Here is a 106894-nt window from a genome sequence, read left to right on the forward strand (position 1 = left end):
CACCTGTTTGGCAAGGAAGCAGCACAACAATCACTTGTAGAGTCAAAAGCCCCTGAACAAGAACTTAAGGTAAAAAAGATGGAAACATCAATCCAAGATCGGGCTACTCTTGTGCAAATGGCTGAAGTTGGTGAAGACATTCAGATAAAGTCAGGTTTGGTTGTTCAAAGGTTTAATGAACATGAGAAGGAAGGAAAATCGTTTGATTCTGATGAAATTGATTTTAAAGCATCATTACATACTCTTTTAAGAAACTTTTAGACCAACCAAAGGAGAACTTTGCTTTGTTAAAGGAAACTACACAATAAAGCTAGGAATGTCAAATTAATGTCAAAGATGAGGACCAAACTCAAGAGGACCTATGCCTGGAAAATGCAGACCAGGAATCAAAGTCAAGAGATCATAAAGAAGCTATTGTCATCCTAAAAGATACACCAAACTTTTCGAAAGGTCTAGTACATAGAGTAAAAGATTAAAACTAATGGTAGTGTTTTAGACTTGTTAAAAGCTTTGCTTTTATTGGAGACAAATGATTAAGGGAATAAGAGTTTGTGGTTGTAACAATGTCACAATTTATTATCAAATGTTTGTATTATGGCTCCTTTATGTATTTTGTGTAATTGTTATGTCTGTCTGCCATAAGCAATTAAGGCGCCAGTGTGTAGGAGCCATTTTAATGCAATTCATGTTTTGTCCATTGGGTGTCACTCTAATGTGGCTGTATATTTAGAGCACAGGGTTAATGAGATTACAGGTGTATTTGGTGGCTGAGAGGCAAACAGTTTTTGACCATGCTAAGCCATACATTGTTTTACTGCACAGATGATTGCTTACGTGTTGATATGGATTATGGAGAAAGTGTTCTGTCTGCAAGGTATGAACTTTATGCTTATGAACGGTATAAGAACGAGAGTTCAAAGGAAGCTGATTGAAAGCAGTGTTTATTGACTGGAACAAAATAAAGAGACAGTTTGCATTTTAACATCTGCGTGTATGGACTTCATGGGCACGCATACTTAACTTGCTTACTTCTGCCACCGACACCAGCGGCTTAATGGAAGGCCGTAATACAATGGCAGTCACATATTTTAAGATACGTCAGTACAAGTTGCTTTCAGTCAAAACAGCCCAAACAAGCATTTTAGTCTAGGACTAGCTTAAGCCTGGTCTGTGGTATAGGAAACTTGTGTTTTTCCTTGTAGCACAAAAAAAACTGTTTTCATTTTAAAATATTGCGACATGCACCTCTCGTCGCCATCGGATGTCACAAATTGGATACAACACCTATTTTTCATAAAATTCAATATGTGTCAATATGTCAGAAATATTTTGTAGCAGCAACACTGTTTTGCATGCTCTGGCGCTAAAGTTAGCATGAAATTCCTGCTAATTTTCAGAAAATATAAACATTTATTAATGCACATCAGAAACTCACCAGAAACACCAACAATTTCAGACATCTTGGTCCATGCATTATTTTTTAAATTTATATCCCTGTAGGCAAACAGGGACACGTCGGACTCCTTTTTGCTTGGGAACTAATGTAGTCAGAACCAAAGTTCACAGGACTACGTTATCTGGAATCCTCTCAAGTGGAGGACTTCTGCAATCTAATTGGTTGCCGCTGAATCACTTCATATAAAGTTGACCAGACTTCAACTCTCCTCGACACCCACACCATCCAAGACGTGCCTCACCGCTGGCTCACATTAAAAAAAAAGAATGATTTCCTGTCATTTTGACGCTCTCTCTGGCAGCAGTGTGAACAACGCTGCTAACACAAGCTCTTGAAACTCTGCCCTCTTCTTGAGAGCAGTAGCTCATTTGCATTTAAATGGACACACAGAAAAACTGAGCGTTTTTGCTCACCCTCAAAAAAAGACTAATTTAACATGCTAAACAACAAATGATCTGTGGGGTATTTTGAGCTAAAACTTAACATACACACTCTGGGGACATCAGAGATTTATTTTACATCTTGTAAAAGTGGCATTATATGACCCTTTTAAGATGAGACATTAAGAAGATAAATTACTAGTATCTGATTTTTCAGTAACTTTTTTTTTTTTAAATCAGCAATTACGGAATATGAAAATGCAATAAGTAGTATTAATTTCTCCATTGTTGGTCAGTCACTGTAGTTGTTGAAATAATAAATGTAGGTCAAAAGGTAAAAGGTAAGTGGCCACTAGAGACCGCTAGAGGTAATTCATTCACAGTCAGGTCATTTATGTGACTGGGTTAGAAGCTGTGAGCCCAGGAACCTGTATAGTCAACCAGCAGTTTCACTCTTCAAATTTCTCTCATCTCAGAAGCCCAGTGACATGTGTATGTTTAACACAGGTTGTGTGATCCTGGTGGTGTTCTCTCTGTAACTTTTAGTTATGATTCCCCTTTTTTAAATTGTTTTGTTAAGTTGCTTTGTCTTATGCCCTCACATCTGTGTGCTGTTTAATCTAGAGACCATCAAGCTAGCAACTAACTCAGGAAGCAGCAAGCCTAAAATTTTGCACCCTTGGTGAGCGGACCGAGGTGTATATTTTTTTGTTACAAGTGTAAGAGATGGAAATCTTTAAGGATGTAAATGTCTACATTGACTGTTTTGTTGTGTATCCTGTACCAGGAAAGTTTCACATGTTAACTGAGCCAATTATTATTTTATGTGTTATTTTAAATACCTTTTTAAAGGTCATTTAATGTGCAATGTACAGTACAGTCTGTAGCGGACCCCGTCCGAATGATGGTCAAACTTTACTGCTGAGTTTCTTGAAGCTTTATTAAACATTAAACAACGATGAAATGGCCTTTTAAACTTCAGAAATCACCGTAAGAGCTGAACAAAGTACAAAAAATACGTATTAATGTCTTATCCATATTTCTCCTTTCACATCATGTTCTGCACACACAATGAATCACACAAAATACTCAATATAACTAACAGCATACAAATATACACACCTTGTGCCTTTTCGGGGGGTGCTTTATAAATTGGAAAACTTTAAAAGCTAAGATGAACCATAACAATGAGCGCGCTCTCCCGTTCAATGCTGTTGGAATCCTTTTTCACTCCGAAGACAGCAAAAGCCGTCAAAATAAGAGTCCCCATTTTTTAAGACAGATAGTGCAGACTTAATACATAATTAAACCCACTAAAATATCAAAAATAAAGTACAAAAACAAATTAGAAGTTAAATTACAATAAGGTCTGTTACACTCCCACCAAATTATAAACGTTTTTCAAACATTAATAATTTCACTGATAATAATCCTTGTGCATGTAATCAAAGCATAGCAAAGTCCCTTTAAAGGTTGGTTCACTCTGCTTCTAATAAGAAGACCAACTTCTGAGCTGGTCTCTCTACTATTGAGACCTTGTTGATCCGTTCTCCTTTTTTGTTCAATTTCTTGTCACCAAGTGCAATTGTGACTTTCCTTACCAGTCCATCTGGGCTAGTTACAGTGCCAATTATCCGTCCTAATCTCCATTCGTTTCGCGGTACAGTCTCATCTGAATCTATGATTATGTCACCAATTTGAAAATTCCTTTTTGGAGCATGCCAACATTGGCGAGCAGTAATGTTGTGTAGGTACTCTTTTTTTCCATCTACACCAAAATTGTTCAGTAAGGTATTGTACACGTCTCCATCTCTTTTTCGCATACACATCCTCTCTTATGAACTTTCCTGGTGGAGGTAGGGCTGTGGTGGCTTTCATTGTAATCAGATGGTTGGGTGTGAGAGGTTCTAAACTCCTGGGGTCATTCAGGTTATCCACTGTAAGGGGGCGACTATTAACTATTGCCATGGCTTCATAAAACAAAGTGCGCAATGAAGCATCATTGAGCCTGCCTGATGACAGGGCGATGGTAGCATTAAGAACACTCCGTACAGTTTTGATTTGCCGCTCCCATACACCACCTGCATGACTGGAATGGGGAGCATTCAGAACAAAATCACACTGTTTATCTGCAAGGAAAGCAGTGAGCCTTTCGGAGTCAAGTTCTTTCAATGCTGAGTTCAGTTCATTTTTTGCACCTACAAAATTGGTACCCTGGTCACATATGATCTGTCGTACTGAGCCTCTAATTGCAATGAAGCACCGTAGACTGTTAATAAATGCATCTGTGGACATATCTTCTAACATTTCAATATGAATGGCTCTTGAACAAAAGCATGTTAGAAGCAGACCATACCTTTTGTGCTGTTTTCTCCCTTCTTTAGTCATGAAAGGACCAAAGCAATCCATGCCACAATACACAAATGGTGGGGAAGGCTCTACACGTTCTGTAGGAAGATCACTCATCCTCTGTCCTTCTACCGATTTTCTCAGTCTTCTACAGGTTACACAGTTGTGAATGTAAGATGTGACGGCTCTGTTTATTCCAGGTATCCAATAGCCACAAGACCTGATTTCATTAATTGTGAAACCCTTTCTTTGATGCTTTACACCTTCATGGTAGTGTGCAATTATCAACTTGGTTACATGATGATCTTTGGGAAGGATTAGTGGGTGTTTGAATGAGTGAGTGCATGAAGAGTGACTTAATCTTCCTCCCACCTTGATCATACCATCCGTATCCAAGAAAGCATCCAGGTGATGGAGTTTATTATGCCCTGGAAGATGTTTCCCTTGTTTCAGAACATCTATTTCTTTCTGATACACTTGTTTTTGCACTCCTTTCAGAATCAGGCACTTTGCATCCTCTTGTTCACTTACAGAAGCAGGTGAATTAGTTTTATCCTTTCTAATCCATCTCAGGAGGCGTGCAATGGCTTTGACGGCTTTAGACCAAGATGAGAACTTAGACAAATGGTCTACAAGATCTTTACTCTCTTTGGTCTCTGTCTGAAACATCTGAACTCTTTTTACTTCTGGATCTCCTACTGGGAGTTCCGGTACAACACTTGAGGTCACTACTTCCTTCCTCCACAAGAATGGGGGACCAGAGAACCAGTTGGATGATAACAGCTCACTTATTGTTCTCCCTCTTGAAGCATTGTCTGCTGGGTTTTCATCCGTTGGGACGTACGACCATTGTCTTGGTTCGGTGCTTTGGCGTATTTTCTGGACTCTATTGGCTACAAATGTATGAAAACGGCGGACATCATTATTTACGTATCCTAAGACCACTTTTGAGTCCGTCCAGAAAAACTCATTGACATTGGTGAGGTCAAGTTCTTCTCTGAGCATATTGCTCATTCTCACTGATACCACAGCTGCCGTCAACTCTAGTCTCGGTATTGTTGTAATCTTTGCAGGAGTGACCCGGGCTTTGCCAATGAGGAAAGTACAATGAATCTCATCCTTCTCATTGATCATTCTGAGGTAAGAACATTGACCATAACCACAGGTACTTGCATCAGAGAAATGATGTATTTCTGTTTTCACAATCTTACCGAATTCAGCAGGTACATAACATCGTGGTATGTTCACCTTTTCCAGATTGATGAAGTCGTTCTGCCACTTCTCCCACCGTGGGCTAAGCGTAGGGGAAAGTGGATCATCCCAGCCTGTACCTCGACGACACATTTCTTGCAGGATCCTCTTCCCATTAAGAACATATGGAGCTACAAAGCCCAAAGGATCATATATGGAGGCAACGGTTGACAGTATGCCACGGTGTGTTGTAGGTTGACCTTTTAATGGGATATGGAATTTGAAGCTATCACTCTGTATGTTCCAATGAATTCCCAAAGCTCTCTCAAGTGGCATATCATTGAAGGTAAGATCTTTTGTTTCAAAGTTTACAGCACATTCTGATGCTGGTATACTCTGCAGAACAGAGCGGTCATTTGATATGAATTTGTGAAGTCGAAGACCACCTTTTGCACACAACTCTCGTGCTTCTTTTGCCAACTGAATGGCCTTTTCTACTGTCTCTACACTTGTGACACCATCGTCAACATAAAAATCTCTTGTGATGAACTGAACAGCTAATGAATATGTTTCACTATACTCACTGGCTATATTTCTTAGGCCATAGTTTGCACAACCGGGCGAAGACACTGCACCGAAAAGATGCACCTTCATTCGGTAATCCTGAAGTGCTGAATTTGTGTCTCCGTTTTCCCACCATAAGAAGCGCAGATAATTCTGGTCATTTTCTTGGACATGGAATTGGTGGAACATTTTCTCAATGTCACATGTTACTGCTACAGGATGCCTTCTGAACCTCACAAGGACACCTGTGAGATTGTTTATCATGTCTGGTCCTGTTAACAAATGTTCATTGAGACTTGTACCTTTAAATTTCGCAGAGCAGTCAAAGACGACCCGTAGCTTGTCTGGCTTCTTTGGATGGTAGATGCCATGGTGTGGTATGTACCACTTTTCGCCATCAGTTCCGTCATCACTCACCATTTCTACATCACCTCTCTCAATGATGTCATTCATGTAAGTAATGTAGTCTGCCTTGTATTTCTCATTTCTACAGAACTTCTTGTTCAAATGGTTGAGTCTGATTTTGGCAAGCTCTCTGTTGTCAGGTAAGTATGGCCGTAGTTTGAATGGAAGAGGCATTTCATAATGTCCTTGAACATTTTTCTTTATGCCTTCTTTGAGTTTGTCTAAGAACATGATATCATCTTGAGAGATTGTCTTGTCCTCTGCAGTGACATCCTTAAAGTCTGACTCAAGCACACGGATAGCATCCACAGGTGTCAAAGCTGGCATCTCCTTAGTGGCCATTCTGTGACAAAGACTGACTGCTGTTTTTTCGTTAATGCCTGATGTGGAGCAGCCCACAATGCTCCATCCCAAGTCTGTCAGAATAGCATAAGGTTCATCATCTTTACCTAGTATGACTTGCCTGGGAGCTAGCACTCTGGGGCAATTGTAGCCAATCAGTAAACCTACTTCACACCTGAGAAGTGGTGGCATTTTGTCTGTGATTACCTTTAGATGACTCCAGCTCTTTGCTGTTTCTTGCGTTGGTATGTGATCACGATTGAAAGGAATACACTCCAGAGATCAGAAGATCAGATACTCTTTTACTTTCAATGATCATATTATCTCCCATCATGGTGGTAAGTTTGAGTTTTACTGGATGAGTATCCACTTGCAGTGCATTACTCATTTCTTCATCAATGAACGTTGTGTCACTCTGGGTGTCTAACAAAGCGTAGACCAGCTGTTCATTGGATGGATTCTTAACAGACGACACCCATACAGGTACGATCATAGATGTAATGACTGAATGACCTTGGCTTGTGATATTGAGCGACATGGCATCAGTAGTCTCATGTACATGTTCATTGCTTACCACTGGTAGCTTTCTGTTTCCGTTATTCTCATAGTTGTAATCATGAAGACATGTGGGATGTCGTAATTTGCATACATCACATGTGTGGCGACGGCGACATTCATTTGCACAGTGACCTGGTTTTATACACCCATAACAGAGTTTGTTGTCTTTGACGTAGGTTCTTCTGTCTTTAAGAGACTTCTCCATGAATTTTGGGCACTTACAAAGTTGATGATTGTCACTTTGACACAACATGCATGGCGATTTCAACTGTCCTTTAGATGTTGTTTGTTTATCACCGTTTACACTTGTTTGAGTCTTAAAGACAATTGCCTTGCTTCTTTTGGTTTCCTTTGGCATTCTTCTATCTTGAGGTGACTCACGTGCATGAAGAGCATGTAAAGAAGTGATGGGATTACATACTATTTCTGCCTCTGTTGACATGAAATGTACAAAGTCTTGAAAGCTTGGAAATTCCTTGTCTTCCATAAGGGATGTTGTGACCTGGCGATTCCATCTGTAGGCTGCCCAGTCAGGAAGTTTCTGAACCAGCTTTTGGTTCTCCTCACAGTCGTTTAATATTTCCAGGCCTTTAATATGAGGTATGGCTTGCAGGCAGGCATTTAAGAAGTCAGAAAATGCTCTCAGACCTTCTGCATCTTTTGACTGTATTCTAGGCCATTTAGATAGCTTTTCCCGGAATGCTCTTTGAATGACAAAAGGCTGGCCGTATCTTTGGTTAAGCTTGTTCCAAGCCTCTTTGTAGGCTTCTTCGTCATTTCGATAAAAGGTGCCTTCAAGATATTTGTGTGCTGAGCCACTGACATACTTTTTCAAATAATAAAGTTTATCAGCTGCTGAGATGCCCTTTCTATCAATAAGTGACATAAATGAGGCTTTCCAGTCCACAAATTGAATTGGGTCTCCACTGAACACAGTAGGCTCAGGTATGGGTAATCTGTTGATGGCTATGCTGTCCTGCACTGCTTGAGCAAGGTAAGACACTTCACTGAGAGTTGTTGGCTGGACAACATTGTTTGGCTGAAGTGCTGTAGAGAAGATTTCATTTCTCTGACTTTCATATTCATTCTTACTTGATGGACACTTTGTCTCTTGCTTTATTTCTTCATCATATGACTTTACTCTGGCACGAGCAACCTCTAAATCCTTTTCTATCTGGAGCTTTTCGAATTCAAATTTCTGAGTTTCTAGCTCTTTTCTGAGTTGCTCTTCTAGAGTTCTAATTTTTTCCTTTTTTTGTCTTTCCATTTGCATCACCTTGTATTCAGCCTCCTTTGCAGCCAGCTCTGCCGCAGCATCTGCTCGTTTGCTTGCTGTACAAGAAGATCCAGAATGGCTGCTGACACTCGTTCGTGAAGCACTAGAACCATATATGGAGCGAGCATAACTATGAGCTAAAAGTCCATGCAGACGGCCCTTTTCCTGCTCTGCATCAAAGTCGCCATCTACTGTTGCCAGTCTTTCAAACACAATTTTGACAATATCATTGGTCACGGCTTCACATGCATCTATTTTACGTCTTAGATCAGCAGCAGGTGCAATATATTCCCGTATCTCACTGAAGATTTTCATAATACAGTTCCTTTTATCCTCAAGAGAGTCAGCAATTTCAGCAAGCTGCTTATCAGATATGTCTGATTTTAAGTCATGTCTTGCTTTACGAGCATCTAATTTCCATTGTTCATACAATGTGGTTAATCATTTTTCTTTCTTACAACATTCATCTTTCTGGTAAGCAAGCATTTTCTCAGTTGGAATATGTGGACGCACTGAACGTCGAGGGAGTTCTGTACTGTCTTGCACACGACACGGCAGTTCAGATGTATCTTTATCTTTACATTTAGCTGCTCCATTTTTATCCTTTTCACCTTCTGTTTCCGTCTGAAGCAGGCCTACATATTCTCCATCTTCAGTATCCCTTTCCATAGCGAACTCACTTTTATAGCGTTCCAGTTCCGTAGACCATCACGCTGATTCCGACGTGCTGCTATCCGTTAATGATCATCACGTTGAGCCATCTTGAGCAAGCACGTGCAGCGGGGATGTGAACCAGCTAGGGTAAAGCTCTTACTGTAGCGGACCCCGTCCGAATGATGGTCAAACTTTACTGCTGAGTTTCTTGAAGCTTTATTAAACATTAAACAACGATGAAATGGCCTTTTAAACTTCAGAAATCACCGTAAGAGCTGAACAAAGTACAAAAAATACGTATTAATGTCTTATCCATATTTCTCCTTTCACATCATGTTCTGCACACACAATGAATCACACAAAATACTCAATATAACTAACAGCATACAAATATACACACCTTGTGCCTTTTCGGGGGGTGCTTAATAAATTGGAAAACTTTAAAAGCTAAGATGAACCATAACAATGAGCGCGCTCTCCCGTTCAATGCTGTTGGAATCCTTTTTCCTTCCGAAGAAGACAGCAAAAGCCGTCAAAATAAGAGTCCCCATTTTTTAAGACAGATAGTGCAGACTTAATACATAATTAAACCCACTAAAATATCAAAAATAAAGTACAAAAACAAATTAGAAGTTAAATTACAATAAGGTCTGTTACACAGTCCAAAAATTTGGAACCACTAAGATTTTTAATGTTTTTAAAAGAAGTTTCGTCTGCTCACCAAGGCTACATTTATTTAATTAAAAATACATGCTAACAGCAAATAAATGCTGTTCTTTTGAACTTTCTATTCATCAAGGAATCCTGAAAAAAAAAAAAAGTACACAGCTGTTTTCAACATTGAAAATAATCATAAATTTTTCTTGAGCAGCAAATCAGCATATTAGAATGATTTCTGAAGGATCATGTGACACTGAAGACTGGAGTAACGATGCTGAAAATTCAGCTTTGCATCACAGGAATAAATGACTTTGTCAAATATATTTAAATAGTACACAGTTATTTTAAATTGTAATAATATTTCACAATATTACTGTTTTTTTACTGTATTTTTAATTAAATAAATGTAGCCTTGGTGAGCAGACAAAACTTCTTTTAAAAACATTAAAAATCTTAGTGGTTCCAAACTTTTGGACTGTACTGTATATATACACAAATGTACGATGATGCACTGTAAAAGGTGTGAGGATTTATTTGTAAATTTGTGTTAAGCCAAAGGCTTATTAAAGGATTAGTCCACTTTCAAATAAAAATAATTTCCTGATAATTTACTCACCCCCATGTCATCCAAGATGTCCATGTCCTCCTTTCTTCAGTCGAAAAAAAATTAAGGTTTTTGATGAAAACATTCCAGGATTATTCTCCTTATAGTGGACTTCAATGGCCTCCAAACGGTTGAAGGTCAAAATTACAGTTTCAGTGCAGCTTCAAAGGGCTTTAAACGATACCAGACGAGGAATAAGGGTCTTATCTAGCGAAACAATGAGTCATTTTTGAAAAAAATACAAATGTGTATGTTTTATAAACACAAATGATCGGCTTGCACGTGCTTCCGCTTTCAGTATTCTTCAGAAAGCTTACACTGTATGTCCTACGCCTCCCTATTCTACTTACAGAATGAATTGAATACACAAATGAGTTGAATAGGGAATAGATCATGATTTCGGCACACTTGTAAAAACATACATTTTATTCAATTTATTCTAAAGTGTTTTGTTTCTGTTTTTTTTTTTTTTTTTGCCCTCATAGTTCACTGATAAGGTTTGTACTGTAAATTTGATTGATTAAAGGTGGGATATTTTTTCCTATTGAAAGAGCGATCTGACATCATAGCTCACTATCAGCAGTTATTTTATCTATGGTTCGTAACATTTCATAGTTTCTGCTCCTCTCTGTGCGCGCGATCTTCACGTTTTGTGCAGCTACTGTTTGTATGAGTGTTCGTGGCACAATGCAGCTGCGTAAGTGCGGTAGTTTGATATAATAATACACATCCGATCGTCTAATCGCTTGAATGTCCAAACCATAAAATAAATACAACTGACAAAGTTTAGTGAAGACGCAAGGCTCACCGCTCGCGCGCCATCACTATGTGTTGACTCGGCATTCACCTCCGTGTTTTGCTTTTATGCCACTGACTGGACGGGGCAGAGTCACGTGGATACACACGGTAGTATAGTATTTACCTGGGGGAAGTATTAACAGGATTAAAAAATCGAAATAACCGACGAGGGAAAATTACGTCGGTTAGAGGTTCAGAATTTCGGTTTCGATTACTTTTCGATTAGTCGTCCAGCCCTATGCTCAACACACCTGCAAATGACATCTCACCTGAAGTTTTCGAGCTGGCTTATATTATTGCGGAATTTCTAAAGAACACTCCGTGCATATAGCCCATTGACCTTAGACACTAGGGCTGTGTTCCACTCCAGTTTTAGACACACACACTCGCGAACTTCCCTAAGCACTTCCCCTCGGCGGAATCCCTGCCACCATTTTGAAGTGTGTTCCACTTCGTGAAGTGGACGAGGGAAGTTTATATGGACAGACCCTCGCTCCCTTGATTTTGACCAAGGGATCGAGTCTACTTCATATGCACTTCAGGCAGCTCCATAACCCAAAATGCAACACGATTGTGATGTCACTGCATATCATGTTTAATTTACCCCACCACAAACTCTGATATATTAATAATTTTTTTTAAATATTTAAAACACACATATCTACATATAGAATGCTGCATTAAACAATTTAAGGGGAAAAAATGTAAATCAGCTCCATAGCAGATCAAGGACTTAGGACGTTCCAATTCAGCCCATGGCAAAGGTTCTGCCAGTAGTGTTCACTCGTGCAACGTAAGCAATGACGTACATCCAAGTCAACGAGAGTGAGGGAAGTTAGCGAGGGAAGGTCATAAAAAAATGAACTGGAATGCAGCCTAGATCAAACCACATTTCTGTATAGATGTAAGCAACTGAGACCACAGCTGGTTTCACTTCGACTCACAAACTTACCTGCTTGTGTATCACGTGAAATCAGTGACTGCACACAACTGCCATTTGAATTATATTGCTTTGTGACATTAAAACATTGACAATTTGGTTGTAAAACCAAATATTTATTAAAAGATACCAAAAATGCAGATAAATCGCCTATGTGAGATTCAAGGTTGCAACAGAAATGTACAGAGACATGCAAGAAAAAACATTTAATTGTGCGCTAGATTTACTATTTTGTTCCCTCGATTTATAAATCATACGCATGGTATCATGGTTTTCACAAAAATATGAAGCAGCACAACTACTTTTAACATTGATAATAATCAAATGTTTCTTGAGCAGCAAACCATATTAGAATGATTTCTCAAGAATCATGTGACATTGAAGACTGGAGTTATGATGCTTAAAATTCAGCTTTGATCACAGGAATAAACCTCATTTTACACAATATTCACATAGAAAACAGCTGTTTTAAATTGTAATACTATTTCGCAATATGACTGTTTTTGCTGCATTTTTTGAATAAATAATTCAAGCCTTGGCAAGCAGAAGAGACATATTTCAATTGTACAATTACAATTGTAATGTTTCCAAACTTTTGAAAGGTGCTGTATTTTCTGTTTTATTCTGTGATCTTTTTTAACATTGTATAAAATCCATGAGGACGTAATGCTCAAGTGTTTTTAGTACATAAACCAATCTTAAAATTGTTGAGAAAAAAACAACAAAAAACATTAGATATCGGTTATTGTTCAGCAGTGTATTTGATTTCTTATTAAAAGCAAACTGATTTCAAATTAAAAGATGAGATTAAAAATAAATAAATCTATCAATTAGACAAAGGTCAGATAAAAACTAGTATTACACCCAACATTTCTGACCCCCTCACTTCTGAAATGATGGTTACGCCCTTGGGTCTGATATAATAGTCTCTTCTGTTCTAATTAACTCAATTCTTGTAGATCTGGGGCCGTATTCACAAAACATTTTATCTTACCACTAAGAGTTCTCCTAAATAGCAGTAAAAGTTCTTAGCTAAGAGTTTTCTCTTAAAACCTATTCACAAAGCTGCTGAGACCAACTTTTACTAAGGAATCGACTGAAATCTTAGCCTAAGAGTAAGGGCGGGGTTGACTTTGTTGCCATGGAGTATACACACAGTGATTGGCTGATGGGGGAGGAGTCAGAGATTTAATCATAGAAATATTGTAGAATGAGGTGTCATGTTTCCACATTAAAATGAAGGTTTTAAAATACAAATGTTGCCCTATTCAAATAAATATTTTTCAATAAAAATGTTGCCATTGTTGCCATTGTTGCCATAAAGTTTTTAAAATGTAGGCTGTCACTAATTAAACTAGTATATACAGTTAATGGTCCACCTCTTGGATGTCTGCATCTCAAGAGAATGCAGAATTCAAGCGACAAATTATGTTTTATAAAGAAAGTTTGGCAGAAACACATTCAAACGGTCTATATAATCAGCTTGAGAGGAGGAATATATACACAGACGAGAGCTGACTCGCCTATAGTTACTTTGACGGTTTTCTGCATCCCTCCGCCCACCTGCTCCTCACTCAGCTGGGGATATGGGGAGAACTTTGGGTTTAGGCTAAATTCCAAGCTCAGAGCCCTCAATCCCCTTTAACAGCACACCAAATACGCTTATATATATATATATATATATATATATATATATATATTTTTTTTTTTTTTTTTTTTTTACTCTATTCAGTCATTTGTAAGTGTGAACTCATGAAAACCACTGCTACAGGTGATCGGACAATATTTATTTATTTGTCAAAGTTTTTTTTTTTTTTTTGCCGTCTCATCGTAGATTCTAATCTATAAATAAAAATCTATTGCATTTATGAAGAAAAAGTTCAGCAACTAAGGCTCTATCGCTATTGCCTCAATGGTGTACAGTGTCTTTGGGTGGATTAGGACTGATTGTGATTTGGTCTTAGTAACTTAGGAGTCCTCTTGACTACTCCTAATGTTTCAGATTTAGGAGCTAGTTTTAGCACTAAAACGCTTTGTGAAATACTATTAGAGCAAAAATTTAGGACTCCTAAAATTAGGACTGACACGCCCATTATTTTTAAGAGTTTCTCCTAAATCGACAAGTTAGGAGCTACTTTTAGCCTTAAGATGTTTTGTGAATACGGCCCCTGATGTCATAAACCTGCACAGCAACAGTAGCCACAACCACCAGAGCAGAGAGAGCCAATCGAATCACAGCTTCAGTGAAACCACAACAGTGGATATTGTCTGAAAAAAAGGAAAACATTGAAGAACTGTGCTTTTTGCTCATTTTCATTTAGGCTTAATAGATGCTGGTTTTATGGGTTATTAGGACCTCAAACATCCACTAGAAAGGCAATGATACCACAAGCTGTGCATGTTTTGAGTGTCTCAGATCTGCTCTGATGGATAGATCCATTTAGATCCACTCTGACAGACAACAACAACAACAACAACAACAACAACAACAAAAAACTCCCTAAGACTTCCTAGCTCATCCATCCAGATAGCAAAATTCTCTGTTTTTACTGTTATTTCTATTCCTTATGTTCTATTTTTATTCTTCTTCTTTATGTAAAGCACTTTGAATTACCATTGTGTATGAAATGTGCTATACAAAGAAAATTGCCTTGCCTAAATTGTTCAGTCACGAGGGTTGTATTTTTCATCGCAAAGCTGGACATCACACAGCTTGATAATCTTTCTGATGATGAAGAATTTTGTGAGGTCGCTGATAATGACAGATGTTACTGTGACATTAGTCTCATCACACACACACATACACACACACACACACACACACACTTTTGATCTTTAGCAGATCCATATTAAATGTAATAAATATGAATTATTATCATATACACTATATTGCCAAAAGTATTAGGACATTGTCACGGCTTAAACTGAGACAAGATGGTAAGATCCAATAGCAGTTTTAAAAAGGGTAATCCAAAATCATAGTCATCCAGGCAAAGGGTCAAAACCATAAACTCAGTCCATACAAGAAACAAGAAACACAAAAACCAAAAACCAAAAACCAAAAACCAAAACAGAGAAACAGGAAATCCAAGTGCAAGTAACACAGGTTAAGACTCGACCACCAATGACTAAAACCACAGGGTATATATAGACAGACACTAATAACATGAGTGAAGACAGCTGGGTGCAATGAAGAGATAATGAGTCTGGGAAGTGGGTTATGGGAAATGAAGTCTGCAGTGGTGAGGCTATTGTCCGGGTTGGAGTGCTCTCTGATGGCTAACTAGGGCACTCCAACTGGTGATCATGACAGACATGCCTCCAAATAATTGAATTCAGGTGTTCCAATCACTTCCATGGCCACAGATGTATCAAATCAAGCACCTTGTCATGCAGACTGCTGCTACAAACATTTGTGAAAGAATGGGTCGCTCTCAGGCGCTCAGTGAGTTCAAGCGTGATACCATGATAGGTAGCCACCTGTGCAATAAGTCCATTTGTAAAATTTCCTCACTAGTAAATATTCCAGACCTCCAAACTCTGTGAGACATGGTTGAGCGAGTTTGGTGCAGAGGAACTTGACTGGCCTGCACAGAGTTCTGACCTCAAGCCGATAGATCACCTTTGGGATCAACTAGAGCGGAGACTGCGAGCCAGGCCTTCTCGCCAACATCACTGTCTGACCTCACAAATGCACTTCTAGAAGAATGATTCCCATAAACACACTCCTAAACCTTATGGAAAGCCTTCCCAGAAGAGTTAAAGCTGTTATAGTTGCAAAAGGTGGGCCAACTCCATATTAAACCCTACGGATTAAGAATGGGATGTCATTAAAGTTCATGTGCAGATAAAGGAAGGCGTCCCAAAACAAAGATATAATTCAGCAGTAAAATGGTCTGTGCAAATTACACCATAGTGTTTACTCACCATAGTCTGTAATATTGAAACTGTATTTGGTTACTCTGCTGACAATAGTTAGTTAATAAAGTCCAGAGTCTATGGTTCTGGTGTTTGTGATGGTCAGAGATCCAGTCTGCTCCAGTTTCAGTCTTTCTCTGAATCTCCCATCAGCAGTATCATACGAGATGGTTTGCATGAGCCTGTTGAGTTCAGCTATTCATGTGCTTCCAAACATCCACCCTATCAACAAATATTTCTGTATTTCAGTGTTTAGAGTGACAGAATGTCCCTCCATCACTGATACTGACTTCAGTATTTTCATACAGACTTCATACTGAATCTTTCATATAGAGAACATCTCGGGTTACTTGTGTAACCCTGGTTCCCTGAATAAGGGAACAAGACGCTATGTCATATAACGTTATGGGAACCCTCTGCGTGATTGCGTCATGAAGCACTTCTGTATCTAACCAATGATGAGACGAGACGTCAGAAGTGGGTGACATCACGGGCCAGGAAACTATAAAGCATACCCAGAACATAGAACGCTAGCTTCTGGATTATGGCTGAAGCAAGACGCTCACAGGTATGCCGGGGGTACGGCAACGCGACGTAGCGTCTCGTTCCCTTATTCAGGGAACCAGGGTTACACAAGTAACCTGAACCGTTCCCTTTCATGGGAACTGTCGACGCTACGTCATATGACGTTATGGGAATGCTGTTACAACTACGCCGTAGAACCAAGTACCTGTCTGTTATCTTGTGGACAGAACTGAGGGCAGCTCTGTGGACGTATGTATCTAGAGCCCTAACAGGGCAAAGCAGATTGAGTTTCTCCTGAACCGAACTTGTAAAAGGAGGAGGACAGAAAGCCTGGAGTACGATAGGACCTGGGACGTTGGTGGGGACCTTAGGCACATAGCCAGGTCTAGTGTGTAGGAAAGCCCTAACCATACCAGGCGCAAATTCCAGACACGAAGGAGCAACCGATAGTGCTTGTAAATCTCCTATTTTTTTAAGAGATGAAATTGCTAGAAGAAATATCGTCTTTAGAGTGAGGAACTTCTCTGGAACTTCATCTAGTGGTTCAAAGGGAGCCTCAGCTAACCCCTCTAACACTATAGCCAAGTCCCAAGCTGGAGTTCTTGTATGCACTGCAGGCCTCAGCCTCAGTGTGCCACGAAGGAAGCGCATGACAAGGGGGTCTCAACCCACAGAGGAACCCCCCAAAAGAGCATGATAAGCCAAAATGGCTGCTACATAAACCTTCAATGTTGAAGGAGATAGCCCTTCCGAGAACTTTTCTTGGAGGAACTGGGCTGATATCAAGGCTGATAGATGAATGGACAGGGTCCGTACTGCGTTGACTACACCAAGTAACGAACAACTTCCATTTATATGAGTATAGCTTCCTTGTGGAGGGAGCTCTGGATTGAAGGATGGTCTCCACAAGAATCTATGAGCCTGGCCCCCTCAGAGGCCAAGCCCACAGTTTCCATAGCTCTGGGTGGGGATGGAATATCGTGCCGCCCGCTTGAGACAGGAGATCCTGCCTGAGAGGAAGCTCCATCGGAGAGCCGTCTAATAGAGACACTAGGTCCGCAGACCATATCCTGGTCGGCCAGTACGGGGCCACCAGTATCAGGCTGACCCCTTCCTGGCGTACTTTTTCCAGAACTCCTGGGAGCAGAGCGAATGGGGGAAATGCGTACAGACGTACCCTCAGCCACGTCTGTACCATAGCATCCAGACCCAGAGGTGCTGGGTGCGTGAAGGAGTACCACAGTGGAGACTGGGTTGACTCTCCCGAAGCAAACAGGTCGACTTCCGCTTGACTTAAACTTTTCCAAATGAGCTCCACCACCTCGGGGTGGAATCTCCACTCCCCGGGCCTCGGCCCCTCCCTTGACAGGGCGTCTGCTCCCACATTCTGATGCCCTGGGATATAAGCTGCTCTCAGTGAGAGGAGCTTTCCCTGGGCCCACAGGAGGATCCGACGGGCCAAGTTGCAAAGTTGGCGAGACTGTAGACCCCCCTGATGGTTGATGTATGAGACCACCACCGTGTTGTCCGTGTGGACCAACACGTGATGGCCCCTCAGGTCTGGGAGGAAATATTTCAGTGCAAGAAATACCGCCATCATCTCCAGCTGATTTATATGCCAGGAGAGCTGATGGTCCTCCCATAAACCCTGAGCTGAGAGTGGGAAGAACCCCGTTGAACCTGGGCGGACGAGAGCCGAACTGTATTCTGTAACTCTGTTCTATAATGAGCAGCACCCATTTCCATTTCAGTTCAGGAGTTCAGTGTGAGGTGATGTTTTTTCATCTGCAAACAGAAGTGAAACATAAAACATTCATCTGTGGATCAGACTTCTTTAACTTTATTTAGTAGACAAGTTATAGTTCTACAGCTAATTTTTTATTATTATTTTTTTAATTTCGGACGCCTAACAGAAAAAAAAAGATGCAACAAGAGTAGATTTTAATGGGATATTTATATCTGTGCCTGGTTTTGTAACGTAGGCTAGTCTATTTGTTCTGTTCTGTTTTGGTCTCGTCTTCTCCCTGTTTGCTCTTCTCTCGTCTCTCTTGTCAAGCGACTGTTGTGCTCGTCTCAATGACACGTTTGCTGCGTCCTCTGTAAGCGTCATTTACATATTTTAGAAAAGCTCCGATTCTCAGTAGGTGTAACGTCTCTCTGTTAGAGTTTAGTGGGTTTTTTTTTTTTTTGGAGTTATATTCATGGCTATCAGTTGGTTTGGGTACGGCGCGGCTCTGGAGCATCAAACACAACGGAGATTCAGCGGAAGAGAATACAAAATTATTTACAAAACAAATACAAAATTATTACAACAATAACAACGACGACGTCATGCAGATATGTTTTTGCTCTCATTTTTCTTATTGTTCATAAAAACAGTTTCACTTTAGGCATGGGATTTTTTTTATGTGGTTTCAGGGGTGCATGTGTATGCGAAGACTACAAAATCATATCAATTGACAAACTAAAATATAACAAGTTGCAATGAACACTAAAATGCTGATGAAAATCATTCTATAGATGCTGGTAGCGTGCAAATCTGATGATAATAAAATCTTTTTGTAAGCCTGTGCTTTGTGTCAGTATCAAATATAAGAGTGATGTTACCATTAAAGGGTTAGTTCACCCAAAAATGAAAATTCTGTCATTTATTACTTACCCTCATGCCGTTTCACACCCTTAAGACCTTCGTTAATCTTCGGAACACAAATTAAGATATTTTATCCGATGGCTCAGTGAGGCCTTCATATGACATTATGACATTACCTCTCTCAGGATCCATAAATGTACTAAAAACATATTTAAATCAGTTCATGTGAGTACAGTGCTTCAATATTAATATTATAAAGGGACGAGAATATTTTTGGTGCGTCAAAAAAATAAAATAAATAAATAACGACTTATATAGTGATGGCCGATTTCAAAACACTGCTTCATGAAGCTTTGGAGCATAAATGAAGCAGTGTATTGAATATAATATAAATACAATATAAATATAAAATACAGTGCTCAACATTAAGCCTTGTTTTGTGCTTGTCCTTTGGGCAACTAAAATGGTAATTTACTTGTCATAGTAAAAAGGTAGCTTGCATGGAAAAAAATAGGATTTTTTTGTGTGTGTGTGTGTGTTGTAAATATAATTTATTCTGAAACAAGCAACATTCTCATCAGTGTTTTATCAGCAGTGACATATTTTAATCTGCATATTTATGTTATTTACCCTGGGGGTATTTTATTAAGGGCACCCCCCCCCCCCCCCCCACAATCAATTTAAATTTATGTTTAATCTTTTATTTCAAATTCTTACATTTGATTAATTAAAATAGTAAGACACTATAGTTACCAAATTAAATAATTTACATTGAAAAAGTACAACTGCATTCAATAATGTTATAAGATTCTTTAAATATTTTTGAATATACAAATAAGAAATGTTGGTGGGAAATGTATACTTTAAAACATGAAATTAAACAGTAGATGGCGGCAAGTGACCATCCTAATGAGTGAACCACTGAGTCATTTATTCAAACGATTCATTCAAATGGATGAATCAGGAATGAAGCAGTTGTTTATGATTGGCCACTGAATCTTCACTCAACCGATTCGTTCAAAGCGCTGAATTATTCTAAACGGCTGAGCGTAGCTGCGAGATGCGCTGGTTCTGCTTTGTTTGGAACTATTTTCGTTGCTACAATAGAACAAAAAACAGGCAATACTGCTCCCAAAACGTAAGCAATTAATATTAACTACTTGTTTATTGATCTGTTGTATGAAATTAGTGGCAATTTCAACCGAGTTGATATTCAGGAATTCAGCTCTCGGTCATGTGATGCTTAACTTTATCAACATGATAACTGACTTTATTTGTGTGAGCAGAGCTCATTTGTTTTGAATTCTCCTCAAGAGCTTACATGTGCCTCAACAGCGCAGTATCACCGCCAATGTACATTACATTTATTATATTCACTATCAAAATTAAGATTTAAATGAATCATTCGTGCATTTTGGTTGTTATTGACATTTTAATCAAGCTACTTATCTGGTCAGGCAAGTAAAATTCTCTTTCACATCAAAAAATCCACTTGTCCCGCAGTCCCGGACAAGTGTATGTCGAGCCCTGGTAAGCCCATGTGCCAGGGCTCAGCCCCGGACGGCCCCAGCCCAATTTAACCCCTGGGCATAATCGATCTCTGCGACAAACATGCATGGGAACTGACTAATTGTTTCAAATTTTGGATAAATACATCAAATGCAAGTCGGTACACTTCAATCAAATTGCGCTATTGACTAGTGTATGTTAATTAAATGCCAAAAATACTATTTAAAAATGAATCCTGCATGTTTTGCATCTCTGAATAAATTGTTGAGACGTCAGCCACGAGAGTCACGCTTGCTTCAGTAAACTGCACCTTTGATTCCGTGACATTCCGTGTTACACAGTAAATTCCATTTTTATGCATGTTCAACTATACATATATATATATATATATATTATACAACAGTTCTGTCTGGTTCTCGAATCTGATTGGCTGATAGCCATGCGATATTTCAGTGATAACAGCACTCCTATTGCCTTTTCACCGTTTGTGTCACTCCGCTTGAAGTGACCGTCATGGCGGCCGATCAAATCAACCGTAATTTTTACAAATACTACTTCTTGTACCACGAACTGTAGTTTTAATAGTTTTTTAGGCGAGAATGTAGTTGTTTAGACCTGAAATATGTGACTCATATTTAATAACAGCGCCTATTTTACAATTTGTTTTGACGTTTTCGGAGATGCGAGATCGAGTGGGTCAGCGGCCGTTCAGTGCTTCTGTAACCGCCGAGAACAGCTTCATCTCGGCCAATGCCTCGGTGATTTGCCGCTGGCTCTTATAGTGGTTAAACATGAGACATAATTCAATTTGAGTACATAGAACGGGCAATCTTTGGTCTTATTAATCTATTATTTGTTCCAGAGCAAGTCGAATTATGCTATATTAAATTTGATAATAATAAACGTTACGTTACATCCTTATATAGCATATTGGCTACAACTAGACGGGACATATCAGACTCTTCTCCGCTACGTAATACGTAAAACATTAAACTTTATAAACATATGTTTTTTTTGAGTAAAGAAAACGCTTTACAATTTTTTTTCAAACATCAGATCTTTATTTACCTTTGCATTGCACAGAGGAGATGTCCAAACTGCGTGCGCACTTTATTCAGGAGGTGAGGCAGATTAATGAGGCTTGATTGACAGTTTGAGGATCCAATGGAGTTAGGAGGTTTTGTCACAAGCTCTTTAAAATCCTTTTCATTCCTTAAATATTTGTAAAACCCACATACCAGCGTAAATGGTGACCTAATTTTTTACTAGTGCTTTATGTTTGACTGAACTGTACAGTTGTGCTTATTTGTTGTTCTAAATATTATTGTTAATAAATATGATTTTATATAAATATGTCCATTAAGTAACATGGATTGAGTGAACATTACATTAATACGCCATTAGATGGCGGCAACACTTTACAGGAGAATGAGTCAGTGAAGCACAAGAGACTTTTAAATTGAAAGGAACTTTTGCAAAAGGAAGTTGTTTTAGCGCTGTGGTGTTATGGATGTTACGGAAAAGGACAAATACAAAGATCGCTTTCCTCAGCGGACATTCAAACGGACTTGTATAAAGGATATAATATTATAGACATCGACTTGAAGAATGAATGTAATGCAATATACCAGACACAGGTAATAGCCTACTCTCTCTCTCTCTCTCTCTCTCTCTCTCTCTCGCTCTCGCTCTCTCTAATACTGTACAAAATGCAATGTGTTTGAAGCGACTCAACTTTCCTTCGTTACTAGTTCTGAAGTGACGTTTTAGAATTAGTAACGGAGGCTTGGTCCAACTGTCAAATTGAGATTTGAATCCGTGGCGGAAGGAAGTAGTGCTGCACAAAAGAGGGTTTTAAAGACACTCCGTTGTTGTTCTTATTTATTTACACACTCGTGCCGTCGAACTGTTGTATAAACGCAATATCACACTCGTAGCCGTGCGATATGGCTGTATATCAGCACGCTGTGATTGCCTGCGGCCTCGTGCCTACGGACGAATCACAGCGTGCTGATATACAGCCATATCGCACGGCTACTCGTGTGATATTGCTCATATAGTGAACTGAGGTTAAATTATATATATATATATATATATATATATATATATATATACATATCAGTGCCGTTTCCTCCGGGGAGGCAAGGGAGGCAGTGCCTCCTCAAAAAAAAAAAAGGATGAGAAAATAATCCATATTACATATAAAATTGGATATGATTGGTTTGTGTGATAAATCCCGCCTCTTGTTGACGTGGGTGTTCCATGTGTCAGTTTGAATGAACAATTGAAAAGTTAATAAACAGATCACCCAGTTAGATATCACTGCTTTATGTCATGTTAAAATCAAAATGGACTGAAAACATGATGACTGCAGTTTTTTTTTTATGTGCAATCAGCTTGGTGAAATTAAAAATACAATTCGTGTCTGTGACAGACAGAGTTTACGGAGCATGACTGATGATCCACAATATCCTAGGTTGACAATTAAAAAGAAAAACAGCAATACACAACTAAAATATATTGTTTAAATTATTATGAGAAGGGTATTCCTGCACAACCGGAGGCTGCAGTTTCAGGACCGCAGTTCTAGGACCGCAGTTCTAGGACCCTAGTTTTTCGTGACAGCGCCACCTACCGTACTGGATCAACACTAATTAAAGATGGACAACGTGGACAGCAATCAGACGGTGAGTACCGATATTTAATTAAGTTTTATTTTATAACGTTTAAACGGTGTGAAGTTTACATATTGAGAACTTCTAACTATGAATTAATAATTAATTCCCACCAAATTAAGAATTTGTGAGATAGTTTTATTAATTACTACGATGTTAATTCGTGGCCATGATTTCATAAATCCTTGTTGAGTTTTAATGACGAAGTATTATAAGTGAATCTAGCCAGCACATTAATTAAACTTATCAGATGACAAGAGCATGGCTGATGTAAGGTTTGTAAGATTTACCTGCAGCTTAATGTATTAGTGTGAATAGTGGCTTAATATTCGTTGTTTTACCATATTTAAGTATAAAATATCTTTCATAATTAAACTGCCTAGTTGCACTGTGTTTTAGCCTGTTGTTTTGGCATTGTTTTGCAATGATGAATAAGGCGTTTGGCCTAATCTGCAGGCCTACTCCACATACAGTCCATTGTTATCATGAGTTAGTTATTGTCATGTTCTGCATGGCCAATATGAAGTGATTTTATGGATTTGGTTAGGCTCATTGTAGGACAGATAATTAAAAAAGGCACTAGGGATATTTTCATGATCTTAAAATATTCTAACAAGTAGGCTCTCTCTTTTTCAAGATGCATATAACAATCCAAAAAGGGAGATCCCTGCCCGAATTGAAGAGATGCACCACATGCTGCAAGGACTTTCACTGCCCGTTCTTTAGTTCAGCTTTGTTCCACCCATCAAAGTTGAGCAAGATCAGAACCCATTTAGAGAGCCATTTCAATCATGCAGTTATCCATGAAGGTAAAGTTTTCATACATTCCCTCAGGAAATGCAATTGGAGTTAAAATGTGCATTAAAAGCCGAATGTATTTTATGATCAGTTCCATTTGAGCAGTGAATCAAAGCTCTCTGTTTTGTTTTTGAAAACCAAACACCTAATTCAAATTTTGGGTATACATAATTTACAAATTGAAATATATGATCTATTCAATGCTCTTGTTATACCATTATAGGGTATACCATTCACAGATGTGGGTTACATTAATTTGATGTCAGTAACATGAATATTCTGTTTGGCTCTCTCTCTAAAACTCCAACAGTGCATAAGTGTTAAATCATATATATTCCAGTTGAATATGTTAAACAAATGTTTCTTATTTCTCTCTCTCTCTCTCTCTCTCTCTCTCTCTCTCTCTCTCTCTCGCTCTATCTTTCTCTAGAGTTGAAGCCTACAGCCATTCTATCCATGCAGCAACTGATGGAAAAGGGGTTCGCTTTGGTGCTGTTATCACAAAAATGACATATATATATATATATATATATATATATATATATATATAAATAAACAAACAAACATTCTTGAATCATTCTTGTGTCTTGTCTTGCCTCTCAACCTTTAAAATATTGGCTGTACTTTAGTGACTGCATACGCTGATACCAACTTTAACTTACCTGATAATGAGCTAATTCACTTTAAGGAGGTTAATCAATATACTGTATAATTCAAGAGACTAAGACTTTTAAAGTTCTCCATTTTTTACAATTGTTTTAAAATTGATATACAATTTTCTTTTATATTTTGTGTAAATTCATGTTAAAATTTAAAATTGTGACTCAAAGCACACTTAGTAATTAACCTCTGCTGCATTTTGAATCAAAAATCACATTTAAAAACAAATACTACTGAGATTAATATATTGATGCTATATACAAACATGACCAAACTAAACCAACAGGGCCCTAGAACTGCGGTCCTGAAACTGCAGCCATCGCTATATCATCCAGTACGGTAGGTGGCGCTGTCACGAAAAAGTAGGGTCCTAGAACTGCGGTCCTAGATCTGCGGTCCTGAAACTGCAGCCTCTGGTTGTGCAGGAACATACTATTGGGGATTATTATTGCCTTTAGTTATTATTTTGGAATGAATGTAGAAATGCTTAAAACACTAACTTAATGAGATTGACTTGGTTTTGATAAATAGAACATTACATTGTTAATGTAAAATTACAAAATAGAATTGTATTTGGTTTCTTTTTTGATGTAATGGAAAGTAATGTTCATTTAACAAATAAGATGAAGATGTGTCAACGTTAAGAGTAATGCATGAATTTACATTGATTCATAAAAAAAAAAAAAGTGCCTCCATTTCAGAACACCACTGCACGCCATATATATATATATATATATATATATATATATATATATATATATATATATATATATATATATATATATATATATATATAGGGGGCCCTCTATAGGTAGCTCTCCACATGAACCGTTTTCCCTGGCCAGTCGGTCACTACCTTGTCAAGCGACTGTTGTGCTCGTCTCAATGACACGTTTGCTGCGTCCTGTGTAAGCGTCATTTACATATTTTAGAAAAGCTCCGATTCTCAGTAGGTGTAACGTCTCTCTGTTAGAGTTTAGTGTTTGTTTGTTTGTTTTGGAGTTATATTCACGGCTATCAGTTGGTTTGGGTGCGGCGCGGCTCTGGAGCATCAAACACAACGGAGATTCAGCGGAACAGAATACAAAATTATTACAACAATAACAACGACGACGTCGTGCAGATATGTTTCTGCTCTCATTTTTCTTATTGCTCATGAAGGGTAAGTGGATATGTTAGTTTCACTTTAGGCATAATCAGGAGTTAAATTGGGATTTTTTATGTGGTTTCAGGGGTGCATGTGTATGCGAAGACTACAAAATCATATCAATTGACAAACTAAAATATAACAAGTTGCAATGAACACTAAAATGCTGATCAAAATCATTCTATAGATGCTGGTAGCGTGCAAATCTGATGACAATAAAATCTTTTTGTAAGCCTGTGCTTTGTGTCAGTATCAAATATAAGAGTGATGTTACCATTAAAGGAGAGAATATAAATACAAAATACAGTGCTCGACATTAAGCCTTGTTTTGTGCTTGTCCTTTGGACAACTAAAATGGTAATTTACTTGTAAAAAGGTAGCTTGATTGAAAAAAAAAATGTGATTTTTTTTTTTTGTGTGTGTTGTAAATATTATTTATTCTGAAACAAGCAACATTCTCATCAGTGTTTTATCAGCAGTGACATATTTTAATCTGTATATTTATGTTAATTACCCTGGGGGTATTTTATTAAGGACATCCGTTTTGGTTGTTATTGACATTTTAATCAAGCTACTTATCTGGTCAGGCAAGTAAAATTCTCTTTCACATCAAAAAATCCACTTGTCCCGCAGCCCCGGACGGCCCTGGCCCAATTTAACCCCTGGGCATAATGGATCAATGCGACAAACATGCATGGGAACTGACTAATGGTTTCAAATTTTGGATGAATACATCAAATGCAAGTCTGTACACTTCAATCAAATTGCGCTATTGACTAGTATATTTTAAATGCCAAAAATACTATTTAAAAATGAATCCTGCATGTTTTGCGTCTCTGAATAAATTGTTGAGACGACAACTGCAAGTGTCACGCTTGCTTCAGTAAGCTGCACCTTTGATTCCGTGATATTCCGCGTTACACAGTAAATTAAATTTTTATGCATGTTCAACTATATATATTACATATTACAAATTAAAAAGAGCGCTAGTCACGCTTATTTCTTAAGGAACACTGCCCAACAGCGACACCCACAGGTAAAGTTACAGAAGGAGTCATGCTTTACAGTCTATGGAGTCATGCCTCCCTTTCCTCTCATAGAACCATAGAAAATCATCAGACTCCCGGCGTGCAGGGGTTTTGTGGGGGGTAATTGAGAATGAATGGGCGAAAGTCACGTGAGAGGAGGTAATGTCTCCATTGCGCTATGATTGGATGTAATTGGTTATGATTTGATATGATTGGTTTGTGTGATAAATCCTGCCTCTTGTTGACGTGCGCGTTTCACACGTCAGTTTAAAAGAAAAAATGATGGCGTGAATGGGAAGACTAATTGAAAAGTTAATAAACAGATCACCCAGTTAGATATCACCGCTTTATGTCACGTCAAAATCAAACTTAAAATGGACTGAAAACATGCTGACTGCGTTTTTTTGCAATCAGCTTGGTGAAATTAAAAATACAATTCGTGTTGTTGGGGATAAACAGTTTAGGACCCTTGAAACCAGATATGTTGAATAAAGACCCGGAGTCAGAATTAAAAAAAAAAATTAACAAATTGAAGAAAAATATAATGAAGAATAGTTTGCAGTTTCATCAGCAGAAGCCAGCTTTAAGTCTCACAAGGAGTTCGTAGGCCGCTCTGCGTACATTCACATTTCCACAACAGTTATTCTCTAACAGAGTCAACTAACTATGTCTTTACTTCAGGTTGAATGATTCTGATTGGCTAAGGAAAATAGACAAATTTGGTAATCTTCAACACATGGACAGATAGTCAGAAGCATTTCTCCATTCGTCATGATGATGACGAGGGGACTCTGGATTTAGGTACTGGATGTCCTTTTGGGGTCATGACATGGCGTCTGCTGGTCTCAAGCAGAGTGCCAGTTTCCACCAGTACAAAAGACCTGCACAGAACACTTAGCGCACATACACAGATACACATGTTTCACAGCTTCTTCAAGGTTGAAGTTGATCTGAGCTCTGCTCTGAGCCGGAAACTTTCCCAAAACATACTGATAACATGTTCTTTTCTCTCAGTGAGAGGTACAGACAATATTCAAAATTATTTTCTAGTGTTTGAAAAGGAAAAGAAATGCTTTAACATATGTTGAAAAAGTCATTCAAATAATTTAACAGAAAGATAAATGTTGATTAATAACTTAAAAGATATATTTGTCACAGACACACCAGGCTCTACACTCACCCAATCACAACACACTCCCTTCTCCTGAGTATTAACAAGCCACACCTGACACTCATCAGCACCAATCATCACAGCAGTACCAATGACACTCCAGAACACTCAGTCACTGTCCGGTCTCGTTAACGCATACCTACCTTTTATGCTTACCTCAAAGACCCTGCTAACAACTACTTACCTGTCTCCAGCATTCTCCGTGATTCCTAGTGTCTCCTCGTCTCCTGTGAGTGTCATTGTGTATCGTCTGCTCCACGTCTGCCTGCATCCACGATCCCTGGGAAAGATAGACATGTATCAGATCCAGTATCATCTTCAGTCACAAACTTAACCTGCTTTCACTCACCTGCACTCTACCTGCTATCTCTGGTTGTTCAATAAACTCAATCTTAACTATACCTGTGTCCCCGTCCCCTTCTGTATGTCACAGAAGACCGGACCAATACCGTCAGAACAACCAAGATGAGCAATCCGGATCCATTTCAAGACCTTGTTGATGCACTTCGCCGCACACTCACCAGCACTTCCACGCCAGCACCACCAGCAACCACTTCCACATTCACTGCTGCATCTCCTTCACCATCTGCAGTCGCCAGTCCCATGGCCAAACCGGCGCCCTTCACTGGCTCGGCGGAGGACTGCAACGGATTCCTCCTGCAGTGCTCGCTGGTCCTGGAGATGCAACCGCACTTGTATCCCAATCACAGTACTAAGGTGGCCTTCATAATCTTTCAACTCGACGGAAAAGCTCTTCGCTGGGCTGAACCACTGAAACCAGCTTGTGATTCATCTATCGGTGAGAGATTATGCAAATTGAAACAAGGTTTAATGTCTGTGACTGATTATGCTCTCCAGTTTCGAACCCTAGCTGCAGCAAGTGGTTGGAATGAACAAGCTCTTATTACCACCTATCATCAAGGCCTTGATCCACGTGTGCGGTTGCATCTCGCTGCATATGAGGACTCCATCGGGCTCGAGAAATTCATCCAGTTATCCATCAGATTCACCACTCGTATGCAGCTGTGTCTCGAAGAGCACCAGGACCAGCCGTTGTTCCCATCTATCCTCCGCCAGCCAGAATCCGTCAGCCATCCAGAACCAGCCCTTGAACCCATGCAAATAGAAAAATAATAATAATAATAATAATAATACATTTTATTTATAAAGCACTTTACATTTTAAAGAAAATCTCAAAGTGCTACAATAGAGGCAAAATAAAATAAAACAAAAACCAATTAAAACAATCTAGGAATTAAGTTAAAAATCAACTGCCAACTAAAACTAACAAAATTTAAGCACTAAGAAAGTTTTAAACATTGAAAGACTTTTTAAAAAGATACGTTTTTAAGTCCTTTTTAAAACCATTTGTCGTTTGTGGAGCCCTCAAGTGTTCAGGAAGAGCATTCCAGAGCCGAGGGGCCGCGGCACAGAAGGCTCTGTCCCCAGTTGTGCGGGACTTAGTCTTAGGGGGATGGAGCCGGTGGGTATTTGTGGAGCGGAGGGAACGTGCTGAAGTCTGTGGAGTTAGGAGTGTTGGTAACTGTAACTTGAAGGTAACTGGGGGCATTGCCATGGATGCACTGATGTGTGAGAAGGGAGATTTTATACTCAATCTGGGCAGAAATGGGAAGCCAATGCAAGGATCGAAGAATTGGTGTGATGTGTTCATATTTATGCACTCTCATCAGGATCCTAGCGGCACTGTTTTGTATGTGCTGGAGTTTCTGGATGCTCTAAGATGATCTGATCTGATGAGGGGAACCAATGAGGATAGCTTCTGTCTTTGAACTATTCAGCTGGAGAAAGTTATGAGTCATCCATGCCCTTATTTCCTCCAAACAGGCAGTGACTGTGGATAGAATTGTTGATGAAGATGAGGATGAAGATGATGAATGAGTGTCAGTTTTGATGTATAATTGTGTATCATCAGCGTAACAATGGAAAGAAACTCACGTCTTTCGTCTGCTGAGCGACAGAGGAGGCTGACCCAGAATCTCTGTCTATATTGCGGTCGTGCTGGGCATTACATCTCTGAATGCCCCACTTGTCTAGTGCGACCTATGGTGTGTTATCATGCCTACGTTGAATAAGATGAAACCACTCACTATTGTTGTAAACCTTACTGCTGCTGACTTCTGTCTTCCAGCTAATGCGCTCCTCGATTATGGGTCAGCTGGAAACTTCATCTCTGGAGCCCTCTGTCGCCAGCTCCAACTCAAGACCACCAGCACACCGAAGATATACCAAATCCACTCAGTAACTGGAAAACCTCTCCGTCAAGTACGTTACAGTGTTGGACCTCTTCACCTCCAAAATGGTATTCTCCATACGGAGGAGATCCACCTGCTGGTTCTGGAGGATTCAACGGCTGACGTGATTCTAGGGCGCCCCTGGCTTGAGCAGCACAACCCCATCATCTCTTGGAGGACAGGAGAGATCCTGAAGTGGGGTAACCAATGTTTTAATTACTGTTTTCCTGAGTTTCCTGTTCCAAGTCTTCCAAGTTCCGAAGAAATCCAAGTCTGTGCTACTTCTGTGGAAAATCCACTCGAGAAACGTTCAACGGACATCCCTGCCTGTTACTCCCACTTCAGTGATGTCTTCTGTCCAAAAGAAGCCTCCAAGCTGCCTCCTCATCGACCATGAGACTGCACAATTGACCTCATCCCCGGTGAGCCAGTGCCCAGCGGGGAAAATATACTCTCTATCCATCCCGGAGGAGAAGGCCATGGAGGAGTACATAAACGAAGCTCTGTCACAAGGCTACATACGCCCCTCTACTTCCCCTGCTGCTTCAAGCTTTTTCTTTGTGGCGAAGAAGGATGGAGGCTTGCGGCCCTGCATCGACTACAGAGCTTAAAATCACCATAAAATTCAGGTACCCACTTCCTCTCGTCCCATCAGCGCTCGAACATCTACGCGGCGCCACTGTGTTCACCAAGTTGGACCACCGCAGAGCTTACAACCTCATCAGAATATGTGAGGGGGATGAATGGAAGACAGCTTTTGTGACCCCTACTGGCCACTATGAATATCTTGTCATGCCGTATGGACTTGTCAATGCCCCCTCCGTATTCCAAGACTTCATGCATGAGGTGCTCCGGGAGTTTCTCACAAGTCAGTTCTGGTCTACATAGATGACATCTTGATCTACTCCCGGAGCATGGCCGAACATCGCCAACACGTTGCGGAGGTCCTCCAACACCTGAGGGACAACCATCTGTTTCTCAAAGCTGAGAACTGTACCTTCCATCAGCCCTCAGTGCAATTCCCGGGATATAACATCGATCGCAGTGGCATCCGCATGGACGAGAGGAAGGTTACAATTGTCAAAGACTGGCCCATTCCCACATCCGTGAAAGAACTACAAAGGTTCCTGGGTGTTCTGTCTTTGTATTAATCTTAGAGTTAGTGCTGCCCCTAGTGGTCATAATAATATTTTTTTCTGTAGGAAGTGTTGCCCCTAGTAGTCATTCCAATTACTTTATTAGTTCAAGCAGCCAGAGAGCACATGGCAGCAACACGAAAGTCTCTCAACAATTCAACTCCATCCATGGTAAGCCTTTAAAATGTGGCATCGGCTGTAAGTTTATTTCATTTCTCTTTATGTGTAGCATCATTTTACAGCTGTATTGTTCAATATTTGTAGCATTTGTCAAAGTTTGTGCTTATTCTATGTGTACTTGTTTTATGTTATGTTATCTTACACAAATGCTTGCTATTAGACAATATGACACTGATATTGTAGTATTTTCTGTTGTACTTGTAGTTTCACGAAAAAGAAAGACACAATAAACCAAAGAAAAGAAGATTGACTCTATAAACCTAAATACCAGTCTTCTGCGTGTTTATTGGGATTCTGTTGACACTAGCTAGAATTCTACTCTTCACACAAGAGGGAAGGACAGCATACTGGGTTTTGCAAACTTCTACCGCAGATTCATCCAAGGCTCCATCACCAGTCCGCTTACAAGTCTCCTCAGGAATAAGCCCAAGTCTCTGTCCTGGACTCCAGCCGCCACGCAAGCTTTTGATGCACTCAAGACAGCGTTTACAACCGCTCCCCTCCTGGCTCACCCTGATCCGGATCTCCCCTTCGTTGTCGAGGTAGACGCCTCAACCACAGGAGTGGGAACGGTCTTATCCCAGAAGCAGGGGAATCCCCGTTAACTCCATCCATGGAGATCATTTTTCTCCTGCAAACTCAACCCGGCGGAGGTCAACTATGATATCGGAAACCAGAAGCTTCTTACCATCAAGCTCGCCTTGGAGGAGTGGAGGCATTGGCTCGAGGGAGCCAAACACCCATTCATGGTTCTGACAGACCATAAAAACCTGGAGTACTTATGGGACGCTAAAAGATTGAATCCCCACCAAACTTTACCATCTCTTACCACCCTGGATCAAAGATTGTAAAAGCTGATGCTCTGTCCCGTATTCATAGTCCTGAAGAAAGCACCGATGACCCAGAGCCCATCATCCCCAAGAAACTCGTTGTCAGCCCCATTACCAGGTCTGAAGAAACGCTGTCGAGTCGAATGCCTCCACCAACACCCTGCCGGGTTGCCCCCAAGGTTTACAGTATATTCCACGGACACGGCGCACTCCCCTCATCCACTCTTCACATACTTCACTGGGCACTGGCAGCCCAGGGGTCAATGAAACCCTCTCGCTGTTGAAACTGCACTTCTGGTGGCCCAACATGGCATCCAACGTCAAGAGGTACATACAAGGGTGCCAGGAATGTGCCGTCTCCAAAAGCCCACGTCATCTTCCCTCCTGGAAACTCCAACCTCTGCCTGTTCCAACCCGCCCCTGGTCACACCTAGGAGTAGACTTCATAACGGATCTTCCAGTCTCCAACGGATGCACCAATGTATTGGTGGTAGTTACTGTGGTTTACAAAATAAAAACTATGCTAAAATGTCTCTTCATTTTCGTTGACCAAAACGAGACGAGACGAGACGAGACGAAATGTTATAACGTTATTTTAGTCGCGTAATTATTATTATTTTGCAGTATTTCGGTTTCCTGATTCTCACTTCAGGGGCTGCATCAGATCGCACCTCGCAGACGCAGGCGACGTCACTTCCTCTGACATAGAGAAAGGGGCCGATATGTAGGTAAATATGTAGATTTCACGTGCTCATAACTTAATAAAAATGCAGATCATAGAAAATGCACATCATTATTTAAAGCAGATTCTTACGATTAAAATGAAACATAATCAACATAATATATTGAGTTGATCACAAGATATTACTCACGGAATGATTTAACATACTTGGCTAAAAACATGTCTCTCATCTTTCCAGGATGCAGTGTGTATCCAATGTATATATACTATATATATATATATATATATATATATATATATATATATATATATATATATATATATATATATATATATATTGTCTTTTATCAGCAGTTTTTCAGCATGAAAATGTCCAAATGTAATGTAATTTATATTTTATAAAACATTTAAAAGTGTTCTATCAAATGATACCTTTTGACTCTCCTTGCTACAGTTTTGGAGTTATGAGTCTTTACTTTTGTGTCAGGAAAAAAAAAACTCTAAAAACCCTTCGGGTCTAAAAGGGATAAGAGACATCTCAAGGCATTATAAGGAATTATCTATATAATGTAGGTAACAATATAATAAGATAACCTTGTTTAAAATGGGTTTGGCTAAAAGAAAATTTTAGTTTTGTCTATACTACTAGGTACTTATACTACTATTGATTAGGTTAAATAGAATTGCATTACTAAAAAGAGACTAAAAGAAAATTCATTGACTAAAATTAGACTAACATGTCGTCAGTTTTCGTCGACTAAAACTAGACTAAAATAGTCATGGATAATTCTGACTAAAATAAGACTAAAATACTCAGACTTTTAGTCAAATGAAACTTGACTAGACTAAAAAGAGTATGAACGTGACTAAAACTAATAAAAATTAAAATGACAGCTTGACACAAAGACTAGACTAAAACTAAAATTAAAACAGGCCGCCAAAAACAACACTAGTGGTAGTGGATCGGTTCTCCAAGTCTTGTCGACTAATTCCCTGGACTAATGCCTGGACTGCTAACGGCAATGGATACCACTGAGCTCATGTTCAACTATGTGTTCAGATACTATGGACTACTTGAAAATATTGTATCTGACAGCGGATCTCAATTCACCTCCAGAGTATGGAGATCCTTCTTCAAGCTCCTAGGTGTGACCATAAGTCTCTCTTCTGGCTACCATCCCCAGATGAACGGGCAGACGGAGAGGAAGATTCAGGAGATCGGCCGTTTCCTATGTACCTTCTGTCACAGCCTGCAGGACTCTTGGAACCAGTTTCTGGGTTGGGCCGAGTACGCCCAGAACTCTCTCCGTTAGCCCACCACTGGACTTACTCCCTTCCAGTGCGTACTCGGCTACCAACCCCCACTGTTCCCCTGGGATGGGGAACCATCAGACGTCCCGGCAGTGGATTACTGGTTCCGGGAGAGCGAGAGGGTCTGAGACTCAGCTCACCTGCAACTCCCTCCTGAGTATAAGATTCACCCAGTTTTCCATGTCTCACTGTTGAAGCCTCACCATCCCTCTGTTCTTCCCTCCACTGAGCCTGGCGAATCCGAAGAACCCCCCCCTTTCGCTGATCGTGGATGATGGAGCGGCTTATCGTGTGCAAGACATCTTGGACTCCCGGCGCCGTGGTGGTCACCTGGAGTATGTGGTGGACTGAGAAGGATACGGTCCCAAAGAGCGGTCATGGGTCAATCCAAGTCTTCTCGATGACTTCCATGCCAGACATCCTAACAGACCAGCTCCGCGTGGCAGAGGTCGACCACCACGACATCGGGGGGTAATGTCACAGACACGCCAGGCTCTACACTCACCCAATCACAATGCACTCCCTCTCCTGAGTATTAACAAGCCACACCTGACCCTCATCAGCACCAATCATCACAGCAGTACAAATGACACTCCAGAACACTCAGTCACTGTCCGGTCTTGTTAACACATACCTACCTGTTATGCTTACGTCAAGGACTCTGCTAATGACTACTCTTTTTTCTTTTTTGATGTAATGTAAAGTAATGTTCATTTAACAAGGAAGATGTGTCAATGTTAAGAGTAATGCATGAATTTACATTGATTCATAAAAAAAAATAAAAATGTGCCTCCTCATTTCAGAACACCACTGCACGCCCTTGGTCCGCCCCTGACACTTCAATGACAATGAATACTGTGATGTGTGTTGTGTTTATAATTATAATAATAAAGCATCATAAGCCTCAGTTGATTGTAGCTCCATTGCCACCAATGGGTGGAAAAATTTTATTTTCTAAAAATTTCTTGTATTTTTGTCATTTCTATTAACCGCAATGAGTGATATTATCTCTCTATTACTACATTAACATAAACTAGGTCCTGTGAGTGTGTGTGTGGGGGTGTTTGTGTGTGGGTGTGAGTATGTATTTGTTTGTTGTTTTGTGGTTGTTGTGTATTTTCTTTTATTTATAATTTGCTCCCACCTCTCTTGTGGTTGTGTTTTGTGGCAGATTAAAACTCTCCTTGCACTGGAGACGTGTCACAAATGGTGGAAAATGCGGGCAAAGTGGCCAGAGCTTGAGCTGCCACAAAACTAGACCCAGAGAAGGACAAAATGGAAGATGCAATTAAGGCCTTGTTGACCAGTCAGGTCATACAGAGGGAAGAGCTAAGTGCCATTAGGGAGGCAGTTACAACTATGTGCCAAGTCATGTCCCAGGGTGCCAAGTCATGTCCCTCACTAAGCAGACTCCAGAGGATGATGTCGAAGCCTACTTGGAGGTATTTGAAAGGACAGCAATCAGAGAGAAGTGGCCTGAAGAAGATTGGGGTGCACTGTTGGCACATTTCTTGACTGGGGAGGCCCAGAGGGCCTGTCAAGATCTGGCTGTTAGAGATGCAGCTGATTATGGGAAGTTAAAGAAGGCCATCTTGGCCCATTATGGGCATAGCCTCCCTGCTCGTGCCCAACGTTTTCATGCATGGACTTTTGATCCAACCCAGCCAGTGAGACCTCAGATAGCCACCTTGACCTGACTGACTAAGGCCTGGCACAGTTCCGGGGATGGCCCCCCATTGATGGACAGAATAGTGTTAGACAATTGCATTCACTCCCTGCTAGCTAAGGCCAAGCGCTATGCTGCACTAACAAGCCCCACTGATGTTGAGACTCTGATAGCGCTGTTGGAAAACCACCAAGTGACAGTTGAGGTAATGAAAGTTAATCATCAGGATCCGCCCAGAATGGGCTGCCCCAGCACCAGAGGAGGGGGCACACTGAAGAACCAGAATGATTTTCAGGTGACAAGGTCAGTCACGCCAGCCCAGCACCTGAGCCCACGAAGGTGTTACTCATGTGGACAGGAAGGTCACCTCTCCTGGAGCTGCCCGGGAAAAGAAGAATCCATGCCCTCAGCCGACTCAGGTAGTAAGGCGTGCCACTATGGAACAACCTGTTGGACGTGCCAGGGGTCAACGGCTCCCCGCATCCCTGTGAGACTGGCCAACCGAGACACAGAAGCCCTACTAGATTCAGGAAGTATGGTTACCTTAGTTCGGGCAGAATTTGCACTGGGCCAGAAAGGTCCCCCCACTGTGGTGTCTTGCATTCATGGAGATCAGAAAAGCTACCCCACAGTGCAGGTAGAGATGGTCCCTCCCAGAGGAGTATGCACTTTCAAAGCTTGGGTGATCAACAGCCTGCCAGTACCAGTCTTGGTAGGTAGGGACTGCCCAGTGTATGAGCAGTTCTGGCCTCTAGTCAACCGAAAACCCCCTGGAGGGCCTAAAAGTCAAGTAAAGCCAAACTCTAAGAAACCCCTGCTCCTCCAGGCTTTTTCAGCACCCTCAGACCTGGAATCTGAGAGTGAATCAATAATCCCAGAAAATGCAGAAGTAAATAGCCAATCAGAAAATGAAGCAGAGAATCCCACCACTAGTGAAGTCTTTTCTGAGTTCCCCAAAGCAGAAGTTATAGAAAGTGACCAGCCAGGGCAGTTTGGAACAGCTCAGCTACAAGACCCTAACCACAAACAGGCTTGGAGAAGCATCAAGGTTGCTGATGACCAGTTACTAGAGGGGGTAAGTGAACTAACCTATCCTCATTTTGCTGTTAAAAATCCCTGACTGTAGCGGGTCATTAAGATTGAAGATGAGTTGAACAGCTGTTGGTACCTAAACCCTATATCTCCAGAGTATTGTACTTGGCTCACTCCCACCTCCTGGGTGCCCACCTGGGTACAGAAAAGACATATGAACAAATACTGAGAAGGTTTTACTGGCCAGGGCATCCTGGACATCCTGGGGTCATTGCCCAAATCTAGCAAGGGCCATCGATACATTCTGGTAATCCTGGATTATGCCACCCGGTATCCAGAGGCCATACCCCTGCGGACAGCAACTGCTAAAGCAGTGGCCAGAGAGATGTTCCAACTTTTTAGCCAAGTGGGCATTGCAGAGGAGGTTTTAACAGACCAGGGTTCCTGTTTCATGTCCAAAGTCCTGAAAGTGATGTGTAAACTGTAAAAGGTGAGCCAGATTCATACCTCTGTTTATCATGGGAAAAACTGGGATCAGTTGCTGCCCTATGTTCTATTCTCCATTAGGGAAGTTCCACAGAGCTCCACGGGATTTTCACTGTTCAAACTTCTCTACAGAGTGGTGTACCATGACACAGTGGTGTACCATGACATAGTCAAAGAACCTGGGAAAAAAGTGAGACAGCAAACGCTCTGAAATGGTTTCAGTCATACTTATCTGACAGAACATTTTTAGTGAAACTGGGTCATTTTTCCTCTTCCCCTGCTCCTCTGACTTGTGGCCTTCCACATGGCTCTATTTTAGCTCCCTCTCTATTCTCTCTGTACATGCTCCTTCTGGGCTCTATCCTACGAAAGCATGGGGTGTCTTTTCATTTTTAAGCGGATGACACTCAAATCTATCTTCCAGTCAAGAAAAACAATTCCACTGCGATCACCTCTCTTCTCCAATGTTTAGAGGAGGTTAAATTATGGCTAGCCCAAAACTTCCCCTTCTTAAACGAGGACAAGACTGAGGTAATTGTCTTCGGTCCCAATGAGAACTCTCAGTGTATAAGCCCTGAGCTAGAAAGTTTATCCGCTTTTAGATCGACACGGGTGGAGAACCTAGGTATTATTATTGACCAGCATTTAAAATTGAAAAAACTTTCTCACTCCAAAAACTCTCGAAATGGCTGTTCATGTGTTTGTTACATCGCGTCTAGATTACTGTAATTCCTTATATTGCGGTATATCTAAATCTCAAATTGTGCGATTTCAGCTTGTCCAAAATGCTGCCAAATTTCTTTTAAAGTGTTGTAAACATGAACACATTACTCCTATTCTTAGAACCCTTCACTGGTTGCTGATTTGTCAGAGAATAGACTTTAAAATTATTCTCTTCATTTATAAATCCCTACATAACAAAGCTCCTGTCTATTTATCTGAACTCCTTCATCCCTATACTCCACCCAGAAGCCTCCGTTCTTGTGATCAGGCTTTGTTGGTCATTCCACGCACTAGACTAAAGCGTAGAGGGGAGCGTGCATTTGTGGTGGCAGGGCGACTTTGGAATACCCTTCCTTTAGAGATTAGGCTGGCCCCTTCCTTGTCTATTTTTAAGTCCTTGTTAAACACTTTTTTATTTTCCTTAGTGTATTGACTACTATGATGTGTTAAACTTTTAATGGGTGGTTTTATATTTTCTTCTGGTTTATTTTTGTGTATGTGTGTTATTCTTGCTCTTCTGTAAAGCACTTTGGTCAGCCTGGGGGCTGTTGGAAATGTGCTATACACATAAAATTGAACTTGAAAAATGGAACCACTTGGGAGAGAACTGTCAGGAGACTTATTTATTAGCACAAATAAGGACAGTGGTACAAGAGGATTATCAAAAAATTGTTTTAAGTGTGAAAATATAGCAAAAGTAACACAGAATTTCAAAATCAATGGACCTGTGACAAGGCCCCTGAAACAATCAGGCCTTCATTTTTAAGCTTTCATTTAGTGATGAGGGATTTTTTTGCTAGACAAAGAGCAGGAGAAATACCAAGCAAGTGTTTCAGAGCCAGCAAAAGCTATGAAAAGAGTGATATGCAACCTGCAGAAGTGACATGCATGGTTGTGAACTACCCACTGTAGTCACAGCACAATAAAGTCAGCTAGCATTTTCCAAGGCCCATATTTACTAAAATATAGACCTCTGGGAATCTATACTCTGGTCTCATATACATTAGGGGTGAAACGGTTCTCGGTAAAAAAAATCGAACCATACTGTTCTGCACACTCGGTTTGGCACTCACTTGCGACGCGGTTCATCTTATATCTGACAACACATACTATAATATGGTTATAATATGATAGCGCAAGAGCACAGGTGAGACCTGCGCAGTACACGTTGCAATCTATCTGCATTTAAACTAAACTCATTTAAGCCTTGCCAATTTAAACATTTGGGTGCAATTCGAGAAAGAGAACTTATGTGTGCGCTGTGCACATAATTATTTTGATTTGTGCACTTATCTGAAGCGTGCACGCAGAAGCACGTGTACAGCATGCAAATATTGAGGTCTCTTTCAAGTCTTGTGCTTGAACAATCAAAATAATTCAGCAGTTCTCTCCCAATGAATCATAACCCACCAATCAGAAAACACCTGCCAGTAAAAGGGGTGGGACCATAACTTTTACAAGCCAATCCGAACAAATGACTTTGCTTAACCAAATTTGCATACAAAGATGATAAAAACTGGTTAATACTTTAAAAAAATAAACACAGTAACAAACTCAACCTTAAATGTGTACATTTAAAAAGGCACATGGATTAAACCCAGGGTTATATATATATATATATATATATATATATATATAGATAGATAGATAGATAGATAGATAGATCTTGAAATGTGTTTTGACATATGTTATTTCCTCTATGCCATTGTATTTGTATGTTCTTGTAAAGCACTTTGAGGTGCAACTTTTAAAGGCTATAAAATAAAGTTTATTATTATTATAAACGCATGTTTCGAGGCTTCTTTCAGGAGACCTTTGTATTTGCACATCACTTTCTGTTTGTTTGCGAATCGAGTTTTCCTTTACAAAGCAGATTGTGTTTGTTTGCAAAATGCTGGATTTGTTTGTTTAATTATGGCACAATATCAACTCCATATATCATCCTGACAACTAGACTAACTGGAGAATGAGGAACCAGTGTTGCCAGAGCCGTTAACGGCTCTGAGTGTTGCCAAATGCTTTCAACTGAAAGTAGCTAAAACTGGTAGCTAAATGTCACTAGATGACATCATAATGGCAAATTCATTGATCTATATAAATAAGAATATAGATCAGTGGGCAAAATAAGAATCTAGATAAGGTTTGTCCAAGAAGTTGCTAGATTTGTCCCTAAACTTTTGAAAAAAAGTCTCAAAAGGGGCAGGGAAGTCACTAAATCAAGTGACAATTGATTGGCAACACTGTGAGGAACACTGAATTAATGCTATCACGTAACAAATCTTCTTCAAATGTAAAATTAAATGAATTACAACATTGAAATAAAAATGTGTAGCCTGTACAAATAGCCTAAATCATGACTATAGCCTAAATGACATTAATTGGGAATCATGTAAAAAAACTTGCTTGGCTGTTCTCTTATAAAGGTCCAGAAATTTGTCAAGTTCTTCATCAGGTGTCTTTTTTAATCAAATGTCACTTCATTGCCATCTTGACGCCATACAATCATTGCTGATCTTGGTTTTGAGTATTGATACATCTGTCCTTTTCGAGTAACACAAGAACACGCACCAAATTAGATCAAAGAACAAAGAACCAAATTAGATCACTTGTCACGATTAGAAGATCTAGCCTCTGTCAAATAATCTCAAACGTATTAAGCGAAGTATGAAGAACGGACCCCAGTGCATTATTAGAAGCATAGATATTTATGGTTAGGACGACTCGTAGAGAACCCACCTGGCGCTCATCCACCTTGGTGCTTTACAACAGGTTTACAAATTACAAAACAAAATTCATAAATGCACAGCACAATTCACATTAACAAAAGCCGATTCATAAATTCAAAACACTATTCATAAGTAAAAGCATAAATATTTTCCCAAATGCTCTCACAAATGCATCTTATCTAAATAAATGTAAAATGTTTACACAAATATGTAGCCTATATATCAAGTTCTTGAATTAATTTCCATCATTGAATCTGCATTTGCAAATCATCACACGTGCATGGACTGCTTTGAATTTGTGTGTGGTATTTTTAAATGCCTTCTTGTCAGGGTTAAGATAAATGTTTTTTTTGGAGGATGTCTGTTTAGCCAATTGCAGTGAGCTTTTAATCCACCAATCAAAATTCCGTACTGAACAGACTCAAGAAGCTCAATGCTCTGCTTGTACTCTGCATTGTTTCATGATCGGGTCCTTTATGTAAACACATTTTAATGGGTACTCTTTTTTTTTTTTTTTTTTAGCACCTGATTACAATTTCTACAAAATCACATTATGATTTATATTGTTGTCTTATACACCAAAGTTGCACATACCATGTTTATTCAGATCAATCTGTAATGTTATTAAAGAAGTGTTAAATGTCCAGAAATTTAATTTAATAACAACAATTATGTAATGTGATCTGTTGTTGTTGTTGTTGTTGTTGTTAGAAGTATCAGGTCACAAAATTTAATCTACAAATTATTTAATAAAAATATTCACAAAAATGTTTTTTTGAAATTATAAAATATTTAAGAGATTGTTAATTTAGTTGTATACATGTTTGTCATATCCATGTATTTGTTCTAGTGTCTAGTAATAATCTCAAGGGTTTTACACGATTCTTTTTGCAGTGTGGTTTTGGCGAAGTATAAGTTACTAGAATAAACATTGTCATGTGTACTTTTCTTCTTCTCACCACTGCTTCCTGCTGATTTAGGCCCCGTCCACACGGAGATGCGTTTCTGTGAAACTGCACACATTTTTTATGAGATAGGTGTTTCGTCCACACGGATCTGGCGTTTTCGAATGGTAAAACCTCTATTTTTTGAAACCGGGTCCCAGAGTGGATAAACACGTGTCAACTCTAGTCAGATGCGCTAACACCACAAAACAGCACCAACAACAGCAATAGCAGACTCTACATGTTTGTGTTCGTGCTGCAGAAGCTACTGAGCCAAAATAAAGCGTTATTTCAACAACGCTGTACTGTTCATTCAAACCGCCGCCGGCAGGAGGGTCAAAGTAAATGACTAGTTGGGGCAACCAATCGGAATCCTCTCAAGCGAGGACCTCTACATTCCGATTGGTTGCCGCCAAACTGCGTCATAGCTCATTATCATAAAGTTGACTTTATTTCAACTCTCCTCGACGCTCTCGCCGGAGGCCCGGAGCTCGCCTCCGGCTCTCATTGAAAATGAATCACTTCCTGTTACTTTGACGCTCTCGCCGCTGGCGGTGTGAACACACAGTAAGCTTTGCTAGTTTGTATTCAGCGTGCAAGGTTTATGCGCATGCTCCAAGTCTCCTTCGCTGCTTTAAGTGCATTTCTGTGACAGAATTACAGCGCCACATAATGGACTGGCATGTATACTACATCATTTTGAGCCGTTTCACTGTTTTCGTGTGGACGCAGATATTTCTTGATACGGCGCCGTGTGGACAGGATTTTTTTTTAGAACGAGGAAAAAAAAAGATCGGATTGGGGTAAGCTCCGGCTTTGTTAGGACGGGGCCTTAGAGAACAATTTATCCGAGGTGCCCACTGTAGTTTCAAAGAATGTTTAAAGAACAATGGTGAGTGCGTCAAGTAAATGCCTCGTCCGTTTGGGGAGATGCGCACGCAGTCAGCGGAGGCTTGCGGTGCGGAGCCAACTAATCAAAGAATATACACTAACAAGAAGTGACACTTTATAGAACATTCCATTGAAACACCGGCGCCCAGCAGCTGCCCTGCGTTTCCGCCATTTTGGGGTGAAAGCATGTCCATAGTCCACTGGCAATATCAGCTGCTTTGTTAAAAAAAAAAAAAAAAAACTTACTTTAAAGCTGAAATCCAACCTGAATGATAACAACACAGAATAAAATACTATCACTAGTGATCATCAAATCCTTTTTACAGTTTATTTTACACACTTTGTGTTTAAGTCTTCCACTTTTTTTTCACAAAACCATTGCTCTCTAGGAAACAAGTCAGTTTGGGGGTCATTCTATAGAAACGTCCACTTTTGGTATGACATCTATATCTTAAAATGTATTTCTTTTTCTAACATTTAAACTTAGACCACATTATTGTATTACACTTTGACTTTATGAATACACATAAATGACAGCTTAATGATTTTTTTTTTTTTGTGCATTTATTTAAAGATTGCATGTACCAGTTTTTGTCACTGGTGTTACCTTACTTCTCTGCATTTTTAAACATTTTTATGAAATATTATTTCTCAATTTTTTCAGCACCTGCAGTCAGAGTTACAGAAAAATAATGATAATGTAAAAAATAAGGAGATTCTGTGTGTTTTTTAAATTTTAATCAGGTTAGTTAAAAGTGTGATTGAATGATGTTAATTCAATTGCGCAACCATATATTTGCTATAACATTGAAAATATTTGAAAAACAGTTAATGATGCAATCCTTTAAATCTTAATTCTTGAGTGTCGCAGAATTCAATGAATGTAAAATTATTATCATGTCACATATGCAACATTTTATTTAATGTGACAGACAAAAAACAGTAACACCAGTGAGCAAAGAATCACCAGTGACGTATACATAGGACCAAAGATCCTTATTCTTCAGCTATAATTAAGTAGATTGGACTAAATTTTTACATTTGGTATACAATCAAAGACTTATCATTGACACTTAGTGAAAGCAGTCAGTAAAAGATCATAAACAACATTTAAAAAATGTTTGTAAAATATGCTGTCCGTAAAGTATACCTTTAATTTAGCCATATCTGACCAAAGGAGGATTAACAATGAGAAAGAAAAGTTATAGTCATGTAATCTTAGTGCTATTTTATGCAAAAGAACTAAATGAATAGCTTTAAATAAAGTTTATCTATAAACAGGTAACACCAGTGACAGTAACACCAGTGACATTTTTCATGAAAAAATGCATTTTACTAAATGGCTGCTGCAAGGTGTCAATCCACATGTTGTCAATCTTGGTATACTCAATAAATTAAGTAATTTAATCCATTCGTATTCTAGTTTTTTTTTTTTTTTTTTTTTTTTTTTTTTAAATTCCCTAACAATAAAGTAGGTCACACCAGTGACTTGAACTAAAAGCTTCACATGAAATTATGATTTTCGACAAACCCGATTCAAAAAAAGTTGGTACACTGTACAAATTGTGAATAAAAACAGAATGCAATGATGTGGAAGTTTCAAATTTCAATATTTTATTCAAAGTACAACATAGATGACATATCAAATGTTTAAATTGAGAAAATGTATCATTTTAAGGGAAAAATAAGTTGATTTTAAAATTTCATGGCATCAACACATCTCAAAAAAGTTGGGACAAGGCCATGTTTACCACTGTGTGGCATCCCCTCTTCTTTTTATAACAGTCTGCAAACGTCCTTCTTCTACGCAGCCATGATGTTGTAATTGATGCAATTTGTGGTCTGGCGTTGTCATGTTGGAAAATGCAAGGTCTTCCCTGAAAGAGACAATGTCTGGGTCTGGCGTTGTCATGGGAGCATATGTTGTTCTAGAACTTGGATATACCTTTCAGCATTGATGGTGCCTTTCCAGATGTGTAAGCTGCCCATGCCACACGCACTCATCCAACCCCATACCATCAGATATGCAGGCTTCTGAACTGAGCGCTGATAACAACTTGGGTTGTCCTTGTCCTCTTTAGTCTGGATGACATTGCGTCCCAGTTTTCCAAAAAGAACTTCAAATTTTGATTCGTCTGACCACAGAACAATTTTCCACTTTGCCACAGTCCATTTTAAATGAGCCTTGGCCCAGAGAAAACGCCTGCACTTCTGGATCATATTTAGATATGGCTTCTTTTTTGACCTATAGAGTTTTAGGCGAATGGTACGGTGGATTGTGTTCACCGACAATGTTTTCTGGAAGTATTCCTGAGCCCATGTTGTGATTTCCATTACAGTATCATTCCTGTATGTGATGCAGTGCCGTCTAAGGGTCCAAAGATCACGGGCATCCAGTATGGTTTTCCGGCCTTGACCTTTATGCACAGAGATTGTTCCAGATTCTCTGAATCTTTGGATGATATTATGCACTGTAGATGATGATAACTTCAAACTCTTTACAATTTTTCTCTGAGAAACTCCTTTCTGATATTGCTCCACTATTTTTCACCGCAGCATTGGGTGAATTGTTGATCCTCTGCCCATCTTGACTTCTGAGAGACACTGCCACTCTGAGATGCTCTTTTTATACCCAATCATGTTGCCAATTGACCTAATAAGTTGCAAATCGGCCCTCCAGCTGTTCCTTATATGTACATTTAACTTTTCCGGCCTCTTATTGCTACCTGTTAGTCTGGGTAAACCCAGCCTGATCTGCCGGCGATTTGATTTCGCTCGGCAACTCAGTCTGGAAACCCGTGCATTCATTTCTGCTGCGCTGTTACACTTTTGCGGGAACCAATCACAGACTGGCTTATCCACCTTGCTCGCTATTGGCGGGTATAACACGATGACGACAGAGAAGCGACGGCAAGCAGCTTTCAAACTCTATCTGATCTACCCGTCTCTCGCACGACCGTCACTCCAAAATAACAATGCACAATCACAGTGACGCCGATTGTGTTAAGCATTTACCTTATCTGAGAGAAATGTAGCAGAGCGTTGGTCCGACAGTCTCTTCATAGGAAGATTACAAACAGCGATTAATGACACACAATGATTCTCTGCTGTTATTTTGGTGGTTTGCTTCACGATGTGAGTACATCACTCTTTTACTTCAATGCCCCTTGATGGTAGACAATATTTTTATTATTTGCTCTATATGTTTCGTCTCCCTGCTTCTTGAATCTCGCGCCGCCTGAGCTGACTGGAATACTTTTTGGTTGTCATGACAATGACGTAGTTTAGGGTGGCTATATTCCGTGTTCATTTAAACTGAACCAGAACAGTATCAGAGTCGCCTTTTAAACTCTTGACGATGCTGAATGACTTCTTTAGTTAGCAAACAAATTGCTCAAGTGGGTGTATACCGATCACTTTCATGTTTTTTTTGCACAACCTGCAAAAATCGCTCGATGCCATTGCTGCTTCTGCAAACCACGCATCAATGCTACAAACCAATACAAACTAACCCTGCGTCTCAATCAGCTCCCTAGTTTCCTAGGTTGTGAATCAGTATATAATGCAAGTGAATGTGGCTGATTCCCTGATCAGTGCCCTGACTACTGAACTAGGGAGCTGTCTGAGACACACAGTAAACCTGTCTGGAGTTTTCGCATCGCTCTGCAAAGTACGTCACCCGGATCAATGATCTGATTGGTTGAAGGACTATCCAATTGCGTGACTAATGCTCATTGATCATGCCTCTTGTGCAGTAGGAAATACACAGTAAATTCCCCAGACCAATGTTCAATTTTAAATTGAGCTTGGTCTGGTGATAGCCAGACTAGCTACCTGTCCCAACTTTTTTGTAATGTGTAGCTCTCATGAAATCCAAAATGAGCCAATATTTTGCAAGACATTTCAAAATGTCTCACTTTCAACATTTGATATGTTATCTATATTCTATTGTGAATAAAATATAAGTTTATGAGATTTGTACATTATTGCATTCCTTTTTTATTCACAATTTGTACAGTGTCCCAACTTTTTTGGAATCGAGTTTGTAATTAAACACTTTAGGACACAGTGACACAACACCAGGAGACCACTACATTCATTAAATATTTTATAATATTTATTCAGCATTTGTTTTTTTATGTCATTTACATCATATATTTGATAGTTATGTATACATTATTGTATTTGAAATGGTAGGAAAAAAACTGTTTCTGAGCTCAAAATAAAGCACTTTCCCTCTGTACATGACTGTGGGGACGAGCACTTCTGTGGTGTTTGGAATTTTTTAAATTAATTAAAAAAGAAATATTGCCACATTGAAGGCTCAAAAAGGTTTAATTGTTCAAATAACATATTGTTTCATATTAAAATATAAAAAAATTGTAATCCTAAAGTGTTTTTCAAGTGTAATATTTCTGTAAAGTCTAGGGACAGAAAAGTTGATGTTTCTGTAGAATGACCCTTGGGTTAAAATTCTTTAAAAGGCTTATATACACTGAATTATTACCAACATATGAAATTAAATTAAGTACATGCATCAGAAAAATTGGGAATGTTGGACAATAAATATATGAATATAACAGCTTGATTTTGCAGTGTTGTCTAATGTCCGTTAAAGCAAAAGTGTACAAAAGTGTGAATTATGCGATAACGGACACAGCAATGCATCATGTACTGTATTATAAGAGTGTTATGTTTGTAGCGTGATCCATTAAAACGTAGAATGTAGCCTTTCAATTCAGACCTAGATATTATTACTATTACTCCACTAGGTCTGAAATATATTGTTTTCTGCAAACATGATGATCTTAAATTTATTAATTATGAATTTACTATTAATAAATGTGTAAAGTTGCATAAAATGGAAATACTCAATAAAGTAGGCTAACTACCTCATTTGGATGAATGGTTGGATTCCACAACTGGTAAAATAAAACATATAATACAACATTTACTGTGGGAGCCATACAATTTACTGGTGACTTAATTTAAAAAACTGTTCTATTGCGCTTCTGATTTGGCAGTGAAATTCGCTGATTTTGGGTGCTGGTGTACAGTACCCTCAAACATTGTAAGGAACACACTCAGTCAGTCAGGCTGCGTGTCCGCTGGAGCAGAGCAAGTGACCAGAGCGTTTTTAGATTCATTCCTATGGAAGTTGAGCGTCACGCTGAACTTACGCGAGAGCGTGAGGCTCAACTTCCATATGAATGAACCAAAAACACTCGCTCTGCGCCAACGGACACGCATCGTCAGTCAGTGCTCTCATGCTCTCTCGCTGTTTAGTGCCGTTGACCGTCCTCGTCATCCTCAATAAATAAAGTTCTTACAGTAACGTGAGGGTGCTCGCAGTGAGTTCTGTGGAGAGAAATCCCCCACTGACTGCAAATGGGTATTCAGATCTGCCTCCATTTTGTTAGCAAAGCCCAACTTCCAACGATCCAATCAATTCCCGAAGGATGAAATCAAGTCCCGCCCTCTCATTTCAGATGCCGTTTCACTCGGATAGACGTCACAGTAGAGAAGAAAAGACAATCACAACTTCCGTTTCATGCCAACTTTAAACATGGACCTTTATTTTCATTAAAAGGGATTATTCCTGGTATGTTGGCACATTTTAGCACATTTTGAAAACGTAAGCAACTAATTTAGATGTGCAAACTCTGCGCCGGCGTGGTGAGACTTACATGCTCGGCCAGATTCGCCTCGCATTTGTGCATCTTCGGATGCGGGGCCACGCGGAAAGTAACAAACTTTGTCGTACACACTGCCACGCGAAATGCATTCGCGTGCACTAATGCACACTTCCACCAACGCCATTATAGGCTTGTTCGAGATGCACTGGCGCTGCGCAGACCGGGGTTCTCCTTTTGTGACAGAGACTGACATGTACAGAAGTCTTTGTGAGCACTGAACTGATGACACGTGGCTCGCATTTTCCATTATGGAATGGTGTGGAATTCCCACAGATCGGATTTGAATTTGCAGAAAGGCGCTAGGCCTATATAAAATAAACTTATTATTATTATTGATTTATGAGTAATTGTAGCCCTATGTTGTTTATGATAAATGTTAGTATTTCATAATTTTGTTGGTTGTTTTTCATTTACATGAATGTGAAATACAAATTACAATATTGTTTATTCATCAATTCTAGCTCTTATGGTGTTGTGAAGTTAATAAGGACAATAAACAAAGAAAGGAAAGCAGTACAAAATAAGTGCAGGAGCTCAATCCTTTTATTAGGCGCCAGTGTGTAGATGAGACACAATGAATCGCCGACTCGAGAGGCTGGTTAACAATTGCTTTAATGGCGACAACAGCCGGAAAACAAGCTATCACACACACACCCCAAACCCCGCCCCCGGCGCTGACGTGCCATGACACTCGGGGATCAGACGTCATACTCCATACACTGGCGCCACCCGTTTTCCATAAAGCACACTCCCTCTCCTACAGTGACTGCTGACCTGTGAAACACAGCGGGGTAACCAGAATAGCAATGTGTGGCAACAAGAAACAACATGTCACAATCAACTATTCAGTACAGCCTAGCAGGCTATCAAAGAACACCACAAACACAAAGGTATATAACAACAAAACTTTCCGCCCCCACATCCAACAAAGGATACAAGGTAAGGCTGCAGGCCTATTGCAGCTCTTAGTCCATCAGCTTGAGACGACCAGACCGCCGAGGGGTCGGCATCGGGATGTGCAACTTTGACGGGGATGCACTCCTGCTCTCGCATAGGCTACTCGTGCTGCTAACAGGCCCAACGGGTGATGATGCTGGCTCGGCTATTGCCAGAGAAATGTCAGGAACCGGTGGAGGAGAGCTCACATCCAGACCTTCACTCTCGGAGTCTGCATCATCTTCAATAGGCACCATTTGCTCAGGGATAGACTCAACTTTGTAACAGTCACTCAGTCTGACCCTATATGATCCGCGACGAAGTTGAGAGCCAGTGAACTTTCGAATGTTGCACCATGCCCCGTCAGTATTTAGCACAAGATATCGGCTTTGTGCCTGGGACTTGTTCCGATCACTATACAAGTACACTAGATCACCTGGGCCAACATCTGGGCATGCTGCGAACTGATTTGATGGTGATTTGGCCTTACTGCTGTGGGGATGATTCGCCAGACGTTGTGCATGCTGTTGAGTAATTAACTCCTGATCATGGACTGTTAACTGTTTGAGAGAGAACTGGTCACGTTGTAAAAGCATCTCCCGAGATGACATGCCACATGATCTGATACGGCTGTTTAACTGAGCAACAGCCACAGACAAAAGAAGGGGAGTGACAACCTGACCATGTGGTTCCAAGCGCAAAACATCACCCTTCAGCTCCTGAATGACCTTTTCAGCAACAGGGTTTTTGTTGACATTTTTGGCTTCGCCCACCTCGATGGCCAACCTGTGCTGGGCAAGCACCTCATCATTTGTTAATGCTGCAAATCCAGGCGCTGGGTCAGAAACCTGGAAGCGGCTTGCAGTTGACAAGAAAGTGGTGACTCGTGGACTTGCAGAGAACTCGCCCCTACATAACTTCTTGAAAGCTTGCACACGGTTTGCTGTCAGTGAGGACACATGCTTTCTGTGTAGACTGGATGATAAATGGACCAAAGTGCTTTAATGCAGCAGCTATAGCTAGAGCTTCGATTTCACACGGGAGCCAATTGATCTGGTTTTTGCAAAGTTTAGCACTAAAGCAGCCAACCACCAGTAATGTCCCCTCACGTGTAACGTACATTGTCGCCCCAAGGCCTGGGTCCCTGAGAGCACCGTCAGTGACGATCCAAAGCTGGTCGTCAGGTCGCGGTATTGTCACCGCACAGTTATTGGATAACGTCTGCTGAGCCCTGTGAAAACATTGGAGAAGCTCATCTGACCACACAATTGCAGTTTTCGACTCACACCCAGCTACCATGTCATCAAGGGGGGCAAGGATGGATGCGCAGCCCTTAAGTACACGTGCTAAGACTTTATAAGCACCAGTAAAAGATCTCAGTCCACTAATGCAAGTGGGGGGGTGCATGAGGCTAGTGTGGCAATGCGATGTGGACTAGCGCTGATGGTGCCTTGGTTCCACACCCACCCCAGGATGTTGGTCTGTGCAGGAGCAACAACTGTCTTTACAGGGGATAAACATAGGTTGCATGCCTGGAGGGCCGCTAAGACTCTTCTCCAAACCGCAAGCAGCTCTTCAAAGTTGTCAGCACCACAGTAGAGGTCGTCTGCAATTTTGGCCACCTGTCCCTGTTGAATTAAGTCACCAAGAACCCGACAGGTCAATTCTTCCAAGGCAGTTTCTGATCCAGACATACCCATAGCACATCTGGCATACACCCGGATTCCCTTGAATGGCGTAACTACTCCACAGTACTTCATGGAGTCCTTTGAAAGGGGTATCTGATAGAACGCTTTTGTGAGGTCGGTTGCGACAATATATCTCCACTGAGCTATCGGACGCAAAGTGGCATCGACGTTTGGCATGAACGATGGCTGAGGTTTGCTGTACCGTCCTACATCAGTGAATGCTGTCACAAGACGAAATCCCCCATTCGGCTTTTTGATAAGAAATGATGGATTGACATACTCAACCGCAACGCCAACATCCTCAGGTTTCTGAAAGACGCTGATCTGTTCTAACACGTCGAATTGAGCCTGTAGTTCTTGTAACTGGCCTCTTGAGTACTGCGGAACTCTACCCTTCCGTTGAGGCGGTTGGAGGGGACCCATGTTTACTCTAGCCTGGAAGGGGCCAGCAGCGCCATTATAACCCCTAAACTGTGGGTTGAAAACCTCATCTAATTCCTTGTGGACTTCCCGAAATTTGTCTCTGATGGCTGGAGTCAATATGCTGTCTGGGTCTAATGAGATGAGGTCAGAAAACAGTGTCAGAATGGAGTTGGGGGCAAATGTCTCTGGGGCCGCAGACGGGGCCTGTTTGGGTAGTGGCTCTGGGACATAAGTCATGCGAATGCGGCACACATGATTGTTTCTCTTAATACCCTACGGTGTGTTAGTCAAATTGGGAATTCTGATTCTACCGGATATTCCTTTATACAGGGCAGGTGCAAGCCACTGTGTAGAGGCATTATGTGGCTCAACAGCAAGCTCCTCGCTAACGTTCACCAGCTCGCCTGGAAGTTCAAGCTCAACAAAGCCGCCAGGCCAAACAGTATGAGATGACGTAGCACGGAGGACATGAGCTCGCCTGACAGCGTGAGTATCCCCCTCCGTCCGTCTGGCACCATACTCGTATGTGTTGGACCCTACACAGACCTGGTGTCTAGCAGGGCGGATGGAGATGTCATTACATTCCATAAACGGTATGCCAGCGAGAATATCAGAGTCTAAATTTTCTACGACAAGCCCTTCAAAGTAAAGCTCATGACCATCTCTGTGAAAGTGGGTGTGTGTTTCTCCAACTACCTTTAAGGGTGAAGAGCCATCTGCCTGGTGAGCTGACTGAGTACTGCTGGTGACCTTAAGACCCAGTCTGCTAGCACAAGCTGCTTTTATCATGTTTCCTGTAGCACCACTGTCAATGGTCAGTCTGACTGGGGCATAACTATGGAAAGCATCGAGGCATGGCGACTGCATGATACGAACGCGCTGCCCTGCCATCAGGCAACACACGGAGTCATCGTTGCCATCATCAGATTCACCCTCTGTGTGACCCGACGAACCTGCCACTTGCCGTGCTTTAGCAATGAATGCCCTTTCACGAGTTCACACTTACAAATAAGTCAGGTAAATAAATTGGTAAACGTATTTGGCGTGCTGTCCGGGGAGAGGGCTCCGAGCTCGGTAATCGGCCCGAACACAGAGTACCCCCCCCCCCTTTTAGATTATATGAAGTAACCCATTATATGAAAACATAATGTCGTGAGGAGGCAGAAAGGGGCATTTACTGAGAAAATGATTATCTGGTCTGTGAGCCTCTTTACACAGTGGACACGACTTCCTGGATCGACCAAGAGACGTCAGTCTCTGCCTTGGAAGGCTGAACACCGCAGTGCACATAGTTCTGGCATCCTCTGATGACTGAAGTTCATCCAGTAATGAGCTGAGGGCTTGGGATATCTCTGGTTTTATAGACACCAGTGTGCGTGACCGTAATGCTTTACGAGTCGATCCTCATTCGAGTCGAACATTCATTACAAGTCGAAGCCATGTGAGAACAATGATATTTTCTATTGTGGGGGAGAGTTCTTCATCCTCCACAACGGGTACACCTCCATGAGTAATGCCAGAGTCTTTGCGGAGTAAATTGTCCTCAACAAAAGTCATTAGTCTCTGGTATAAGTCCTCCGGACCCTCATTGGGCTCTAGTTTAATAGCAGCAAAGTGAATGAAATGAGCGCCAGTGGACTGAAATCCAAAATGTAGTCTGATTACTTGCCATATATGGTCAATGCAAGTTGAATTCTTAACAATAGTATTGCGGGATATGACTGGACAGTAATTAGCGATCTGCTCCAGCATAAGCTCAAGCATGCTAACCTTTTGTTGGCGCGTGTGTTGTTGAGCTGCAGGAATTTCCTCGTTATCATCTGTGAAACCTCTATATGGCGAAGCCCTCATCTTCTTTTTCCCAGTGTACGCCGTCCATTAAAAACGGGGCAAACTCAGTGTCCAGTGATAGCGTATAAACGAGGTTTTGACGCCAGTTCTCAAAGGAGTTCACTGTCTCGACTTTAGTGAGGCACCACTGTTTCGGCGCTCTGTGTGTGTTCGCCATGGTTACGGCTTGCGTCTCGTCGGCAAAGATAATCCACTGCTAGTTTATATGCACTCGTAGCGTGAACTGATCTCACGTGAGCTCAAAGAATACATTTAAGGAGTGGATTCGGTAATGCTGCCACCACGCCAGTGTGTAGATGAGACACAATGAATCGCCGACTCGAGAGGCTGGTTAACACTTGCTTTAATGGCGACAACAACCAGAAAACAAGCTATCACACACACACCCCAAACCCCACCCCCTGCGCTGACATGCCATGACACCCGGGGATCAGACATCATACTCCATACACTGGCGAGGGACTTTAAGCAACAGCTGTTGATGGAACGGTAGTCTCGCGTAGCCAGACCTTCACACTGACGGCAGAAGGTCTGGACTCTACTGTAGCTTTCATTGGCCAAGGACTGCCCAAGAGGACGTTTGACTGACATGTCATGCATCACAGTTCATTTTGTTCCATGTTTAGGGGCGTGAAAATGTGATGTCGATGTCCCTGCAATAACAGACCAACATGCATCTAATAAATTATTAATTTATTTATTATTAAAATGTTGTGCAAGTTTACTGCAACAATGGAGCCGCAAACTTCACATACTTTGTGCCATATGCATCAGACGTTCAGAAATGGTCTGTGGGCTTGACGTCTGAGGCTGAGACTAATGGAACAGCAACAGCGACCAGAAGTAAACTGTCAACTGCCATAGCTAAAGATCGCAAAAATCACTAAGCAACAGCAAAGAGAACGGCATAATGGATAATTTAATAATTTAACAGTAAAAAATAAACTACATTTAAATAAAAGCAAGAGAATGGTTGCTTTTGGCATTAAATGACATCCAGATACAATTAAAATGGCACATACTGTACATTTGCTTATCTAATCTGCCACGTATTATTCACTACGGCAAATCAGCTACTCTCCCAAATGTCAAGAAGTAGCAGTTAAATTTGCACATGTGCAACAGAACGCTGCTGCTTAAAGTCCCTGTTGTTATTTCAACCAGGCAGCTACACTGCAACATTTGGACGCAAGCAGTGGTGTAGTCTAGTTTTTTGTAGTGAGTATACTGTGATTTTTCCCTCCCAGCCTCATACTCGTCCGTCCCAGAGCGACACCCCATAAGCACCGCCACACTCACTAATGAATATAATATGCAACTGATCTAGGCTACATGTAATTGAGAGCATTCTGAAAGACTTAAATCTGGGCAACACAAGACTTTAACAGCCAATGACATTTACAGGTCAAGAGACTGGACTGATTTTCTACTGTTTAGTGTCAATCACCATCTAGCCAGTTGAGATAGCTTTAGATGTTATTTGAATATGGTCCCTGGAGCATAAGTTTTATCAGCTGGCAAGTTTTAATGCTCATTTAAGAGTGCAAGTTGCAACTATTATTACAAAATGCTAGGTTAAAAACAACCCATGTTGGGTTGAAAATTGACAAACCCAGCGGTTGGGTTAAATGTTTGCCCAACGTGCTGGGTAGTTTAATTTAACTCAACTATTGTGTAAAAACTGCTGTATTGCTTGCTTAAAATGAACCCCAAAAATGTTGGAAATTAGCATTTATTAATATTAAATATAATAATTAAACAATAAACATCCATTAAATCACCTTTTGATTCTTATTGTTGCCTCTATAATTGTGTCTGATTTTTAATTTACAACCTATTTTGGGTTCATTTTAAGCCAGCCATAGTAATTTTTAAACATTAATTGAGTTAAATAAAACTACCCAGCAGGTTAGGCAAACATTTCACCCAACCACTGGGTTTGTCCATTTTCAACCCAACTTGGGTTGTGTTTAACCCAGCATTTTTTAGAGTGTAACAATAATGGATGAGGCTTATCAGTATGTCACAATATCACCCTGTTTGGACTTTGTTTTCTGTTTTTCTGTTGTTTTTCTGTGATTTCCTTTCAATCCGTCATCATAGTTATGCATTTCAATTCACTAACTTGAAATTCAATTCAATATCAGTTATTTTGTATATACTGTATATCAGTACATGGCGAATTTTCTCAAAAACAAAAAAAAAAAAAAAAAAAAAAAACCTCAACTAATGCTGTAAAATATAAATGGGAATCAGTTGGTAGCTACTACATTAATACTGAAGCTTAAAATGAACTGATTTGTATACAAATTTAAACTACACTTAAGGAATTTTTTGTAAAGTTATTAAAGTAAATAAAGTATTAAAGTTTTGTAAAGTAAAGGCCTACTAACTTTAAAATTATTTCTACTCCAATTCGTTTTTTGAAATATAAAACATTTAAATGGTGGCTGTCAACTTGATTCATCGATCATTGATTTATTCAAACATTCATTATATAGGCTATTGAAGAACATAAAAAATTATAATAAATATGTAATATGGTGCATATATTTAGCTAAATGATCCTCTCTAGAGTTCATTTTACTGTACTGAGGTATCGTTAGCCTAAATGTGACGTTACGTGACATTGTTTACAAGCTGTTTTATTAACATCTTTCCGCGGTTGAAACACTGATTACGCGAATACAAGAAACATGATACAGATTTCGTTAAGTTGTACTGTATCTTTTAACATACCTTCAGAAGTTAATGTTTATTTCGTGCTGTAACTGGTTTTATAGTGGAGGAGAGGATCAGTTCATGTGCGCTTCATGCTTCTGCATCTCTTGAACTGATGAAGCGCTACAGCAGTCACGACACATTAAAGAGAGCCAAAACGGTATTTATGTTTTTTTTTTATTTCATAGTAAAACGGCCAGAATTTGAAATTTGAGACTTTGTTTGATGACAAAAGCAACAAATCACAAATTTTATTGTGATTTATTGGATGGTTACGTATCCTCGCGTTTTTTTAAGTGGGTATACGGAAATCCTTGACCTTTCCTAGTAGGTATATGGCATATACCTGCGTATCACATAGACTGCACCACTGGACGCAAGTATATGAATAGTGTGTGTTACAAGTACAAGCACAGTAGGTAAAACCTCTGACAGGACAGAAAAGGTCATTTTCCTGAGGGGAGAGACTAAGTTATGAAAATTTTCACAGCAATGTCATGTCTGTTTTATGTAGAATCTGTTTACTTTGCCTATAGTGTGGAATCAGATTAATAGCCCATATCTTTATGTTTGCAGGTGTGCTTGGTGATGCAGATAAAATGGAGACAGTGTCAGTGATGGAGGGGGATTCTTTCACTCTAAACACTGATCTTACTGAAATAAAGAATGATGATACTATACTGTGGATGTTTGGACCTAAAGGCTTTGTCATTTCTCAAATAGCAAGAAAGAATGATTTGACTTCATTTTTTGTCACTGATGATGATGATGTGGGATTCAGAGGCAGATTGCAGGTCAACCAAAACACTGGATCTCTCACCATCAGAAACACCAGAATCAGACACTCTGGACAATATAAACTCAGCATCTCTAGAGAAAAGACTACGACAAAGATATTTAGTGTTACTGTCTTTGGTGAGTATCTCAAGTGTTTAGATGACTATATTAATCATTATATATGTCACACAATACATGCCACAAGCTGGTGTTATAATCACTGAAATCGTAGGCATTCATTGATTCACAACCGATTTAAGTAGTATATGTTTTATTTCTTGCATGTTCATTTGATTCATACTGTAAAATGCAAATAATAATAATAATAATAAATAAATAAATAAATACTTTTCACTGTATGATTTCACAATGCAAATTTGAAGTTAACTCCTTGCATAAATATTTTTGTTTAATTCACATAAGAGTTCTAAAGGAAAGTAACATTTTATGCCCTGAATTCTATGTAATAATACTAATACCTCAATCAAAGATCACTCTTAGATTACTTTTTTTTTTCTGAATCTCAAGTACAGAACCATCAATGATAAGAGATGTTTGGCTAGACTTATGGAACTGATGTGGAAAACCAATAAGCATGACATCATTTTTTTCATCACCATTGAAACAAAGAAATCCATCCATCCATCATTTTATCTCAGAAATACATTTAACGAGCAATGAGAAAGCATCAATTTGGCAATGTTTACAATGAATTTAGATCTGTGTGTTATTAGCATAAAAATGATACCTAATACCCAGAGTTCATAAAAGTTGGCAAAACGGGAATAAATAAAGACTAAAAAGTAAGGTCCTAAAACAGCCCTGAGGGATGCCAGAAGAAACTGGTCCAATATCAGACCTGTATTCCCATAAAGCAACAAATTTTTTTACTGGCTGTAAAGACACAATATACCAGCTCTTTTCTGATTTGTTTTTCAGACACAGTGGGTGAGACGGATGGAGTGAAGTCAGTGTCAGTGATGGAGGGACATTCTGTCATTCTACACACTAATCTTACTGAAACACACACAGATCTGATAGTGTGGAGGTTTGGAGATAAAGGCGTTCTCCTGGCTAAATTCGATGTAGAAATTAACAAGACCACCTTAAGTGATGCTGATGAGCGATTCAGAGACAGACTGCAGCTGGATGAGACTGGATCTCTGACCATCACAAACACCAGAACCGAACATGCTGGATTTTATGAAGTACTTATCAAAGGCCGTGAGAGCCTACAGCGATTCATTCTTTCTGTCACTGGTGAGTCTTACCAAGTCTTACAGTGTAATGATATAAAATATAATTAAATCAGATACTTGGATTCATGGAGATGACATTTATGTTTGATTTACAAATCAACGTCTTGACACTTGAGAAAAATAGTTCTTGTCATTTTGATGTTCTTTTCATTATGCCATTTGTCAAAATATTTTAATATATTTAATTTTTTTGTATTTAAGAAATTTCTGCCCTACACAATACACTAAAACCAATATATTACATATATTTGAAGTCTCAGTAGAAATGGGAACGCGAGGGCACCATGATGCAACCGCAAAGGGCACTTTCACTTTCACGTTCAAAGGGGCAGGAACGCGTACCTTCGCCATGAACCTGCCTGCTTCCAGTCACATGGGTGGTGTCTGGGAGAGACAGATAAACTAAATACACTAAACCAATTATATTACATATATTTGAAGTCTCAGTATGTTCACACAGAACACCTGCTGTAACATTTCAGACAGGAAATGTACCTTGTCTTTGGATGTACATAGATGCTATCTATGCCACCCTTAGTCACAATGCGAAAGCTGAGTTTTTTTTTCACAGATGTTCAAAGGTGCTGTGACAGATATCGTGTACATTAAACTGGCTTTCACTTTCCAGCCATGCTCTTCCATTAAAAAGAGGTGCAATAGTCCAGAGGTCCAAAGAACAAAACTTTAATCCGGTTGACAGAAGTATACAAATGGCTGTCTGTGTGTGTGTGGTTTCCTACAAATATAAAAAGGTAGAAATACAATATATGTTACAATATTATATAACATTGCTGAATTAAGGTATACATCTTTGCATATATAAGTCACTGTTCTTATAAATGTTCTTCTACATTTGTAACAGTGATATAAACTGATGACGCAGTTATGCGCTGGTCAAAATGGCGTTGTTAAAGCATGCATTAGATAAACACCTTACTGACGATCAGGTACTTTAGGAAAATACAAATAAAGATATTACAAATGGCATTCCAAAATGTGGCATCAACATTAGTTTCATTAAGTTTACATGAGATCACATCAAATACGACTGCGATAGTGAAACTGCTGAGTCATACAGACTGTAGTAATAAATTAACGATAATAACAACAGTAACACTTCTAGCGAAATAATCATAATGATGCAAGTATTTAACATTTAGAAATGACTTGCTTTCTATGACGCACACAATATTGCCCAAATTATACCAGTAACAAAGAACTATCCAGGACATCCGCAGGGCATGACTATCGAGCCAGGTTCAATTCACTAGCTGAGAAAGTGTGTAGGATCTGGAACTCTTGGGTTGGCGATGACAGACACTTCCAAGGATACAGTGATCCCCTGAAGCTGAACAATGTCCTGTCTGATTGTTCTCAGTGTTAGTGTTTCATCAATACCTTTCAGTCCGAGATGTTTCAAGGCAGCATCCAATATGACTGTTTGTTCTGAGCCATCGTCTAATACAGCGAAGGTATTAAAAGTTATCCTTCCATTGCGAAGCTGAATAGGGACTACTTTTAACATGACTCTCCCTGAATGACTACCTTTATCCAGGTATACAGTGTGAGGGAATGTGCTGAGAGTGAGAACACTGGGAGTGTTACTAGTTGCAATTTCGTGTAGAACATCTAGATGTTGTCCACCACAGCTGGAGCAGGGTTTCTTTAGTGTACATTTGTCAGGCTTGTGTCCACGACCACACCGCCAGCACCTGTCTTTCTCTTTGATCCAGTTAGCCTTGTCAGTCAGACTCAGCTTAGCGAACTCAGCACAAGCGCTAAGATAATGGTCTTGGTTATTACAGTGAGGACAGAATGACTTGAGTCGCTCTCTTTTCTTAGAGGTGGTAGAGACTGCAACACAAGGAGAAGTCATACTGGAGGTTACGTCATCCTTGGTCTCATGTTTATTGCCAAGAAGAATGGTGGTAGTCCGAAACTTCTGCTGCCTTGGTTGTCTTGACTCTCGACATGTGGGCTCCACATGAGCTGCCTCTGAAACTCTACAAGAGATCTGTGTAGCCTGAGATTTCTTCTAAAGCCACTGAGCAAGATCAGGAAGATTGTAGGTTCGAGTAGTGACACTCATAAGGATTCCTTGGGTCAGACAGTGTTCAACAAAGGAGTCTCTGTAAGTGGCAGGTAACTTAGTGATTAATGTATCTACATGAGAACCGCACTGAAGTTCAGCACTAGCAGGACCATCCAGTGTGCTCAGCATACCCACTAAAATGTTAACTGCAGTGGCGAAGTCTTCGAAGGCTTGGGCGTCACCTGGTTTCACTGTGGAAGCATTAAGGATTTCCTTAAGTTCACTTCACTTCACAAAGCCTGCATTGAATTGGTGTATGGCATTGGACTGTTAACGAACCGCTTTGCAATCTGGTATGCAGTGGGCAATTTCAAGTGATCTAAGAGAACTTGGTACTTGTAATCCTCAGCTAACTGTGGAGCAGGCAGAATCAACTTAGATGGCTCATTACATAGCCTCATCAGAATTTATGCGGTGTATGACTGAAGTGGGGGAATGAGTCAGTTTACTATGCAAGTGATGATTGGAATGCAAGGATTGCAAGGTAAGGGAGAGGGACTTTCATAATGCAGAGAAAGGCTCTTTTCATATGTTCTTCAACATTTGTAACAACCAATAAAACAGTTAAAATAAAATTGCGCTGGTCAAAATGGTGTTGTTAAAGCACGCATTAGATAAACACCATAATATGTTTACTGACAATGAAAGATATTACAAATGGCATTCCAAAATGTGGCATCAACATTAGTTTCATTAAGTTTACATGGGATCACATCAAATACGACTGCGATAGTGAAACTGGTGAGTCATAGAGACTGTAGTAATAAAGTAATGATAACAACAACAATAACACACTTCTTGCAAAATAATCATAATGATGCAAGTATTTAACATTTAGAAATTACTTTCAATGACGCACACAATATTGCCCAAATTATACCAGTAACAGAGAACTCTCTTCACTCTCCGTCTCAAACGCGTACACCCTGGTCCAATATAACACGAACACAGATAGAATACAATACACGGATTCAGATATATGCTGTTCCATACTGCCACCTGCTGGTGCAGTTGTGTAACTGAGAGAACTTTGTACAGGTGCCCTTAGAATTGAAAATTGAATTTACCTCGGCATAGTTAAATAATTAGTGTTCTGTACATGGACATGACATACAGTGAGTCTCAAACACCATTGTTTCCTCCGTGTTATGTAAATTTGATTTGTGCAAAAGACCTCTGAAGAACAGGCGAATCTCAACATAACACTGACTGTGACGCAACAGTCGGGATCATTAATATGTACGCCCCCAACTATGTCAACCCATGTTCAAGACATTAAGGTGCGTTCACGCGGCCTTGTAATTCCTGTAGTTATGAGATTCCTGCTTGTAAAAAGCATTCACGTCCTCGTAGAGCTCGTAATTACAGCTCTGAAAGCTCCCACATGTACCACGTGGCCGCTGTACCACCTGACCGCTGTAGATTCATTTAGGCGTTGATAGTGGTCATAGATATATACACTAGATGTTGCCTTGGGGTTCTAAGCATGCGTCAAAACCGCCGCCATCTTGGAAAAGGGGTCTTGTCATAGGAAGTAGCTAGGTAACGCTGCTATCTCCGCCTGTACTTTGAATTCATGGACGATGGCGGACTTTTGTGCAGCGTATGGATGTTCAAACAAAAGAAATCTAAATATCAGACAGCAAGGGATTACATTTTACAAGTGAGAATGTGTTTTATGATATTGAATGTTACGAAATTATATTTCTGGTTACGTTGGTTTGTTTCAGTCCTTGGTTAACGACTGCAGCTAATCCATGCTAGTTACCCATTAGTCTTTGACAGTTAGGAAAACTGCAATAGGGGTAAAATCTTTGCGTTGCAGGGGCAGCTGCCACTGAGACCATCACTTGACCCGTCACCGCTAGTGGCAGCTGCCACTCGACCTGTCACCACTGTATGCGCCTGCCCCGCTTTCTGTCACCGCTGCCACTCGATCTGTCACAGATATACACGCCAGTCACTCGACCTGCCACGGATAAACGCGCCTGCCCACGACCTGCCACGGATAAACGCGCCTGCCCCGCAACCTGCCACGGATAAACGCGCATGTCAGTCGATCTGCCACGGCTATACCCGCCTGCTCCGCGACCTGTATGCGGTCACGCCATCTATGCTTAAAATGTATTGGCCTCTACATGAGGTTGCGTGGTAGGTGTTAAGTGACGGTAGAAATATTTTTCAAATTCATAAAAAATAAATAAAATAACTGTTTACTGCAAACTTCACCTGATTCTTGTTATACATGTTCCCAATTAAGTACCACTGTAGTGACTATCATGTTGTTTTACTGTTTTATTCTTTAATAATTATATGTCAAAGTCATAGACTTGCTATACAGACATATTTTAAAAATTCATAAAAATGATTCTTGTTCTAGATCTCCCCAAGTACCACTGTGGTGATTTCCTGTTTTATTCTTTAATAATTCTATGTAAGTAGCGATAGTTCATTCGAAGTTTACTCAAGTGGAAGAATGTGACTAATAAACTTAGGCCTACTAGCACTATGAATTATATTTTTAAAAAGTAGATTATCTTAATATCAAAACCTTACATTTTCTCTGGACTCAATGATAAATACATGTCTGACTGTTGGAACGAACCAAAAAAAAAAAAAAACTAGAAAATCGCATTCATGACGATTTATGGTGATTTTATTTCCGTTAGACCTTTGCCTACATTGACTCTGATGCATTAAAGAGGAGGGGCTCCCCTGTTCCAAGATGGCGGCTCTATTGACGCATTCGTTCCAATGAACTGCCGTAGCCAAGGCGACATCTAGTGTATATATCTATGGATAGTGGTGCCATGGAAACGCATAATTCCCAGTCCAAGGACCAAAAGGACGTGAACAGCTCCAAATATAATGTCACGTGTTGTCATTTCAAGAATCCGGTAAATACGAGGTGACGTGAACGCAGCATTAGACAAGCCAGTATTAAAGGGGTCATGAACTGCGTTGGTTTATTGTTTTATAATGTTTCCTGGGGTGCACTTATAATGTTAGTATGCTTTTTACATCCAAAATTACATCCAAAAAGCACCACATAAGCCTATGTTACTTAGGCTACCTATTCTGTTGCATGTCATATATGAATCGGTGGGCGGGGCTAAACAGGCAGGGATAAAGTAGGTCTTGATCTTCTTCTGCAGAGGCGGTGCTTGCTGCCCTTTGATGTCATAGATCCCCACTTTGTAAATTCTGTCGTTTGCTGGGTCTGGTGTCACTTAAAGCAAACACGGACAAACAAGGAAGTTTTCAGCCATAAAACTTATAGGATATTCTTAAAGTATGATGACCTCTTATATGTTAAAAGCTCAAGGAAAATTTGATTTCTCAGTTCATCACCCCTTTAACGTCTGGAGCAGCACAGCCGAATCAACATACTTTATGCAGGTAAGCAAGCAAGGACAACAGTGAAAAATGGCAGATGGAGCAATAATAACTGACATTATCCATGATATCATGATATATTTAGTGATATTTGTAAATTGTCTTTCTAAATGTTTTGTTAGCATGTTGCGAATGTACTGTTAAATGTGGTTAATGGGGTGATGAATTGAGAATCAAATTTTCCTTGAGCTTTTGACATGCGCTCAACATATGTGATCGGCTAGCCTACATTGTTCATCTCTGCAACCTTTCATGCCACCATCTAAATATAAAGCCATAGATCTAAATGTAATGCAACACTTTTCAAAATTAGTTAACCTTGAGAGCTGTAATAGTAAAAACGCGCTAAAAGAGAGTAATACTTGGCTATTTCAAATGGAAAGATGTTAGCCAATCACAGCAGTGGGTGTTTAGACTTAAGTCTCACAGCAGACACGCCCCTTAAATCAGAGCATTCAAACCAGAGGCTAAAATCAGGGTAGGAAAAATGCCTTTTATTTATAAATTATGACCATTTTGGATGTAAAAAGCATACTAACATTATAAGTGCACCTCAGGAAACATTATAAAACAATAAAAAAAAACGCAGTTCATGACCCCTTTAAAGTTACCATTGTTTCTTACTGTATTCACGGACACCAGAGACGTTGTTATTTTCATTTTTAAACACTTCCAGTCTGTATAATTAATAAACATAACTTCATTCTTTATAAATCTCTCCAACAGTGTGTAATGTTAGCTTTAGCCCGGTTAGCCCGAGCATAGGCTACTATCAAACTCATTCAGAATCAAATGTAAACATCCAAATAAATACTATACTTACATGATCTGATATGCTGCATCACGAACACTTTGTAAAGATCCATTTTGAGGGTTATATTAGCTGTATGAACTTTGTTTATGCAATGTATTATAGAGTTGTGAGCTTGGGGGTGGGGAGCGCGAGCATTTAAAGGGGACATGCGCTGAATCGCATTTTTAATTACACCCTAAAATAGGCAAATTGAATAATAAAAAATCTATGGGGTATTTTGAGCTGAAACTTCACAGACACATTCAGGGGACACCTTAGACTTATATTACATCTTGTGAAAAAGGGTTCTAGGGCACCTTTAATGCACTCACCACCATAGACATCAACACCAACACCATAAAACTGAGTAAAAAAGATGAAATATACAACAAGCATCAGTCACACATTCAGTTACATGGAAAACACACATATCACATTAAACTTGTAGGTAAACAGAAAATACATCCACATACCACTTTTGCCTGCTTGTTAGCTAAGAGAGGAGATTATAACTCGAAGTGTCTTGACTGGATGGCTGATAATTATAGAGAGAAATGTAATTTTTAATTTTATTTTTGTGATGATTACATCGTTCCATTTCATCATGTGGATGACTCAAACAGGAAGTGACATACAAAAGCACGATGGGAATAAAATAAAATACAACCAAAAGCTCTTAGAGAAGAAAAAATCAGTTGAGTATAGAAATCACAATAAACATGTAAAATAGTCAAAATGTACATTTTTAATGGTTAAATACTCCTTTTTTAATGCTTTATTCAGTAACAAAACACACAATTAAATAAAAATAACAATAATACAAAATAATAATAACAGAAAGAAAATTAGTGAAACATTATATATATATATATATATACACACACACATATATGAATTACAAATAGTAATACAAAATAAATAAAATTAAAGACAAAATAATACAAGGATGATTACCTATATACAAAGGGGTATTGAAGTCAAATCCATATCTCGAATTACAAAATAAATACAAAGATTCCTAAAAAGGATAAAATTTCAAGGCCTTGTAACAGTCTATAGTCTTTTTTGCCTTGGTGTTCCTTACACCCTCCAATGATTTAAGTTTAAATTGTATAAAACTAGGTGTTGTCACATGTCTGTCTGTTCTTTCACCATGTTCTGTTTGTCAAATGTCCTCCTTTGTTTAGTTTTCCCGCCTTTAGTTTGTTGTCATGGTTTCTGATTTGATTAGTGTCCTTGTTTCAGGTGTGTCTTGTTTATTATTTCATTAGTTCTTGTATAAGTATTCCTTAGGTTTGTTCACTCTTTGTCCTGTCACTGTTGTTTTTGGATGTTACCTGCCTTCTGATTTATTATTAAACCTCTGAGTTATTTTGGAAACCTTCTTCTCCTGCCTTCCTCCCGTGGTCACATACTGTGACAGGTGGGTTTTTTTTTTTTTGTTTGTTTGTTTGTTTTTTTGCCCATTGACATTTATGAATGTGATATCCAGACTCAGTACTCCTCCAGAGTAATGTCAGTTCCAGAAATCTCTTTAAAAAAAAAAGACCTCAAAATCGCACCAGAACAATTTAGTGAAAATAGGATGACAAAGTTTCATCATTCAAATTATTCTATTCAGACATTCCATATCAATATCTAAAATCTTTTTATAACCTGATTTACTGGGTAAATACAATGGATAATTTTAAATAAACTTAACCTAAAACTAAAATCAGTACTTAAATCCAAATCAACAACATTAGCACCACGCAACAACTGAGGGAGACCAGAAGCTATAGCATCAAAAACAAGATGGAAGTTTGAATTTATCTAGAAATTCTCCATATGAAAGTAAGTGACCATGGCGAAACAACTTTGTCACCAATAAAATGTTGTTTCTAAACCAATGTAAAAGTGTTTTATTCTCACATTTAATATCTTTATTATTCCATATCAAACATCCATTAACATCTATTAAATCCGATGGCACAGAAAGGCCTGCATCACCAGCAATAACACTCCCTTTTTCAATGCCCAGAAAGCTACTAAAAACATTTAAAACATTTCATGTGACTACAGTGGTTCAACCTTAATATTATAAGGCAACGAGAATACTTTTTGTGCGCCAAAAATAACCATATAGGTTAAACCACTGTTGTCACATGAACTGTTTTAAATATGTTTTAGTAGCTTTCTGGGCATTGAAAAAGGGAGTGTTATTGCTGGCGATGCAGGCCTTACTGAGCCATCGGATTTTATCAAAAATATTTACACACGTATATTTGTATTCTGAAGATGAACGAAGGTCTTACAGGTGTGGAACTATGGCAAGCTGTTTTGACTTTTATTCATTCTCAGGATATGAATTCTTGATTTCAACAATTCAATACTTGTTATCAGGAATTACATTTCCACTAGTAACAATGTTAATTCTTGATATCAACAATTTAATTCTTGATATCAGGAATTACATTTCCACTATAAAAGCTAGAATTCTTGATATCTGTAATTGTATTTTCACTAGTAAATGTCACCATAGGCTGCCATTCAAATTCAATTGTTGATATCAAGAATTGATTTCTTACTACATGAAATTCTAATTTCACATATCCGAAATACAATTCTTAATAGTAAAAATGATAATTTTTGATATCAAAATTAATTAAAGCAGAGATCCACTCTCTATAATATTTGAAACTGCAGTAAACCAAAGACAGACAAAAAAACGCGGTTTGAAATTGGTGGTGTTTGTGACGTCATAGACTACCTTGTAACCAATCACAACAACGTGCCGGCAGGCTTTAACATATCATTAAAGTCCGCGTGAACCGGACTTTTCTCCAGTGTTGTGACATATTTCCAAGTGAAATGGAATATTGAATATAGGGCAGGGTTTTACTTTAGTATGAGGGGCCGTACAAGCCATAATTCATTATGGCACTCTCACACACATACATTCTCCTTTCACATACATACATTTTTACTCTCACACACATACATTCTCCTTTCACATAAATAAATTTTTACTCTCACACACACACATTCTCCTTTCACACACATACACTTTTACTCTCACACACATACATTCTCCTTTCACACACACATACACGTTTACTCTCACATACATACATTCTCCTTTCACATACATATATTTCTAATCTCACACACACTTACATTCTCCTTTCACACACATACATTGTTCTTTCACATACATACATTTCTACTCTCACATACATACATTTCTACTCTCTCACATACATATATTCTCCTTTCACACACATACATTTCTACTCTCTTACACACTTACATTCTTACATTCTCCTTTCACATTTTCATGTGTAAATTTTGGGTTGTTTTTTGCCCAAGGGCTGGGTAAACATAGGACAGAACACAGGTTGGGCTAATTCTACCCAGCATAAAGGGTTGATTTTATTATTATTTTTTTTTTCTATGATATAGTTTATTTAGTACTTACAGATTAAATTATCTAAACCAGTGGTTCCCAACCTTTTTAGCCTCAAGTACCCCCACAACTCCATCAATAAGGCTCAAGTACCCCTTTATCGACACTAAACAAAAATGCAATGTTTATATTTCAATGCAGTTGTAACAATTACGTAATTTACCAATGAACCAGTTTTATTGATTACAATTCAGACTTGAAGATATTGGGAAATTTTAAATAAGAAACACAGTGTAATTGGACATTCCAGCACTTCAGATGTTATTTTGAATATGATGACAAAAAAAATAAAATATTTATTCATCCTTCAGAGATTGTCCCCATTTGTAAAACTGAAAGTTTCAAGATGTAGGAAATCCAACATTTGATTGAAAACAAACACTTTTATTTAAAAATAAAGACATGAAAAATAGGCTGCCACTATAACCAGTAGATGGCGGTAGATAAGCACTTATTGGCTTATAAAGTTAAGCACTTTATGCACTAAAGTAGGAAAAGTCAAAGTCTTTCAAATCTTTAAATTACAATGTGTCAACTACGCTTTTTATGAGAGGATTTGTGAGCATAGGACTTATTAAACTGGCACTAAAAAGAAACTTATTCAATGTTTTGATGGATATTGAGCTGAGTTTAACAACAATTCTGATTGGCCATTATTTTCAATAGTAAAGCATGTGCTTGGCTACAATACTCAATGCTGCAAAATCATGCTGTAAATATACACATTTGCAGCGATTAACGCGCCAGGTTGGCGTGAAGCTGGGGCGACTGACTGCACTCAGCAAGTCTATTACACTTAAGCGACAGGGGACATTAAAACGCTCAATGTACTAAGTGATATTAACAGACCAAACTTAGTAGCCAAACATTATACTAATAAAGTCTACTACAGAAAAGCAGTTGAGCCCAGAATTTGAATTTTCCTCCCATAGAACATGGCTTATTGTACTAAGACAGTGATATTAAATGACCAAACCAAGTAAACATCATACTAATATACCATACATGTACAGCAAAGCAGATGAGCCCAGAATATAATCACAATACGTTTAATTACACGTTTTCCTCCCATAGAAAACCATTATAAAGAAAAAGCTTAACGTTGCTTAATGTAGCCTACTAAGTGATCAAAGATCAAATTCTGCACAAAACAATTATTCTATATAGTATTCTTTATTAGTATAGTGTTGACTAAGTTTGGTCTTTTAACTCCCTGAGGTCTGAAAACGCGCCATTTTGCAGGTTTTTTTTCACATTGCATCAAAACAGACTTAAAATACTCCGTCATTTCTTGTTATAGAGACATAAGTAATATATAAATTGAAACTATAGAATATCTTCTTTTATTTGTGTACACTCAGAGTAAAAACACAATGTTGTGCTTTTTGTAAAATAAAGAAAACTAACATGATGCGTGATCTCTCCTCTCCCTCTGAACGAAGTCCAATCTGATAGTTCTCAGAAAATGAACTGTAACTTATGAATACTAATGACAAAAAAAAAATGACACTTACATCTAAAGAAATGTTGAAATGTCAGGTTTTAAATCGTGCAAGTCAAATCGAAAACAAACATTCTGTGTTTATGTAATCTGTATGAAAAGAGAGCCATGTCAGAAGTCTGTGATTCAGCTCATTATCCGCTAATGTGGCCACGCCCACGGAGCCAGCGCTATTCAGACGCAAATTCAGAGGCAATACATGCATTCATCGTCTCAGTCGTGTATTTATTGTCTTGAAAAGTGTTTATTTGGATGTTAAAGCAATGGTTAGCGATCTCTAGAAGACATGCCATTAGTTCCTAGTTCTTTTTCTTCTTTATATTATGAATATGTGGACTAAAGGTGTAAAGAGCGCCCTCCGGCTGCAAGTATGAATTAAAAACACAGTATCCAGCACTCATAGTGATGACAATAAATATTACTTCTCAGTATAGAAAATTGACATAAATATATAAGAATCCATCAATATTTCTCCAAATGTGCATGCTTTTAAACTAAAAGCCTATATGAAATGCCATAGAGGTAACATAATTGTTCAGACACTTTGCACCACAGAAATACATTATATTTTAAAGAATATAATAGAATACCATTATTTTAAATTGTAATAATATTTCACAGTATTGCTGTTTATGATGAGCTGAGACATTATTACAGAGGTTTTTTTTCACAGCCTACCTGATTGATAGGCCTCATTAATATGCAAGTCATTTCAGATCATTACTATGTGATTCCTTTGTCTTCTCAGGTGTAAATGGCCCATTATTCATGCAGATTCACGCCCCCACGCATACTGTGTTTCTTGACAAAAAGTGTCTTAAAAACTAAATCAATATATTGTTTTATATGAAGGAGTAGGCAGCATAATTTTTACATAATTCTGAAGCAAAAACTCTAGTCTACAACCTCCAATACCCAAAAGTCTTGTGAACACAGATTTAATATACATTTTTTGGCCTTATTTCAGTGACTTAAGTTTTTGTTTTTTCAATAACCACGCATAAACATTATTCCTTCAAAAAAACAAACATGTACATACATGTTCCTCACATATTATTGTAGCCTAGTTTGTGCTGAATACAGTGTAATGACACTTTTGTCATTTATATGTTTATGAACAACTGAAAAAAGCACAAATGTCAGGGCATGTCAAAACTTCTCCAAGCCCCAAATCATCCTCAGACTCCAGAGGGTTAATGTCACTGTCTTACATTAATCCTCGTTTATGGGAGGAAAATGCTTAACATGTAATTAAACGTGTTGCGTTCATATTCTAGGCTCATCTGCTTTTCTGTACAAGTTATGTGTTTTAGAATGTCCCAGCGACAGGAATGAACAAACCAAACAAAATTGAAATCTTTTGCGTACCCCCGGTTGGGAATGACTGATCTAAACATGTGTAAAATACTCCACACAACCACTGGTTTATGACAGTGTTTCCTTCATCCGAAAGACGGATGCGATACTCGTTAACTGACATCGCATCCCTGTAGTTTGCTTTGCATTAAATAAAATGATTTACAGCACAGCAACAATTTTATAGAAGAAATAAAACATACACAAACCTGTATTTTATAGACAAAATGCATCAAGTAGGCGGGGCGGGGCAGCACTGAGAAGCTGAACGTCACGTGATGATCGCGCCTGACCTGCCTTCCGTTTCCATCATACTCCTTCCGTTTCCATCATACTCTCTCTCACACACATACATTCTACTCTCACACACATACATTCTTCTCTCACACACACATATTTTCTTCAGACATGCATGTGTGAGAGTAGAATATGTATGTATGTGAGAGGAGAATATATATATGTATGTGAAAGGAGAATGTATGTATGTGAGAGGAGAATATATATGTATGTGAGAGTAGAATGTATGTGTGTGAGAGGAGAATATATATGTATGTGAGAGTAGAATGTATGTATGTGAGAGGAGAATGTATGTGTGTGAGAGTGCCAGAATGAATTTTGGCTTGATTGGCTCTTCATACTTTACCGCTCCTCCTCTCCATCTCTCGCTTATATCAGATGAACGGTTGCAGGGGAGTGGTTTACGCATCTTCAACCCAAGCCGTCAAACTGATAATGTCAAACTGACATTATAAGAGAAGGAGCGCCATTCCAGAGCGGAAGTAACTTTTTACTATTATTACCACGACAAACAATTTTTTTCTGTGTTTTAACTTCACGGATTAATTGTTTACCACAAGACTAGTAATATGCACTAACAAAGTAAATAGGGTCAATTCTGATTTCATGCCCATTTTTAAACAAGCTTTCTGAGATTATTGCTTGCTCTATCAGCATGGTTGTATGTTTTTCTCTTTTTATCGTTCTGATTACTGTTTATCCATCATATTAATAAAACGTAAGAGTTGAGGTATAATAGTTGAGGTATAATGAGTATTATTTATATAATAGTAATAATAATTTCTATTCCCAAAAAATAATGATGTTTAAACCCCTCTTTCACACACTAGAAAGCACCCCACCCAGACCGGCTCCTAAAATTCACTGGTGATGTCTAAATTTCCCACTTCTCTATTTTAGAAACATTTTGGACAGCTACACAGAATAGGGTCATTCTCTGGGTCACATAAACAAATTCCATAGGCCTATTTTTTCTTCTTTTTTATTTTTTTTTCTTCTATGAAACAATTTAATTTTAACTTCTCAACTGCGAATGTTTTTCAACACTTGTACAAAAGCTATCATGCCACAAAACTCCAGTTCCAGCACATCCCAAAGGCGCTCTATTGGACTGAGATCAGGAGACTATAGAGGTCATTTGAACACATTGTCATGTTCAAGAAACCAGTTTGAGGTGATTTGAGCTTTGAGACATGGTGTGTTATCCTGCTGGAAGTAGCCATCAGAAGGTGGTCCACTGTGGTCATAAAGGGATGGACATGGTCAGCAGCAATACCGAGCTGTGGTGTTTAAATGATGCTCAATTGACTATATGCACGGTTACTTCCTGTTTTTTTTTACAGCTGGGGCATTTCCGGTGAATTAACATTAACAAAGATTAATAAATGCTGTAGAAGTGCGGTTCATTATTAATTAATGTTAACTTATGCAGTTAAATAATGTTAATGAAACCTTTATTGTAAAGAATTACCAAAAAAAATATATTCTGATTTAAAACAGAACAAGATCAGGATCAGATCATCATTCCCTAAATACTTAAAATGTGGAGATCAAATATACCACCATAGTGAATTTCTTTTGAGGTCTGGTAAAACATAACATACAAAAATACTTTAGCTATAAGCTCTTATGTATGCACGATTAATCAAAAGAACGCAATCTTATTCCTAAATGACAATGATTCGGCTATTAAACCTCTGAAATTACGATCATACCAGAATATTTAAACCTGATTTTGCATTGCCGCTGAAAGCAGTGGTCATGTAAGCTAAAGGTTTTAAACCGCTTCACAAAGTGTTTTTGTAAAAAGGGGGAACATAGATATATTAAAGTGCAGACACGATACACACAAACACTTGTTGCGTTTCCCTCGATCTCTGTATTAAGAGTGGAGGAAGGGAACCCGCAGGCCTGTTATTAACACTCTATGCCCGCCCCACCCTCAGCAATAAATGACCTTTGAAACTAATGTTATTACACTGTTCTGCCAGAAGGTGGTTGTCACGGAGACGGAACACTTCTTCTCTGGAATACTAACTCTTTCACACTACATTTCCCTTAAGCCCGTGCCTTGGACTAATCACTGCGCAGCTGTTACCAATTACCTGGACTATTTAAGACCCACTCACACTCCACATGATCCCGAAGTCTTGTTTTGCCGTGGTGAACATTACTGAGCGTTATCTATCTGTCTGATTACCTGTTGCTGATTCTGCTGTTACCTGTTATCGACCCTTTGCTGCCTACCTCTGACCCTTGCCTGTTTGCCTGACTCTGTGAGTGTTTTCTGCCAGCCCTGACTACCTGCCTGTTATTTGACTACGATTCTGCCTGTTCCCTGTACACCTGTTTGCCCCTGTCTGATCCTGCCTGTACGACTACGATTGTTATTAATAAAGCATGCAAATGGATCCCTGCCAGAGTGATGATTTGGTACAGAAGACTTCGCCAGCACAAGATCCAGCTGCTTTCACTCACTTGTGTGCTTCTATATCTGCCCAAGCCAACCAACTCGCTGCCCATCAGCATCAGCTTAACCGTCTCACTAATCTCACGGAGGAACTAGTGAAGGCCCTGCAAGGTATCCAGCCTGTGGTGACTGCAGCGTCTCCACCACCTGTTGCAGCCGCCATTACCCCACGCTGCAGGCACGCCGGTGCCATTGAATCCTCACCTCACGCTCCCTGAGAAGTTCGATGGTGACCCTACCAAATGCAAGGGTTTCATTCTGCAATGCTCACTTTTCATTAACCAACAACCCGCCATGTATTCAACTGATGCTGGTAAGATTGCTCTAATCTGCTCCTTGTTTACGGGGAGGGGTTTGGATTAGATAACTGCTGTATGGAATGATAACGGCTCTGCTTTTCCCAGTTATGAATACTTCCTCCAAAGAATGTATGTTTGATCACCCCAGTGACGGGAAGGGAGCTGGTGATCGTTTGATGGAATTAACACAGGGACGCCAAACGGCGGCTGAATACACTCTCGCCTTTCGCACATTTGCGGCTCAAACTAACTGGGTGAGTGACACACTAAAGACATGCTTCAGAAGAGGTTTAACTCATGAGTTACAGACAGAGCTGGCCTGTCACGATAATGGCAAGAGTCTGGATCAGTTTATTGAGCTCGCTATACATGTTGACAACCTCATCCGCTCACGCAGGGCTGGGCAAAGACGTAATACTCGCACACAGTCACCTGCTGAACCTGAAACCACTGAACCCATGCAGGTGAATGCCTATCACCTATCTGAAGAGGAGATAACTGTCCCGTACGTACCCGTCCAGAGAATCCATGATCGGTGAGTGATACCAACCCTTACTATTCTGCAGATACATGTGTCACTGTACCCATAACCTTGATGATCAATGACTTTCGACTGGAGACTAATGCCCTACTGGATTCTGGGGCCACAGGGAATTTTATGTCCCAGAGTTATGCTGATCAACACCAGATTCCATTAATTCCCTGCTCTTCTTCTCTAACAGTGGAGGCGATAGATGGGCGACCTCTGGGTACGGGACATGTTAAAGCCATAACTCAATCCATCACCATGCAAACAGGCATCTTTCATACGGAAAAAATTCAGTTCCATGTACTACCTACATCTACATCATCCATCATCTTGGGGCTGCCATGGCTACGCAATTATAATCCTCACATCTGCTGGCGAGAGGGGCAAATCATTCACTGGAACCCGAACTGTGTGTCAAAACGTCTAACTAACCCATCTTCTCTGCATGTCAGAACCATTCAAGCCACGGAACCAAGCAAAACCGATGTACCCGTCTCGGAACAATCACTCCCTGCAGAATATCACGATCTCTCACTAGCCTTCAGTAAGGTACGTGCTTCACAATTACCACCTTATCGTCCTTACGACTGCGCTATTGATCTGATTCCAGGAACCACACCTCCCAAAGGTCGCATCTTTCCTCTATCCCAGCCAGAGTCCGAAGCTATGAAGAAATAAATAGAGGAAGAATTGGCTAAAGGCTTCATCCGTCCCTCCACATCTCCGGCTTCCGCTGGCTTCTTCTTCGTGGGCAAAAAAGATGGAGGACTACGTCCCTGCATAGATTATCATGGATTAAACGAAATCACTGTCAAGTTTCGGTACCCGCTTCCCCTGGTTCCGGCGGCTTTGGAGCAACTCTGGACTGCCCGCTACTTCACTAAGCTCGACCTGTGCAGTGCGTACAACTTAATCCGTATCAAGGAGGGAGACGAGTGGAAGACTGCCTTCTCCACAGCGACTGGGCACTATGAATACCTTGTCATGCCCTTCGGCCTGGTCAATAGTCCGTCAGTTTTCCAAGCATTCATAAACGACGTGTTCAGAGACATGCTCAACCGATTTGTCATCGTATACATCGACAATATCTTGATATATCAGCTGTGGTCTTTCTGGATGCTGGTATTAAAAATAAGTAAATAAGCATTTACTCTGAATACAGATAACGTGTCTAATGTATCTATCTGTGTACGTTGACCCTAGATAAACAGTCTCTACACAAATAGCAGTCTGATTTAGCAACAACCTAATGCCAAGGCTTTTGGAAAAGGTTTGGTTATCTTATATTTACGTTTCACTTGGTCGGGTGATCAGTCCGGGAATGGGAAACGTTGTCCACTGGTATCCTTCCGTGTGCAGTGGGAGACTGGATTGCTTTCCAACAGCTGCAGAGCTGCACTGAGTGCTGGAGGTCTTTGTGTAATCCAGAGAACTGTAGATGGTGGTCAGTCAGTAGGATCTTCTTGGTCGTGCTGTTGTTCTTATATCGCCATACAGTTTGATTACAATCCACCGTCTCTTCGTCCACAAACTGGCAGTCCTGATTACAATAGTCATTTACTTGTCGTTGAGGGTCCTATCACATTCTTTTGATTAATCAAAGTGGGACAAAAGAATGTCTGTTGTGAAGCTCTGGTGCCATCACATCTGTTGTTCACTACACTGTCACGGAAACGAACTCCGTGGTTCCCTCTTCTGGCCATCGGAGGGAGCCTTCTCCAGAATACTAACTCTTTCACACTACATTTCCCATAAGCCTGTGCCTTGGACTAATCACTGCGTAGCTGTTACCAATTACCTGGACTATTTAAGACCCACTCACACTCCACATGATCGTGAAGTCTTGTTTTGCCGTGGTGAACATTACTGAGCGTTATCTATCTATCTGTCTGATTACCTGTTGCTGATTCTGCTGTTACCTGTCATCGACCTTTGCTGCCTACCTCTGACCCTTGCCTGTTTGCCTGATTCTGTGAGTGTTTTCTGCCAGCCCTGACTACCTGCCTGTTCTTTGACTACGATTCTGCCTGTTCCCTGTACACCTGTTTGCCCCGTTTGACCCTGCCTGTACAACTACGATTGTTATTAATAAAGGTTGCAAATGGATCCCTGCCAGAGTGATGATTCTTTACAGTGGTGACCAGTGACTGTTAAAATGTATTTTATCATTCATTCAAGTGATTCATTTAAAAACACTGGACAACACTTTACAGAGATAAAGGGAACATAATTTTGGCTGTACAGCAGCTAAAATAGTGTGATTCTCCAGCTTAAGTAAGTTTAGTATTGATTCATTACGTTGTAAAAAATCATTAGTTATTAATTTAGTTGTTAACCTGTACTAAAAACTTGTGTACGATAATTTTGAGTTTCTGGTACAATACTTGGACATTTCCAATCTGGCAACACTGCACAGGACAGTTTGAGTGCGCACACACAATATCTGAGCAAGAGGAAAGGCAGTTCATAAGAAAGCACTGTATATTTGAGAGCACGTGTCTAGTTTTGTGTGAGAGCAAAGGAAATCCGTGCAAGAGCAGAGAGATTTGCACACGAGCATTACATTGATGTGCTCTCGCGTCACAACAATGTGCTCTCGACATTTGACAGTATAATAACGCCATACAGTTTGATTACAATCCACCGTCTCTTCGTCCACAAACTGCACATCAACTTTTCCGTTACTTTTTTCAGTAATGAGTAATCAAACAAATTACTTTTTCTCCCGTTACAACGCCGTTACCGTTACTGGCAAAAAAATGCTGCGTTACTATAATTGAGCTCACTGATGCAGTTTTCATCCGAGTAGCCCTCTCTCAGCCATAGGACCTGCAAAGTTTTTTCTCTAGTGTGTGCTGCGGTTAGTCATAGCCTACACAAATATAGGCTATTTTTAAACTGATAATAATGAACGATGCTCTGTGTGTGTCTGTGAGCATGCGAGCTGAGCGCGAGCTCAAACCAGAATACCCTTTGTGATATGCTGGATCGAAAATATGTTAAATAATTTTTTCTAATTGACTAGTAGTTATTCATTTAAGCCATTAGTTGACTAATCACATTTTAATGTGATTAATTTAATATATTAATATATTAATTTAATTTCTTAAATACTGGAGAGAATAAACCATAATAATGAGCGTTTATGTAATATAGGCTAGCCTATATAGCACTCAAGCGCACGCATAACGTTTGCCATAAAGAACCGGCAAAAGTAATAATTATGAATGTGACCAAAACAGCAAGGAGACATTTTAATCGTTTATTAATAAAGTAATGTTTTCTTAATCAGTGTCGGCTGCAAAGATGAAGTTGACATTGTTGACTCTCATCATCTCAGCATATACTGGACGCGCCTAGAGAGAGAATGTTGGCTACATTTCATTCGGTTTAGGTTACATAATCAGAGTAGACTATTTCTTTTCGTTTTTAGATATGTCAAGCTTTCTATAGATATATTTTTCATGTCTGTGAGGCAAGCAGCCGCTGAGTTTCGGTTCTAAGCTGTAAGACGTGCTCCAGTTTACGTGCCAGTGATGCACTCAAAAAAATATTTCAGGCTAAACATAAGTTTTATGTAATTGAATTACATACAAAATTTCCATCCATTTGGAGTACATAGTTTTTACATAAACAAACTAATAAACTTAATGTGATTCATATTTGTAAGTCATATGTAAATGAAATAGGTAAGATTTATCTAATTGTATGCCCAGGTTATATAACACTGCTTAGTGTTCATGTGTTTGCACACTACTGAGTTAAAGTACCATTGAAGCAGTGTCAGAGTTAATGAGATAATTAAGTGATTAATTGTTGATTGACCATTATTGAAGACACCTGATGATAACAAGCAGAATCACCAAAGGAGAAAATAACAATTTTTAAGCCACCATCGTGGAGATGAGTGTTTGCTTTAGTTGAGCTCTTGACCCTTTTTAATTTTTAATATTAGATTTTGTTTGAGCTGTTGTAACAGCTAGTCAAGCAAAGAAAAATATGATCAGGTGGTGTTGGTTATGTTTTCACTTAATCATTATTTGTGTGAATAACTGATCTAATTTAGAGCTCAATCTCTGAGATAGATTTACATTATTGATTACAGCAGCACTGTGATTCAATATAATCCAAAGTTAGTGTCAAAAGTTGTTCTGAATAAAAATAAAAAAAAATCTTTCTTTTAGGCACACACAGACATCAAGAATCAGCCTGTGAATCTCAATGACGGTGACAAGCAACAGATTTTTCTGATTATTCTGATCAACAGATCACATTAGAAAACAAGCTACTAAAAAGTCACATAAAAACAGAAAAAAAATAGTGACAATAAAGGAAATTACTCAGACAATTCAGTTCATAATTTATTCATGCAGCAATGCATGATGGGAGCCATGGATGACTTTTGATTGGTGGCTCCCAGAATGCACTGTAACATGTTTTTTGATGGCCACCACTGTTGAGATTCATGGGCTGATTCTTGATGTCTGTGTCTCTAAATGAACTTTTGAGAGATTTTTCAGATTATATTGTAAAATCTGATATTCTGCTGTAGAATTACAGTGCTGCTGTAATCAATAATGTAAATCTAACTCAGAGATTGGGCTCTAAATGAGTTCAGTGATTCAGGTCTAATAATCAGGGCTTGACATTAACTTTTTTGCTCACCAGCCACCGTGGCTAGTGGTTTTCCAAAGTTACTAGCCACTCAGCATTTTCACTGGCCACAATTTTAATGTTGGTAAATTACATTTTATTGGATTAAAGTTGACTTTGTTATGCTTAAATTACTTTATTTTGAGTCATTTTACTTGATTTAGAAGATTTTAAACCCTTTCAAACTTTTAAATGCAGATTGACCACCCAAATCAAGACTACATCAGCTGATATGTAGCCTACATGTGGGCAAGAGGTGGACAATATGAGCATGGGCAAATATGAGAAATTTGAAAGTTATTTGTGTTAGGCTATATAAAAGAACAAAGAAGCAAATTACAAAAACAATAGTAAATTAAAAATAATCTTTTTTTTTTCAGATACAGTAGGTTTATTTAACATATAGCCTACATTTATTTAACATCTTTTGTTGTTTGATTAACATTAATGACAGACAGGCCTATTTAATTGGGCTGCTGAATGCATGGACGTAACTGACGCATATTCAGTTATTACCCACCTGTTTAGGTATATGTGTAATTATATATTATACATATATATTATTATACCGGCCCCTAATGTTCAAAAGTTTGGGATCTGTAAGATTATCTAATGTTTTTCAAAAGAAGTCCCTTTTGCTCACCAGTGCTGCATTTATTTGTACAGTAAAAACAGTATTGTGAAATATTACAATTTTAAATAACTGTTTTTAATTTTCAGCTTCATTACTCCAGTCTTCAGTGTCACATGCATAATTCAGAAATCTTTCTGATATTCTGATTTAGTGCCCAAAACATTTCTGATTGTTATCAATGTTGAAAACATTTGTGCACATTTTTTTTTTTTTTTGGTTAGGATTCATTAAAAGCCTTCTATTTCAGATAAATGCTGCTCTGATGATGAACTTAGTTCATCAAAGAATCTGAATAATATTGCAGTAGTTAAGATATCTTTATCACTTTAAAAAAGTTAATATAATATAATTATTATGCAAGTTAATATTGATATTTTTTTTCCCAAGCACATTTTACCAATTCCAAACCACATCAACCTTAATAACTATTATTAATTTTGTATTTAATAATTTATAAGCAATATATAATTATTCATGAATGCTGGAAGTGAAAAACGACTTATATACAGGTGTGCATAATTATTAAGCAGATTTTTATTTACAGGTAAAATGGGCCAAAAAAGAGATTTAACTCACTCTGAAAAGTAAAAAATTATTAAATTCTTACATGCCTGATCCACATGCCTTAGGAGTCCATCAAATGCTTGATCCACGTAATATTCTCACCTTTTTTACCCCTTACCTGTTTGCAATACTGAATGTATCAGAAAATCATCACGGTAACTAGCCTGGATGCCAGCCGAACTTAGCCCCGCCCACAACATTTTGAGGTCGGGGAGTTCGGTCTGGACTCGATCCGTAGAGGAGAAATTATGCCCGAACAGAAACTGTTCGGACCAATCACATTGTCAGGGCGATGATTGACAGATTATCACCAGAAACGTAATCAGCCACGTCATCAAAGAGCACTTGGAGAGTTTGATTGACAAGCGATCTAACCAATCAGAACGCTGCATCCGCCATTTTGTCCGACAAAGCAGTCAGGAGTTAGAAGATTAACCTCGGTGGAGTTAAACTTGAAAAATTGTGCATATTGACGTCTTTCCGCGTTTGAAACAACATTCATTCTCGTGTTCATTCATGTTTATTTGATGCTATAAATGGACTAGTAGGAAGAGATGATCGGTTCACGAGTCTCTTGAGCTGAGGCGCTACAGCAATCTGTCACGATCATGGTCACAACCCATTAAAGAGCCACAAAACGGTTTTTATTGTTTGAATTTTTTTAATAACTACACAGTTTGAAAGCTGGGACTTTGTTTAATATCATAAGTAACCTGTTCTGTCTCGTCTGTCGATGTGTTGTCAGTTTCCTCTTTGCTCCGTGATGTATTTTCCACTCTGTGTGGCGTGACAGCGCCACGGCTTGTCGGACAAAGCAACAGTAACTAAGGGGGGCGGGTCTTTGCGAAAGGTCAATTTGTTTACAACAATGATGGCTGTTGAAGAACTGAGATGTGTAGATTCCGCCATCGCGTCCATTATAGAAGATATCGACAGCGCATTAATTTTAAAAAAGGAACAGAGGACCGCGATCAAGGCATTTGTCGATGGGAAAGATGTCTTTGCCGTCCTTCCTACGGGCTTCGGCAAAAGTTTGATTTATCAGCTGGTCCCGATGGTCGCTAAGAAGAGTTCTGTTGACAACTATGCGTCGCTCAACATACGTCACTTACTCTGTAGCTCTGATTGGTTGTAGGTCTATCCAATTGAGGTCTTTCCTGGATTGGTTGAAATACGCCCCCATAATCAAAGCCCAATGGAGCAGTATCAGACTCATATTCGAACTAGAATTGAGTATGACTACGTCAGGCTACACGGTAACTACACTGTAAAAAAAAATTCTGTAGTTTTTACAAAATAATTTTGGCAGCTGTGTTTGCCAGAATAATTTTGTAAAAAATACAGAAAAACTGTACAAACAGTAAATTTTACAGTATAAAACTGTAATTTAAGAAAATTTGAATGCAAACCAATAAATTCAACAATGCACAATACTACTAAAATCTGTTTTGTACCTTTAACGTATACTGACAACCACTATAATAATGCAGGTGGTAAAAGAGAAAACCACATGAAAACCACATAAGTTCATCACAAGTAACTTTTCCACGAGCTGAAGGATATAAAGAAGCAAAACACCATCATGGTAACCCACAATACTTAAATAATGCAATAAACATTCATTAAACAACAGAAGATGTAACATAAAACCCTAATGTATATAACTGATAACAAAAACTATTAAGAAACATGATTATTTAAACAAAATACTTTCAAATGTTGAGTGTCACACAGGGAATTGTGGGAACATCAGTTTACAGATTTTGACTGTAAATTATACATTGATTTTGTCTTTTTTACTTATAAAAATTGTTGTGAAAAAACTTATAAAAATTGTTGTGTAAAAAATTACTGTGAAAATTGCATAAATGTCTGGTTAGAGCTTTTACAGTTTTTCCCTGTATATAATACGGGAACTTAATGTTAACCTATTTGCAATTTTTTTCCGTAGCGTTTTTACAATATTTTACCGTTAAAATCACATTCATTTTTTACAGTGTAACCATGGGAAATGTTTTTTTTTTTCTCATATACTATTTATACAGAAAAATTATCAACTTTAAACTTAATCAGATTAAAATGAATTCTGACACATTCACTCACACTAATGATTGTTCCTCTTTAGCTGTTCCAGATCGAAGTCTGACTCCAGGTGAAATAGCTGGAATTGTTGCCGGTGTTCTGCTGGCTCTAGTTACAAGTTGGATTTGCTATAAATGCATTAAGGGTAAGTATTACAGCTGCTACAAGGTAGCCAATGGATGCATTTACACTGCAAGTCTTAATGCACAGATCCGATCTTTTGACCATATTCGATTTTTTGGTCTGTGTGTTTAGCTACATTTACTTTAGACGCGACTGGTATCCGATACCTGCGTTTACATTAATTCCTGCCCCAAAATGAGATCATTGATAGCTTTACATGCACATGGTAGACCCTCGCGTTTTGAATGGCTGTGCTATTAAAAATTATTTATAGGCCTATATTTCATGTCGAGCGGCCATGATTACCTGTCAGAATGGATAAGTTAACAGCTGTCAGTGTCATAGACCGGAAAATAAAGGTAGGCTAATTTGCGTTTAATATTTTATCTACAGTTATTAGTTTTAGAATTCCATTTTTTTTATGAATTCGAGCGAGTTAGGGAGAGAGATCGCACGTGCGAGAGAGAATAGCTACAGTGAAGCTTTTGGCTTATAAGAAAAACAACACAGCGGTCTCTTTTAAATGAACCGGGCAAAGGTTGAAATTCAGCTGCTGAATGTGTGTGTGTGTGTGCGCGCAATTTCTTTCTAAAAAAAATAGATAACGTTAGACATAAGTTCCCACCTCAATAATAAAGCTGCAAATTTTTAGTGTGAGTGTATAAGCACGTCTGCTTCATAATACAACATTAAAGCTACCTTTTAGTGAGCAAACGTGTCGCCCTCGCCTTGTGATGGCTTGGAATTCCATTGGGAATCGGATATGACTGTTTAGACATAGGTCGCATGTCCAGAGATCGGATAGGCCTATGTATCGGATTTAAAACCACATTTGGAAGTGGCTCAGATCGGACTGAACAAAAACACCTTGTGAGACACTGTGGGATGATGTATACGGCAAATCAATCGGTTCTACAAAATAAATATTTGCACGGAAAATCTGAACATGCAGAAATCTTGATTCACCAATACAAAATTCCTATTTAAACCCAGCTGAAATTGCAGGTATGCAAAAACCACATACTCATCATAGTCATTGTCAAAACTTTTACACCAAGGAAATTTTTCAGCCTTTTTGGTAAACACATTGGCTGCGTTTACACTGGCACAAAAAATCCGATCTTTTGCTCACATCTGACACAGATCGGAATTAGTTGCACACGTGTAAACACAAAAATCCACCTGAGATCCGATTTTTTTCGCATCCGATCTGAGCCACTTTCAAATTTGGTTTTAAATCCGATATATATCCGATAAGCACTCAAAAGTTACAGTAAAGTACACTGAGGTACACCTACCTGTTTTCTTCCCTGAAGGTTCTTGAGGCGATGGTGAAGCAACTGAAGTTTGGCTAAACTCATCGCCCAGCCTCCCTCATAGTCATGCATGGACAAGGACACTGGTCTACTAGTGGCACAAATTTCATCTGAGACTCCTTGTTTCCTTGCACCTCATCCTCATCCTCCTCATCTTCCTCTTCCTTCACCTCTTCCTCCACTCCTTACTGATCTTGCTCATCCTCTTCCACCTCCTCCTCCTCTCTGGTGTCCTCGAACTTTTCAATCACGTTCCAAAACTGAATGAACTGACTCGGGCTCTTTTATCTCTCTGTTGAAGGTTCTGGGCTGGGTTTCCCGAAACCTTCTTAACTCTACGTTGTTCTTAAATTATACCTTAAGCTGTACCTTAACGTTAATACGTGTGTCCCGAAACGTTCTTAGTTAAGTATACCTTCTGTAAGTCATACTTTCGTAAGGTTGGTCTTCACCACTCTTAGCTATAGGCTACCTCATCACTGTTGACAGTCAATACGAATATAATTCTGAAGCTGTAATACACACAGTGTTCGATTAGGATCATGACAAAGAATAAAATGCAAAGATTCACTGCTAAATTCAAATGTGCTTAAGCGCCGATACAGAGACAGACGCGCGCTCCGCGCTTGTCATGTATCACAACTATTCTGTGTTTTAAACCTCATTATGTTTATTTTATGTTTCAGACATTTAAATTCACAATGGAATTAAAGGTTCTCTAAGCGATCCTGAGCGGAGTAACTTCCTGTTGACGTTCGAAGTGTACAAACAAAACAGAGGCTAGCTAGACCCTCCCTCCGCCTCCCCCTCCCATCCGTGCTTCCTGAAACGCATTTAAAATCATTCTTGTCGGTTATTGGCTGGAGCGTGTTTATTATGATTCGTGGTCCAGGCTGCACCAGGTAGTTTTTGTTGCCGTTTTTGGAGCTTGTGGCGACTACAGAGACTGCGTTTTTTTTACAGTGTGTTCAGGGGACAGGCAGCTAGCGGATAGTGTGGAGATGTTTGCTGTATGTGACAAAAAATATTTAGGCCTAAAAACGCGTGACATCGCTTAGAGAACCTTTAAGTAAGCTATTAGTTTGTTAAAATCAAATCCATACACTGATGTCAGAAGCTGCAACAATAACCCTTTCAATTATATAATTTGACGAAGTGTTTTATTTCTATCAGATACACATTGTATGAAACAATAAAGTTTACTCTATTCTTCTCCCAGTTCACCGGCCACATACTTTTATGTATTTCGGGGAAGATTTCGTAAATCCGACAGCTCTGAATTGCCGTGCAAACTCATCACACGACAAAACACATTCACTTCCACATATTTTACAATCGGAACATATCATACAATTCATGATATAGTTAACAAGTTTGTGAATATTTTGAATAAAAAAAATTTAAAAAACGAAATAAACGCGATACCTACATGTCTGTCAGCTGGAAGAAATTAAAACTTTGTTCTAAAATAACGGTCGCCTTAAACTCACGCTGATGGGAGCTCCGCGCCCCCAGAATATAGATACATTACAATATAGATTTAGTTTGCAATTTAGATTAATTTTATAACATCCCATGAGTCCTGATAAATGCATTTTCTACTTCTGAAGTGCTTCTTTTTATAAAGAACACTGATTTCTCACATAACGCAGTGAAGTAGCCCCTGTATAGAGTGAATGATCGATTCTCGAGCCATCGATATCAACCAATTCAGCACCACCGCCATGGACAGCACCTGGTAACGTTGCACTTAAGAAGATATACCTTAAGCAGCTTCCTAAGGGATAGTTCGGGGAACACGCCTAGAAACGGTATATCTTCAGTTAAGGTCTACCTTTAGAGCAACCGAGTCTTCGTAGCATGCTAAGAGACAACGTTATCGGGAAACCCAGCCCTGATTGGTGTGTAATAAATTTTGACTCTTAGTGTTTCCATGTGGTTAACTGTGTGCTAATTGAGCTCAAGCTATGCTGACTTGAGTGAACAATATTGAATGCTAGTGCTTTCTAAATGACATGACATAAATATGGTGTAGGCAATGAGAAATGAAGGAATTTGTGTCTACAGTTTTGCAGTGACAGTTCAACAAATCTGATTCATGTGTCAAAATGGGAATAGTGTTTATAGATTATGGAAATGGGTGTGCTTTTTGATAAATGGTGTTATGGTTTTAAAATTTTAGTTCAAGTAGTAGTGGTATAGTGTTTAAGCAATCGAGAAACACTGTAATATCAAAGACACACTAAGGCATATAATGATGGATTGATCTGATTAACACTCTATATTGAGCGATTCACAGCCAACATATTTAACTTGTCTTAATTCACCTCATACAATGGTTTGTGCATGTATTTGGAATTACCCCTTACCTGAAATTACAAAACATGAATAGCACATGAGATTCTGATGCTCACACTCGCACATGGCAAAGATATTACAACAAATGTGTATGCGCCTATCACCCACCCACGACCCTTACCCTTACCCTTACCCTTACCCACGATCTTCCTGCCTTTATGCAGAATGCAAAATCCCTGGCAATATTCAAAAGACAGCTGAAAACTCATCTCTTTCGTGAGCACTTAACCTCATCTTAACAAAAAACCTAACCTTCATTACCTATCCTTTCACGTCATTTAATCCCTCTCTATTGTAGCTTATGATACTCTGAGCAATGTCTGAAATTTGTATTGTGAGCACTTTTTGTGTCTTTTTGCCTCTTCATGATGACTCGCTTGTATTCCTCACTTGTAAGTCACTTTGGATAAAAGTGTCTGCCAAATTAATAAATGTAAATGTAAATATGCTGTCCACTTTGGTCTGTTGTGATTTATCATTGAAGAAATTAAGCAATTAGTCAGATAGCAGATGATACCACATTATTTTTACAAAACAAATACCAAATCCACCTGGCTATCTCTCGTTATCTCCTTCTGTAAGGCTTCATGCCTTCAACTGAATTTGAACAAGTGTGAGCTTATGGCCATACACCCCTATCAAGTTATGACTCTGTATAACAACCCAGTTATAGAGACTGTAAAATATTTAGGCATTTCGATTACTAGAGATTTGAAGGTTAGTATAAAAGAACATTTTTAAATTTAGCTACAAAACGCCAATGGAATCCTGAATTGCTGGTTGCAAGATTTAGGAGATTTTTAATCTTTAAAGTTGAATATTTAGACTGATCCATCCTGCTCTTGCTTTGGCTCCCTCCTCAGCTTTCATAAAAACAAGTAATAAAATATAGATGCAAGCAGCGATGGCGGGCCCAAGCCCAGTGGCACCGCCAACCCGGTGGCTTCAGGGCAACTGTGCACAGCGGGCAATGGGCATTTAAAACGGTAAACATAAAAGAACTATAAAGTTATTTGAATACACCACATTTACTGCAGCAGCTGGTGCCCATGTGATCACAAACCACAACAGCCACATCCATAAGATTTTGATGAATTTAGATGAATTTCATGTCATAGAATGTCACTGGTCAGTTCCAAATAAGTGCAGAATATCATTCTAATCTGCCATGTCTATGTTTTTCTCAGACAACCTCTATAAAAAATTCCAGAGCAAATTATATACTGTTATTTGCTCAAACTCCACAGTGCTCTGAGAAATCTAATCCAGCCTAATGCAAATGTCTGTGATTGCTGATGTTGTATTATTCTAACACTTCTCTTCATGTGTTTTTTGACCTCCCTGAACTATCGTTTGTGCACCAGTCTTATGCTCCAAAAGCATGCTTTCAGTTAATTTCAATATGTGTGGTATATGACGAAAAAAATAAAATAAAATAAATAAATAGAGCCAAATCACAGAACCTGCAAAGACGTTTTTCTGCTCACTTATGCAAGTTTCTTTTAAACAGATACTTTTATAAAATCAAGTGAAATTTACTCATAAAAACTCATTCTATGATTTATAGAACTCATTCTATCATTTATATGATTTATATGACACACACACACAGAAAGAGTCAGAGTGAGGGGGTGGGGGGGGGGGTACCACAGAGAGAGGGAGAGAGAGGGTGAAAAAATCCACATTCAAACCAAAATATTGGACTTCCTGTTGGTCGGAGCTAATGACTGTAAATTAGAAAGTAGTTCGGCTTAATGAGATCAATAAGTGTACAGAGTTTGGTGACTGTAGGTTAAACTAACCCCCTACTTTTTTCAAAAGGTGGCGCTATAGAGGCTCTCCTTCCTGCCCATTTCTGAGGCTTTGCCCATGTCTGCTGGATGACAATCCTGATATATGAGTCGAGTTTCATGCATTTTGAAGCATGCTAAATGTCTCAAACCCATCCAAAACAAATATTGATGTTTGATCTGTTGCTATGGCAACAGTGTTTGAAAAATATTAAAAATATTTTTACAGGTCTACATTTCTTATGTCTTGACATTATTCTAATGAAGTTTGAAGCAAATTGGGTAAAAACTAGAGGGTGATCTTAAAGCATTTTGAAAGTAACACACTTCTTGCTGCCAGTTGGTGGCACTATAACTTTAACTCACAGTAGTCACATCCATGTGATCAGCCTCCTATAATAAACACACAGCTGAAGTTTCATAAAAATCAATCAATGTATGCAGAGGTTATTACACATTTCCTGTTTCCCTTTTCTCGCCATAAATTCGTTGCCTCGCCACAGCCAAACCGTTCGAGATATCAAAAATCTGCTGGCAATTTAGCATCATCAAGGTCTTGACTTCATTCTGACCGAGTTTTGTGGTGACTGGATTAATCGTCTAGGAGGAGTATATCAAATTCCAGAGCATGGAATTTTCCATTTTCCAAACAATACATAATAGCCGACTTCTTGTTGAGGTGACGTATAACTTAAAGCATGAAAGTTGTTAGGCCTGATGAGGTCTATATGTGTACAGAGTTTCATACAAGCGTGCAAGCGTGTTTGATATATGGACCAAGTTTTTAGACACTGTTCAAGGGAGCGCTGTCGAGCCCCCCTGCCATGTCTGGCCAAGCTTCTGCCAAACCCTGATGGTCGACGATTCCTATGTGTGTATGCAAAGGTTCAAGAGTTTTTGAGCACGTTAAGGGCCCCAAAAATGCCCGAATAGTCAAAAAAATAATAATAATTTCCTAAGGAAATCAATAGGGCCTTCAGCCCTTTACAGGGCTTTGTCCCTAATAAGGGTCCTGCGCCTGAGTGGCTTGGGCCCTAATTAGAGCAGCAGAAGAACATATCACTAAAGCTTAAGAAAAGAGAAAGGAGAAAATTGTTCCATGGTGCAATGATGAATGTTCTAACGTAATTAAAAATAGAAGTAAAGCATTCAGAGTATTAAAAAGAACTTTGACACCAGAGGCAGTGCAAGAATGGAAAGAGCACAAGCTAGGAGAAAAATCAGAGAGGCAAAAAAAAAAAAGAAGAAGTTCTCTGCAAGGGTGTTGTTCTTCTATTGATAAGGAAACAGAATTGGTGAGTTATGGTGTTAGTGTTGAAGCAGTGGATTCTGGAATCCACTGCCGCTTCAATATATATCCTTTAAGTTATTAATTAACATTTATCTTTCTGTAAAATTATTTGAATGACTTCTTCAACGTATGTTAAAGCATTTATTTTCCTTTTCAAACACTAGAAAATAATTTTGGATATTGTCTGTACCTCTCACTGAGAGAAAAGAACGTTATCAGGATGTTCAACTTCAACCTTGAAGAAGCTGTGAAATGTGTGTATCTGTGTATGTGCGCTAAGTGTTCTGTGCAGGTCTTTTGTACTGGTGGACAACTGGCACTCTGCTTGAGACCAGCAGACGCCATGTCATGTCCCCAAAAGGACATCCAGTACCTAAATCCAGAGTCCCCTCGTCAGCATCGTGATGAATGGATATATGCTTCTGACTATCTGTCCATGTGTGGAAGTGTTACGTGTAGCTGGTAGAGAGACGAGGCAGATACGGATTTCCACAATTAAGACAATACTTTAATAAACTCAGGCGAGGAGAAACCAAACATACACTTAACACAACAGAGAACGGACAAGGAGTGCAGGGAGTGAGTGCATTATAAAGGGAGTGCAGATAATAGAGTCCAGGTGCAGGTGATCCGTGATGAAGAGGAGCTGACAAGGGAAGTGAGTGCAGGTGAAGAAACACGAGGATCATGGGAAATGGAGTTCTGGGGACAAGGGATCCGTGACAGTACCTCCCCCTCCCGGTAGGCGCGACCTCGCGCCGTAGATGGAACACCGGGGAGGGGGGTGGGCGCCCTGGAGACCTCATGCCGGTGCAGGGAGAGGCATGGGTAGGAGTGGAGGTCTCCAGGGCGGGTCCATGAGCCATGGTGGGTCAGGTACAGCGGACAGCCTTGGCGGGTCAGGTGCAGTGGGCGGCCACGGCGGGTCAGGTGCAGTGGGCTGCCACGGCGGGTCAGGTGCAGCGGGCAGCCATGGCGGGTCAGGTGCAGTGGGCTGCCATGGCGGGTCAGGTGCAGTGGGCTGCCATGGCGGGTCAGGTGCAGCGGGCAGCTATGGCGGGTCAGGTGCAGTGGGCTGCCATGGCACTCTTTGAGGCCCACCCTGTATCCCACCCCTGGGTACCTGGCCCCCCCCCAAAAAATACTTGGGGAGGTTAAGGAGGAACTCCAGGAGTCTGCGGAATGGCGTGGGTTTGTGGACAGGAGTGGGCTCGGCGGCTGAGACTGAAGCGGCTGGCTCGGCGGCTGAGACTGAAGCGGCTGGCTCGGCGGCTGAGACTGAGCGGCTGGCTCGGCGGCTGAGACTGAAGCGGCTGGCTCGGCGGCTGAGACTGAAGCGGCTGGCTCGGCGGCTGAGACTGAAGCGGCTGGCTCGGCGGCTGAGACTGAAGCGGCTGGCTCGGCGGCTGAGACTGAAGCGGCTGGCTCGGCGGCTGAGACTGAGCGGCTGGCTCGGCGGCTGAGACTGGAGCGGCTGGCTCGGCGGCTGAGACTGGAGCGGCTGGCTCGGCGGCTGAGACTGGAGCGGCTGGCTCGGCGGCTGAGACTGGAGCGGCTGGCTCGGCGGCTGAGACTGGAGCGGCTGGCTCGGCGGCTGAGACTGGAGCGGCTGGCTCGGCGGCTGAGACTGGAGCGGCTGGCTCGGCGGCTGAGACTGGAGCGGCTGGCTCGGCGGCTGAGACTGGAGCGGCTGGCTCGGCGGCTGAGACTGGAGCGGCTGGCTCGGCGGCTGAGACTGGAGCGGCTGGCTCGGCGGCTGAGACTGGAGCGGCTGGCTCGGCGGCTGAGACTGGAGCGGCTGGCTCGGCGGCTGAGACTGGAGCGGCTGGCTCGGCGGCTGAGACTGGAGCGGCTGGCTCGGCGGCTGAGACTGGAGCGGCTGGCTCGGCGGCGGCTGAAGCGGCTGGCTCGGCGGCGGCTGGAGCTGAGGGCTCGGCGAAGGAGCGTGGGGATTCAGGCTCGGCGGCGGAGACTGGCGCTGCTTGCTCGGCGGCGGAGACTGGAGAAATCTGCTCGGCAGAGACTGGAGCTAATAGCTCTGCGGAGACTGGAGATAATAGCTCGGCGGAGACTGGAGAACTTGGCTCGGCGGAGACTGGAGAACTTGGCTCGGCGGAGACTGGAGAACTTGGCTCGGCGGAGACTGGAGAACTTGGCTCGGTGGCTGAAACTGGAGATACTGGCTCGGTCCAGAAGTCAATGAGCCAAGAAGCATCATCGGGCGGCTCGCACAGGGTTGGAGCGGCAGGCTCGGAGAGGGCTAGAGCGGGCTCTGGGGTTGATTCACTGGCTGGAGTGGGCTCCAAGGAGACTGGAGCGGCTTGCTTCCTCCTCCTCCGCTTTCGGGACCCAGTGGAGGAGTGTGGGTTCAGTGAGGGACAGGCAGGGAGTTCACTGGAGGGGTATGCGGAGGAAGACGGAGGTTGACTGACTGGCCCGGCCAACCGTGTTTCTGGATGGACTGGAGACATACACTGATCCTGAACCTCATCCACAAAGAATTTGGAGCCATTTAACCACAAAATTAAATTGATAGTTTCACTTAAGGAGAAACGATAATCAGGTTCATCAAAACGGATAGTGTCGTCGTCTAGTCCATCCAGAAACAGGGCGATCAACTGAGCATCGGGCCAGTTAGTCAAATAAGTGAGCTCAACGAACTCCTCCACATACCTCTCCAGCGAACAACCCACCTGTAGGAGCTCGATGAGACGATCGCCGGCTGTGAAGGAGCTTAGAGGCATGGGAGAAGCAGGAGCCAAGGAGCTGGGGAAAGTCTCCATTTTTCTGTGGAAATCCAGCGTTTTTTGGTCCGTTCTTCTGTTACGTGTAGCTGGTAGAGAGACGAGGTAGATACGGATTTCCACAATTAAGACAATACTTTAATAAACTCAGGCGAGGAGAAACCAAACATACACTTAACACAACAGAGAACGGACAAGGAGTGCAGGGAGTGAGTGCATTATAAAGGGAGTGCAGATAATAGAGTCCAGGTGCAGGTGATCCGTGATGAAGAGGAGCTGACGAGGGAAGTGAGTGCAGGTGAAGAAACACGAGGATCATGGGAAATGGAGTTCTGGGGACAAGGGATCCGTGACAGGAAGATTACCAAATTTGTCTATTTTCCTTAGCCAATCAGAATCATTCACCCTGAAGTAATGACGTAGTTAGTTGGCTCTGTTAGAGTATAATTGTTGTGGAAATGTGAAGGTACGCAGAGTGACCTACGAACTCCTTGTGAGACTTGAAGCTGGCTTCTGCTGATGAAACTGCAAACTATTCTTCATTAAATTTTTCTTCAATTTATTAATTTTTCTAAACTTTGACTCCGGGTCTTTATTCAACATATCTGGTTTCAAGGGTCCTAAATTGTTTATCCCCAACCGTGTTGTAGTACTCGAGACTGGTCTTGGTCTTGAGACCTGTCTTAAGACAATTTTTTGTTCTTGGTCTCGACCACATTTCTTCACCATGGAATTATAAGGTTCTATGTGACATTTGTGTCAAAATTGAGTTGTTCACATATTCTTATTCTGTGACAACTTATTTACATTATGTGATGTTTCTTTTTTTTTAAGTTGTGTACATTTTAAGACTTTAGAAATCTAAAAGGTTCTATCTACAAAGTCGAACTCTAACTTGGTTCTATAAGGTTCTAACTGTGTGAGCCAATTAACACTTCAAATGCACACACGAGGACCAATCAGGACCAGCTTTCTTTGTCATGTTGCCGGACTGCTCCGTGACAGCGGAAAGAGAGCAGAAAAAGTTAATTCAGTAAAGACTAAGCAATGCCATGCAACTCAATGTTTATTAGAAACCTCATGATCGACAATTTTATTGATGATCTTGTCAATGACAGCACTTCAGGGAATTTCAGTCTTTTTTATGTTTTGCTGTAGCTATTGCTGAGGAGTTATATTCATAGTTAGACAACACGCTAGGAGGTCATAAGAGGGAGCTTATGTTTTAACCTTCTATCTTGTGCACTTGTATTGAGCTGTAGCTAAAGCTTTATGCTATGGCATACTGGATTGTAGTGTATAAACTATGACATTAAGTGAGATGAAATGTTAACACATGTTGACACATTGTTACAACACTAATTTTATGTTTTAAAACAAATAAGTAAACTGTTTGTGTTTCTTTTAAATAGAACCTAAATTTTTTGTTGTAGAATTAGAAGGTTTTATCTGGGTTTTACCCATTCCAAAAATCTGCATTTACAAATTTGAGAGGATTTTGAATACATATACAGGTCATTTTCATGTATGAAAGAGGCTTGTTCCCCATAATTTTTGCTTTATGGAATGCAAAAACTTTGAAACTCAATATCTCAAAACTGCTCAGAATGCAGATAGAACCTTATAATTCCAAGGTGACGATTTGTACTCAGTCTTGTCCTGGTTTCAGACTGAAAGGACTCAGGATTTTGTTTCAAGACCAGTCAAGACCACAACTGCGGGAATATCACTACATTTCAGGTGCATTGTCTGATTTATTTATTAACATCATTAATGTGATTGGATGTAAAACTTCCTGCTTCAGATGCGACCAATAATGCAATTTGATTTATTTATTGTGGGGGGGTCAGAAATTAATAAGGGATTGTGCCAAAAATGAAACAGAAATGATTACAAATGCTAAAAAAAAAATATATAATTATAAAATTATAAAAATATAACTTGATATAATTAAGCAACAACACACAAGCTGTTTTCACAAATTTGAGCACAATTGTAAACTTGATATTGCTTTTATACAAACATTCAATAAACATTTTTTTTTTATTTTTAAAACATTATTCTCAACATTATTTATGCATTTGTAATTTTACTAATTCAGATCCAGCTTCTGTGCCACCTCTGCAGTGCAAAGATGAATATTGTTGTTAATTGTTTCATTTGATTGGTGACAGCTCCATATAGTGTCTTATTCTAATTGTATTTATTGATTAAAAAAGACATTTTTCAGGAGGTAATGTGGACCTTTTAGACCTCTTGGTCTCGCCCTGCCTTCGTCTTGGTCTTGTCTTGGTCTTGGATTAGGTGTTCTTGATGACTGGGATCAATGAAACCAAAAACAAACCATAACGCAAAGTTTCTCCCTGGAAAGTGCAAAACATTTTCGAGAGAACCCAAAAGCATTGACTTGATATTTTTCCTCCCAGCTCATTTTTTTTTTTCTGCCACATTTTTCTATAAACCTAGTGGCTGTAAGAATTAACGTCTTTATGCTATCATTTGTGTTGCTAATTATTATTTTGTTTAGAGCAATTATGTTTAGAGTCATATATTAAATTTAATAGATTAATCAAATTGCCAATGAATGCAAAATAATAAATTAAATGAATAAATAGCTGTGCAAGGAACAGGAAAGGTGCAGAGAATCAGTGTACGTTTTGCTTTAGCCTATATCAGGACATATCTGGAACTCATTCTTCTGCTCAATTCATACTGTTGGTCTGATTTCTCATGAGTCTGATAATGTTTCTTCTGTAGCTACTGGTCAGCTCACTTCTTCCAGATCTGATGTGAAGGCAACAGTAGCCACGCCCACCAGACAGAGAGAGATCCGCAGCAGTGGAAATACACAGCAGTGGATGCAATATCACAACAAATATTTCTGTATTTCAGTAAGATAAGGGTTTAGAGTGACAGAATATCCCTCCATCAGGACCAGTTATTGTTGCACTAAATAAAACGCCTTCACTGCTGTGTGTGCACAAGTATGGGATAAATGGAGAGCACAAATTCCTCTGGCCACACGTCACATCACTTTCACTTTCACTTTCCAATAGCCTACACCTTCTATAACGGTCTATAAGGGGCTGGGCTATTTATACGGATAAACGTAGGTCCTCCTTAAGTGTCACTCACATATGTGAGAAAACCGCGATTCTCAGTTGTCTCTTTGTCAAACTTGTCACGAAGTTGTGGCCACTGGGGGCGATTCATGAATGAAGAGCACAGTAGAGATCATACTGTATTCGGAATCTACACAGCTCTACAAAAACATACAGACGATGTTACTGCTGTTTCTCATCTCATTGCTTTTGGACGGTAAGTGGACTTCTGTCTTGGAAGCAAGTAGCCCATGTAGTAGCTGCACAGTCCCCTCGGTGAACATCACTACACGACTGAAAACAGGCTGCTTAACCTATGTTGGTCGGGCTTTTTTTTTTTTTTTTTTTTTTTTTTTGCAATGTATTTGAGGGTTGTTTTGAACGAGCTGTAAAACGGGGACAGCTCAAGTCGGGGGCAGAACACCAAAAACCGGGTCTGTCCACTGCAGTAAAGTTAGTTTTAACTTCAGATTTCTTCTGGCTGCGGTTTGAACTTAAGATTTCTGCGGTTTGAACAGATTTCGTGTGGCTATAAACCCGAAGTGCGCTGTAGACATGCAAATAATATAGTATGCAAAAAACTTTGTGAAAACTTTCACAGTGCAGTTTTGGGCCGCTTAACCTATCCTGTAGCCTAGTCCATAACTTCACTTTTCTAATTTGTGAAAGGTTTCATAATGCAGTTTCAGGCAGATAAACTTTCCCTGAGTGTTTATCTTCACTATTTTGAACTGTGAAAGCTTTCACAGTGCAGTTTGGGTCATTTAACCCCTCCCTGAGTCTTTCAACATTCTGATTTGTAAAAGCTTTCATTTCTAAAATAGGCCTATATTCATAATCCCCGACTTTACTTCCACAGACTTCAGCCTTAACTTGAAACTTGAAAACGCATCTGGTGTACAAGCCTTGTTTATCCACCATACGCCCCATGAAGCTTTGCACGATTTGTGACTTCCGTTTACTCAATCTATTAAAAAATGTCGGCATGAAATGGAAGTTGCGATTGTCTTTTCTTCCCTATGTGACGTCTATCCGAGTGAAAAGAAAAGTAAAGAAAAGCTGAGTGCGATGAGATGACTTTATTCTGTTCACCCCTTCAAGCATCTAACATTAAAAAGAGGTTTAAACGTGTAAAACATTAACTTCTTTCAATGGATTGCCCCAAAAGCACAATCTCACACAGTGTTTTCATTTGAAACTGAGGTTGCTAGTGTGTTATCAGATTAAGATATATATAACTGTTAATTTATGTTCTGCAGGCGCTTCTGGTGCAGAATCAGATGAGACAGTGACCGTGATGGAGGGAGATTCTGTTACTCTACACACAAATCTTACTGAAGTACAGAACGATGATACGATACTGTGGCTGTTTGGACCTAAAGACTCTATCTTATCTCAAATAACAAGAAAGAGTGACCTAACTTCACTTTTTATAACCGATGACTGGAGATTCAGAGGCAGATTGCAGGTGGACCAAAAGACTGGATCTCTCACCATCAGAAACACCAGATTCAGACACTCTGGACAATATAAACTCAGCATCTCAAGAGAAAAGACTACGGTGAAGATATTTAATGTCACTGTCATTGGTGAGGATCTCACAAGCATATTTTCTATGTAAAAACTTGACACTATATACTATAAAAGCAGTATTAAAATATTCCAGCTCTGATCTGATTTTTTTTCCAGGCGTGGTTGTTGAGACTGATGGAGTGAAGTCAGTGTCGGTGACGGAGGGAGATTCCGTCATTCTACAGAGTGATGTTTCTGAAGTACAGAGAGACGTTCTGATCGTGTGGAGATTTGGAGATAAAGGCATCCTCCTGGCTAAAATCGATGTGGAAAATAAAGAGATCTCATTAAACGATGCTGATGGAAGATTCAGAGACAGACTGAAGCTGGATGTGAATGGATCTCTTACCATCAAGAACACCAGAACCACAGACTCTGGACTTTATGAAGTACAGGTCAGAGGCCGCGAGAGCTCACAGCGATTCCATCTTTCAGTCAATGGTGAGTCTTTATAAAGCAAGTCTTTCAAAATATTGACAGAGTATAGTTAGGTCAGCACTTTGAATAGATACTTGATGTTTGATTAACAAATCTATTATATGGCTACAGATATTTAATTATATAGTTTAAATGGCACAAATGTTGACCATCCATTTCAGGGTTGTTTTATTTATGTTTGTATGAGTTTTTTATTTAAAATTTTTACAAAAGTGTAGCTGAAGTCTTAAAATGACTAAAACTAAAATTTAAAAAATTTAAAGCTATATTGAAAACTAATACAAAATATAAGAAAAGCACATAACAAAATTACCAAATACTAAATTTAAAATAGCAAATATAAAAATAAAAGCTAAACTATTAATAAATAATGTATTGTGAATAAATAATACTGATCACACTGGTCCATTTCACTATCGTGACCAAAGGACCTAATTTGTACTTTTTGACATCTATTTATTTACGTATCACCTTTTTTACCATCCATTTCAGGGTTGTTTTATTTATGTTTGTATGAGTTTTTTATTTAAAACTTTTACAAAAGTGTAGCTGAAGTCTTAAAAATTTAAAGCTATATTAAAACTAATAAAAAATATAAGAAAAGCACATAACAAAATGACCAAATACTACATTTAAAATAGCAAATATAAAAATAAAAGCTAAACTATTCATAAATAATGTATTGTGAATAAATAATACTGATCACACTGGTCCATTTCACTATCATGACCAAAGGACCTAATTTGTAATTTTTGACATCTATTTATTTACGTATCACCTTTTTCAGGCCGGTCTCCGGGTCTTATAGCAGGAATTATTGTTGCTGCTCTGCTGGTGGCTGCAGTTGTATCTTCTGTTGTGGTTTACTATCGCCGCAAGATCTCTGAACTAGAAAAAAATGCGGGTGAGTATTACAGCTGATATAGCAAGACAAACACTATAAGCTTTTTTACACAAGGAGTAGATGATTTTTGCATATTGTTAGCCTCATAGCATAATTGCCTAAGTCATTTTTTGGCCAAATTATTTTGGGCAATTATGCTATGAGGCTAACGATATGTGTGTTTCAGTTGGTTCTAAATTTGTTTGTAAATTTTATTGTTAAATCAAAATTCCTGCATGTAAATATTAACGCGCCAAATTTACCGCACCTATGTTTGGTTTGTTTTATTGTACTGTCCTGATTCTGAGTGAATAGATTAATTTGCCATACAAAAAAAAAAGTCAGATTTCCCACCATGACTCACGTGTCTTCGTACAGTTTGTATTTAAATAATTTCATATCATTACTTCTGTAATTGCAATTTTGTATAAACGCATGCATATTTGATATGACTTCTAAAACATCAACATTTTTATGAAGTAAATGTAAGAATAACTTTTATATTAGTAATTAATATTTCAAGATGAATACTTACTGGACTGAAGCAATGTAGGTTTACTTTATTATTCATACATAATTTGTTTAAAAATGATGTTAAAATGTGTGTATCAAATACAAACCATCAGGCCTTTGAGGAACGTTTATTTGTTCATCTCTCAATCATCATTCTATTTCACTGCATTACAAGTTTTACATCCACAGAGCTTTGATCATTAAACTAAGCACAAAGGGTTAATTCACCCAAAAATGAAAATTCTGTCATTAATTACTCGCCCTCATGTCGTTCCATGCCCATAAGACCTTCATTCATCTTCAGAACACAAATTAAGATATTTTTTAAGAAATCCAAGAGGTGTATGACTCGTCCATAGATAGCAATATAATCAACACTTTCAAGGTCCAGAAAGGTACTATCCGAGAGGTAAATGACTCGTCCATCAAGTTGAAGGTCAAAATTAGTTTCATTGCAGCTTCAAATTGTTCTACATGATCCCAGATGTACGGTGGCCCAGTAGTGCACAACACAACGAAATTAAAAAAGCAAACATAAGTTCACAACACAACGAAATCGAGACACAACACAACAGAATCGAGCCACAACACAACGGAATAAAGCCACAACACAACGAAATCGAGCCACAACACAACGGAATAAAGCCACAACACAACGAAATCGAGCCACAACACAACGGAATAAAGCCACAACACAACGGAATCAAGCCACAACACAACGGAAATGCTCCCGACCACTAGGGGGCTCTCAGAGCTCGGTAAAGTTAGTTTTCCTTGCCACTGTTCTATAGAGTCGGCAGTAATATCAATACCACAATTAGTTTAAACAGTATGTAACCACTGCATATCGACATGAAATATTAATTCAATATCACCTACGTGCAAAATAGCTTCATATTTAGGCCTATACTTGTGAATGATTTGACGCGCTACCACGGCGCATGATGAAGGGAACGTCTGCCAATCCCACTAAGTGGTTAAAACATATAATTTGTATTCATTAAAATTACTTTTAACATTTAAAAACAGACATATTCAAATTCCAAAGCTTGTCAGTCTTACCAACAGGAACTAACAACCTTTGGAATTTGAACATGTCTGTTTTTAAATGTTAAAAGTAATTTTAATGAATACAAATTATACGTTTTAACCACTTGGTGGAATTGGTGGATGTTCCCTTTATCATGCGCCGTGGTATCGCGTCAAATCATTCACAAGTATAAATATGAAGCTATTGTGAACGTAGTTGATTTTTAATTAATATACCATGTCGATATACAATGCTTACATACTTAAAACTAATCATGGTATTGATATCTTTGTAAAACTGTCGACTTTATAGAACAGTGGCAAGGAATAGTAATATTACCTAGCTCTGAGAGCCCCCAAGTGGTCGGGAGCATTTCCGTTGTGTTGTGGCTTGATTCCGTTGTGTTGTGGTTTAATTCCGTTGTGTTGTGGCTTTATTTCGTTGTGTTGTGGCTTGATTCCGTTGTGTTGTGGCTTGATTCCGTTGTGTTGTGGCTTATTCCGTTGTGTTGTGGTTTAATTCCGTTGTGTTGTGGCTTATTCCGTTGTGTTGTGGCTTGATTCCGTTGTGTTGTGGCTTGATTCCGTTGTGTTGTGGCTTATTCCGTTGTGTTGTGGCTTTATTTCGTTGTGTTGTGGCTTGTTTCCGTTGTGTTGTGAACTTATGTTTGCTTTTTTAATTTCGTTGTGTTGTGCACTACTGGGCCACCGTACAGATGAGAAATAAGGGTCTTATCTAGAGAAACCATCGCTCATTTTCTGAAAAAAATGAACATTATGTAAGTTTTAATCATAAATGCTCATCTTGAACTAGCTCTCATCTATTTGAATTCCAGCATTGTAGACACTGCTAAGTGTATTACTGCCCTCCACAGGTCAAAGTTTTGAACTAATTTTTATATGCAATATGCTAGTTAAATAGTATATAACAATTAGTTTAAACTTTGACCTGTGGAGGGCAGTAATACACTTAGCAGTGTCTACAATACTGGAATTCAAATAGAGAAGAAGAAGAGAGCTAGTTCAAGATGAGCATTTATGGATAAAACTTATATAATTTTCGATTTTTTTCAGAAAATGAGCGATGGTTTCTCTAGATAAGACCCTTATTTCTCATCTGGGATCGTGTAGAACAATTTGAAGCTGCAGTGAAACTAATTTTGACCTTTAACTGTTTGGTGCCCATTGAAGTCTACTATAAGGAGAAAAATCCTGGAATGTTTTCATTAAAAACTTTATTCAACAATCTCTTTTCTTCTTTGTCATTCTCATATGTTGTTTACGTCCAGTACTGAGCCAGCATTCGGACGTAAACACAGAAGCCTTCACTTTGCTTATTGCATCAGCTGTGTAAGGATAATGACAGAGAAGAGATTCTTGAATAAAGTTATTATTTTTGTTTTGTTAAAAGTATTCTCTTTCCTTCATTAAATTAAGGTTGAACCACTGCAGTCACGTCGACTGTTTTAACCATGTCTTTAGTACCTTTCTGGACCTTGAAAGTCTTGATTATATTGCTGTCTATGGACGAGTCATTTACCTCTCGGATTTAATCAAAAATATCTTAATTTGTGTTCTGAAGATGAACGAAGGTCTTATGGGTGTGGAACGACATGAGGTTGAGTACTTAATGACAGAAATTTCATTTTTGGGTGAACTAACCCTTTAAATATAATCTTACCAATACATATCATTGGCAGATACAACTGATATTCATATGCATTTTATTTAAGTTGTCTGTTAAACTGTTATAAAGATTTTAGTGATTTACATTACACACTTTCAGAATTTATGGCCATATACAGTAAATATCAGAATCTGCACCTACAGGAATTGCATATTGTTGCTTAGTTTGGGCCTAAAATCTTTATATACAAGCTGCATATTCTCATTATATCATATTATATAAGCCATAAAAATCTGACAAATTTAATGATTATGTTTACTTAAAAAACAAAACAAAAAAATATCTATAGAAAATGTATATTTCTGAATATTATTACACATGTCAGAGTTTAGAGGGTTAAACAGCATAAATGCACCTTTTGTCAAAGTGAAAATTATGTATAATCTCTTTGAAAAGTTTAGCTTGATCTCATAAATACATTTCACATTTCTCTGTGCAGAGACTATTGAAGAGAAAAAAGTGGCTGACGGAGAATGTGCCACTCTAGAGACTAAAACTGACCTACAGAAAGATGATAAGGTACAATGGTGGTATCAACATGACAGCAATCTCATTGCTGAAATCAGAAGAGTGGAAGAGACACCTGGAGTGACACATGATGGTTTTGATGAAAGATTCAGAAGCAAACTGGTGCTAAATAAGAAGACTGGATCTCTCACCATCAATAACACCATGAATATTCACTCTGGACTATATATGCTAGAAATCAGCAGCAACACCAGAAAAATCAAAAAGAGATTCCATCTTACTGTCACACGTGAGTAGATCAATAATCCAGCAATGTGTGTAAAGTTTAAAAAAATCTCAGCTGAACACAAATTGCAATTTAATTTTTTTTTTTTTTTTGGCATCCAAGCCAAAACTCTACAACTAAAAATCATTATAACTCTGCAGCTGTATGATGAATGAGGTTGAAAATTGGTATGCATCTATGAATTGAGCTTTCAAATGTAAGTGGCTAATAACATCAAATCTGAATGGCCTACCATTACAAAAACAGATACAGTTGTACATTGTGTGAAAATGAATATGTGGACAGAATTTTGTAAAAAATCAGCCTCAAGGAGGTGCTATAATAAGTAACCATGTTTGACAGAATTAAAATTCTTGTTTCTTCTGAAGCCTTGCTTTAATATTATAATATATTATCTAAAAACTTTATCCTATCCTAACTCCTTCTAAGCTGTTTGTCACACCTTCACCGAACTTTGCATTCATCAGCTCTAGACCAATGCTGGCTAAACATTTAGGAGATAAAACTGTAATATAAACACAACCACTTAACCACTGCATTGATAAGACTGGACAAAGAACTGATCAAAACAGGGAATAAACTGTATATACACAGACTGAATGAGTTAAAGGATTGGTTAATTTCAGAATGAAAAATTTCCTTATAATTTACTCACCCCCATGTCATCCTCCAAGATTTTTATGTTTTTTCTTCAGTTGAAAGGAAATTAAGGTTTTTGAAAACATTCCAGGATTTTTCTCCATATAATGGACTTCAACGGCTACCAACGGGTTGAAGGTCCAAATTGCAGTTTCAGTGCAGCTTCAAAGGGCTTTAAACGATACCAGATGAGGAATAAGGGTCTTATCTAGCGAAACAACTGGTCCTTTTCTAAAAAAAATTAAAATGTATATATAGTTACTTTTAACCACAAATGCTCATCTTGCACTAGCTCTGCGATGCGCCACGCATTACGTAATCACATTGGAAAGGTCACGCGTGTAGGGTAAAAGTACCACAGTAGAGTGAAAAACTCCATCTCATTTTCTCCTCCAACTTCAAAATTTTCTGACATCGTTGTTTTACCTTTTTTTGTAAAAGGCATTGTGTTTTTGCACGTTTACTTACTGGATCGGTACTTTCGCCACGTCACGCGTGACCTTTTCAACGTGATTACGTAATGTGTGTCGCATCACGGAGCTAGTGCAAGATGAGCATTTGTGGTTAAAAAGTATATACATTTTTATTAATTTTTTTTTGACCGGTCATTTCGCTAGATAAGACCCTTATTCCTCGTCTGGGATCGTGTAGAGTCCTTTGAAGCTGCACTGAAACTGCAGTTTGGACCTTCAACCTGCTGTACCCCAGTGAAGTCCACTATATGGAGAAAAATCCTGTAATGTTTTTTCTCAAAAATCCTAATTTCTTTTCGACTGAAGAAAGAAAGACATAAACATCTTGGATGACATAGGGGTGTGTAAATTATCAGGAAATTTTAATTCTGAAGTGAACAAATCCCTTAATTAACAAGGGGAAAGCTAAAACATTAGATGACTTTGTGCCTTTGTCTAATTAAATTATCCAGGGTTCCCACCCGCCTTGAAAGTACTTGGATTTCAGACACATGAATTCAAGGCCTGGAAAGTACTTGGAAACAAATATTGGTCCTTGAAATTGCTTGAATTAAATTTGAAATTTTGCGAAAATTATAACACGCCCCTCTTAGTCATAGTATATTTGTTTTGGAATATTGTTTTGGAACCAAACAGATAACAATTTCATTGTTCTGTGTTCAGCAGAACAATGAAATTCAAACAGGTTTGGAACAACCTGAGGGTGAATAAATTATGACAGAATTTTCATTTTTGGGTGAACTAACCCTTTAAAAAGTCAGAATTGCATGAGTATAAAGCACAGTTGTGTCTTATTTTTTGTCAGAAGTGCTCATTTATATCTCTCAATTCTGACTTTCTTTTCTCAGAATTACAAGCTTATATCTATAATAAATTGTATATATTCTGACTTTAAGCCACAATTACGATCCATATAATCCTTTTTTTCCCCCCACTCAATTACAAAATGTATTTTTATAATATTCCCTCTATATTATAATGTTTTTACTCAAGTAATGATTCATAAAAACTACAAACTAAAATTAGTATGGATTAATTGTTAACATTAGGGATAAGAAAGCTGCAAACGGTTTAAATATATTTCCAAAATTAATGTACGAATGATTCTGCACCTCTTCCGGGTTAAAATGGATGAAAATCCAATAGGAGGATTAAAATGTTAAGTATTGTAAGAGGTCTTTCATGATGCTCCATATGTGATGTGAATTTGATAGGTGATTGATATAAATTAAACAGAACTTGAAAAAGTCCTTGAAAGTCCTTGAATCCTGTGTTCATGAAAGAGTGGGAAACCTGATTATCTAACAAACCACAATGAAAATAAATCTACAAACATGCAAACTAGGTTAAAATGTTATCTAAATGTATGATGTTGAAAATGCAAACTTAAATAATTCATACTATTCTCTTTTGTATTTCTGTGTTTTGACATGAAGTATGGACAAAGTCAGTGAAGCAGGGAAGTTCTGTCATTCTCAAGACTAATATTGACATACAGAGTGAAGATGAGATACTGTGGACTTTTGGAGCGGAAAACTGTCTCGTTGTTAAAGCTGATTCAGGAATGACTATTGGTAAGAAATTCATAGACAGAGTGGAGCTGGACAAGAAGTCTGGATCTCTGACACTCAAAGACATGAAAAACACAGACTCTGGACATTTTAAACTACAGATCATCAACAGTGAAGAGACCACATTCAGGAGATTCAAAGTGAATGTCACAAGTGAGTAGAACAATGATTATTCTATCAACTATATTTATTTACACAATACACTTAAAAATAAAAGTTCTATTGGCATTGATGGTTCCCTGAAGAACTTTTAACAACCTTTCCATTTGACAATAGGTTCTTTATAGGGTAAAAAGGTTCCATGAAATGTCACATTATAGTATTATAACAATATTAATGTTGACTTAACTTAAAAAAGTAAGTAACCTGGATGCCTTAAAATGTTAAGTTCATTGAAATTTGAAAATTTGAGTCATCGAAAGAGTTTAGTTTCATCAACAGAGAACTCAAAATGTTATCTGAACATTAATTTTCTTTGTTGATTTGACAAAAAAAAAACCACTTATGATAAATCACATATATATATATATATATATATATATATATATATATATATATATACATATACATATATATATATATATATATATATATATATATATATATATATATATATATATATATATATATATATATATATATATATATATATATATATATATATATATAATTTTTTTTTTTTTTTTTTTTCATGCAAAATTGTTTCTTTCTCTCCTTTCAGTTTCTGTGATTCTCTCTGTATTAAAATATATATATATATATATATATATATATATATATATATATATATATATATATATATATATATATATATATATATATATATTATATATATATATATATATATATATATATATATATATATATTATATATTGCATGCATCTAAAAAAAAAAATTATATATATATATATATATATATATATATATATAATTTTTTTTTTTTTTTTTTTCATGCAAAATTTTTCTTTCTCTCCTTTCTGTCTCTGTGATTCTCTCTGTATTTTCATTCGTGTTCCACAGGAGAACAACCGAATGATTCAACTTGGCTGTTGGAGTGAAGGAGTGAAAAGTCACGCCCACCAATGTCAATCACTGTGACATCACCAACATTTGAGCTCAACATAGATATTAGAATGATTTCTGAAGGATCATGTGACACTGAAGACTGGAGTAACGATGCTGAAAATTCAGCTTTGCATCACAGGAATAAATTACTTTGTCAAATATATTTAAATAGTACACAGTTATTTTAAATTGTAATAATATTTCACAATATTACTGTTTTTTACTGTATTTTTAATTAAATAAATGTAGCCTTGGTGAGCAGACGAAACTTCTTTTAAAAACATTAAAAATCTTAGTGGTTCCAAACTTTTGGACTGTACTGTATATATATATATATATATATATATATATATATATATATATATATATATATATATATATAAAAACGTTGTCAAATTATAATTGAAAGGATTATTGCAGCTTCCATATGAGTGTATGGAATTTGCATTTAAAGGTGCCCTAGAATTAAATATTGAATTTATATTGGCATAGTTGAATAACAAGAGTTCAGTACATGGAAAAGACATACACTGAGTTTCTCGACTCCATTGTTTCCTCCTTCTTATATTAATTTCATTTGTTTAAAAGACCTCAGAAGAACAGGCGAATCTCAACATAACACCGACTGTTACGTAACAGTCGGGGTGTACGCCCCCAATATTTGCATATTTCAGCCCATGATCAAGCCATTAGACAAGGGCAGGACGTCTGGATGTGCACAGCAGAATCATCAGACTAGGTAAGCAAGCAAGAACAATAGCGAAAAATGGCAGATGGAGCAATAATAACTGACATGATCCATGATAACAAGATATTTTTCGTTAGCATGTTGCTAATGTACTGTTAAATGTGGTTAAAGTTACCATTGTTTATTACTGTATTCACGGAGACAAGATATATATGCACCGATATATAGGCTGCGGCCCCTTTAATTCTCGTGCTCCCCCTCCCCCGGAGCTCGCGCTTGCCTTAAACAGCATAAACACAGTTTACACCGCTAATTTTGTATAATAAACCCTGATAGAAA

At 39.1% G+C, this 106894-nt stretch overlaps 2 protein-coding genes and 1 long non-coding RNA gene across 3 annotated transcripts; all 3 read left to right on the forward strand.

Annotated features, from left to right (window-relative positions):
* The first annotated feature begins 23255 nt into the window (after window positions 1-23255).
* LOC125254400 lies at window positions 23256-24766 on the forward strand. The gene is made up of 3 exons (XR_007181654.1): window positions 23256-23406; window positions 24032-24203; window positions 24623-24766. It is a non-coding gene; the product is annotated as an uncharacterized LOC125254400 (long non-coding RNA).
* Window positions 24767-25685: 919 nt separating this feature from the next.
* Window positions 25686-84744, forward strand: LOC125254175. The gene is made up of 5 exons (XM_048168645.1): window positions 25686-26014; window positions 56949-57287; window positions 58089-58409; window positions 82563-82664; window positions 83959-84744. Exons 1-5 carry the CDS (start codon window positions 25978-25980, stop codon window positions 83964-83966), a joined length of 807 nt encoding a protein of 268 aa, XP_048024602.1. The 5' UTR covers window positions 25686-25977; the 3' UTR covers window positions 83967-84744.
* A 10056-nt stretch (window positions 84745-94800) lies between these two features.
* On the forward strand, window positions 94801-106047 carry LOC125254174. The gene is made up of 7 exons (XM_048168644.1): window positions 94801-95459; window positions 96502-96831; window positions 96932-97255; window positions 98040-98156; window positions 101804-102121; window positions 104667-104954; window positions 105823-106047. Exons 1-7 carry the CDS (start codon window positions 95357-95359, stop codon window positions 105858-105860), a joined length of 1518 nt encoding a protein of 505 aa, XP_048024601.1. The 5' UTR covers window positions 94801-95356; the 3' UTR covers window positions 105861-106047.
* Window positions 106048-106894: the final 847 nt, after the last annotated feature.

Source organism: Megalobrama amblycephala, linkage group LG19 (genome assembly GCF_018812025.1).
Source record: "Megalobrama amblycephala isolate DHTTF-2021 linkage group LG19, ASM1881202v1, whole genome shotgun sequence".
Taxonomy (NCBI): Eukaryota; Metazoa; Chordata; class Actinopteri; order Cypriniformes; family Xenocyprididae; genus Megalobrama; species Megalobrama amblycephala.

Bases quoted from the DNA above. Each gene is read 5' to 3' on its own strand.
- LOC125254174 (XM_048168644.1), top strand. From the start codon at position 95,357: ATGAAGAGCACAGTAGAGATCATACTGTATTCGGAATCTACACAGCTC. The intron at 95,460-96,501 runs GTAAGTGGACTT...TATGTTCTGCAG, and splicing joins CATCTCATTGCTTTTGGACG to GCGCTTCTGGTGCAGAATCA. The intron at 104,955-105,822 runs GTGAGTAGAACA...CGTGTTCCACAG, and splicing joins ATTCAAAGTGAATGTCACAA to GAGAACAACCGAATGATTCA.
- LOC125254175 (XM_048168645.1), top strand. From the start codon at position 25,978: ATGTTTCTGCTCTCATTTTTCTTATTGCTCATGAAGG. The intron at 57,288-58,088 runs GTGAGTATCTCA...TTTGTTTTTCAG, and splicing joins ATTTAGTGTTACTGTCTTTG to ACACAGTGGGTGAGACGGAT. The intron at 58,410-82,562 runs GTGAGTCTTACC...GTTCCTCTTTAG, and splicing joins ATTCATTCTTTCTGTCACTG to CTGTTCCAGATCGAAGTCTG.